The sequence below is a fragment of the Dreissena polymorpha genome, chromosome 13 (assembly GCF_020536995.1).
Source record: "Dreissena polymorpha isolate Duluth1 chromosome 13, UMN_Dpol_1.0, whole genome shotgun sequence".
In the NCBI taxonomy this organism is placed as follows: domain Eukaryota; kingdom Metazoa; phylum Mollusca; class Bivalvia; order Myida; family Dreissenidae; genus Dreissena; species Dreissena polymorpha.
In genome coordinates, this window is record NC_068367.1 from 57,179,010 (window position 1) to 57,323,188 (window position 144,179).

General features: G+C 34.3%; 6 protein-coding genes and 1 long non-coding RNA gene across 12 annotated transcripts in view; all 7 read left to right on the forward strand.

Annotated features, from left to right (window-relative positions):
- LOC127855386 (parathyroid hormone/parathyroid hormone-related peptide receptor-like) overlaps window positions 1–5,912 on the forward strand; it is a 158,908-nt gene extending 152,996 nt beyond the window's left edge. For 5 of the 6 annotated variants that reach the window (XM_052390901.1, XM_052390902.1, XM_052390899.1 and 2 more), the window contains 2 exons: window positions 2,145–2,253; window positions 4,278–5,912. In XM_052390901.1, coding sequence (XP_052246861.1) covers window positions 2,145–2,253; window positions 4,278–4,447 — 279 coding nt within the window. In that variant the 3' untranslated portion in view covers window positions 4,448–5,912. The remainder of the gene's footprint in view (window positions 1–2,144; window positions 2,254–4,277) is intronic. The other variant, XM_052390900.1, reaches the window with a different exon arrangement.
- Window positions 5,913–20,847: 14,935 nt separating this feature from the next.
- Window positions 20,848–56,987, forward strand: LOC127855531 (bcl-2-like protein 2). Its single transcript, XM_052391249.1, has 3 exons — window positions 20,848–21,424; window positions 48,661–48,816; window positions 50,831–56,987. The coding sequence occupies exons 1-2, from the start codon at window positions 20,945–20,947 to the stop codon at window positions 48,793–48,795; spliced, it is 615 nt and encodes a 204-aa protein (XP_052247209.1). The 5' UTR covers window positions 20,848–20,944; the 3' UTR covers window positions 48,796–48,816; window positions 50,831–56,987.
- Window positions 56,988–64,149: 7,162 nt separating this feature from the next.
- LOC127855354 (apoptosis regulator Bcl-2-like) lies at window positions 64,150–65,884 on the forward strand. The gene is made up of 2 exons (XM_052390854.1): window positions 64,150–64,689; window positions 65,677–65,884. The coding sequence occupies exons 1-2, from the start codon at window positions 64,261–64,263 to the stop codon at window positions 65,803–65,805; spliced, it is 558 nt and encodes a 185-aa protein (XP_052246814.1). The 5' UTR covers window positions 64,150–64,260; the 3' UTR covers window positions 65,806–65,884.
- A 901-nt stretch (window positions 65,885–66,785) lies between these two features.
- On the forward strand, window positions 66,786–68,851 carry LOC127855355 (uncharacterized). Its single transcript, XR_008037499.1, has 2 exons — window positions 66,786–67,050; window positions 67,341–68,851. It is a non-coding gene; the product is annotated as an uncharacterized LOC127855355 (long non-coding RNA).
- A 1,956-nt stretch (window positions 68,852–70,807) lies between these two features.
- On the forward strand, window positions 70,808–73,560 carry LOC127855357 (bcl-2-like protein 1). The gene is made up of 2 exons (XM_052390856.1): window positions 70,808–71,364; window positions 72,872–73,560. The coding sequence occupies exons 1-2, from the start codon at window positions 70,936–70,938 to the stop codon at window positions 72,989–72,991; spliced, it is 549 nt and encodes a 182-aa protein (XP_052246816.1). The 5' UTR covers window positions 70,808–70,935; the 3' UTR covers window positions 72,992–73,560.
- A 38,234-nt stretch (window positions 73,561–111,794) lies between these two features.
- LOC127855356 (bcl-2-like protein 1) lies at window positions 111,795–113,255 on the forward strand. Its single transcript, XM_052390855.1, has 3 exons — window positions 111,795–112,355; window positions 112,629–112,709; window positions 112,878–113,255. The coding sequence occupies exons 1-3, from the start codon at window positions 111,927–111,929 to the stop codon at window positions 112,995–112,997; spliced, it is 630 nt and encodes a 209-aa protein (XP_052246815.1). The 5' UTR covers window positions 111,795–111,926; the 3' UTR covers window positions 112,998–113,255.
- A 7,956-nt stretch (window positions 113,256–121,211) lies between these two features.
- LOC127855360 (bcl-2-like protein 1) lies at window positions 121,212–123,861 on the forward strand. The gene is made up of 2 exons (XM_052390860.1): window positions 121,212–121,893; window positions 123,459–123,861. The coding sequence occupies exons 1-2, from the start codon at window positions 121,465–121,467 to the stop codon at window positions 123,492–123,494; spliced, it is 465 nt and encodes a 154-aa protein (XP_052246820.1). The 5' UTR covers window positions 121,212–121,464; the 3' UTR covers window positions 123,495–123,861.
- Window positions 123,862–144,179: the final 20,318 nt, after the last annotated feature.

Here is a 144,179-nt window from a genome sequence, read left to right on the forward strand (position 1 = left end):
ACATGGCTGCCAGTGGGCGGGGCATTTTTCTCTATATGTATATAGTGGCAGTTTTCCCTATTTGGCTATAGAGAAACCTTGTAAACACTCTAGAAGTCACAATTTTTGCCCAATCATCATGAAAATTGGTCATAACATTGGTTTTATTGATATCTCGGATGAGTTAGAAAATGGTCATGATCGGTGAAAAAACATGGCCGCCAGTGGGCGGGGCATTTTTCTCTATATGTATATAGTGAAAACATGTGAACACAGTAGAAGTTACATTTTTGGCCCAATTTTCAAGAAATTTGCTCAGAACATTTGTTTCCTTGATACGAGAGTTGAGTTAAAAAATGGTTCCAGTCAGTTGAATAACAATGCTGCTGGGACGGGGGCAGTTTTCTCATTATTCCCCCATGCCCCCCCCCCCCTCCACCTTTCGAAGAAGAGGGGGTATATTGTTTTGCTCATGTCTGTCCGTCTGTCCACCAGATGGTTTCCGAATGATAACTCAAGAGCGCTTATGCCAAGGATCATGAAACTTCATAGGTTCATTGATCATGACTCACAGATGACCCCTATTTATTTTCAGGTCACAAGGTCAAAGGTCAAGGTCACGATGACCCGAAATAGTTAAATGGTTTCCGGATGATAACTCAAGAACACTTATGCCTAGGATCATAAAACTTCATAGATACATTGATCATGACTCGCAGATGATTCCTATTGATTTTCAGGTCAAAGGTCAAGGTCACGGTGACCTAAAGCAGTAAAATGGTTTCCGGATGATAACTCAAGAACGCTTATGCCCAGGATTATGAAACTTCATAGATACATTGATCATGACTCGCACATAACCCCTACTGATTTTCAGGTCACTAGGTCAAAGGTCAAGGTCACAATGACCCGAAATAGTAAAATGGTTTCCGGTATGATAACTGAAGAACGCTTGGGCCTAGGATCATGAAACTTCATAGGTACATTGATCATGACTCGTAGATGACTCCTAATGATTTTCAGGTCACTAGGTCAAAGGTCAAGGTCACGGAGACCGGAAATAGTAAAATGGTTTCCAAATGATAACTCAAGAACGCTTATGCCTAGGATCATGAAACTTTATAGGTACATTGATCATGACTCGAAGATGACCCCTATTGATGTTCAGGTCACTAGGTCAAAGGTCAAGGTCACAGTGACCTGAAATAGTAAAATGGTTTCTGGATGATAACTCAAGAACGTATATGCCTAGGATCATGAAACTTCATAGGTTCGGTGATCATGACTCCCAGATGACCCCTATTGATAATCAGATCACTAGGTCAAAGGTCAAGGTCACGGTGACCTGACATAGTAAAATGGTTTCTGGATGATAACTGAAGAACGCTTAGGCCTAGGATCATGAAACTTCATAGGTACATTGATCATGACTCGTAGATGACCCCTATTGATTTTCAGGTCACTAGGTCAAAGGTCAAGGTCACGGTGACCGGAAATAGTAAAATGGTTTCCAAATGATAACTCAAGAACGCTTATGCCTAGGATCATGAAACTTCATAGGTACATTGATCAAATAGTGACCTGAAATAGTAAAATGGTTTCTGGATGATAACTCAAGAACGTATATGCCTAGGATCATGAAACTTCATAGGTACAGTGATCATGACTCCCAGATGACCCCTATTGATAATCAGGTCACTAGGTCAAAGGTCAAGGTCACGGTGACCTGAAATAGTAAAATGGTTTCTGGATGATAACTCAAGAATGTTTATACCTAGGTTTTTGAAACTTCATAGGTATATTGATCATGACTCGCAGATGACCCCTATTGATTATCAGGTCACTAGGTCAAAGGTCAAGGTCACAGTGCCAAAAAACGTATTCACACAATGGCTGTCAAGGTCACGGTGACTCAACTTAGAAAAATGGTTTCAGGATGATAACTCAAGAATGCTTACGCCTAGGATCATGAAACTTCATAGGTACATTGATCATGACTCACAGATGAAATAATGATGAAACTTGACCAGGATGTTTGTCTGGACAATATCTAGGTCAAGTTTGACATTTGGTAAAGATTGAATGAACCGACTCCTCTCAGGTGAGCGAACTAGGGCCATCTTGGCCCTCTTTTTCCAAATGTGTTTTACTTATCCTTTGTGTAGGTAAGGGTCCAGATTAAGCGACAGTTGGAAGACCTTGGTTTTCTCCGACATAGTATCAAGTCTGCACACCGTACCGACTACCTCCGCACACAATGTGAGTCATTAAAGGGTAAGGCTTCACGAGCGTTCTTTTGATGGTTGTGATTTTTTCAAACTGCTAATTCAGAGTTTTTTCCTTGTTTTTACTTGTGGCTGTAAGGCTTCACGAGCGTTCTTTTGATGGTTGTGATTTGTTCTACGTGCTAATTCAGAGTTTTTTCCTTGTTTTTTACTAGTGGCTGTAAGCTTCACGAGCGTTCTTTTGATGGTTGTGATTTGTTCTAAGTGCTAATTCAGAGTTTTTTCCTTGTTTTTTACTAGTGGCATGATATGCTTATGAATGAACTAATATAATTAAAGTGTACAAAACTATTCTGATATATGCTGAAGACATGTTTTGGGGCCTTTTCACAGATTTTGGCATGTTTTGAAGTTTGTCATTGAATGCTTTATATTGATAAATGTCAACATTAAATTTTAAAAGCTCCAGTAAAAAATCAAAAATAAAATGTAAAAAAAAAAAAAATGTAGCCCACAGCAGGGCTCGAACCAGTGACCCCCGGAATCCAGAAGTAAAAACGCATTGGCCAACTGAGCTATCCTGCCATTAGCATACAAATCATGCGTATTTTATACATTATATGAGCAATCTTCGTAGTTTCACAAATTTAAACGACAACAACAGAACTCTCCAAATTATTCAATCGTTTCGCGTTGCAACGCTTTATAATTTTTAGGTTTTTAAATCGTCAACAGATGCATATAATGGCTATATTAGACCATGGCAAATGTTCAGTAATACTGTTTCCTCACAAATATTATAACTAAACCAATAATTTGCGAATCTGAAACAACTTTTTTCAATTTTGTCAATTTACCAAACCGTGAAAAGATCCCTTTAAGTTTCTAATGCATCTGATAAAGATTTCTACTTAATTTAAGTATGTCTTCTACATTAGATTTCTTCTTCATTCAGAACGTTCTTCTACATAAGATTTCAGCTTCATTCAGTATGTCTTCTACATAAGATTTCTTCATTCAGTATGTCTTCTACATAAGATTTCTTCTTTATTCAGTATGCATTCTACTGAAGATTTCTTCTTCATTCAGTATGTCTTTTACTTAAAATTTCAACTTCATTTTGAATGTCTTTTACATAAGATTTCTTCGTTATTCAGTATGTCTTCTACTTAAGATTTCTTCTTCATTCAATATGTCTTCATAAGATTTCAACTTGATTCAGTATGTCTTCTACATAAGATTTCTTCTTCATTCAGTATGTCTTCTACTTAAGATTTCTTCTTCATTCAATATGTCTTCTACATAAGTTTTCAACTTCATTCAGTATGTCTTCTACATAAGATTTCTTCTTCATTCAGTATGTCTTCTACATAAGATTTCAACTTCATTCAGTATGTCTTCTACATAAGATTTCTATTTCATTCAGTATGTCTTCTACTTAAGATTTCTACTTCATTTAGGATGTCTTTTCCGGATAAAATCAGAACAAATGGAGAAACATATGCATGCAATCTGCACATACACACTGAAATAGTATGCTGTCTGTTACAGATGAAATTTCTTTTATATTTTGTTTGTTGTTTGTTTAGACTCCTATAGGAATTTGTTCAAAGTTCAGCTTACTATTTCTAGTAGTATTTTGTCTAATTTAAAGTGCCTTTTGAATGTTTTAATTTGACTGGATAGCCAAATTTCTGCTCTATTTACAACACCGTGCTAAAGATTTCTTTTTAAGTTTCTATTGCTGCTTTGTGAGCCAAGAAATACACTTCTTGCTTGTCTAACATCAGTCTGCTTAACATATCTATTATGTACAATCCTGTCTTTTTAAGTTTCTTTTGCAACATTTATGATTTCTGCTAATACCTACACTTATTCTTTTGCACAATATTATGCACAAGACGTACACTTTGTGTACTCTTGTGCAACATTCTGATAATGATTTCCGTTATTCTTAATGCCTTCTTCTTTATTATTCCATTTTTTTTCTGTGACAATTTAACATACTCAACATGAATTGTCGGACAACATTGTGCAGACAATTTCTAGTATTCTCGATTTTGTCTACTGCAGATACCAAGAGGGAAGAGGCTGTAGGGGGGATGGAAGAGGAAGAGATGGAGTTGCAGTGTGGCATTGCTGATCTGAGGCCTGCAAAACAGACCATCATTGGGGATGAGAAAGAAATGCAACCGTTCATGCAACCGTTCAGTTACAGCAATTGTGAGAGTGGTTATGTCTGAGGTGGTTGCTGTTACTGCATCATGGTGTTTTTCACATTTATGAATATTCCTCATGTGCTGAATTGTTGTGGTGGTTCTTTTGTTTGACAAGTAGATGTTGTTGTTTTACTGTACCAGTTATTATGCCCCCCTTTGAAGAAGAGGGGGTATATTGTTTTGCTCATGTCGGTCCGTCTGTAGGTCCGTTGGTCAGTCCACCAGATGGTTTCCGGATTATAACTCAAGAACGCTTAGGCCTAGGATCAAGAAACTTCAAAGGTACATTGATCATGACTGGTAGATGACTCCTATTGATTTTCAGGTCGCTAGGTCAAAGATAAAGGTCACATTGACTCTAAATAGTAAAATGGTTTCCGGATGATAACTCAAGAATGCTTATGCCTAGGATCATGAAACTTCATAGGAACATTGATCATGACTGGCAGATGACCCCTATTGATTTTCAGGTCACTAGGTTAAAGGTCAAGGTCACAGTGACTCGAAACAGTAAAATAGTTTCCGGATGATAACTCAAGAATGCTTACGCCTAGGATCATGAAACTTCATAGGTACATTGATCATGACTAGCAGATAACCCCTATTGATTTTCACGTCACTAGGTCAAAGGTCAAGGTCATAGTGACAAAAAACGTATTCACACAATGGCTGCGACTACAACTGGCAGCCCTTATGGGGGGCATGCATGTTTTACAAACAGCCCTTGTTTGATATTAACTCTATAAAATGGTGTTCATTTATTATATATTCTAGCTTTAATATTGACATAAAAAACTAATACATGTGTGCAATAATATTATGCTTTTGAATATCATATTTAAAATCCGTTATCTTAAAATAATTTCAGTCAGGTGCTATATTATGTTCTGCAATAACCGTCACATAGAAGTGTAGGTAAAAGGCACTTTATTGTTTTGTTAATATTATTGTCCCTTACCGGTGAAACCAGAGGGGACTTATGGTTTGCGCTCTATCTGTTTGTAAACCTTTTCTGGATCCTGTGATAACTTTAAAAGTTCTTCATGGATAGATGGCAATATGGAGATTGTGCATGCCATTTCATTTTGTTCTTACGTCAAGAATTCTGGTTGCTATGGAAATAGATTAGAAATTTTAACAAATAGACTAGAAATATTGCTGAAAATAGTGGATCCTGTGATAACTTTACATGTTCTTCATATTTTTTCATGAAACTTGAAACATGGATAGATAGCAATATGGAGATTTTGCACGTTATTTCATTGTGTTCATATGTCAAGAATTCTTGTTGCTATGGCAACAAATAGACAAGAAATATTGCTAAAAATGGTGGAGTTTCACTGGTAGGGGACTTATATTGCTTGGCAATAGTCTTGTTACTACAGACTCTGTGCTTTGTCTGCAAGATGTTTAATATTCCAATAGTGTGTTGTCCCTTTATGAGATAATTGTTGAGTGTGGTAATTATATAATAAAACATGAATAAATATTATACCTTTCTAGCTGTATATGTTTCTGCATTGTGGTAAACCTTGAATAGAAATTGGAACAAGACTATTTCACCATATATTTGATTGTTTATGTGTTGTTTCTACACTGAAATGTCCATTATGACTTGCTTCAAGTATGTAATGGATTAAAGCAAGTATGTCATAATATATCATGGGTTGGAGCAAGTATGCCATGATTCACCTTGTGTTGTGGCAAGTATGTTATGATTTACCTTGGTTGGAGCAAGTATGTCATGTTCTACCATTATTTAAAGCAAGTATGGCATGGTCTACCATGGGTTCGTGCAAGTATATCTTGATCTAGATGGGTTTGAGCAAGTATGTCATGATCTACCATTGATTAAGGCAAGCATGTCATGATCTACCATGGGATTGGACCTAGTATGCCATGATCTTGAAATGGTTGGAGATGCCATAATCTACCATGGGTTGGTTGCTCTGGCATTGGAGCAAGTATGCCATGATCTGCCATTGGTTTGACCAAGTATTCCATGATCTTCCATGGGTTGGAGATATTATGTCATGATCTACCATGGTTTGAACAAGTATGTCATGGTCTACCATGGTTAGGAGCAAGTATGTCATGATCTTCCATGGGTTCGAGCAAGTTTGTCATGGTCTACCAAGGGTAGAAGCAAGTTTGTCATGGTCTTCCATAGGTAGGAGCAAGTACGTCATGATCTACCATATGTTGGAGCAGTATGTCATGGTCTGCAATTGGTTGAACAAGTATGCCATGATTAACCATGTGTTGGAGCAAGTTTGCTATTATCTGCCATTTTTGGAGAAAGTATGCCATGGTCTGCAATGGGTTATAGCAAGTATGCCATGATCTGTAATGGGTTGTAGCACGTATACCATGATCTGTTATGGGTTGTAGCAAGTATGCAATGATCTGTAATGGGTTGGAGAAAGTATGCCATGATCTGTAATGGGTTGGAGCAAGTATGCCATGATTAACAATAGGTTTGAGCAAGTATGCCATGATCTACCATGGGTATGTTGCTTTGGCATTGGAGCAAGTATGCCATGATCTACCATGGGTTGGAGCAAGTATGCCATGATTAGCCATAGGTTTGAGCAAAAAATGCCTTAACATGGGCTGTGACAAGTATGTCATGATCTACCATGGGTTGGAGCAAGTACATGTATGTCATGATTTACCATGGGTTTTAGAAAGTATGCCATGATCTGCTATGGTTTGGAACAAGTATTCCATGATCTTCCATGGGTTGTAAATGTTATGTCATGATTTACCATGGTTTGAGCAAGTATGTAATGGTCTACCATGGGTAGGGGCAAGTATGTCATGATCTACCATGGGTTTGAGCAAGTTTGTCATGGTCTTCCAAGGGTAGGGGCAAGTTTTTCATGGTCTTCCATGGGTAGGAGCAAGTTTGCCATGATCTGCCATTGGTTGGAGAAAGTATGCCATGATCTGCCATGAGTTATAGCAAGTATGTCATGATCTGTAATGGGTTGTAGCAAGTATGCCATGATCTGTAATGGGTGGAGAAAGTATGCCATGATCTGTAATGGGTTGGAGAAAGTATGCCATGATCTGTAATGGGTTGGAGCAAGTATGCCATGATCTGTAATGGGTTGTAGCAAGTATGCCATGATCTGTAATGGGTGGAGAAAGTATGCCATGATCTGTAATGGGTGGAGAAAGTATGCCATGATCTGTAATGGGTTGGAGCAAGTATGCCATGATTAACAACGGGTTTGAGCAAGTATGCCATGATCTACCATGGGTTGGTTGCTCTGGCATTGGAGCAAGTATGCCATGATCTACCATGGGTTGGAGCAAGTATGCCATGATTAACCATGGGTTTGAGCAAAAATGCCTTACCATGAGTTGTGACAAGTATGTCATGATCTACCATGGGTTGGAGCAAGTACATGTAAGTCATAATTTACCATGGGTTTTAGAAAGTATGCCATGCTCTGCCATGGGTTGGAGCAAGTATGCCATGATCTGCAATTGGTTGTAGCAAGTAAACCATGATCAACCATGGGTTGGAGCAAGTATGTCATTATCTTCCATGGGTTGGAGCAAGTATGTCATGATTTACCATGTTTTCCATAATGTATGCCATGATATGCCATGGGTTGGAACAAGTATGCCACGATATACCAATGGTCGGAGCTATAATGTCATGATGTACCATGGGTTGGAGAAAGTATGTCATGATCCACCATGGGTTGGAGCTAGAATGCCATGATCTACTATGGGTTGGAGCAAGTATGCCATGATCTGTAATGGGTTGGTTGCTCTGGCATTGGAGCAAGTATGTCATGATCTACCATGGGTTGTAGCAAGAATGTCATGATTAACCATAAGTTGGATCAAGTATGCAATGATTAACAATTGGTTGGAGAAAGTATGCCATGATCTGCAATGGTTCGGAGCAAGTATGCTGTGATCTACCATGGGTTGATTGCTCTGGCATTGGATCAAGTATGTCATGATCTACGATGGGTTGGTTGCTCTGGCATCGGAGCAAGTATACCATGATCTACCATGGGATTGAGCAAGAATGTCATGATTAACCATGGGTTGAGCAAGTATGTCATGATCTGCCATGGGTTGGAACAAGTATGCAATGATCTTCAATGGGTTGGAGCTTGTTTGTCATGATCTTCCATGCGTATGAGCAAGTATGTCATTATCTACCAGGTGTTGGAACAAGTATGTCATGGTGTGTGATTGGTTGGAGCAAATATGCAATGATTAACCATGGGTTGGAGCATGTTTAACATGATCTTAAATTGGTTGGAGCAAGTATATCATGATCTACCATGAGTTTGAGCAAGGATGCCATGTTCTACCATGGGTTGAAGCAAGTATGTCATAATCTACCACGCGTTGGAGCAAGTATGTCATGATCTTCCATTGGTTGAAGCAAGTATGTCATGATCTGCTTTGGAGCCATTATGTACTGATCCGCCATGTGTTTTAACAAGTATACCATTATCTGGCATTGGTTGGAGCATGTATGCCATGATCTGCAATTGGTTGGAGCAAGTATGCCGTGATCAGCACTGTGTTTAAGCAAGCATGTCATGATTAACCATGGGCTGGTTGCTCTGGCATTGGAGCAAGTTTGCCATGATCTTCCATGGGTGTAGCAAGTATATCATGATCCACCATGGGTTAAGGAAAGTATGTCATAATCTACTAAGGGTTGGGGCACATATGTAATGATTTACCATGGGTTTGAGCAAGTATTTCATGATCTGCCATTGGTTGGAACAAGTATGATTATCCATGGGTTGGAGCTGTTATGTCATGATCTACCATGGGTAGGAGCAAGTATGTCATGATCTACCATGGGTTGGAGCAAGTATGTCATGATCTGCCATGGGTTAGCGCTAGTAGGTCATGATCTACCATTGGTTGGTGCAAATATGTCATGATCTACCGTGGTTTGGAGCAAGTATGTCATGATATATCATGGGTTGGAGTGGCAATGTCATGATCTATCATGGGTTTGGAGCAAGTATATCATGATCTACCATGGGTTGAAGCAAGTATGTCATGAACAACCATGGGTTTGAGCAAGTATGTCATTATCTACATGGGGCTGAGCAAGTATGTCATGATCTGTAATGGGTTAGAGCTAGTATGTCATGATTTGTAAGGGTTGGAGCTAGTATATCATGATATGTAATGGGTTAGAGCTAGTATGTCCTGATCTGTAATGGGTAAGAGCTAGTATGTCATGATCTGTAATGGGTTGGAGCTAGTATGTAATGATCTGTAATGGGTAAGAGCTAGTATGTCATGATCTGTAATGGGTTGGACCTACTATGTCCTGATCTGTAATGGGTAAGAGCTAGTATGTCATGATCTGTAATGAGTTGGAACTAGTATATAATGATCTGTAATGGGTTAGAGCTAGTATGTCATGATCTGTAATGGGTTGGAGCTAGAATGGCATGATCTGTAATGGGTTGGAGCTAGTATGTAATGATCTGTAATGGGTTGGAGCTAGCATGTAATGATCTATAAGGAAAGTATGTCATGATCTACTATGGGTTGGGGCACATATGTAATGATTTACCATGGGTTTGAGCAAGTATTTCATGACCTGCCATTGGTTGGAACAAGTATTTCATGATTGTCCATGGGTTGGAGCTGTTATGTCATGATCTCCATGGGTAGGAGCAAGTATGTCATGATCTACCATGGGTTGGAGCAAGTATGTCATGATCTGCCATGGGTTAGCGCTAGTAGGTCATGATCTACCATTGGTTGGTGTAAATATGTCATTATCTACCGTTGTTTGGAGAAAGTATGTCATGATATATCATGGGTTGGAGCGGGAATGTCATGATCTATCATGGGTTTGGAGCAAGTATATCATGATCTACCATGGGTTGAACAAGTATGTCATGAACAACCATGGGTTTGAGCAAGTATGTCATTATCTACATGGGGCTGAGCAAGTATGTCATGATCTGTAATGGGTTAGAGCTAGTATGTCATGATTTGTAAGGGTTGGAGCTAGATGTCATGATATGTAATGGGTTAGAGCTAGTATGTCCTGATCTGTAATGGGATGAGCTAGTATGTCATGATCTGTAATGGGTTGGAGCTAGTATGTAATGATCTGTAATGGGTAAGAGCTAGTATGTCATGATCTGTAATGGGTTGGAGCTAGTATGTAATGATCTGTAATGGGTAAGAGCTAGTATGTCATGATCTGTAATGGGTTGGAGCTAGGATGGCATGATCTGTAATGGGTTGGAGCTAGTATGTAATGATCTGTAAATGGTTGGAGCTAGCATGTAATGATCTATAATGGGTAAGAGCTAGTATGTAATGATCTGTCATGGCTTGGAGCAAGTATGTAATGATCTGTCATGGGGTAAAGCAAGTATGTCATGATCTGCCATGGGTTGGAGCTAGGATGGCATGATCTGTAATGGATTGGAGCTAGTATGTAATGATCTGTTATGGGTTGGAGCTAGTATGTCATGATCTACCATGGGTTGGAGCTAGGATGGCATGATCTGCCATGGGTTTAAGCAAGTTTGTCATGATCTACCATAGTTTGGAGCAAGTTTGTCATTATCTGACATGGACGAAGCAAGTATGTCATTATCAATCATTTGTTTGAACAAGTGGATCGTGCTCTGCCCAGATGTGAAGCTGGCAATACATGGTGCAAAATGGTTTTATTGAAACCAGTTGCTTTTAAGCATCTATTGATTTCTTCAATCACTTTTTTGCAAATTTTCTAATTTCAGTCCGATTACTTTTTTTAATTTAGTTATTGAAACATCATATAGACCGAGTTGTAAATACTGTATATTGAAACATCATATAGACCGAGTTGTAAATACTGTACAATGTGTAAACATGTACAAACTTCTAGTGTCAGAAAAAGATAAATGTGTGAATACCTATTGAATCGTACATTCTCTGTTAAATATATCCCTTCACACATCTGTACGTAATGAATTTACATAAATGATAAACTGTACATTTGTATTATGAATATATAATTTGCATCAGCTACTTTTTCGGCGTTAGCTGTATACGCCAGCTTTTCACCTTAGCCTGACCTTTGTTAGCGTCCAATAGAATTCAAATAAAACTTCCCGTGGCCAAGTACAGATGAATACACTTCATTGACTGCATTGGCTGATTTGATAATACAAATAGAACATTGGAAACATGTCCGCGTCTTTGTAACACTGTTTTACTGCGTGTTCAACATGAAACAGTTTTATCTCTAATAAAAAGGCTTAATAGATAGAACAGTTTTACACTCAATCTCGACATCAATACAGTTTGTGCGTGCACCTTTTATTTTCAGAGGATTTTCAGCGCGAGAACGTTGTGTACTTAAAGGCCATGTTCTCATATTTAGTACTGACTTCCATATTCCTGTCAACATATTATATGTAAAAGTATAAAGACCAGTGGAAGCGATGCCTTACTTTAATGCATTGCATTTCAACCCTCGAGGTATAAGGGGCCAGTTCGCGGTTAGTGTGTTTGAATGTCAGAGTTTATATACAGGTCAGACCTTATGTGCTGTTCGGAGTTCGCGGTCAGTAACATAATAGTTATATAATAAAGACGCTATAGCGTGAACTAGGTGAACTGGAATTTTATTTACCACCAGAAAGATGTGAAATGAAGATATCCAGCGATATTATTTTATGGCATGTCAATAATAGATTCTTAATGTGTTTTCAACAATACCATGATAAATATTATTTTTAATTAATTAACAAGAATTATTCCATCATATTTACTAATGTATTATTGCAGCAAATTGAGTAATGTATTAAGTATGAGCGCGATGATTCTCGATACTGTTAATAATCGAATCAAATACACGTAGCAATGCCCGATAAACGACTCAAACAGGTTTGTTCGAAGAACGCGCGTATACATATTTAAAATATGTACGGAGACTTCGCGTGTGGCCGGTTGACTTTGGTTTTCTGTTTTGTATCTATAGGTTTATGACCAGCAATATGTAATAGTGTAAAATAAGCCGCGAAAACTCCGCGTAACATCCCGTATTGCGTTTGATGCAGCTAAAAACTGCACAGATAAATTTATTAGCTATCCTTGATCTCATTCATTTAAATCTTTACCTTCCATAAACTCCAACCACAATCAACGCCATATATCTTTTTTAAAGATATTTCTTGTTAAATATGGTTTCTTTTAGCATCGGGGGGGGGGGGGGGGGGGGCAGTTGCAGACGAAAACATACGGCTAAGTATTATGTTGATAATTTTGTTGCAGACGAAAACATACGGCTAAGTATTATGTTGATAATTTTGAATATAAATCATGATATATTAAATACCTCTGGTTTATTTCGAAGATTATTCATTGTAGTAATTATACAAATGTTCAAAGGAGGCACTTTGATTTTTCATGCACCATAGGATAGTGCATTAATTTATGTTGTCAGTTTTGTTTACTAGCAATACGTTAATTATAAATAAATACAATTGAAAGAAATAACGACTCATTGATGTTCATTCAATCAAATACGTTAACATGAAGTCGAGATCTATCCGGTTATCTGTATCTCTATAGTTATCCTAAAATACGTTATGCAACAAATCGCGTAATTACGAAATTTCCAACATATACAAGGGACAACACTCTTTCATTATTTAACGCAACGGTTTTTACAGTACATTCCCTTCATTAGTTTGTGTGACATTCGTTTTCTGTTGAAATGGACATCGTTGTCCTTTCAAATGGTACGAAACGATTAAAATGCACCCACTAATCTAACTTGAAGATTCATTGGAATGTTTTCTAAAGAAGATTATTGTTTTTATTATGTGTACTGGTAAATCATCATTTCGCTTCCGATGACATTATGATGACCGTTTATGTTCCAGTACCACGACGGCCCCAATTAAGTGTCGTAAAGAGAGTGGCAAACACTTTTTAATCAAATTGACATTAATACACCATTTTTGAAAGGGGGAGTATGCTGAAAACTTCATGGAGGCCGCAGTGCGATGTAGATGAGACAAGCAATACTAGAGGCGCCGAGTGAATTTCGAGCTGTTATGAGGACAATGCTCGTAGGATTGCAGTAGAGCTTTAAGAATAATTTACGTGTTATTCTAAATGCAAAAACCAGCTATTCATTTGTGTTACGTAAATGTGACCATGCGGTCACTCTCGTCGGCACACGGTTAAAGTAAAAGGTGCATACAGGCTTTTACGTCGAATCGTCAGTTATCTGTTCACTATCTCCACGTACATTTAATTGCGTGAAAGGCCCGTTATCGTACATTTGCCGTTGAACCAGAGCGTAAAAAAGGAAACATCTTTGGTTAAAGGGACCTTTTCAAGGATTTTGGCATGTATTGAAGTTTTTCATTAAATGCTTTATATTGATAAATGTAAACATTTTGTCTTAAAATCTCCAGTAAAAAAAAAATAGAATAAAGTTATAAAAAAAAGAAAGGAAAAAAGTAACCCTCAACTGGGCTCGAACCACTAATCCATAAAGTAAACGTCTATTAATCAGACCACTCGGCCATCCGTGCTTATACAATGATGTGTGTATTTTATACTTTATATAACCTATTAATCCTCGTAGTATTACAAAATATAACGACGACAACAGAACTCTCCAAATTATTCAATCGTTTGTCGTTGCAACGCTTTATAATTTTCAGGTTTTAAATCGTCAAAAGATGCATGTAACGGATATTTTAGAGCATGGTAAATGTTCAGTATTACTGTTTCCTCACAAATTAACTACAACGAAAATTTGTGAATCTGAAACAATTTTTAAAAATTTTGTCAATTTACCAAAACGTGAAAAGGCACCTTCAAATTAATGGTAAGGAAAGTGGAAATGACGAAGAGGCTCAGCAACCGGCATCGTATAGCCCCTTAAGAAGTCAAAGGTGTGTACAACAATGAAAATAACGTCAGGATTTCCGTAGAACAAACTTGTGGGTTCTTATGATAGGAACTTGTTTTTTTATCGACATTCGTTAAAATTTACAAAAGTTATGTCAATTTTTATCTACCTCGGACATTCAGTTAGCTAATGCTACATGCTTCGTATAATAATAATAAAAAAATTCCTGCAAATGACGCAGAAAAACCCGGATGCGGCGTCCGTGATTTTATTCGTAAGTTTCAGGCATTGTTATTTGGGATATGAAATTGTTTATGCGACAATATAATCACCCTACGCAAAAAAGCTGTGCAACGTTTTCAACTTAGACATAGTACTATAACATGATACATATAACAAAATGCGGGGTATTCTTCGTCACTATTGTGACAAATTTTAGTTGTAAGATTACGAAGTTAGGATGTGTTACACTACTAGCAACACGGCCGTTAATCACGCGCGCCACCTCTTTGAGATGCATTAATAAATGAGCCAATTCTACTTCCGAGGTGGCGCTCTGGCACGTGTGTTTTGAAATGTCATGGATAATTTTACAGGGTGATTAGGTTATGTTATTTTTCAACATATATCGCATTATTTAAAAAATCGGGCAATTTAGTGCGATTCAGCGAAGATTACTTCATCAAACAATGTACAGAAATATACATTCTCAACCCATTTAAAAACGTGATAACCTTCATAAGTTGTGGCGTGGTGGAGTTTTAAAAAGCATTACGATGAGTTTTTCCTGTGTGACGAGAACATTTCTAACCAATTAAATCGCTAACGGCATCAAACGATTGCGTACAACATACATTAGATGCTGCATGCACAAAAATAGTGGCTTCTTACCGACGTAGTAGATAATTTTGCATTTTTTCCAAAAGAGATGGTGCCGATGCTTTGGAGATGGCGCTAATGATAGGAGGAGGCGCCAATGCAGGATGTATCAATTAACAGTCGTATCGCAATGACATTACCACATGATGTACATTTGGTAGATAGAGGATTTTGTTGGATTCGATGAAATATCGATTTTATTTCACGAGTGATCATATAAAATGTGTATTTTTATGATCACGAGTGATTTTAAAATATGTTTAAAACAGTGAAATACCAGTTTTATTTCACTGATATTTCTCTATAAATCCACGGAAAGCATAAAATAAAAGACAATACTTTTTTCTTCTTGAAACGATGAGTTGTGACCTTTAATTCGAATGCTTAATTTACTAAAAGGCCAAGGTCAACGAATCTTAATTAGGCTCATATATGTTGTTTTTCCCACTGTCGACTCCAAAAAATGAAGGTAGCACGGTCTTTTTCCGTTAACATTTTTGTATAATACATGTTAAATGTTGTTATCTTACAAAGACGAACGTTTAAATCCATCAAGATATTATTAGAAAACTACTTTTTCTAATTAAAAACGAAACGAAAAATAATGTAAGTCCTGTAAACATAATAGAAACCATAACATAAAATATTTCCCTTTAAAATAGCTAGAAACGTGCATGGCGACACCTCCCAATCTGAGGAATTGGCTCCATCTCTTTTTGAAATATGCAAATTTATCTATTAGATCGGCTAGAAGTCGATGTTTTTGTGCACGCATTAACTTGTTCAATGTGGGATCGTGGTCTAGTGGTAGGATGCTGGTCTAGAAACCGGAAGGTCCCTGGATCAAATCCTGCTCAGACCACGGAATTTTCCTGGGCAAAAAATTAATCCCACGCTTGCTCTTCTCCACCCAGGAGTATAAATGGGTGCCTGGGAGGGGAAAAAAGCCAATGTGCCGTGGCTGCATACTACGCCGAATGTAAACGGACGACTTATATCCCTGTGATCGGGGGGGGGGGGGGGCAAATGTCAAAGTCGATTGAAGATTAGTATCGTACTCAGACTATAAACATATGCATTTGCATTTACAGGTTCAAAGCAATCGTTTTATGTAATGAGCGATTTAATTGGCTGGAAATTTGCTTGTCACACAGGCAAAAGACATCGATTTGCTTTTACGAATTCTACCATGCCAAAACTTATAAAGGTCCTCACGTTTCCAAATGGGTTGTGATTGTATGTTTCTGTACATTTTATGTGAATTTATAATCGCTGAATCGCACAATATTGGCCGATTTTTAAAATAATGCGAAATGTGTTGAAAAACATATTAACCCGAATCACCTTGTAAAATTATCCGTTAAATTTCAAAACATCTGAGCCTGAGCGGCGTGAGCGCCACCTCTGAAGTAGAATTGGCTCATTTATTTATGGTGTACGAACTGGTCCAAAACTATTCTAAACCGTCCGGGACGGTTTATAAACCATCCCGGACAGTTTGTTAGGAAAGTGTTGGGCCTTTCGTGCGCATAAACCGTCCGGGACAGTTTAAACTTTACGATACGGTATTATTGCTGGACAATAGGTTTTTTTTCAAAAGGATAATACTTTTTTAAGTAACAATTGACAAGAATACAAGCCGGAGATTGAAAATGTTCTGAATTAATTAAAGAAATACTGCTTTTTATAATTTAATTTTTAACACTGTGATACAAATAAACTAGACCTAACAGAAATTAATTTTCATCATTCTGTTTTGTTTATTTGTTTTTAAATTCTAGCAATGGCAACAAAAGCAATTTATGATTTTCTTCTATACTTGTTATTTGCACTTTAAATTGGTTTGAACTTATTTGTTCTTTTAAATGATATATCAACAAAGTGTTGCAATCCTTAATTATGTCAGATTGACTTTCAAAACCTATGCCATACTATAATTCAAAACATATGCCGTACTATAATTTACGCCAGGAAACCGTCCCGGACGGTTTCCTAAACTGTATCGGACGGTTTGTTATCCACAAAATAAATCGCCCGGTACAGTTTACAGACGCACGAGCGGTTCAAAAGTATGTAACTGTCCGATACAGTTTAATAAACTGTCCGGGACGGTTTACAAACCGTCCGGGACGGTTTATAAACCGTTCCGGACAATTAAGAATAGTTTTGGACCAGTTCGTACACCATATTTATTAATGCATCTCAAAAAAGAGGTGGCGCGCGTGATTAACAGCCGTGTAGCAAGAAATGTCGAAATCCCCACGAAGTTTTAGATTTTTTGATAATTGAATTCATGATTTGTGTGAACAAAGATTTGTTTAACGGATTTTCACGATATTTCAGTGTGTTATACCTCCAGATCGGTTGCAGCATGGAGTTGTTTGATGCGTGTTACAATTACATTGAATTCATGCTGTATGTATTGATAAATAATCGAACTTATTTGTAAATAATTGATTGAAGTATATAAATGAAAGTCAGGCTAATATGTTGTCGCAAAATAAATGTTACTGAAATAAATTGCATTTGAAATATACGAAGTCCAGCTGATATTTATCTTATTACTTACATTTAGTAGTCATAAATGTTTGTGCGTTAAAGTGCCGTACGAGGTTTCACATGACGTTTTCAGACTTTGTACTTATGATTCAGACACATGTCGTCATACCACTTTCTCCTAATAAGTGTACAAAGAAACTGACCAAGAATCATGCGCTCATATATGTGTCAAAATATACTTGTGTTCGTTTAGTGGTAGGAGTATTAAAGGGACCTTATCACAAAGTTTGTCATTATATGCTTTATATTGATAAATGTCAACATTGGATCTAAAAAGTTCCAGTAAAAAACATGAATAAAATTTAAACAAGAAATATCTTTAAAAAAGATATACGGCGTTGATTGTGGTTGGAGTTTATGGAAGGTAAAGATTTAAATGAATGAGATCAAGGATAGCAAATATCTTTTTCTGTGCAGTTTTTAGCTGCATCAAACGCAGTACGGGATGTTACGCGGAGTTTTCGCGGCCTATTTCACATTATTACATATTGCTGGTCATAAAGCTATAGATACAAAACAGAAAACCAAAGTCAACCGGCCACACGCGAAGTCTCCGTACATACTTTAAATATGTATACGCGCGTTCTTCGAACAAACCTGTTTGAGTAATTTATCGGGCATTGCTACGTGTATTTGATTCGATTATTAACAGTATCGAGAATCATCGCGCTCATACTCAATACATAAGTCAATATGCTGCAATAATACATTAGTAAATATGATGGAATAATTCTTGTTAATTAAAAATAATATTTATCATGGTATTGTTAAAAACACATTAATAATCTATTATTGACATGCCATAAAATAATATCGCTGGATATCTTCATTTCACATCTTTCTGGTGGTAAAGAAAATTCCAGTTCACCTAGTTCACGCTATATTGTCTTTATTATATAACTATTATGTTACTGACCGCGAACTCCGAACAGCACATAAGGTCTGACCTGTATATAAACTCTGACATTCAAACACACTAACCGCGAACTGACCGCTTATACCTCGCGGGTTGAAATGCAATACATTAAAGTGAGGCATCGCTTCCACTGCTCTTTATACTTTTACATATAACATGTTGACAGGAATATGGAAGTCAGTACTAAATATGAGAACATGGTCTTTAAGTTCACAACGTTCTCGCGCTGAAAATCCTCTGAAAATAAAGGTGCACGCACAAACTGTATTGATGGCGAGATTGAGTGTAAAACTGTTCTATCTATTAAGCCTTTTTATAAAAGATAAAACTGTTTCATGCTGAACACGCAGTAATACAGTGTTACAAAGACGCGGACATGTTTCCAATGTTCTAGTGGAATTATCAAATCAGCCAATGCAGTCAATGAAGTGTATTCATCTGTACTTGGCCGCGGGAAGTTATATTGAATTCTATTGGACGCTAACAAAGGTCAGGCTAAGGTGAAAAGCTGGCGTATACAGCTAACGCCGAAAAAGGAAAACAACCTTTAACTGGGCTAGAACCACTGACCCCTGGAGTAAAGGTCTATTGCTTAGACCACTCGACCATTTTTCGAAGTATCACAATACATAACGACAACAACAAAACACTCCAAATTATTCAATCGTTTCGCGTTTCAACGTTTATAATTTTCAGGATATTAAATCGTCAAAAGATGCATATAATAGATATTTTAGAGCATGGTAATTTATGTTTAGTATTTTTTGTTTCCTTACAAATATCATAACTACAACGCATTTTGCGAATCTGAAACAATTTCTTGTAATTTTGTCAATTTACCGAAACGTGAAAAGGCCTCTTTAAGCGGTACGTACCACGCTCCAGTACCATACAAAAACGAGGTGAATGCGACTAATGCCTTTTTGGAGGTTAATTAAATACAAATTGTTAATTTTAATGCATTAATAGAAATTATCATAATAATGATACGATATATGAGTGTACAAATCACCGATAAATTCAGTATTAAATGTACACACATTGAAATAAACATTTGTGAGATAAAAAGACTTGACATAAGCTCTCACATTTTCTCTCCTCTCCCCTACCACTAATAGCAAACCAATTCGTTTAATCACGGATTCTATATACGCTCCGTGGTTTAATCGATATCCCTCGCCACATACAGTTTGCTTGTGACAGACGGACTGACGGACAACGCCAATTCTATATCCCACCGCCAAAGGCGAGGGATATTAAAGTATATGAATTTACGTGTCTTTCTTTAGAGACGAAACAATCAAATTGTGACGATGCATTCTGGTGATCTTTACAAGTGGAAGATATTGCACATGGCCCACATCACGTTCTGCATTTCTCAAGTTGAACACAATCTCAAAACGTTACCTAACAATTTACAACAAATCAAGGTTATATTTATAACGGTGTAACTGTGTGAATATAAATAACCGTGGTGAAATGCTTAATCTTGATTTAAGTGCATAACTATGCGGTTTTCTTGGTATTAGCACAAGCTTAACCACAAAATCACACGCGTGCTTATCCGTAATTTATTAGCTCGTTTTCAGTTGCATAGCGTGGAAAGAAAATTAGTTTATTTTGCATCAATGCTACTGTAGTCATTTGTTAGATGTACGTTGGTTAATCATCTTTCATTATGGTGTGTGAACTAAATGAACGTTTTAAAAGCATTACAGTACATACAGTTACTTCCGTAGAAGTAATTAATTAGAACAAGATTTATATTTCGAAGCAAATTTTGTTTTAAGAGCATAACAGTACATACAATTACCTCCGTGGAAGTAAATAATTAGAACAAGATTTACATTTCGAAGCAAAGTTTGTACTGACGTTGAAGAAGAACAACATTAAACGCACAAACATGGGCAATACAAAGGAAAACCAATCATTATAAAATTCCAAAAAATAATAGTCACAAAAATCTTCCACAAAATTAAACCCTGCTAAAAAACTATTGGTTGTTTATTTTTTTAAACCAATAGTATTCCCAAGTTCTCGTTATTCTAAACACGAAAATATATGTAGATTAATTGTGGATTCCAATGTTATCAAAGAAATACAAGTATTTGCGTCATAGTTAAATATAAACTCTCGATAGACATGGATGGTGAACATGGTCCGCATTTTACACTACGTGCGAGCTGCAATCGGAACGTTCGACACTTTACGTTGGAACATGCTATGCTTAACATAAAAGTAAACAACTGATGAAGTTATCAAAATAATTACAGATTTTTACGGAATGCAGAGTATTGTTAAGCAAAATGGATATCGGGTGGTAAATAATAATCATTCTGATATGAATCCAGTTACGAGATATCTCGTTGCGGATTATCTGAACTACAGACTCAGCAAACACAACTTGCAATGGAGGGGTTGCCCTCCTTTGGCGTTAGATGTAATCAACAAAGTTCACTTGACGATGAGGAACTTGGCAGATGAATTTGAGAAAAAATATGAAGAGGAATTTACGGACATGGTGCAGCAACTGCACGTAACGGTAGATCTTGCTTATGAGACTTTCTTGGCCGTTGCAGAAGAACTATTCAAAGAAGGAATAATTAACTGGGGTAGAGTTGTTGCATTGTTTGCATTTGGAGGGTCTCTGGCAGTGGAATGCATGGTTAAAGAGATGGAACATTTAGTAGACTCCATCTATGAATGGGTATCCACATATGTACAGGACAAATTATCACATTGGATCACAGACAACGGAGGATGGGTAAATAGCTTTTTGTACTCGTAGACATTTTCAATTTTAAGAATTCATAAAATATGATTTTTAAATCAAGTTCAGTGTACATTAGTCATTAGCACTCATAATTGATAAATTCAATGCATTTCTTGAAGAAAATTATTTTTTTCTTTTTGAAATTCTCCATGAATATTTCATCCCTGAAATGCATTCATGGTACATAATATAGGAATAATAAAATTCCAGGAGATAGTTTAATACATAGTTTTTTTCTTTTTGTAATTCTCCATGAATATTTCAGCCCCCCCCCCATGCATGGAATTCCATGTGACAGGCTAATACAGGTAACATGAAACCTTCCTTTATGAATGGGGACAATTAAATACCCAACCTAGTGTCAATATTGGAGAACAATCATATCAAACAAAGTAAATAAAACTTGGCAGTTAACTACATTGTGCAAATATTTATCAAAAATGTATAAAATGTGTCCATAAATTTACTATAATTATTAAATGTAATTATCAAAGGTGTGTACTGTTATAAAATATGCATGTAACACATAATGAGAACATATTTTACCGAACCATATGGAACGTTAACCATATACATTGTACATGTACCAACCTAACCATAACATTCTTAACAGACATATTATTATAACTGTAAACAATATAGTTGAGAGGTCAGAACTGAAACAATATTGAACTGTTCTACAACATACCAGCGTCACAGTGAACAAAGAATGCACATTCTGTATAGAAACCTATTTTGTTACAAGTTATGTATATAAAACTGGGTTATTTATGCTGTATTGGTATTTATTTGGGACTGATGTGTTACTGGGGTAAATTTACATGCACTTTGGTATCATGGTATGAAAACAATCCAATTGAGATTAATTACTGGTAACTTCATCTGGGTGATAATATGCTGGTAATTACGATGTAAGCATTTGTGATACTGAATAGACTACCGGTATATCTATTTTACCTGTAACACAATCCAGTAACTTATATTGGACAACGCCAAAATTCACTTACATTTATCGAATGTCATCAGCATTATACTGCAGTATTCATACATGTAGTTATAAAATGTTTACATGTTAAATGGGAATTTTTTTACATTTCAGTTTGTTCATTTGCACAAAACTACTATCAAATGATTTATGCAGAATTCAAAAAACTTTATACATTTCTGCTAAAGTTCAGGGTACATCAGGGCTCACACTGACCTTCAGAAAATAATAGCCATCATTTTTTCCTTAAAAAAAAAATAGCCCAATCAGACGCGGACTTTTCCGCATAACGATAATGAAGGAAAAAGAAAAAACAATAAATCTCATTTTATCTATGTTTTATTAAATGTATATTTATTGGATTTAAGTTATAATTTATACTTAAAAACATGCATAATATCAGTGTCATTTTCTTATAAAATATTATCATGGTTTTACAATAAAGAATACAATCAAGGTTGTGGGTGTGACTTAACAAACCAGACATCAGCTACAGTTACATACATATATACTTTAAAACAAGCACAGTATCACTTTAAAACGAATTATATTAGTGTCATTTTCTTAGAAAATATTATCATGACTTTACAAGAAAGAATACAATCAAGGTTGCGGGTGTTATTGTTATGATACTTTTTTTAAAGAAAAATGCTTTTATTTAAGGACTATTAGTATTAATAAAATAAGATAACTGCCCTTTCAAATTATTCAATTTTTTAAAGTCTTTCTAGGAGCAAGTTCTGGTTAGTACAATGCGAAATATTGTCAACCAGACCATCCATAACACCGCATTTTTATTTGTTATTCTATAAAAATGTTATAAAGAACGTCGCAAGTAAAATAAAATCGACGAACCATTCCGTATCTGAAAACGACTGTCCGAAAACATATTGAGTAACGTCTTTTGCACATGAAAAAAAATATGCATATCGTTTGACTGCAGGAAAAGACGACAAATAGCGGTAATGACGGGGATAATTAGTTGATGGCGATTTTTTTCCATCAATCACTGTTCAACGTAATCTTATTGCAGAAAACAACGGCTTGAAAAACAAAACCAGCCGCCAAATAATAATAAGTGAAAAATAACGAAGATCTAACAGTTACCGATAATTAGTAATAATATCACTTCTTTCTTACACTGATTGCGAAAAACGCTCTAGGCCACGATGCCGCAGAAGGTTATTGACGCGTGTTTGACAATACACAGGGTCGAGTGACTGTGTGTACACAGGTAATCTAGTTATCGATTTTTTCCTGCTTGATGGCCCGATTAACACATTTCACACTCGCCGGGAAACTTGTAGAGGCAAAATTTTTTTTGATGTAGGCGGATAAAATAATCGCCATTTTTTCTAGACAATTTAAAAAAATAATAGTCAGTTGAATTAAATAATCGCCATTGGCGATAATGTCTGGCAGCAGCGTGAGCACTGGTACATACATGTACATGCAGATACTGTTAACAAATATGTTATTCTAGTTCAAATAAATGAAAGTTAAAGTTAACAAGCATTAAGTCATATGGTTTGATGTTTTAATAGCCCCGTAGTTATCATTATTTTTTTGTTCATTTAAAAAATCATGTAGGAACATATGTGTGAGATGCAATAATACTTAAATCATACACCTTAAAAATATGGATTTAAAACCCATAGTTTATATAAACACCATAAATTTCAGTGAGTGTTATTTATCGCTGGTTGGATTTAAAAAACAAGTAAAAATGCTTCATTTAACAGGGCATTAAGTTTCGACTCATGTACAGCAAGATTTAAGCGATTGCCTAGTTGATTATTTACGTAAAGAGCACTGTTCAGTGGTGTTTGACAACACAGAACATGAAATATTAATATCATTTTTGCTGCTGCTACTGTGATGTCTCAACCAAAAAGATTTGTAACGTTGTGAAATATGTGTACGCTTGCCATCCATCTCCATCACTGTGTTACTTTGCACCCAAGGGAAATTATTCATATTCATAATTTATTACGTACATTTATGTACAGGTAAATAAGTAGTATGAAATCACCAATACATTTTGCTCCTGAGACTTCTATATGTTATACTAGTTCACATATTGGTAAGACATTACAATGTTTCATATTTACATCCTGATAAATTTGTTCAGGCATGTAGACTCCTAAGAATATGGTGCTCATTAATGGCTAATATAGTCCCATGCTGATTACAGAAGGTCCCAATTTTCATGTTTATATGTAGATCAGAAAGAATAACTGGGTGTTCAGTCTGTGGGTAATGCAACACTTTGATTTCATACATTAACAAAATATAAACCAGATCTTTCTAAATGATTGTGAATATTTGACCGTTTGTTACCTATATTATATGCTACACATGTATGTTCATACATGTACATGTACTTAATGTTATCAAACTCTATGTTTAAGTAAATGTTTTACTAACTACATGCCTTTTGAGAATGCTAATTCTACATGTATTGAAATTCATTTTGATATTACTTTTACCTTGTTATTCTATACAAAATGAATATCAGATCATGCAATTAAGGAACATTCACTGTGAATGTACCGTGGATATATACCCAGTCCTTCATTATGGGAGAAATTTAGCATTCAATGTAATTAAATCTTGGCCATTGAGGTGGGGTATGTATGTTTTGGAACTAATCCAACTCTGAAGAAATGAACTAACATAGCAGATTGCATACCCATTCATATAAATTGCTGGTACTTATCAGGTTTATCTGAAATATTTGTACAATTTAATGTCATGTGACCTTTGGAAGCTCAAGTTACATGGACTGAATATACTATTTTACATGTATATTTGAAATACATCAAAATCAATGTCTTTTTTTTAATGGAACCCTGAATAAAATCATATGTATGTTAATTAACATACAAGTGCAGAGTGGCTCGTGAGCTCCTTGTGGATTCATTAGCAATTTCCCCTCTTTTCGTACCTATTGTCATTTATATATACAGGGGTATATCCCCTCCTTTCATACCTATTGTCATTTATATATACAGGGGTATATCCCCTCCTTTCATACCTATTGTCATTTATATATACAGGGGTATACCCCCTCCTTTCATACCTATTGTCATTTATATATACAGGGGTATACCCCCTCCTTTCATACCTATTGTCATTCATATATACAGGGGTGTACCCCCTCCTTTCATACCTATTGTCATTTATATATACAGGGTTATATCCCCTCCTTTCATACCTATTGTCATTCATATATACAGGGGTGTATCCCTTTCTTTCGCAGTCATTGTCATTTGCTGCTGGTGGTCATTCTGCGCCTTGGTCTGGCTTGATGAAATTGGCTACAAAATGTCAGTCAAAGGTGCTGGTTCAAAAAGACATTTACAAGTCCCTATGGAAGGGACCGAGATTTTAAGAAAACATAACGCCTTAACGGTCAAAATGTAATTTTGCCAGGCATGTTGTTGCTGGAAGGCAATTTTGCAAAGACTTATGAATAAACATTTGATAATGAATCATGAACATCAAATTGCTGATTTGGCATGGCCAGTTTAGAGCATGTTTTTTTTAAATATAATTAATAGGTAAAAAAGACTCCAGGAAGACAATGCAATATAAAACCATTTTTAAATTTGATCAATATTGTCCATCCCAAATATCTTATGAATATACATGTACAGGTAATTGCATGAGTATATAAAATAGATAAACATCATATAGGCACATGGTTTGATATCAGAAAGTACAAATCATTAATGATATTACAACTAAGATAAAAATAGAAGCAAAGTTCAAATTTGCCGGTTCACATGTATTGATTTCATTATAATCAAAAATCTGTCCTTTGATCTTACATGTTTCAACAGTTAAATCGAACTATCACAGATCGTTGAGCAGTATGTAAGGTATGTGAGTAGGTGGGTAAATACAAAATCTTACCTCATACAGTATGATATTGATTTATATTTTGGTATCTTCAGGGAATGTGAAGACCAGTTTTATCAATGAGTTCTTCATTAATGGACATTTTTGTGTGCAAGGTCACTCCGTAGCAATGAACGAATGACACCATTTTGATTATTGCCTTGATGTAAATGTGGGTTTTGGTTTATAAAACACTCCCTTGAGCCTTGTTTAAATGCTGTCTTAAGATAAGACTTAAGTGTTTACTTTTTATAACTATATTCTCCGAAATAGCATTGTTTCATGATTGACAATTTTTTAAGAATTTTTAATGTTCATCGTTTATGCTACGTTTTTTAAATTTATTAAACATGTACTTGTCAATTTTAGTCTGTTTGTTTCAAAACTTTTTTTCTAAATTTTGCTAAAAGTAATTTATTTTGTGTAAGATGTTTTAATAAGCTTTCTGCACCTAGATTTTAAGAAACTGCAGTCAAAGTGTTGAATGTATAACAAATTATAGTCTAGTTTCAGGTTACCTGTATATTATAATAATTGGCTTGTACACACATACACAAACTGGATAATCATTGGTCATATTACATGTTTGTTGAATTGGTTCAATGAATACAATTGAATATTGTTTTTTCAAGAATGTCATGGTTTTTATGTTCAGTACATTGAAATATTAAATGCATTAATGGGTTTAATTTATATGAACTGTCTTTGGGAAAGTAAAATAAATTATTTCCCACTGATAAAATGCAGGACAATTTTATTTTATTGAATGGTATCCGTATAACTTATTTATTGCATTTCAATTTCAATTACAAAGGGTTAAATACGCACGAACATTCACAATTTGAAAGTGTTTTTATATTGAACCAATCTCCATTAAAATGCCAGTTCATTCATGGAGGTGTGTCTGAGGTTCAATACGATTGATCGAAAACATTTTCCCTTCCCATGCCTCAGTCAGTGCTGAATAATAGCGTACATGTCTCAACGTAGCACTATGTTACGTATGTATGTGCTTTTTTTGTTTGTTGCTGAATATTGAAGTCAGAATAAGCTCATTTTACTTATGAGTTGTGGACAAACTTCAAAATTTAATATATTTTTTAATGTCAATATTGATTTATTGAAATATAGTGTACATCTTACAGTTATTAACCATGTTACAGTAATTAATTGTGTTACAGTTATTAACCGTGTTACAGTTATTAAAAGAGTAGGCTGGTCATAAACGTTGTTTGTATTTTAAAGAGATGTCATGGTTAATTTTCCTCCTAAATAGGCCAAAATACATAGAAATAATCATTTCAGATGGTGAACAGTTCACTCACTGTCTGTTGCCTTTTTTACATATTTTTAATTAGTTGTTCGTTTGGCCAGTTTTCGAGAATGTTGTTTATCAAATCATTGATTGATATGAAGTCTAAGAACTCTTCATAGTAAAAAAATAATGTGAATACATTTGAATAATTGGGAGTAGTTAACCTATAACAGAATTTCATTAGGTACCACGATAATTGCAGAATACATGCAGATGATTTCAGTACAACAATATTATGTATGTACATTCTATTAGGTGCTGTAAACAACTTTCAGAATCTTTTATATGATGTGATGCTTTTGTTGTTTGAAAAAAGACCTGCAACTGTTTCATACATACACGTTTAATACTGGTAATAAATGTGCACCAAATGTTGAGGACATGTGATGCAATATCCTGTGAATAAAACCTGTTCCTAAGTTTTTAACAGTTTGAAACCCATTCTCTGCCTCAACACATAGCAACTATAGAAGAGAATGCATTTGTTTATAATGTCTTCTGTAATTCAAAGATGGAATTTTTTGTAATTCATTATATACTTTAAGTTCAGACATAAATACACAGTTTTGCCATGATTTGCTCAGTACTGTGAAATGTCGATTGAAAAATCAGGAACCAAAAAGTAATGTCTACAGACATCAGAAGACATTATGCGTTTATTTTCGTTTGATAAATACGATTGTTTTTCCGTATGCTAGCCTAGAAGAAAAAATCCATAGTGTAGTGTCTAAACATAATTATGTTTTAAAATCTGATCAGTGATTGATATTTTGCATGTCCTATCAAGTAAGTATTTTATCATTTTTGGTCACTATATACTTGCTTGAAAAGCAATGATGTGGGTATTTTGGTGTGATTATGCAAGAGGAAATAACCTCAGGGCTATTTGCAAATTCATGATTTTATTACTTTTTAATTACCACTCTAATATAATATGTAACAGGTCATGTATAAAATACATAATGTTGTCTCATTATAAATGCTTGGGATTACATCAGATTTGTTAATATTATTATAAACACATGATGAAAAATCAGAATTCACTTTTATTTATAAAGCTATGAATTTGATTGTTTAAATGAAAAAATTATTTGTTGTTTACATACATGAGCAAAAAATAAGTTGACAAATTACTGATGATGTCATGTGAAGGCAGCGTGTTTTCACATAAAATTACTAAACCAGATTTTTATCACTATTTATGTAATATGATATGTCTACTAGTTTTTGCGCTTGCCTATTAATATGTGACAAATTATAATATTATCTGGTTGTCATGTGATGCTGACATTCTGTTTGATACTTTGGTCACCTGAGAACAACATGCCGATGGTGAGCTATTGTGATTGCTTTTGTGTGCTGTTTGTCGTCTGCCATGTGGTTTCTGCCGTACATGGTCAATATTTAACTTGAACAGTCTAGAGCCTAGAGGCCACATTTCTTGTCCAATCTTCATTTAACTTAATTTAATTTAACATTTGTCCCAATGATAAGTAGTTATAGCCAAGTTTGAAACTAATGGTCATGATGGGTAAAAGAACTGGGTCACTTGATCAAATTAAAGGAAAAGCTTTTGAAGTCAATAGAAGTTATATTTTTGTTCAATCTTCATGAAACTTGCTCATGGACAAGTTCAAAAATGGTCTTGATTACATGTAGTTGAATAACTTGGCCACTGGGGAACAGGGTCTGTTAAAAATATGACCTTCAAGGGCGGGGTATTTATAGCGTAACCTTGTGACTTCTAGAGGTCACATTTTGTTCAATTTTTCATAAGACTTGCTTTGTATCAGAACATTTATTCTAATAATACTAGGCAGAGTTTCAAAAATGGTTTTGGGTAAAAAACTGTATCTGAGAAGTCACATTTTGCAAATATCAGAAAAGCTTCTTAGAAACAGACTTCTTTTGGTTCTCATGAAATCTACCTAAAGCATTTGGCCATCTTTTAAGCTTGACTATTATATATGAAATATATATAGTGGAGCTATCCTACTCACCCCCGCGTCGGCGTTAGCGTTAGCGTTCCCGTTAGCGTGCAAATGTTGAAGTTTGTGTTACTACCCCAAATATTTCCTATTTCCTTTGACATATTGCTTTTATATTTTGCATACTTCTTTACCAACATGACCCCAATTTATTAACAAGAGCAGACAACTGTATCAAGCATTTTGACAGAATTATGGCCCCTATTATACTTGAAATATGCATATTATTGATAAATCTATGTTAAAGTTTGTGTGCCACCTCAAATATTTCCTTATTGTCCTTTGACATATTGCTTTCATATTTTGCATACTTCTTTACCAACATGACCCCAATTTATTAACAAGAGCAGACAACTGTATCAATCATTTTGACAGAATTATGGCCCCTATTGTACTTAAAATATGCATATTATTGATAAATCTATGTTAGAGTTTGTGTACCACCTCAAATATTTCCTTATTGTCCTTTGACATATTGCTTTCATATTTTGCATACTTCTTTACCACCATGATCCCAATCTATAAACAAGAGCAAACAACTGTATCAAGCATTTTGACAGAATTATGGCCCCTTTTATACTTAGATAATTGAACATTTTGCTTAAATTGCCATAACTTCTTTATTTATGATCACATTTGATTCATACTTTGACAAAACAACACTTACCTCAGACATACCACAATGCACTCCACCCAAACCATCCCCCATGCTCCACCCCAGAATCCCCCCCCCCCCCCAAAAAAAAATAATAAATAATGTTTTCCTTATTTTGAAAGATCATCTATTAAATGACCACACACCCACATTATACCCCCCCCCCCCTCTCCATGATGGCTAATGTTATACTGTCAAGCACTTGAATAGTCGAGCGCGCTGTCCTCCCTCTGACAGCTCTTGTTTTATTTTGCTGGCTGTTTTGAAAACATAATGATAATTAGAATGATGTCAATTTTGCGGGCTTCAGGGAGCTGATGTACAAAAATGCATAATTCGCCTACACATTAATGGTTTGTAATAAATCTCTTTAAAGCCACAGATAAATTAGTTGATCACAGTTGATGTTGTTTGTTGATATCATTGTGGGTGTATATATGTTACACAGGTTTGTTGTCATCAATCAGCCTTGTATATTTGTCAGCTTCTCTGATTATGTGAAATGCCAGAAGCACTGCATTTTGTTATGTTGTTTAGTCTATCTTCAGCAAATAGCTTTTCTTTGACATTTAAGTTCTGATATGTGGCTACCTGTTAGTAACTGTAAATGTGTTGTGTTATAATCAGGTTGCAGTAGGGTTAATGTAAAATACTAGCTTGTAATGAATGCTGAGTTTCATTATATATAATTATAAAAATAATTTGTGTTGCTTGTATAAAGTACAAAATATACCTTACTTCACAGAATCAGTACTTTATTCAATTACTCCCAGTCCTCTTCGAACAGTCACACTTAGATCATATGTAAATAAATATGTTAATTCGTGCAGTAAAAATTGTAATTTCTATTACATGCCTGTCAGACTTAAATGTATATGTTTGTTCTGATTTTATGCAAATTTATTATTATTTTTCATTGGTCAGCTCTCTAACAAATCAGAACCTCCCTTTTAGAAAAAAATTGTCAAATCAACTTTTAACGATAAAGTTCCAAATAACAATATTCATTCTTGTGTAAATTATAGTATACTACATGTATTATGTCATTAAGAATCACATTATAAAGTTTGCAATACAAAGATTGGGGATGGGTCTTCATGGTGCAAATTAAAAGAATGCTTTTCTGTAATTTCACCAATACTTTCATTTTTGTTGTTTCAAGTTCGCAATACAATGTTTTATAGGAAGGACTTTTTTCTGGTGCAAAATGTATGGGATTCTGGGATTTCACCAATCCTTTCATTATTATTTTTTGAGATATATTTAAACAATCAAAGGAAGAGATAAAATGTGAGTGGATGTGGGTTGCAAGAAAACAGTTTTAGAAGACAGCTCACACAATTTTCACAAATGTCTGCAAAAATAGCTGCTCCTATTGTTGGAGATAACAAAGGTATTTTTGTCCCTGTTATCAGTGAGTTAAATGAGTTGTTGGGGTTGTTGACGATTTCAAGATTGCATACTTAAATGGTCTGAAACCAGATATTTTGGTTACTCCTAATATTTTGGTCTGACAGGAAATGTGTGCATTCTTAAACTGATTGAAAGTAACATTAAAGGGATCTTTTCACGCTTTGGTAAATTGACAAAATTGAAAAAAGTTGTTTCAGATTCGCAAATTTTCGTTTTAGTTATGATATTTGTGAGGAAACAGTAATACTGAACATTTACCATGGTCTAATAGAGCCATTATATGCATCTTTTGACGATTTTAAAACCTAAAAATTATAAAGCGTTGCAACGCGAAACGATTGAATAATTTGGAGAGTTCTGTTTTTGTCGTTAAATTTTGTGAAACTACGAAGATTGCTTATATAAGGTATAAAATACAATTAGCATGTGTACTCGGCGGAATAGCTCAGTAGGCTAAAGCGTTTTTACTTCAGGATTCTGGCAGGACTCCAGGGGTCACTGGTTCGAAACCTGGTCCGGGCAATGTTCTTTTCCTTTTTTTAATTTTATTCTTGATTTTTTACTGGAGCTTTTACGATCCAATGTTTACATTTATCGATATAAAGCATTTAATGAATAAGTTTAAAAAATGCCAAAATCTGTGAAAAGGCCCCTTTAAAGCCCTAAAACAGTGATGTCCTGTTTTAAAGTGCGTAGTAGTCGCCTAATATGCTATTCATGTTATAAAACAGGTGAGTTATTCACTACCCTTTTGTGAAGTAAAGGGTAATACTGGAATAACCAGGGATATCTGTCGGTCTGTTGTTAGCTCACCTGAGCACATTGTGCTCATGGTGAGCTTTTGTGATCTCCTTTTGTCCGTTGTGCGTTGTCCATTGTATGTTGTGCGACGTCAACATTTGCATTGTTCACTCTCTAGAGGCCACATTTATTTCCAATCCTCATGAAATTTGGTCAGAAGATTGATCTCAATGATATCTTGGATGAGTTCGAAAATGGTAACGTTTGCTTGAAAAACATGGCGGCCAAGGGGCGGGGCATTTTTCCTTTTATGGCTATAGTAAAATCTTGTTCACTCTCTAGACGCCACATTTATTGTCCAATCTTCATGAAATTTGGTCAGGAGATTGGTCTCAATGATATCTTGGATGAGTTCGTAAATGGTAACGTTTGCTAGAAAAACATGGCTGCCAAGGGGCGGGGCATTTTCCCTTATATGGCTATATATGGCTATAGTAAAATCTTGTTAACTCTCTAGAGGCCACATTTATTGTCCGATCTTCATGAAACTTGGTCAGAAGATTCATCCCAATGATATCTTGGATGAGTTCCAAAGTGATGCCGGTTGGTTGAAAAACATGGCTGCCAGGGGGCGGGGCATTTATCCTTATATGGCTTTATAGTAAAACCCTGTTAACACTTTAGAGGCCCAATTTATTTTCCGATCTTCATGAAATTTGGTCAGAAGATTGGTCTCAATGATATCTTGGATGAGTAAGAAAATGGTAACGTTTGCTTGAAAAACATGGCTGCCAAGGGGCAGGGCATTTTTCCTTATATGGCTATAAATGGCTATAGTAAAATCTTGCTAACTCTATAGAAGCCACATTTATTGTCCGATCTTAATGAAACTTGGTCAGAAGATTCATCCCAATAATATCTTGGAAGAGTTCGAAAATGATGCCAGTTGGTTGAAAAACATGGCTGCCAGGGGGCGGGGCATTTTTCCTTATATGGCTATAGTAAAACCTTGTTTACACTCTAGAGGCCACATTTATTGTCCAATCTTCATGAAATTTGGTCAGAAGATTGGTCTAAATGATATCTTGGATGAGTTCGAATATGGTAACGTTTGCTTGAAAAACATGGCTGCCAAGGGGCGGAGCATTTTTCCTTATATGGCTGTATATATGGCTATAGTAAAATCTTGTTAACTCTCTAGAGGCCACATTTATTGTCCGATCTTCATGAAACTTGGTCAGAAGATTCATCCTAATAATATCTTGGATGAGTTCGAAAATGATGCCGGTTGGTTGAAAAACATGGTCGCCAGGGGGCGGGGCATTTTTCCTTATATGGCTATAGTAAAGCCTTGTTGAAACTCTTGATGCCACATTTATTGTCCAATCTTCATGAAATTCGGTCAGAAGATTGTTTTTAATGATATCTTGGATGAGTTAATAAATGGTTACGTTTGGTTGAAAAACATGGCTGCCAAGGGGCAGGTCATTTTTCCTTATATGGCTATATATGGCTATAGCAATATCTTGTTAACACTCTTGAGGCCACATTTATTGTTCAATCCTCATAAAACTTGGTCAGAAGATTCATCCCAATGATATTTTGGACGAGTTCGAAAATGATGTCGGTTGGTTGAAAAACATGGCCGCCAGGGTGCGGGGAATTTTTCCTTATATGGCTATAGTAAAACCTTGTTAACACTCTAGAGGCCACATTTATTTTCAGATCTTCATGAAACTTGGTCAGGAGATTTGTCCCAATAATATCTTGTAATCTCAGGTGAGCGACTTTGGGCCTTTCAGGCTCTCTTGTTTTTCTGAAACCGCAAGGCCGAAAGGTTTAATATTTGGTATGTTTCATACATTTATGTTTAATCAATTTAATCAGCTCTCAAATAAGGCTTTACTGTGACAGAAAGAGAAAAATTGAATGCCATTGACCCTGCTTTATCAATATTAAATGTGATAAACAAGTCCAATTTAATTGCCATTGTTGTAGCTCAGCAAACAAATATGGCAATGTACATTCCACTTTGTGAATATTGAATTAAGTCTATTTACGATTTTTTTATTTGATTTTATATCTGGGTACTAGAAATAAAGACTGAAAAGTACACTCATTTGCACAAATTTGTTAAAAGGATACAGAAAACTTTGAAAATCTTGAATGAGTTAAAGGGGATTTCAGAACATATGAAAGGGGATTTCAAAACATTTTTTACAGAAATCATGAGAAATGTTGTTTGTGTGACAGTGTGCCAAGTTATGAAAACATATTTTTTTTGTAAAAAAAAAAGGTCATAAGATGGAGTCAAGGCTGGCAGTTTTCAATATACAGTATAACATATAATGGATGTTTACCCTTTACCACTAAGATATGCATTTTGACACGTGTACATCCTTAGAAAATATAATTAAATTTGCTACTTTTCTTACTAAGATTCAAGTTTTTAGGCTTCATTTCCAAGCCTAAGATACAGATGAGCTGCAAACAGCATAAAACCTGAACAGACTAAGACTAAGAATTACTCGCAAGCTGTTCAGGTTTTATGCTAGTTGCATATAGCAATTTTCACTTTGCTGATGTGTAGGAAAGGTTTACATGTAAGTTGTTAACCAGGTTTTCAGAAGGAAAAAACTGGTTATTAGATTGGCGAATGTGGGCGGGCGGGCGGAACAAGCTTGTCCGGGCCATAACTATGTTGTTCATTGTCAGATTTTAAAATAATTTGGCAAAGTTGTTCACCATCATTGGACGGTGTGCCACGCGAAAGAATTACGTCAATATCTTCAAGGTCAAGGTCACACTTTGAGTTCAAAGTTCAAAAATGGCCATAAATGATCTTGTCCGGGCCATAACTATGTCATTCATTGTGAGATTTTAAAATCATTTGGCACATTTGTTCACCATCATTGGACGGTGTGTCGCGCGAAAGAATTATGTCGATATCTCCAAGGTGAAGGTCACACTTTGAGTTCAAAGGTCAAAATTGTCCATAAATGAGCTTGTCCGCGCCATAACTATGTTATTCATTGTCAGATTTTAAAATCATTTTGCACATTTGTTCACCATCAATGTACGGTGTGTCGCGCGAAAGAATTACATCAATATCTCCAAGGTCAAGGTCACACTTTGAGTTCAAAGGTCAAAAATGGCCATAAATGAGCTTGTCTGGGCCATAACTATGTCATTCATTGTCAGATTTTAAAATCATTTGGCACATTTGTTCACAATCATTGGACGGTGTGTCGCGTGAAAGAATTACGTCGATATCTCCAAGGTCAAGGTCACACTTTAAGTTCAAAGGTCAAAAATGAGCTTGTCCGGACCATAACTATGTCATTTATTGTCAGATTTTAAAATCATTTTGCACATTTGTTCACCATCAATGTACGGTGTGTCGCGCGAAAGAATTACGTCGATATCTCCAAGGTCAAAGTCGCCACAACTAAAAATAGATTGATTTTGAAACAAGGGGGGTAATTGTGATGAACAATCAGTAGCAATTCACATTTTGAGTTGCAGTTGTCTCCCTTTATCATACTTAATGGCCAGCCAGATTGACTTGATAGACACCTTTTTATACTCTTCTGAATAATCCCTATTTCTTTATGCGGGATGCTTGGCTGGAAGGCAATTGGAACCCTTTGATTTAACCCTTTCCCTCTCAGAAGCAAAGTGAAAATGGCATAAAACCAGAACAGCCTGCGAGTAACTCGCAGTCTGTTCAGGTTTTATGCTGTTTGCTGCTCATCAGTATCTGAGGGTTGGAAATGTAACAGTTTTCTTCTTCCGGTCATTCAGCGCATGGCCCAAAACAACATGGATTAGTGTGTGAACAGCAATTAGATTACAGAAGTATCCATTACTCCAAACTTGAACATAATTAAAGTAGCTACTGGGTGGGCAACAGGACATGCTAGATAGTGCCAGTTCATGGCTTGAACCATCTACCTCTCCGGGTGAAGGCCAACGCCAGTGCACCATTTTGAAAATCTTGCAAGAATTGTGATTGGATTTCAAAATATTATGTTTTAACCCTTTGTCTGTTTTATTTGTCTGTAATGTTTCATGATGATCGAGTAACAAGTTTATTTGTCACTCATTTTTACCCTTTTGCTCATGGATTTTTAGAAAAATGTATGATTTCACTATAAAATAACCAAAAATACCAAACAAAGAAGGAGGAAAAAATCTGACTGACAGAAACTCAGACACGTAAGCCTTAATGAGTCAATTTAGACTCTTGGCTTTTTTGAATCTTAGGATATGGTTTCTGTTTCATTCATTTAACCTTAAACAATTCGTAATTGTTCACTCCAATGTATTGATGTTTTTTTAGAATGTCAGGGGTTTCAATAGACGCAGAATCCTGCGTTTTGACGCGAGCAAATTAAAAATGACTCGTTTTTGACGCAACACTTTTTTCTGCCGTGCGTCATTTTGACGCATCGAAAATTTGACCCGTGCATAAGTCAGTTAACATCTAGAGTTCCATGGTAATAAATCCCACTGTGCTCCTAATTGAAATTAATGTTTCAGTATTTGAAACTCGGTCCATAATCGAGGAAATACCCCGGGCGTTGTTTATCTTATCTCATCTACTCCAATGCACATGTCACCTTCTAAATAGTGCGTGCGCACTAACTGGATCCAGGGTTTTAACAGCAGCGATTATGTGATAATTGATTGACCATCCGATAATTGCAGTTTTTTTTGCAGACTTGCAGACGGCACGGTTAAAGTAAGTCAGCAAAAGTAATTAAAGAAAAAACAAAATTGATCAAATGTCTATTAATTACGTAGATCCACTATTAAGTCCAAAGAGTTTTGTCAGTTTGTTAATCCACCGATAATTACGAGTAATACCCATCTTATACAGGGCCCTCAATCCATTTTAGGGGAAGCGGGTCGCTACCCATAGCAGGGGGAATTTTTTCGCGGCGTTTCCCTTTTTGGGGGATTTTTAACTTACTCTCTAATTATTACATTTGTACATGTTTGCACTATATTCATTGCTTATTTCATAATTTAGTATGTTTGACAAGATTAAATTAAAATAGAATTGAGATATAGTAATCATTTTTTTTTTTTTTTTTTTTTTTAGGGGGAATTTTTCCCCCCAAAATGGGAAAAAAGTATACTTTACAGGGGGGGAATGCGGCCGAATTTCGGCTGTGGATTTGACAGATTGAGGGCCCTGTTATATAAACTGGAATCACAGTTCATTTTTTATACTAACATGTTTCGGACATGTGTATTATTCTGATAAACAGTAATAGATATACTAGATGTTCCATGCATTTTGATTGTGTTTTGTTAGAAAAGCTATCATAGGGATGATGATGATATACTGACGATAAAAATATGTGATGAAAAGGTGCTACCGGTACATATCTTAAATTACTTAAATGTGTTAAAAGACTTAAATGTTTTAAAAGGAAGTAGATTTTAATGTACCAATTCATTTAAATATGTTGTGTTTTTTATCATGGTATTGTTATTTAATAAAGCAATATAACTTTTTAAGATATTTTGTCAGGGTTGGCATATTGACCGGTCAATTGAGTATTGACCGGGCCGGCGGTCAATACCCGGTTAAAACCGGTCAATACTGGTCATTACTGGTCATTATTGGTCAATACTGGTCGATTGAAAATTGTAGCATTTAAACATGACAAAGGAACAATTTAAGCTATTCTATATTAAATCAATAATTATTCTGTAATTGATAAACTTTTTTTGAGTTATCTATTGTAAAAAAAATCTTTAAAGCTGTAAAAAATACTTCTTATTATTTATGGAAGCGGTCTCAAATACAAAAGAACTAAGGCAATATCTTTATCTCAGTGTATCACATCTGTTACTGAAGTATTATTACCATTGTAGTTACCATAGTATTTCACTGATCTATTGATAAATCTACATGTATTTGATAAGCTGATGGACAAACAGAACTCTTGTGGTTTCTAGGGTCATAAATGATCTGGCCCCTAAGCCTTAATTGCTAATAAAATGCATGCACTGGTATGTCTCTGATGGTGACAATGAAGCAAATCTGCCCTTAGGCTATTTCATTTCACTCACACAAGATGAGATAACTTGCTTTTAATGTTATTAATTTAATAGTTACTTCTAACTTGTCTCCTTTCTATATTAAGAGGGTTTTCATATTTTAAAGTTCAATTGGTCTTCAAATGAATAAGCAATCAAAGTTCTTGATTTTGGCAACAAATAATGTTTGCAATTGTGAGTCTACTCTAGACTCTTCTTTTCAATTATTTCTTTCTTTTAATAGTTATTTCTTATTATGTTTTGTTTTTTATATCAATGGAAAATAAAATATTTTTTCACTATTTTGTTAAAGAAATCCAGGCAAGAATACATGACAAGAAAGGGTTGTGTCAAAGGTGCCATGTTATATATAAGGCCCTATTATCAGTTTTGGGTGCCCTAATCTGTATAGGTGAGAAGACTGTGAAAGACTGTGGAGACAGTGGGGCATAAGGAACAACTAATACACAGTAATTGACAGGTTCTTGTTGAATCAAGCACAGAATTTTCTGAGCATTTATAATTCGTTAGAATTGAAAAAAAAATCAATCGACCAGAAAAATCCAATTGACCAGTTATATATAAGGCCCTATTATCAGTTTTGGGTGCCCTAACCTGTATAGGTGAGAAGACTGTGAAAGACTGTGGAGACAGTGGGGCATGAGGAACAACTAATACACAGTAATTGACAGGTTCTTGTTGAATCAAGCACAGAATTTTCTGAGCATTTATAATTCGTTAGAATTGAAAAAAAATTCAATCGACCAGAAAAATCCAATTGACCAACTTGACTCATTTGCAAAATTTTGAGAGATTGGCCTACAAATTGCATGAACAGGTATAAAATAGTGGGTATTAATAGCTTAAGAAATTATTGGCAACATGTTTGTTTAACTTATATTATCAATATTGTTTAATTAAGCATGGAATATTAATCAAAATTGGGGGTAAAGTTCAATCGACCAGTATTGACCAGTAATGACCACTTTGGGGGTATTGACCGGGGCGGTTTTAACCGGTAAAAACCACCGGTTAAAACCGGGGGTGGTCGATTGGTGCCAACCCTGTATTTTGTTACTCTTAGAGTATATTTTTATATAAAAAATTATATAATACAGACAAATACACAGTTAACGCGCTTCAAAATTGACCCCAGCATTTTTCAATTTGACTCCTCAAAATTTCAGTCCAGGGGTCATTGACTCCTGGTTTTTAAAATCTATTGAAATCCCTGAATGTTTCAACTCATTTTGCAAAACTGAACTAAAAACAGACCAAAAGTGAACCACTGATATTTTCCTTGTTCTCAGCCATTCATCATTCATGGTTAATAATAATTATTTTGGGGAATCCCATCCAAATATACCTGTTTATTCCCAGCAATAAACAACAGACTTTGACTAATAACGTGATAGTTGTCATATTGATTCCCGATACTTAAAGGTTCTATGTTTTCTAACAGTTCTACGAAAACAACGTGAGATCATCTGCCCACATGGTATTCTATATTTTCATAATAAGGCAATGGTCATTGATATGGGGTTTCATAAATATCTTGTGTCTCACAGGTTACCATGAACAAAATCAATTAGTTCTTCTCTGCCGGAAAACCAGTCTGAGTTATATACGATGTACATGTAATTGGTTCCGAACATGATTATGTTGATTACAGTTGTCAATTGTCTGGGCCCAACTTTAGATTACCAGAGAACCAATATAGTTTAATTATCAGTATGATACTGGTAATGATTGTTTCAGCTAGGATATGAAAAGGGCAGGGGGGGCTATTTTGTCAAAAGGGCACTTTCGACGCCCAGTATTTTGTCAAAAGGGCACTTTCAACGCGCAGTATTTTGTCAAAAGGGCACTTTCTACGCGCAGTATTTTGTCAAAAGGGCACTTTCGACGCACAGTATTTTGTCAAAAGGGCACTTTCGACGCACAGTATTTTGTCAAAAGGGCACTTTCGACGCGCAGTATTTTGTCAAAAGGGCACTTTCTACGCGCAGTATTTTGTCAAAAAGGGCACTTTCTACGCGCAGTATTTTGTCAAAAGGGCACTTTCGACGCACAGTATTTTGTCAAAAGGGCACTTTCAACGCGCAGTATTTTGTCAAAAGGGCACTTTCGACGCACAGTATTTTGTCAAAAGGGCACTTTCGACGCGCAGTATTTTGTCAAAAGGGCACTTTCTACGCGCAGTATTTTGTCAAAAGGGCACTTTCTACGCGCAGTATTTTGTCAAAAGGGCACTTTCGACGCGCAGTATTTTGTCAAAAGGGCACTTTCGAGCATGTGAGCGTATCTGGAAATTGCTCTCTGTTGCATATTTATTTATAATTATGTTATTAATAATTGTTAGAATATTTTATTCCCATTACTATTAAACCAATCAAATAAAATGTCTACAATGAGGAATACATTAATAACAATGTAATACGAGATTTATAAATTATATATATTTTTTTATAAATAAAAGGGCAGGGCGGGGCCTCAGAAGGGAAGGGTGGGGCGCCCTTTCATTTAGGCCTAGCTGGAGCACTGTGGTAATATTCTTATAAAGTACAATAATTCGAACATGAAGTGGTTAAATATAATGTGCAAATCTGAAAGTCATAATTTTAATTTCAAAAATAGCCAATGTACATGTAGTGTTAAAAGGAATTCTGGTTGTGGCCAGTTTTGGTAGAATTATTGCCCTTTGTCCTTTTTTCCACTGCAGAATATAATAGTGGATATGTCTGTTTCCAAAATATTTTTTTGGGGGTGGGGGGTGGGGGGGGGGCATCATTGCCTGTGACACATTTCTATTGTGTTCGTGAAACATTGTGAAATGCTACAGATGACTGCTTGGAACCCTACCTCGGTACCAGTATTACATGTACTGTTCCACCTAAAGCCCTGAGTACCGGTATATATAGTTAAAGAACTTTTAGCATTGATATTTGGGTGTTAATACTGTACAAACGTATACCGGTAACTAACAATTTGCTGCGCTAACTTAAGTCACATGTCCAAACTCCAAAAGTCATTGTGACTTGAGTAATCAATTTAAAATAGTATCCTAATTATAGTCACTCATTATTAAGTCATAGGTGATGCATTTTGTACTAGTTTCATGATACTATTCCCATGTCATATTGATGTATTCAATTGTTTGACATTTTTTCAAGTTGATTGTAAGTGTTCACATTGATAAACTCCAGATTTTGTCTCAATCTCTTGCACGACGGTCACATTACATTCACCTCTGTGTTGGGCTCAGAACGGACTATTGTTTTGAAAGCGTCTCATTCATGTCATGATCATTCCAAGCGTTCATCATTGAGGTTACAGTACACTAAACAATCTCTTGCACGACGGTTACATTGCATTAACTGCATTAAAGAAAACCATCTGATACATGATGATATCTTATATCAGTCTTAATTAATTATTATAAAATTGATATGTTTTTTTATGTTAAGAAACCAACATACATAAATACGTCGAAGCAATGCCTAACGTCACTCAATAAAAAATATGTACAATTGTTAACATTTGTGAAGTGCGTGGAATGATTACATCTGTGTAAATGGGCAATAAAATAGTTCCAAAGAGTTGCATTAAAACTCACAAGTTTTTGCACAATTTATCGTACATTTAAAAGTCATATTTCTTAATTAAATGCATGCGATCTTAAATATCAACTCAAATATACTGTATATTTGAGTTGATATTTAAGATCGCCCATTTCTCATACATATGTATGTTTATTTTTGTTATGAATCACCAAATCTTCAGTAAGAAAATGTTTGGGTGTTTCTTGAAAGCTCTGTTTAGACTGCTTCATTTAATCCTTTACTGCTCATGAGCGGAGTTAACCCAATTGCATGCTGGGAAATTTGTCGTCTGCATAAATGTCGTCTGCTGAATTTCTAAAATTAGCATTTTCTTCGATTTTTTTCAAAGAATATTATCAGAATAGCAAACAGTTTGGATCCTGATGAGACGCCACGTTCTGTGGCGTCTCATCTGGATTCAAACTGTTTGCAAAGGCCTTCAAAATTCGGTTCCAGCACTGAAAGAGTTAAAATGGATATTAGCAAATAGCATACAACCAAAACTGCCTGTGAGGTACTGGTAGGCTGTTCAGGTTTTATGCTGTTTGCTGCTTAGCAGTTTCTAAGGGTTTAAAATGAAGCCTTTAAAATTTGGATTTATTCAGAAGAAAAGGTCTTTAATTGAATTTGATTTTCTAAAGGACTACAAATGTGTCAAAATAATCAGTAATGGGATTAGAGACAGTTTGCCATGAATTACAGTTAACTATGTAAACATAAATGATAATGTACTTAAAACGCATCATTACAATTTAAAGCACTCACGGCAGACAATTTGCTGTAAATAACTCCTCATTTGAAGTAATTAAGAAAATTGATATTGGGATAACCACCAAAATCAAACCACTTGGGCCCCAGTTCTAATCATTACCTGAAAACTCAAGCATGCGTGTTTCTGTTTTTTGTACAGTCCCTTACTAGCAGACAAACATACATGTGCAGACAAAACAAGCCAAATGAAAACATTTATCTCACTTGATATACATGTGCATATATTTATAAAGTTGTTATAATAATGTTTTTTTCAGCTTCTGTGCTTTTGATGTCTACATGATTTGATTTAATTATAAAGTTGTTATAATAATGTTCTTTTCAAATAATGTTCTTTTCATATTGTGTACTTTTGATGTCTGTATGATTTGATATTGATCTAAGTGATAAATTTAATGATTGATTTCCTTTTTGGATTGTAATGACATAGAAGGCTTCGAATAATATTAGATGAAAAAACACAGATAAGATGCTTTTGAGATATGGACCCAGCCTATGGTTTGATAATCCAAGACAGATGTAAGACACACTTATAATGCTTTTGAGATATGGGGCCAGCCTGTGAAATACCAGCTCAAGATATAGGTAAGACACACTTAAGTGTGAGATATGGACTTATAGCCATGTGCTGTGTATTATATGTGACTGTCCTTGAAAACAACCAAAGATTACTGGAAGCACTTTAGCTACAAGTGGGTGGCATTTCAAATGGGAAGCAATCAGGAACAGAATTTGACAAGCCTCTTGTCTCTCTTACTCACTGGAATATCAAGTCTCCCCCATTCTGCATCCTGCAAATGTCAAAGAATGATGCAAGTGGTTCTGTGTCTGTCTCTCAGTGGTTGGTGAGATAATATTTGGGCGTTATCTGCTATTTCATAGTTCTTGGTAGTTGCATCAGAAAACCAAGTGAAGTTTCGAAAGTCAAAATAAAGAAATAAAATAAATTGATATCTAATGGGTACCGGTATTTGATAATAAACTTGATGCTGCTGTGTTTGCATTTGTAATGAAGATTTTATGTGGATTTTATATGGTTTTTATAGGGAATTTCAGAATGTTTCTTCAAGTCTTTAACTAGAGAAATTAGGAAATCAAAATTGCCATGAAATGTTTTTTATTTTTTATATGTATCTGATGCAAATCATTGTGGCGTCCATCCAGATTAGTGCGATGTTTAGTGGCCATTATGGGTTTCCAACGATGATTCCCCAAATTTTTGATAATGGTATTGGGAAAGTACAAAATGATGATGCAATGTTTTGGTAGAGCTTATTATAAAATACTTGTGTGTCTTTTGTCTGATTGATTTTAACCCTTTGCATGCTGGGAAATTTGTCGTCTGCTAAAATGTCGTCTGCTGAATTTCTAAACTTAGCATTTTCTTCGATTTTTTTCAAAGAATACTATCACAATAGCAAACAGTTTGGATCCTGATGAGACGCCACGTTCTGTGGCATCTCATCTGGATCCAAACTGTTTGCACAGGCCTTCAAAATTCGGTTCCAGCACTGAAAGAGTTAATGACCTTAGGCCGATTTTTCTTAAATCAAGATCACTTTGGGCTTAAAGGTTAATTTATGTTACATGAATGTACTGCTGAACTTTTTTTCTTCAAGTTGAAGTGAGTCCATAATGACTTACGTATATATCATAGTTAAAATACTTAGTCAAATGTTATGAAAAGTAGGTTTCAAGAACAAAAACAATTGTATCTTAAACAAATTAACACAAGAGAATGAATACTGTTTACTTAGCCTACAAGATCTCTTAATAATGCTGTACTCATTTACCGGTACATGTAGGAATGGTGTTGATTAAAGTTGATCTCACAAGTTTTTTTTGGCATTAAGACTTCAGTTTAAATCAGTCAGTAAATTGAGGCACTCAATTTCATCCATTCAAACAGTTGAAGATGAAGAATAACCGTGAGAAATATAAAACTCTGAACACAGGCTTGAGTTCGTGCAAATTTATTCTTAACGTAAAGAAAACTAAACTCAAACCTTTTACAAGTTATTAACATATTTAATGTTAAGTTTTTTATGTGTTGTTTTATCTGTATAATGATTTATGGGTTTCTTGTGCGATTGTAAAGTTGTTTTTAGTGTTTACGTAAGACTGCTTTTATAAATTATCCTTTTAATTGCCTTATTGAAACTTAGATCAGGTAACTTTTTTGCGTAACAGCTCGCAGTTGCTAGCAATATAAGTTGGTTTAAATCTATTTTAAGCAGAATGTATGCAAAAATTTAAAACAAACTGGTTGTTTTTTTCTATATGCTTAGATCATCAGACTTTGTGTTTGCAAATGAATGTATATACCTAAGGCCAAGTTTTGCACTAAATAACTCCAAACATGTAAAACAAAATATTACATGAAAAAATGGAAATCTTAAAGAACTGTTCTCATTATAAACAAAGCATTGAAGTGACAATCAGACGCAGTGAATGATAAAGGCCATGGACGTACGGTAGTAGACAAAAAAATGGATTTTTTTTATTAAATTCAGACTTTTTATTCCCATTATTATAATATGATGTTAGATACATGATTTTTATATTTAGAAAAGGTATTCTGTACAGTGAAATATTGTTAAGGATGTTGTCTTCTAGGAAAAGGTGTGACAAATTTTTGTGTACATGAGTGCAAATCAGATCTTGATCATTGTCGACCCAAACTCCAGTTTATGAGCACTTTTAGTCTGTCAACACTTCCTAGTGATTGATTCCCACAACAACACTGTACAAGTCATAGGCACTTACCAAATTGACGTATTTTCTTAAGTGTTTATTTATTTGTTTGATTGATAATATATGATAATGAAAAAAAGTTGCTGTGTTTACCAATAATGAATACGTCATAGAAACACAGTGTCTGGTTAGTAATATTCATAAAATATCAAGGCAGATTTTGGAAAATGTTGATGGTTTTTGGTTCATGATGATTATGATTTGTGTGATTGATGATGCTGCTGCTGCTGCTGCTGATGATGATTATGATGGGATCGTTGTTATCACTCCCCATCATATATCATACTTAATCTTTGCTCACATACTGAGCCCCTTAAAATGCTTTATAGTATAGGCCCAAATATATTATAAAAAATGTGCTTCAGGTCTTGATTTAAAAAAAGAAGAGACTTTGCCCCATTTTTTATTATTTTATTTTAGTGGTCCAAGATGGCCACCAATGTTTTTTTAAGGTTAACTTTAAGGAACCAGTATTAAAAATAATTTTGAAATTGAGTAAGGTTTACACTAGATTTGTTTGCAAATTGAACTCAATTGTAAGTGATCAGGTGACTGGTCTCATTTGTTAAACGTTTTTTTTCTGATTGCTTTATCTTTTATTCATCACAAAAGAACACTTTAAGTATTCATTATGGATGCATTAATTTTGTGAGAAAAAGTTGTGTGCTTTTAGTTGATTTATTGAATGCCGAAATGCAGAGTGGAGAGAGTTTTGTGTTCTCAAAATACGATGAATTGACCCAGTTTTAAAATATGCGTCTTATTGTTGGTAACAAAGCAATAAGACGACAAATAAACCGCACATTTTTGTTTATTGTTAGAGAGAAGCTATGTTTCGTGAGAGAATAATGTATGACTTGAATGTAAGAAAGGCTTATTGTCTGACTCGAAAGCCAATAAGTTATCAATTTAGGCCATAGGCAATAGAAAAAATGCCAATTATATATGTCAGATGTAACGATTTATAGTTTTAAAGAGATAATGATCTTTACCCCAGTGCTATATGCAGATTGTCTAGAGAATTCTCAAGCATTGCATGAGCTTGATTACCTTTTATTTAAATAAGAACAAAAAGACTGCTTATGAATATATTAATGCATAATATTTTTTATTTGCAAAATTCTTGCTATGCTAGAGGTTAATATCCAAATGTAAAAATGAAGTCACTAAATTGTCTAGTCATGATCTAATTGTTTAGCTCATTCCATGATCAGTGCTCCAGCTAGGCCTAAATCGAAGGGCGCCGCGCCCTGCCCTCCCGAACCTCCGCCCTGCCCCCCAGAACCCCCGCCCTGGCCCCCCCCCTTCTAAAAAAAAAAAAAAAATTTTTTTTTTTTATTATTACATATGATAATTCATAAATCTCTTATTTCATTGTAATTATTTTAATCCTCATTGTAGACATTATATTTGAATGGTTTAATAATAATGGGAATAATACAATTATTTATAACATAAAAATTAACATGCAATAGGATGCATTCCAGAAACACCCGCGCGCTCGAACGTGCCCTTTTCACAAAATTCTGCGCGTCGAAAATGCCCTTTTGACAATATACTGCGCGTCGAAAGTGCCCTTTTGACAAAAAAGCCCCCCTGCCCTTTTCAAATCCTAGCTGGAGCACTGCATGATGATACTTAAGAAATGGACTTGAGGCTTCCACTTGCAAAATCATTTTGTCATGCTTGTTATTAACGCATTTCATAAATCATTGATAAGTCATTTTTAGCTCAACTATTATATATGAAATATATATATATAGTGGAGCTATCCTACTCACCCCGGCGTCTGCGTCTGCGTGCAAATGTTAAAGTTTTCGTACTACCCCAATTATTTTCATTGTCCCTTGACATATTGCTTTCATATTTTGCATACTTGTTTACCAACATGACCCCAACCTATAAATAATAGCAGACAACTCTATCAAGCATTTTGTCATAATTATGGCCCCTTTTCCACTTAGAATATGCAGCAAATGTTAAAGTTTTCGTACTACCCCATTTATTTTCATTGTCCCTTGACATATTGCTTTCATATTTTGCATACTTGTTTACCAACATCACCCCAACCTATAAACAAGAGCAGACAACTCTATCAAGCATTTTGTCTTAATTATTGCCCCTTTTATACTTAGAATATGCATATTATTGATAAATCTATGTTAAAGTTTGCGTACTACTCCAAATATTTCCTATATCCTTTGACATATTGCTTTTATATGTTGCATACTTGTTTACCAACATGACCCCAACCTATAAAGAAGAGCAGACCACTGTTTCAAGCATTTTGACATAATAATGGCCCCTTTAACACTTAGATAATTGAACATTTTACTTAAATTGCCGTAACTTCTTTATTTATGATCACATTTTATTATTACTTTGACAAAACAACACTTACCTGAATACCACAATGGATTCCACCCAAACAATACCCCACGCCCCTACCCAGAATCCCCCCCCCCCTAACCCCCCCCGCCAAAAAATTTTTTTTTTTTAAACATCATCTAATTAATTACCACACCCCACATTATACCCCCTCTCAGCCCCTACCCCCCCCCCCCCCCACCCCCCCAATTTTTTTTTAAACATCATCTAATAAATTACCACACCCCACATTATACCCCCCTCACCCCCCCCCCCCCCCCACCCCCCCCCCCCCATTTTTTTTTTTTTTTTTTTCCTTTTTTTTTATTTTTGAAAGATCGTCTAATAAATTATTGAATATGAACAATTTCCCCATGATGGCTTACGTTATTATACTGTCATGCACTTGAATAGTCGAGCGCACTGTCCTCTGACAGCTCTTGTTTTAAGTATTTGTCGTGACTGTGAGCAATAGATGTTAGGCAAGTAGTGGCATGAGCAGCAGCAGAAAAAATTAGTTTGTAGATAAATAATTTCATAATTAATGGCAGAAATTCGAAAGTGGTGAAAGTATGCTAATTGCTGTAATTTTTTAATTAGTTGAAGTTTAAAAATATTTATAGTGATTTTCTCTGTTCTTGAATTATTATTTTATGAATTGGCTGTTTCTCTGTTCCAGAATGGGTTATCTGAGTTTTATGACCAGGCTGCTGAGAAGAAGAATGAAAAAAATGGCTGGCCATCTTTAGGGAAGTGGTTTGTGGGTGCCGTAGGAGTTCTGGCCCTTGGAGCAATCTTCACCCAGAAATCCTAACAGTTCTGTTAATGATCCATTGTAAGTATTTTTTTAATTATTTGTTCTAAGACATGAATGTACGGGGTACATACTGTTGATTCTTCAAGTTTTTGCACTTTAAATTTTCTTTTTAAATCAGCAGCCCTCACAGGTATTGTTAAAGATTAACATTCTTGATATTTTGAAGTTCTACCATGTGTTATGTCTAGCTCACCAGAGCGCAAATTGCTCATGTGATCGCCTTTTGTCCGTTGTGCTTCGTCTGTCCTTTACATGTACCATGTTAACTCTCTAGCGGCCACATTTATAGTCCAATCCTGATATCTTGGTCAGAACATTTTTTATAATGATATATTGGAGGAGTTCGAAATTGGGTCATTTGAAGTAAAAAAAGTCACAATGTCAAATGAAAGCCTATTTACACTCTAGACACTATTTACACTCTATAGAATAATCTTAAAGAAACTTTGTCAGAACAATTTTTCTTATGATATGTCTGCTTAGTTTGACTATGGCTCCAGTTGGTTGGCAGTTTTGTTATATGGCTATAGTAAACCTTGTTTACACTCAAGAAGTCACATTTATAGACCAACCTTCATGAAACTTGTCAGAATATGAGTTCTAATGATAGATTGGCTCAGTTTGAAAATGGTTCAGGTTGGTTGAGAAACATGGCCACAAGGGGGCGGGGCAGTTTTCCTTATATGGCGATAGTAAAACCTTGTTAACACTTTAGAATTCACAGTTTTAGTTCAATCTTCATGAAACTTGGTCAGCACATTTGTTGTAATAATATCTTGGCTTACTTAGAAAATGGTTCTTTTGAAAAACATTGGAGTCAGGGGCCTTATAAGGCTATGGTGGAAACTTGTTGCCGCTATTATATATAATATAGCCACATTGATTAGGCAATCTTCATTTAACTTGGTCAGAACTTTTACCTCAAAGAAATCTTGTCTGAGATAGAAACAGGGTAATATGAGCTTAAAATAATAATTTTTTAAGCATGTTTACTCTAGAAGTCACTTGTTTACCTCATCATAAACCTATCGCAGAACATTAATTTTGTTCAAATGATATTTCAGCGGGGTTCACAAATAAAATTGTGCCTAGAATGTTTCATTTTTTAGCTCGGCTGTTTTCGGAGAAAACCTGAGGTATTGTCATAGCCAGCTGGTCGTGTCGTGTCGTGTCGTCCGCCGCCCGCGTCGTGCTAAAACCTTAATATTTTGTCAAGGTTTAAACATTGGCTCTAAAATCAAAGTGCTTCCACCTACAACTTTGAAACTTCATATGTAGCTGCACCTTGATGAGTTCTTCACGCCACACCCATATTTGGGTCACTAGGTCAAAGGCCAAGGTCACTGTGACCTCTAAAAAAAAAAGAAAGAAAAAATTCTGACAAGCTTTCATTTATTCAAAAATGCATGCGCAGCCGAGCGTTGGCACCTGTTATGCGGTGCTCTTGTTTGATTATTATTTTCAACTCCTTAGGGCCTATTGTTGTTTAAATCATTTGACATTGAAGGAATAATATGCATTGATATTATAAAACAACAGTAGATTAATTTGCTCAGGATACACAATTGTGGGAACTGCTGTTGTTTTAATTTAGTTAGGAGAAAGGAGTGGTAATTGGTAGTCACAGATCCAAGTCCCCCTCCCCCCTCTGCAGCAACCCAACTACCAACTTGTTGATTGAAGCCTATTCATTATTCCTTGCTTTCATCAAAAGCTTAAGACACTTTGGAATCCTTTTCCTAGGTAGAACCAGTGCCTTTGGAGCACAGCAAATTAACACTGCTTGGGTGAGCATTGAAGCCAGGTCCTTCCATGTGGGCGGCGAACACAATATCCACTAGGCCACTGTAGGTTTCTATCTGATATTTTTATGGGATAATTAAATGAGGCGCAGAGACAACCTACCTTGATCTTGTTGATGCCAACGAAAGCATCTAGAATAATATGGAGCCGTAATTATGGGTTTTTTTAATATACATATGTATTTATTTTTAGTGTAATTTATCATTTGTGTCATGTTGTTTTTTTCCAGATATATCTGGTGGAGAAAAATTACGCAAACACAGCTACAAAATCAAGTCAAACAGATAAAAGATGGTTCGGATACACAAAAAAAGAACTGATGAAGAAACCGCCCCATTGGTCTCTTGAAAGACTTTGAGCAATATCTGGAATTTCATGTAATCAAGGGGAATTTCACAGATTTACTTGAAAATTAGTTTAACTAACATGCTGATTGCACAGAATATTTCAGCAAGAAAACAAACATTAAAATGTTTAATAAGCATCAGTTACATTGTTATGATTTTATTGCAAAAGTAAGAAAGCATGAAAATCATAAATACATCCTGCTGCTGGACAGATCTAGGCAGTAAAGGATCCTGGGATTGTGCTGTCCCAGACAATATGGCTGCCAGAACCGACCAATCAACATCAAGAGTTGTGTAGAAGAATTGTTAATGATATATTTTTTAATTTCTTATATTTTGAGGTCAACTGAGTACAACGTACTCATGATGAGCTTTTGTGATTGCCTTTTATCAGTTGTGTGTAGTGCATTGTGCACCATAATTTGCTTTTTGAACACTCATGATTCCCATTGTATTGATTAATCATCTTGAAACTAAGGCAGAACATTTGTCTCAATGATATATTGGCCGAAACTGGATTTTAAGGGATCTAAAAAAACAAGGTCACTAAGTCAAATGATAGGAAAAGCTTCTGAACACTTCAGAGGTCACATTTATTGCCCAATTTTCATGAATTATGGTCAGAACATTTGTTCCAATTATATCTTTGCAAAGTTTGATATTGGGTCACACAGGCTGAAAAACTTTGATCATTCTGCAAAATTAAAGGAAAATACTGTGAACCATATGGATTGTTGCCCAATGTTCATGAAACTTAGTCGGATCCTCTTGATGAGTGGGATATTGTTCCTACCATGGAAAAACTTGACTGCCATTAGATGCTGCAGTTTCCTTATGTTGGTATACTTAAATCTCCCGAGGTCACGTTTTTTACTTAATTATGGTAAAACTTGCACAGAACATTAAAAAATTGTTTCCTTAAGATTTCTGAGCTGTGTTTGAAAATGATTAGTTAAAGAATGGCTGCCAGTTGTTGGGGCAGTTTTCCATACAAGCCCATGTTGAAACCTTGTGAGAACTACCTGCTCTGAACTGTAAAGTTCCTTTGGGTCTCAGGTGAGCGCCATAGAGCCTTTGGCGCTCTTGTTGCAACAAATTCTTGGAACTCAGATTTTCCTATATTTTATTTCACATGGATGGAGATGTCTGTTGAAATACACAACTATAGTCACTATTTTATTAAGGTGATAAATGTTGTAAAGGCAGTTGTAAATATAAGTATCTAGCTTATAGTAGGCATTTTCTACCTCATTTGTCAGCTCTTGTGATTGCGAGTTATATTGTTATGCTCAAGAAAATTTTCGGTGGAGCATTTAGTTGCCAGTTTGTCCTTCCTTACTTCCTCCCTTCGGTCACACCTTTGTTACAGTTTCTCATAGCGCCTTCAATATTTTACCGATCTCTTACATATTTGACATGTAGGTACATGTACCTTGCACAGACCTCTACCTTTTGATGAGGTTTGAGGTCACTGGGGTCAAGGTCAAAGTCACATAGGCTAATAATATATTTTCTCAAGGTTAAACTTTGATATAAGGGGAGAATCCATTGTTTTCAACGATACTTTTAAAATGTTTCAGTTAAAAGCTGGAAAGGTTAATCAACATAAATACTTACTGATAATTCATGTGGCTTTTTGGACGACAGTTTTGTCATTATGCTCTGTACAGTTTCTCTCGTTTCAATCTGTCAAAATTATCTTAATGTTTTGGTTCATTTAAACATAATAAAGAAATCTTAATTTTTTAATCGATGCTGTTTTTGTATGCTGTATTTAAGTAAGCTGAATTTCAAATAATTGAAGAACATGGCAACTGTTTTCTCACACTGACGTAATCGTTTCAATAACATTATACATAACAAATATCATTATTCAACAAAAAAAACATTCACATCAAGTCAGTAACTTTATTTTCTTAAGGTTTGTTTATGAAAATATTATCTGTTATATAACAGTTGTTCATCTTAAAAAAAAATATGCATAACAATGAAAACAAAACCAAAGATAGTTGTTGTTTGTGTTGTAATGAGCTTTTCTGGTGTTGTATTTGTAATCTTACTAGAATTCAAGACATTGTTTTATTTCGGCTCTTATGGTGCTAGGAACAAAATTAAGAAAGGTCTTTAATATCAATATGACCTGAAACCACAATCAAATATTTGTTGTATTATTTCTGCATTTTCTGTCATTTGTTATGGAGTGATATTTGGACGGATATGTCAAAGTTTGTGTTTTTTGCTTTTTGTATGATGATTATTTGTTTCGCTTATTTTTCGACATATGAAGATTGTTTAGGTTAGATTCTTTTCAGAATCTTATTGATTATTGTTTTGGATTTATTAAAGTTTTTTTTCATTCCTAAAATATATTTGTGAAATTTCGTTTTTAAAATAAGCAGTAATTAAAGTGTCGTTTATGAATTGTTTTTATGAAGAATGAGTGAATTTGTATTATGAAAAATGATGAAGCTCTTGTTAGACTTCAGAATGTTTCAAATTTTTTAATAGCATGATCTGAATGGAAACAAATGTTTTCTTTTATTGTAGTGATAGATTACTTGACTAAAACTAAATATTAATTACATTTTTTACGTCTTTAAAATGTGACTTAATATGAAAATGTTAATCAGTGTCAGATAATTAACATTTTAAATAAAAAGCACGATTTATGGTTTGCAAAAGCATCTTTCCCCAGGAAAATAATCCCCCAAAAAGATAATGTGACCTTAACTAATAATGCTCATTTTTTCTTGCTTCCTGATTGTATTCAAAGGACTGATTTGAAATACTATTGGATGACAATTACAAGTAAATCAGTGTTTAATCAGTTTAGAATGATTGGGTTTTTTGTCCAAAAAGTCAAGCCAGAACATTTAGCTTTTTCATGGCTTTTAATAGTTTTCTTCATTTACAAATGTAGTATTACTCATGAATTGTTGCCATAGTTTTTTACTTGTGACTCAAATGTTTGCTGTACAAACAATTATTATGCCAGTCAATGTTATTTTAACTTTCTTATCTCAGACAATGTCAGCTTGAATACTATCAATTTAGTTGATTTAATATTATTGTGCGATTGCGTGTACCAATATTAAAGTGATAGCATTTCGGGCATAATTCAAGCAATGGTTGTACTGTATCAGACAATACATAAAACTATAATTGCTATAAAAAATTATGCAGCAAGTAGTTTGAAATTAATGACATGATTATTTTTCTTTCAGAAATAAAATAAATGTATATACAATATTTGCTTATCATTATTGGTGCTAAATAAGATTCAACTGTGGTCACACTGGTTTTTGTGGAATGGTTATTACGAGATTTGAGGTTGGGATTGTTATTTCTTTAGATTTCTGATAAAAAACCATTTTGTTGAAAGTTTTACAGACTAAGATATTATAATATTGCTCATTTAACTACTTTGTGTTATAAACTTGATGTCACAGCATTTTTTAACAATTCATTTTTCCAAATAGTAAAATTGCGGGAGTTATTTTTAAACAAAACTTGCATCATTAATAATACACAACATGTATATGCTCTTTTTTTTCTATGTCAGTGTGTTGTTTTTTTGTGTGAAAAAGTATTCTTTTTTTGGTAAGATGATAATTTTACTTGGATGCAATGCAATTTTTACAATTAGTAGTAAATCATTTGTTTCTTAATTTAAAAGTTTTTCAGAATCTATTTGAATATCCTACCTAAAAACATGTATATATGTAAAGTGGGTGTGATTGTTTGCTGGAAAAGGATTTGTGCAATATTGTGAATTAATGCTTGTATACATGTATATACTGTGTATGACTTTGTCTTGAAACCTTTGTTGTTATGTTTTTCATTTCTGTTCATTATGCAGAATATCATTTTGTGGCAATGCTATCAGAAATAGCACCATTGTAAAATGTTAACTACAAATTCTGACTCATTTACAGTATTTAAGGCAGGAAATCTGTATATGTGTTAAATATCAAAGGAAACTGTCTTTTAGAAGTAGGAAACATGAATGTCATGGAAATTTTGGTTTGTCAACAAGTCCCTTTGATGGAATATGCCGTGTTTAATGTCATGAATACCATACAATATTAGTTGTACAGTGAAACACAGTAAATCTGCATTAAATCACATACATGTAGTTTGAAAAAAATCCCGGCAACAGTCCAAAGTCGCATGTTCATTTCCTTTGAGAACTTATATATGTTTAGTTTTTTCCTGTCGTTTTTTTCCAAATTGATTTCCTGCCACCTCCTTCCATTTTCATCACTCATGCTGTAATTTCTTCATTTGATGTTTTGTTTCTGTGTGAAAAAACACACACACACACTTTTGTTCATGTAATTATGTATTTACTCTTTAGGTATTGTTATGAGTTTGTTGATTTACTTTTTAAATAAAATTGGACCAATAGGAATGGGCATTTTGCGGTTTTGTGATCATTCATACATTTGATCCAGCTTTGAGAAAAAGTGGTTAAACAATGCATGTGCATAAAGTGTCTTCCCAGATTAGCCTGTGCAGTTTGCACATTCTAATCAGGGATGACACTTTCCGCTTTTATGATATTTTCTGTTTAAGGGAAGTCTCTTTTTAGCTAAAATCCAGTTAAGGCGGAAAGTGTCGTCCCTGATTAGCCTTAGTAGACTGCACAGGCTAATCTGGGACGACACTAAGCACATGCATTAAACCCCCTTTTCGCAGAGTGAGGCTCATTTGTTGTTTCAAAGGCATGATGTTAATGCTATTACATTAGCTTGACCAAATATGCAATGAGTTTACTTGTACACACAATTACATAAAAAAAAATAATTAAGTTTATGTCTTTGACTGATGTAAAGTAAAAATTGCAAGATGTAAAAAGTTTTTGCATAATGATATAAATATCCATAGGGAAATCGTTAGGAGATTCCTAAAAGTCATTAAGTTTCTTACTTTTTGATGGTGAGGTCTTTTTACTGTAAAATGTTGTAAATAATTTAATATTGCAAACATGATAAATTATGATTTTAAATATTTATTTGTATGCAGAAGAAATAATCGGTTTTCACATAAAAAATATAATCTGAAATGTCCAACAGTAGAAGTAAATTCAAATTGAAATAAAATGACATGTGCAGGCCATTATGACTATAGTAGTGACCTTGCTTTAGGTACTTAAACCTTTTAGTGGCAAAATCATATGTTTGATATGTCAGTTCTGAAAAGGCACACTAGGTTATTTTGTAAGAATGCTACATATACAAATATATATATATATATATTATATAACATACCTAACTATAAAATAGTAACAAAATACTGTTGTTTTTCTTTTGATGTGGCTTTTAGAAGGCCAGTCATACCCAAAAGGTTGGCTTATGTTGCTTTTCTACTTTCTGTGGTACCAAATACCTGATGGTATCGAATACACTATCTTTTTCACACGACCTTGTTTACTGTAAAAGGCGTCATTAGCAATTGACATATGTCTGCTTTGAAATGTACGCTTGCAGTTTCATTGGGATTTTTGGGATTAGATAGACAAGTTCATGAATATGATGATAGAATATACCTATAATCCATAACTTGGTAATAACACAACACTTGTTTTGATATGTAACAAATATGGGTTTCTTTTGGTTAAAATCTTATAGATTTTTTATCGGGTAGGAATAAGGTACATGCACAGATGATGTCACATTAGGTAATTTTTAGTTATTTTTTGCGTTGTTTTTAAATAAAAATAACAAACATACATTCAATGCACATACCGGTACTTAAGTAATTGTGCTTTACTATGCAGTGCATTGTTACGCGTTTAAGGTATGTTATAAATATGTTACAACATGGCTTTGGTGTGCCATGGGCCCATGTAGGCTTGCCTTTTGGGACATTGAAGTAAGATTTTCAAAAAATGATCTAAAGTTTATGATGAGCTTTTCTTCTGTACAACACTGACACTATTCAATGTTCACATTGTTAACTTAGATATAAAAAAAAGATTACATTTCTGACAAAAAATGTTAAAAGTTTTTGTTTATTGATTGATACTCACCAATTGAAAGCGGAAAATAATAAATTATTTGTACACTTTTAATAAATAATTTAGCAAAAATGGGTTTTACCGGCATAGGATGTAAATTACGGATCAGGTTAAAATGTCTACCCGGTACTTGATGTTGTGGTAGCAAGTTTGCTTTTGCTTCTAGAGGTCCCGGGTATAATCCACAAGGCAGGCACATTTTTTTGTTAACCCTTTCAGCGCTGGAACTGAATTTTAAAGGCCTTTGCAAACAGTTTGGATCCTGATGAGATGGCACAGAACGTGGCGTCTCATCAGGATCCAAACTGTTTGCTATTCTGATAATATTCTTTGAACAAATTCTAAGAAAATGCTTATTTTAGAAATTCAGCAGACGACATTTTAGCAGACAACAAATTTCCCAGCATGCAAAGGGTTAACTCTTTCCCTCATAAGCAGCAAAGTGACAATAGCTTTTGCAACCAGTGTAAAACCAGAACAGCCTGCAAGTAACTTGCAGTCTGTTCAGGTTTTATGCTGTTTGCTGCTCATAAGTAACTAAGGGTTGGAAATGAAGCCTTTAAAACTTGAATTTAGTAAGAAAGGTCTTTAAATAAATGTAAATTTCTGCAAATGTGTCAAAATATGTATCTAAGTGGTAAAGGGTTAAAGCTTTTTCTCTGCTGTTTTAATTATAAACAACTATTCCAAATATTACAGTTGTATTAGTTGTTTTTAATTATTTTTTTTTAAATATACAAATCTGTAAACAAGTCCCATTTATAATTTGTTATTGTTTAGAGCTGTTAGAGCAGCATGTATCTGCATTGTGAACTAAATAAACAACAATATTATAATGTGTCTAAATTGCAATGGCATGTTTGTAAATAAGAAACAGGTTGATGGTGTAAATAAGCATTATATTTATTGTATCATTTGGTTGTGTTGCAAAAAAGCAGAAAAATCCAATACTTTCAACAGTGAAATGTGCCATGAGGTCATTAAACTTATGTTTGGTTTTACTCAGCAAGTAATTACCTAATTATTGTACATGTATACATAGAAACTGCTTACAAGTGGTTCAATATATTGACCTGTGAAATAATTATCATTTGAATTAGATCAGTTTCTTTCTTTCTTTATAAATCATACGTCAACTATTGTGAAAAGAAAATATTCAGAAAATGTGTGTTTTTGTAGGCCGTTGTATATTCTGTATGCAGTTGTCAGTTGTTGATTGTGATTGATTCAATTCAAAATATGCTAAGTTTAATAACAGGTGTATATTTTCAAGTACTCGTTTTGGATGATTAACCCATATTTTGATATTGTAACAAGTTAGAATTATCACAAGCCATGTAGTTTGGACAAAATACATGTACATTTGCTTCAAGAGAAAACGAGTCAAATATGTGTGTTTGCCATTCCTAAAACTCGTTCAGTTTAGCCATTTTATTCTAAGGGTAAGTTCATACTTTCCAAAAATGAACAACTCTACTAAAATAAGTTGAGAAGATACTGTTATCAGACTTTTAGTTTTCCTTTATTATAATTCAATGAAAATTTACCGGTAATAATAATAGTACTAATCCTACAATATGTCATTTGTAGTTTTCCTATCATTTCGGTCTTCAGTTTGTATATAATGACCAACGTTTTTGATGTGTTGTTACTGTTTTATATTATTGTTACTTGACTGATTATTGTATTGTAGAATAAATGATAAATTAAATGTTGTTATGTGTGTTAATTATCACCTGAGACTAAAATCTGCTGGTGAATTTATAACACGTTAATTTATTTGTATATATTTCAGTTTAAGTTAATTAAAATAATGTTATAGATAAATAAGTTAAAGAACTTGAAATGAATGTTTGAAATAAATATACAATTATAATATTATATAAAACCGTTAGTAGTGTGTCGATTAAAAGAACAACGTTAAGCGTTACTTTGGATGTGACTTTCTTGAGATATGTTCTGTCGGCGATACTTCCAACTCTAGAAATAAATTCAGTGGTTAAAATTTACTTGGCCGCAATTATACCTGTTTTTTTAGCTCAACTGATTGCTCAGGTGAGCTTTTGTGATCAGTCTTTGTCCGTCGTCCGTCCGTCCACATTTGTTCGTAAACACTCTAGAGGCCATTTATTGTCCAATCTTCATGAAACTTGGTCAGGAGCTTCGTCCCAATAAAATCTCGGTCGAGTTCGAAACTGGGTTGTGCCGGGTCAAAAACAAAGTCACTAGGTCAAAAAAAAGAAAAAACTTTTAAACACTGTAGAAGTCACATTTCATGCCCAATCTTCATGTAACTTTGTCAAAATGTTTGTCTTAATGATATGTTGGTTGAGTTCAAAAGTGGTTCCGGTCTGTTAAAAAACATGGTCGCCAGTGGGCGGGGCAGTTTTCCTTATTTGGCTATAGAGAAACCTTGTAAACACTCTTGAAGTCACAATTTTTGCCCAATCATCATGAAAGTTTGTCAAAACATTGGTTTTATTGTTTTCTCGGATGAGTTCGAAAATGGTCCAGATCGGTGAAAAAACATTGCTGCCAGTTGGCGGGGCATTTTTCTCTATATGTATATAGTGAAAACATGTCAACACTCTAGAAGTCACAGTTTTGGCCCAATTTTCATGAAACTTTGTCAGAACTTTTGTTTCCTAGATACGTGAATTAAGTTTGAAAATGGTTCCGGTCTGTTGAAAAACATGGTTGCCAAGGGGACGGGGCAGTTATCCTTATATTTATATAGTAAAAAGGCTTGCAAACAGTCATGAATTAAGGTCATGTAACATGTGAGACAACTCTTTTAAATATTGCATTTAAGTTTACAGTAGTTACTCCCCTTTGATTATTAATGTTTTCATAATAATACAGTGTAGTGGTGTTTCATTTATGTTTTAATTGTTATTCGAGGTTGGATGTTTTTATGCCTCTTTTCGAAGAAAAGGGGGCATATAGTGATCGGACTGTCCGTCTGTCTGTCTGTCTGTCCGTCTTTCCGTCACACTTTGCATTTAGGTTTCCAAAAATGCTCATAACTTTTATGTCCCTTGAGATATAACCTTCAGATTAGGTATGCATGTGTATATGGACAAGGCCTTTCCATATGCACAATTTTTTTTTAGCCCTAGTGTGACCTTGACCTTGAACTTAGGGTCCGCGTTTAGGTTTCAAAATCTGCGTTTAGGTTTCGAAAAATGCTCATAACTTCTATGTCCCTTGAGATATATTTGGTATGAATGTGTATATGGACAAGGCCTTTCCATACGCACAAATTTTTTTACCCCTTGACCTTGAACTTAGGGTCCGCATTTAGGTTTCGAAATCTGCGTTTAGGTTTCGAAAATGCTTATTACTTCTATGTCCCTTGAGATATAACCTTCATATTTGGTATGCATGTGTATATGGACAAGGCCTTTCCATACGCACACATTTTTTTTAACCCTTACCCCTGTGACCTTGAACTTAGGGTCCGCGTTTAGGTTTCAAAATCTGCGTTTAGGTTTCGAAAAATGCTCATAACTTCTATGTCCCTTGAGATATAACCTTCATATTTGGTATGCATGTGTATATGGACAAGGCCTTTCCATACGCACAATTTTTTTTCCCTTGTGACCTTGACCTTGAACTTAGGGTCCACGTTTAGGTTTCAAAATCTGTGTTTAGGCTTCGAAAAATGCTATTACTTCTATCAAAGCGTTTATAGGGGGCATATGTCATCCTATGGTGACAGCTCTTGTTTTTAGCTCACCTGATTGCTCAGGTGAGCTTTTGTGACTGGTCTTTGTCCGTCCGTCCGTCCACAATTGTTCGTAAACACTCTAGAGGCCACATTTATTTTCCGATCTTCATGAAACTTGGTCAGAAGATTTGTCCCAATATTATCTAGATCGTATTTGAAACTGGGTCATGCGGGGTCAAAAACTAGGTCACTAGGTAAAAAAAAAGAAAAAGCATGTAAACACTATAGAAGTCACATTTAATGCCCAATCTTTATGTAACTTTGTCTATATGTCTGTCTTAATGATATGTTGGTTGAGTTCAAAAGTGGTTCCGGTCCATTCAAAAACATGGCCGCCAGTGGGTGGGGCAATTTTCCTTATATGGTTATAGAGAAACCTTGTTAACACTCTAGAAGTCACAATTTTTGCCCAATCATCATAAAAGTTGGTCAAAACATTGGTTCAATTGATATGTCGGACGAGTTCGAAAATGGTCCAGATCGGTGAAAAAACATGGCCGCCAGTGGGCGGGGCATTTTTCTCTATATGTATATAGTGAAAACATGTGAACACTCTAGAAGTCATATTTTTTGCCCAATTTTCATGAAATTTGGTCAGAACATTTGTTTCCTTGATACGAGAGTTGAGTTGGAAAATGGTTCCGGTCAGTTGAATAACATGGCTGCCGGGGGGGCTGTTTTCTTATATTTCTATAGTAAAAAAAAGCTTGTGAGCTCTCTAGAAGTCACATTTTTTGCCCAATCATCATGAAACTTGGTGAATAGATTTGTTTTATATATATCTCAGATGAGTTTGCGAATGGTCCCGATGGGTCAATAAACATGCCTGCCTGGGGGGTGGGGCAGTTTTCCTTATGTGACTATATAGAGAGAAACCTTGTGATCGAACACTATAGAAGTCACATTTTTTGCCTAATCATCGTGAAACTTAGTCAAAACATGGTTTTATTGATTTCTTTGACAATGTTGGAAAATGGCTCAGATCGGTGAAACACTTTTTAGCTCACCTGATTGCTCAGGTGAGGTTTTAGGATTTGTCTTTGTCTGCTGTCCGTCCGTTCACATTTGGTTTGTAAACACTCTAGCATTCACATTTCTCAAGCATTCGTTATCAAAGTTGCTGAAAGATCTCAGTAAAGTTTGATGATGAGCAAAATCACATAATTAATGCCATAATTATTGCCCTTAGATTGTCCAAATTTTCATTATATTATACAAAATCATTGTAAGCAAAGTTTGATATTTGGTAAGGGGGGTCAACTCAAAATATAGGTCACCATTTCGAATCTTACAAAAACAAAAACACTCCCTACGCCAGAGTTTTGGTTCAATAATGATGAAACTTGACCAGGATGTTTGTCTGGTCAATATCTAGGTCAAGTTTGACATTAGTTAAAGATTGAATGAACCGACTCCTCTCAGGTGAGCGAACTAGGGCCATCTTGGCCCTCTTGTTTCACTTTAGCGTAGACTGATAATTATCGCTTATTGAAGTACTGTGCATCAGTCGAAATCTCACGATTGAAGCCTTGTTTTCAGAGGGTGCCTGCCTTTGGGCAAATGTTATTTTCGTAGAAGTAGCTTGAATATATATCTTTTGTTATTGCAACAATTGTAACAGGACAGATCCGTTTTTCTACTGATACCAGGTTTGTAAAATCTGATGTTTAGGAATGGCGAAACAAATGCTTTGAAAGATGCCATTTTTATAATGAGACAATAAGCAAAATATTTGTAAACATACTAATTGTAACTCATTTAAATGATATTTATTTAAAGAATAGTGTTATAATAGGCTTTATTGACCCAATCATGTAATCAACTATTTTTCATTACTATAAATTTTAAATGAAAAAAGTAATGTGATTTTGAATATTATCCACACCTTAAACATTAAATACGCAATAAATACGCTTAATGTGCACTGTACTTCTAATTTATGTGATGGCTCAATGTTATACACAAGTATCTCACCTTAAAACTATTTGAACAAACTGAATGTTAACAGTGTTCGGAATGTTGATTGCCGAAAAAAATAGGTGCGTTTGCACTTATTAAGTAAGTTTAAGTCTGTAAAAACTGAAAACATATATTGCGATGTTAAATGTTCAGATGTCGCAATCATTGTAACAGACCGTACTCTCTGATAGCTTTCTTTGAGTGTCAGATAGAAGCATGTACACTATAAATAAGTGCAATAAATGAAAGTATTGCGCAACTTCTTACATCGTACATATGTATTGGTGCTCACGAACATGAAACATGATATATTAACGATTGTTGGTATTCACGCGCTGTTGCTTTTTATCAGCGGGAGATTAATCCTGCTTACATGTGCATAAATTATACGAGTTGTTTCCCTTTGCAACTAAAAAAGCACGTACACATATTGTTTTTATTTCACGTGCACTGCAAAATCCTCTGAAATTTCAGAATGAACGACCTACTTGCGTCATTAAAGGGATCTTTTCACGGTTTGGTAAATTGACAAAATGGAAAAAAGTTGTTTCAGATTCGCAAATTTTCGGTTTAGTTATGATATTTGTGAGGAAACAGTATTACTGAACATGGTCTAATGTAGCCATTATATGCATCTTTTGACGATTTAAAAACATCAAAATTATAAAGCGTTGCAACGCAAAACGATTGAATAATTTGAAGAGTTCTGTTGTTGTCGTTTAAATTTGTGAAACTACGGTTATATAACGTATAAAATACGCATTCTATGTATGCTTGGCAGGATAAATCAGTTGGCTATTGCGTTTTTACTTCAGGATTCCGGGGGTCACTGGTTCGAGCCCTGCGGCGGGCTACTTTTTTTTCCTTTTTTAAATTTTATTTTACTGGAGCTTTTAAAATTGAATGTTTACATTTATCAATATAAAACATTTAATGACAAAATTCAAAACATGCCAAAATCTGTGAAAAGACCCGTTTAATCGTAGTTATGTTTAATAAATTAATAATGTATTTCAGCATTCTTTACAAATAATAGCATGTGATTTATTATATGCACTTGACTGAATACCGCATCGCGTGGCTTAGATTGTAATATACATTTACAAACAAGTGTTTATATGGTTTACAAATGCTCAAGAAAACATTGCGGATCACTAATAGTACGATAGTCAAAAGTACAGCGAATAATATACTGTTTACTTGTTGACAATTAGTGTACTACTCATTTTGAAATAGACCGGACCATGAGTCATGAATGACCCAAGGGTTATATGACCATTTTGGTCCCTGTATACGACAATAAACACCAGCTGTTGGTAATGTAAGTTCTAACACAGTTCAGGCGTTTATCAATAAACCAATAAGTACACAGATTGTTTACCACGCGCAGTCTCGAAGATTCGGGATATTCCGTTGAACTCCGTACGCTCTGCTAAATATAGTTAAACGGAAAACTACGAATAACGAATCAAAACAGCTTGAGGGAACAGCACAAAGCCGTATTATTGTGATCTCGAAACAACTAGGCCAGTTAATATATTTCGACGTTTTATTGGATTCTTTGTTTCATTCAAAGTGTTACTTTGAAACACTCAATAGTAAAAATGAGTGCGAACGATAATGGATTAAATTCGGCCACTATTTTGGCGTTTTACATTGAAAAAAAGGCGGAAAAAGTCGGGGTTAAGTCGAACAATTCGCCCATCAGAAATTTTCACACTAACAAAGTCACTGATACGGTAATAGAGCTATGTGAGGACTTTGAGAAAAGATATGAAAACTGCTTTGGGGAAATGTGCAAGACATGCGCGAGCAAGGACTTAACTCAGGAGGGTTATTGGTGCATTTTGAGTGAATTGTTAGACAAAGATCTTAACTGGGGTCGCATTATAGCCATATTCGCGTTCGCTGGGGCATTGTCGGTAGACCGAATGCGGTCAAATTGCCATGGGGACGTCGAGAATATCCAGGATTGGACGTGCAAGTTCATGAGAAAATACGTGGAACAATGGGTTGAAAAGAATAACGGATGGGTAGGTAACTTGTTGTTAAAACTGGTATGGAGCTTTTAAACAGTTCGGGCAGTACTGACAGTTGTACACAGTAGTTCTTCAGTTACTAGAGTTTAAATACACTTTCGGCTAGTTCTGGCTACCACAACTTTAAATGTCGCTTTTTGTAATTTTTGACTGGCGCATGTCTGTCAATTCTATATAAACTGTACGCTGAAGTTTCTTTAGCTAATTTTCGGCATGACTGTATTAAAATGTTTTGTCTAAATTTTAAGTTTTACAATTTACATCGTACTAGTTGTTAATTCATAAATTGTTGAAATACATTATTGAATCCTTAATATGGCATTGTAAAAAAAACAAAAGTCATGTATAATTTGACTAAATTCAATTTAAAACTTCACGTCGATTACCGTGGAGATGCACTGAGTGATAACAACATACACACGCACGTGATTTAAGTATGAGGTCAAAATCATAAGCCCTTTAATATCGGGACATGGTTGCTGTTTTTTTGCATTTATACGAACAGTATCAAGTACGGTGTCATCAAATATGAGAACATTATACTTAACCAGTCTCACTTTATGCGCATTTGATGTTGATGGATAAACGATTCATTTGGTACTTCATTTTTATCATTTAAATTGACGTAATGGGTGCTAGTAATAAGAAAAGTTTGCTTACCAAAAATGTTGGCCGAAAAAGTCAATTACTATAGAAAAATCAAAATGATTAATCAAATTATCTTAAACGTACATTAGACTGAAAAACTACACGTTACTAGTATTTGTATAATATATTAGTATAAATTGAGAAGGTGCATACGTTGATAAACTGATGACAATTCTCACACGAAAATGTGAACTGAAAGTTCTCACATGACTGAAAATGCTTTTTAAATGTAAAACAACAATACAACATAATAAAGATCGATACAAGATGGAAATGCTCAGGGTATTTTTTGTTTAAACACGTTTTGATATTTTCTTCCTTATACATTTTCAGAATGGATTGGTAGAATTCCACAACAAACCGGTTGAAAACCAGAACGGTGGATGGGGATCTATGATCGGCGCGTTCGGGGCGGCGTTCGGTGCCGCATGTCTGCGGGTGCTTCTCCCAAGCCGTGGATGAGGCCTACGTTTCTCTCCGTGCTTCAAGTATCGCAGAATGCCTGCTTAAAAAAAAGGAACACTGCAACTACGATCAGACGTCAATCTCTGACTGCGTTGACTTCGGGGTGTCTTGCAAGCCCAATGTATTTATACATCAATAGCAAGGTCTAAAGCAAATGAATCTATATTCCTGTTAGTTGACTGTTCAGTGACATTTAATATATTTCGTCATTGATCTGTCTACTACGCTTGTAAAAGACAGGAAACGAGCTTGTGTGCCGCTCCATTATCGACGCACAACGGAGACTTGAATTATCGATTTCAATTGGAAAATACCCCACAGACAATATCAATAGAAAACTGGGAAAACCTATGTGTTTAGATTTGTGGATTCGGGCAAAATGGAAGTTCTTGAAATTATCATTGGCATGACCACGTCAGACCACCGGCTGTTTAGGTCATTGATTATTATAGTAAAACATGTGCCTTACTTAAGATGCATACCAACTATAAAGTGCTAAACAATGCTGATTAAAAAGTTGTTAAAATCATTCTTATCTGACGAACTAGGACGTAAATATATACATGGAAATAGATATTCATTCTTACTAAATATCCATGCGCATTTAAGTGTTACCCGATCGAAAGATTGATTTTAACTTTGCAAAAACAATCGGATACCCATATGTGGCTTGAAGATTAGTATTTGTGATTGCCAACGATTGGCGACAGGGTGATATTATATTGTAGTCTCCATTGTCTGAACTGTCACAATGTGACATTTGCTTATACAATTGCTGTTCATCATTTCATATTGTTGTTTAAAAATGTAAATTTATGGTTACCATGAAATACAATTACATAAATTTAAAGAACTTTCATATTTTAATTTTAATTCCTACAACTCTTACGAAGCCCGTAGAAAAATATAATAGGTTAACGTCAATTAGAAAAACAAAGCTGAACACCAGCTGTTCCTTTGTTATGCCCCCCCTTCGAAGAAGAGGGGGTATATTGCTTTGCTCATGTCGGTCGGTCGGTAGGTCGGTCGGTCGGTTCGTCCACCAGGTGGTTGTCGTATGATAAGTCAAGAACGCATACGCCTAGGATCATGAAACTTTATAGGTAGATTGATCATGACTCGCAGATGACCCCTATTGATTTTGAGGTCACTAGGTCAAAGGTCAAGGTGACCCGAAATAGTAAAATGGTTTTCGGATGATAACTCAAGAACGCATACGCCTAGGATCATGAAACTTCATGGGTAGATTGATCATGACTTGCAGATGACCCCTATTGATTTTGAGGTCACTAGGTAAAAGGTCAAGGTCACGGTGAGCTGCAATAGTAAAATGGTTTCCGGATTATAACTCAAGAATGCATACGCCTAGGATCATGAAACTTCATGGGTAGATTGATCATGAGTCGCAGATGACCCCTATTGATTTTGAGGTCACTAGGTCAAAGGTCAAGGTCACGGTGACCCGAAATAGTACAATGGTTTTCGGATGATAACTCAAGAACGCATATGCCTAGGATCATGAAACTTCATAGGTAGATTGATCATGACTCGCAGATGACCCCTATTGATTTTGAGGTCACAAGGTCAAAGGTCAAGGTCACGGTGACCCGAAATAGTAAAATGATTTTTGGATGATAACTCAAGAACGCTTTTGCCTAGGATCATGACACTTCATAGGTACATTGATCGTGACTCGCAGATGACCCCTATTGATTTTCAGGTCACTAGTTTATTCTGTTTTCACACTGTCCAGTAAAGAGACTTACAAATTGAATTTTTGACACATGTTAATTCATAATGATGTATAAGCCTTTGTTTCTGTGCCAGTAAATACTATGTTTATGGAAATGACGTGAGAATTCAACATTTAAAAAACCAATGTAATATGATATGTAATATTATATGGCAACAGGACAGTTGTGATTTGCTGGGTCAATTCTATTTAGCTTGACCATCCAAGCGGTTGATAGCTTTGACAAACTGGTGGTCTGAAACATTGAGAAAATGTCACGATTCACTGACAATAAATCAAACATGTAATTCTTGCTACGCAACTTGCATTTAATTTTGTCAATTCAAATTATACATAAAAATATATAATTAATTTTTAATCTGCTTGTTAATTGAAAAACAGCAACACAGTTTGTATGTATAAAACAATGTTAATACATAAATAGGATCAAGCATATTAAAATATCAACTTAGATTTAGTTTCCTTTACTGTACAGGATTTGTAAAGTTAGGTTAATATTTGTATATTGAACAAAAATAACAACAGTGTAAAGAAAAGTTAATTTGGGGATGTTCTATCCAAACCCTGAGAGTTCAGATTTCCTCAAATGCCAAGTAAAGATTGTAAATTTCAACCCACTCGTCTGGTTAGTTTTCAGAGGCACATATAATTAACTTTTAGGCTTAGTGTCTCATTTGTACATGCATTACTGTATTAACTCCAAATCAACTAGTACAAGTGGTAGGCCAGTATTACATGGACTGGTGTTCACTGTTTACACAGTTTCACAACCCCATCTGATACTGGTCAGTATCTTGGCAAGTGGCCAAAGTTGGGAGTGGAATTAATGGTCTATTACATAACTGACTTCTGTGTGTGGTAAACACATGATACTGGTCATGTGGTCAAGTTGCACTTATATACATTTGCCCAATACACAACACTAGCCTTGGCTATTTTTAATCAGATTGCATTGCTATCTATGGTGGTCATTGACTAGGGGAGTTAACTGCTATAAATAACATGTTTCATTACCATTAATAAATAAAACATAACAAATTGTGTGCACGTTTCACATATTGTCAAATAAGTCAAAATGTGTGAAAGGAATCCAAAAAATCAAAGACTCAATCATATAATGGATATAATTGATTAGTATAGGTCCTGATTGGTTTTTGCACTATTAATTGGATACATTTCACAGGTCATTGACATACAGTGACAAAAAACATATTCACACAATGGCTGTCACTACAACGGAGAGCCCATATGGGGGGCATGCATGTTTTACAAACAGCCCTTGTTTTTGAAGTGTTGAACAAGTTCGTTTCTACATATACTTGTAATAAATTGTTTGGAGTGAGAAAAAGTTACTGAAGACTATATTTTTCATTCCGCATTGTTTATGTTGACATAAAAAGACAGGAAGATCAAAGTTTCAAAGTAATTAAATTATTAATATTTTGGTATAAAGTTGTACTTAACCTATTTAAACACTTAATAACACAGTTAAAACGCAGTGTGCTTAACCCGGTGATTTTATTGTTTGGAGTTTCACTGTCGTTCACGATTTGTCATGATTTTACACTCTGGACAAAGACACTAGTTAAGTGTCAAATAGACAAGGAAATAAATGGGGATTGATGTTATGTATAAACAAATACCACTCACTGGCTGTTTTGCCTTACTAGGAAGTTTGATGCGAGACAGCCGATATTAGCGGTTTCGTCTTGCTGCACGTAAAATGTGCAAGGCGAATACAAAACTCATAATGTATTAATTACACTTAAGGACAAATCCGTACAATTTAAATAAAATATGCGATGCACCTGCAGTTAGTATACAGATTATGCTCTTAAATGTATATGCTGTATTATAAAAAATATTACAGAAGTTGCGTGTCAAGACATTCATTTAAATGCCAGGAGGAACTAACATCAATGTGAAGAAACACGTAATTCATCATTTAAAATAATGCGGACACGTTGGACATTTCTGAAAAAAAGATTGTATACTTGATTGACCAGTTAGACATGATATAAGTATGCAAAAAATACATACCATAACAGGACTTACATATCCATTGTTAAATACGGTACTCGACATTTTGGCATGCACATGGGTAATAAAGCCTTCGAGTACATTGACCTGAATGGAATTACGTAAATATACAGGTATTAAGGTAGAATATTCATCATACTTGCATGCATACCAATATATATATATATATATATATATATATATATATATATATATATATATATATATATATATATATATATATATATATATATATATATATATATATATATATATATATATATATATATATATATATATATATTGGACATACATTCAGTATAACGTAGAACCTGTGCATTTAACAGAATGAAAATGCAAAATCACTGTTCGGTCAAGACGAAAGTTAACTGGACCGCAACATAATACACAGTATACGGGCGAGTTGCACATTTACCTGAAAGAAAAAATAAAATACAGAAAATAGACTAAATAGTAGTTTATTTTTATTCACATGTTAAGTACAAATAATTAATATACGTTTAAAACCAGAAAGACTCGGAACAGCTAATTTACAGAAAAAATAATAAACTTATGATAATGATACATGGAATTAATGTAATGTATATAGTCTCTGTTAAAGTAGTATATACAGTAAAACTTCTTTAACTCCACGTCACACCTGGATGACGAAAAATCAAATCCATGCCTTCATAACCAACCACGTGATGATAGCCTAGTCACGTGTTACAATAATTTTACCGTTGTTATTTTTGCCTTTTTAATTAAGACAATTATTTTTTTATTTTGAACCTAAACTTATACACTATTTTCAAAATTTTAAAGAAAATGATACTACTTTTCATAATATAATACTTAAACCAATACCATAAAATCCTACCAAATATGATAAGATTGTCTTGTGATGGCAGAGATTGTATGTGAGAGCAAGGAACGAAAACTCTGCGTGGAGATTATAGTTATAAAAGGTATCAAGTTATCGAAGCTTCGATAACATTGGAAAGGATCACAGAATTGAAAGACACTTTTGGAGAAATAATATTAATAGTTTATTAGGTCTGAAATCCCAAAGTCGATGCCGCTTCAAACTATACAATACTGAACGGTAAACACATTGTACTTTCGTAAACACACGTATTATCGGAGTTTTCGTTCAACCTCAAACGATTTTCCGCTTCTAAAAATAGGTACAGGCAAGTACGCATGGGCGAATCAATATAAACTCAAAGCAAGCTAGCTCACTGCACAGTTGAATGTAGTGATATCAAATCAAGCAGGTCAAATAACAAGATTAGAAGTTTTATTAGGTTCTTCGTTTGATTAATAGTGATACTTTGAATCAAACGACATTAAACATGGGTGGTAACGTAAATGGATTAAATGCGGCCACTATTTTGGCGTATTATATTGAGTATAAGGCGAAAAAGTTCGGTGTTACGTCGAACAGTTCGCCGATTCGAAATTTTCACACAAACGAAGTGACTGATGCGGTCGTTGAACTATGTGAGGAATTTGAGCATAGATATGCAAAGAGCTTTGGGGAAATGTGTAGGGAATGTGCTTGCAATAACTTAACGCAGGAGGGTTATTGGAGCATTTTGAGTGAACTGGTGGGCAAGGATTTGCACTGGGGTCGCGTAATAGCCATATTCGCGTTTGCGGGGGCATTGTCGGTAGATCGAATGCGGTCGAATTGCCATGCGGACGTTGAGAATATCCAGGACTGGACGTGCAAGTTCATGAGAAAACACGTGGAACAATGGGTTGACAAAAATAACGGATGGGTAGGTTGTCGTTTAAAGTGTTTTCGAACTTGAGTAAAATTGGATTGTACGATTAGTTCTTACAATATTAAAAGAATAACTTACATTCAAGTTTTACAATCAACATTGATGACTATAATGATAAAAACTGTTTTTAGTCGAGATCTGAACGGAATATTTCTATATATTTGTAATGGTGTGTCTTCAAATTAACTTGTCATATTTGCTTGTCACAATTTGCTTTTAGAAATATAAGAAACTTGCGAACAATTATTCAACCAAATTAAACAGAAGTTACGCAGATTTAGGCCAAAAATATGTTGCTGACGTTGCACAGAGCTGCAAAAAACCTGCTTAAAATAACGGATACCGAACTACACACGTTTCTTATCAATGTGGCATCATGGTGAATAAATGGCCCTCATCAGCTATCGCAATTAGTGCTGTGAACATATGTGTTCACAACAATAAAGCAATTAAAAATTAAGACAGCAGCACAGGTACTGCCATTTATTTTAAAAAAAGTCTGATGAACTGAATAAATGTCTTTTGTATGAAACATTCTTTTTATTTTTTGGCATTCAGTAAACCCCAGGGGAGATTTTCTTTGACAAGTTATGTCAAAACAGTTCTTTAGTCTGGAATGCGTGCAAAGCTCGTCGATCTTAAACAATGAATTGCTTGTAATTGGGTCACTGGTTCTGATCAAGGTTTTCCCTGTCATAAGCCAAGAATTTCATTATTTAACCAAGTTAACGACTAAATATCTAATTTAACCCAGTTAGCGACCAAAAACTGGCATGATATTTAAATTTACGTAAAGACACGGTAGGCCTAACTTATGGCAATCGCGTTTTTATTTTGAATATCTCAAATTGTGAGTTTCACGTAGTGATCTCTGGTGCGATCATGGACTTCATCAGTTTAATTCCGTATCAGGAAAAGTAAAGGAAAAAAATGACAAATCAATAGAACATCCTCACAATTATTTTATACATGACACAATTGGTAACTGTTATGGGTTCACAGTGACAATGTGTGACATATGACATGCTGGTACAGACCTTTCCGCGTACCCATGATTATTAAAATAATGTCGCAATGAAGAATTGTCACGGCCAACCTTTTTTTATCAGGACATGATTACTAAATGTTTTACAGCGTGAACATATCAGCACATGGCACGGACGTAACAAATACGATAAGAAATAGATTGTACTTGATTTCGATCGACAAATGGTTCAATCGGTACTTCATTCTTTATCATTTTACAAAGGACAACGCTAACATCGACATACCAGTATCGCGGCGAATGAACTATACAAAATTACAAAGAACAATCAAACGCGTTCTAACTGATAAAAATTGATTATATTAACATTATCACAAAATTGCAAATTCACTTTTGAGGAAAAACAACACTGAAAGTAGACTTCTGTGAAAGTTAGATATACATGCGCCTCAGCAATACGCTAGGCGTTTTTGTCCCGAAGCATGTTATTATATTTTGTCCCTTATCTATTTCTAGAATGGACTAGTAGAATTCCACAACAAACCAGATGATAAGCAGAACGGTGGCTGGGGCTCTATGTTCGTGAGCGCGTTCGGTTCCGCGTGCCTGCGAGTGCTTCTCCCAAACCATTGCTAAGGACAATGAGATAATCTATATATATCGCCGTTGTGTCTGCTTTTTCGTAAGAGACAAAGCCACTCAAAGCAACTGCGATCGTGGTCCGACAATGACCGACTGCGTTGACTTCGGGTAGCTTGCAAGCCGAATGGATTTATATATATAATTTCCAAATCTATCGGAAATAAATCCAAACTCCGTTTAGTGAAGTTTTCGCTGACCGATCATACATTTCGTCATTGATCTGTCTGCTGCGCGTGACAAGAAAGAAGTCGTAAATTCCATACTATTCCGATATCAACGCAGAGCGGAGGCTTGAATTATTGATTTCCCTCGGGAAATTATTACACAGACACTACTACTCAAATTTTAACGGGAAAAAAACGATTAAGGAATATTATTTTCGCGCATGTAAGTCTTACCATACCATTGGTGCTTACTAAGAAAGTATATACATCTGTGGCTTGAATATGTGTGATTGTCTACAGGACTCGGCAGCAGAGAAATGTTCTAGTCGTCATTTTCTGAAATTTCACATGTATATATTTTCATTAATCCATTTCAATATTATATTGACAGCTTTAAATGTTGTTATTTTAACGTTAAATTTATTGAAATATAAAATAAAATAATGTTTAACAGATTTTGTGTTTAAATAAATATTCCTGCAACTATGAAGTACACAATAGAATAATAGTTATACCATTGATTTCAAGGTCCCAAACAAAACTGAACATCATCTGTTCTTTTGTTTGTGTACTTTGTAATGTAGAAAAAGATAAATAGAACACGAACATGTATTTAATTGTTAAGCGTGTAAATAAACTAATCATGTCTTAAAGTTACTATTGAAAACGTGTGTTCGACCGCATAAGAGACCGGGAAGATCTAAGTAAACAAAGGCTGTTTGTAAAACATGCATGCCCCCCATATGGGCTGTCCGTTGTAGTGGCAGCCATTGTGTGAATACGTTTTTTGTCACTGTGACCTTGACCTAGTGACCTGAAAATCAATAGGGGTCATTTGCGAGTCATGATCAATGTACCTATGAAGTGTCATGATCTTAGGCAAAAGCGTTCTTGAGTTATCATCCGGAAACAATTTTACTGTTTCGGGTCACGTTGACCTTTGACCTAGTGACCTGAAAATCAATATGGGTCATCTGCGAGTCATGATCAATGTACCTATGAAGTTTCATGATCCTAGGCGTAAGCGTTCTTGAGTTATCATCCGTAACCATTTAACTATTTCGGGTGACCTTGACCTTTGACCTAGTGATTTCAAAATCAATAGGGGTCATCTGCGAGTCATGATCAATCTACACATGAAGTTTCATGATCCTAGGCATATGTGTTATTGAGTTATCATCCGGAAACCATTTTACTATTTCGGGTCACCGTGACATTGACCTTTGACCTACTGACCTCAAAATCAATAGGGGCCATCTGCGAGTCATGATTTCTCTACCTATGAAGTTTCATGATCCTACGTATGCGTTCTTGAGTTATCATCCGGAAACCATTTTACTATTTCGGGTCACCGTGACCTTGACCTTTGACCTAGTGACCTCAAAATCAATAGGGGTCATCTGAAAGTCATGATCAATCTACCTATGAAGTTTCATGATCCTAACCATATGCGTTCTTGAGTTATCATCCGGAAACCATGTTACTATTTCGGGTCACCATGACCTTGACCTTTGACCTAGTGACCTCAAAATCTATAGGGGTCATCTGCGAGTCATGATCTATCTACCTATGAAGTTTCATGATCCTAGGCCTAAGCGTTTTTGAGTTATCATCCGGAAACCACCTGGTCGACAGACCGACCGACCGACATGTGTAAAGCAATATACCCCCTCTTCTTCGAAGGGGGGCATAATAAATAAAAAGTATGAAAGAAGGGACATGTAAAATACCTGTTTTATCACATATTTACAAATACAGTGTGACGTATACAATTGTTTACTAGTAATTAAAACCCGCATGTTTTTATAGTTTTTAGTTTCAATGTCATTGGGGGAAAACTCAGGTTTGTCCAGACTTCAGACACAGAAGAAACACATTCCTTTAGTGTTAAATTGACAAGGAAAATAAAGCTGGGTAAATGCAGTTTATAAACACGTACCACACACTGTCGGTTTTGCTTTAATAGATAGCTGGATGACTAACAGCTTTATGCATGACGGTCGATACTAGTGGTTTTCTCTCGACCAATCCCGCTGAACGCGAAACGTGCAAGTCGAATGTAGAACACATGTTGTATTGAAAACATTCAAGGACGCATTTGCGCAATGTCGTAAACATAAATATGCGTGCAATATCGAAAACATAACTGCGAGCCTCTTACTGTTTAGCGACTTTGCTCTTAAAGGGAGATTATACGATTTTGTCAAATATTTATGAATGTATATAAAATGTGTAATAAACTTATTATATATGTATATATTTCAATATAAATTAAAATAAAAGTTAAGAAGAATATGTGTTGAAAAATGCGAAATAAGCCAGATATTTAATTCTGATATCGAAAATGTCTTTACAATCGAATTCGCCAGCATTTATATCATGCATGTACGATGTGAATCTAAATTTAGTTAAACGGTTCATTTTAAATTCCTGCAACGATACATGTTTATACGACACACGAACACTAATTCTGATCCTAATAAAAAGACGAATGCTTCGGTTATTGTAGGAAAATATGTACGAAATATCTTCGTCACAATCGGCCCGGGGCGCTAGTTTGTCTTTGCTGAGAAATTCGTCTTCAATGTATACTTTTTCTTGCCTTTTTGTGTTATTGTAACATATTTTATCAATATATTACAATTAATTTAACACATATAAAAAATCGTATGAAATCCCTTAAAATGTGTATCTTATATAATAATAACACCACCGTAGTCGTTTTCAAGACAAGAAGCTAAACGTCGAAAGGGACTATCTTCAATATTAATACAATTAGTACATGTAATGTATTATTTCAAATAGTTGAAATTTCCGAAAAAGAAACTGACCTTTATTTTAAAGTTAGACTAAAGAAAATGCAACGAATCCATAAAATGACCGGGCTTATTAACATATTCTAGATTTTATTTTTTCTTGAATTATCCATATAAGTACCCCGAGTACTACTACTATATACTACAATTTATCCGTCGTGCATAACGACCAATATATGTATCCCGGAAAAGCAACCTTTCGAAAAAAACCACCTACTCTGCAGGTACGAATAAAGATGGCCAATTTATAATTCTGTCAAAAGTCGCAATCGTATCAACCGTGATTATTTAAATTAAGCTATCATTGGTTGATATTATGAACCAGCGTTGTTTGTAACGAGGGAATAGTAGGTTTTTCAAAGCTCTTGCGAATTTCGGGATCATTATTTTTAGCGTTAGTGTCGTGCTGTATATTGACTTCCATATTATACCATCATGCTCACTACGTGCTTACTATGAGACATTCATTTAAGTACGTGACAGTATTTCTGCATTTATGACCAAAAAAAAAATCATAACCACTACAAAGACAATAGGCATATTGACCAGAATGAAATCAACAACGCTTTACTGACAAAAAGTAGATCACTTAACATATTATGGACAAATTTATCAGAACCACTAAGAATGACTGCGGATAAGCAATACTTATAAGAAAGAAATGTGTAAATTACTATCGGTTGTATGTATCAAATTATTCCATAATCCAAAACATAAATAAAGGTTGGATACAGGGTTTTCAAGAAGTTGACTTTTGTACGCAACTACCAGACGGACACGAAGAAGTAAACAATAAACTAAGTAATATAAGCATTACTTCAAAACTTACGAAGAAAGTATTAAAAGAAGGAATGAGGATCATGCGAACAGCGAGAAAGAACTAAGTATTGTATGGACATTATCAAGCACTGGGTCACTACTTAAAGCCTTTTTTAGGTAAATTTGTATAAGAGCCCCGTAATTATGTGCCAATAATCTATCATCATAAGTAGTGAAACTTCGAAATAGATGAAATCGCCGCTACATACGTAATGTGCTTTACTTCTCGTTTAACAAACAATTACTATTGTATTTTTCTTAGAAATTAAGATATCATTTATATAAGTGTCACTTGACACTTGCTTGCAGTGTCTGACGCAGAAAGTCGGAAGTATGAGGCAATGTTGTTGTTTTTGCATTTTAGGACTTATTAACAATCATAACTGATAGACAAAGCATGGAATAATTCTATGTTCTATTTGTTGTTTCGTTACTACTTCATCTTTATTTATACGTTCTTTGCAAGTTTAAATGTTAAAAATGCATGGAATTTCGCAAACTATTGAAGAGTTCCGACTTGTCTTGAAAAATACTGTAAGCGACAGTGGAGAGTAAGTTTGTTCCGTTTTCCTTGTTTCTTATTCCTTATTCTAATAAGAAACAAGGAAGAGTTCCTCATTCCTGATTAAAGATTAATAAATTTGATACAACATTTTTTAAGAAAAACATGCATACAATTTTACGTAAATCAAAACAAAATAACCTTAATATAATACTTTATGTATTACGTGTAAAACTAATGTTTTCGCGCTTGCATAAATCTTGTTTAAACGGAAATGGCAATTTCTACTTAGAATGCTTATTCACATCAACAAAACCTAAAGCCTATAACATTCTTTTACATTCATTTTATATTAAAAAGCAATTAAGTTCATTTTAACATGTTCCATTTTTATTTATAATCCAATTCCTTTTTCGCGGCTGAATAAGGAAAAAGGAACTGTTCCCTATTCTTTGTTCGAAAAAGGAATATAGAACAAGGACAAAAAAACCCACTTACTCTCCATTAAGCGACCTGAGTGAAATTTGTGGTGTTTTAGGGGTGATGCCGACTTGTGAACCATACTCATTCGCTCGGATTCTGGATATCTCTTCTTTCATGCCACTTACTTAAACTCAGATGATGCGATCATAATTGTGCTTGCTTTTTTGGATACCAACATTAAAATGCTTTAGTTACTAACTTTTGGGACGTTTCTTATTGCCCAAGCGAGGCTTGCTTAATGTATACCTTCTGGTTTACAGACACTCAGCTTTCGGACATTTTGTGACATTCGGGCTGATTAGCAACGTCTATTGCGTCTATTGCGTCTATTCTTATCGGTACAATTTTAAGGGTAATATAAGTGATTTTGTCAGAAACCGTACATAGCGGTCAGCAATCACAGCATCATTATGTTTTTATAATTTCAAACATTGTCAAGATGAGAGAGTTGTGTTATCCTCGATATTCGCAAACAGATTGTACCTGTTCCATATTACGTAACATAATTGTTTGAAAACAATGAACCCTGATTTGATGTATGTCATTTATAACAAAGCATGTATCTCAATGTTACTCGTGTTATCCGTTTAAATAAACCCTGATTCGGTGCAATGTATTGAATGTTCGTTTAAACACAGAAAAAAAATGTTGATAAATATTCCTTTATAGGTTAATGCCGTTGTTATATTCAATAAGATTGCTCGTTTTTGAAGATTAAAATGACTCAATCTCATCAAGTATTTTGCTTTGTTATCAATGTTTTGAAGGAAGTTGAAAATCCTGGTTATCAGTTTGGGTATGGCGGGCAGGCGAGTATGCGGGCGGCATCAAACAGGTGGTTTCCGGTCATTAACTTAAGTTTGCGTTGATCAATCGTTATGAAACCTTGGATACACTAAGCTTTGCGTTGGAATGGTATTTGGGACGTGTCGGGTCAAGGTCAAGGGCACGGTTACGGGAAATACAGTTTCCGCTCAATAACTTGAGGTTTTAGGGAGATACTGCACTGATTTGTCATTTGAGGACCCGTAGCTTAGGATTGCATTTCGGGTGAGTCGGGTCAGCTTCAAGTTTACTAACAATAGAAAAAGAGCCGTTATTTTCAGGTCAATGACTAAAGTGTGCATCGACCGATCTTGATTAAACTTAGGCTATAGCAAGCTTTCATAGTAACCTGTATTTGGATTGTGTCTGGTCAAGGCTAAGGTCATTGTTACTTATGTCAGGTAATGGTCAAGTTCACTGTTCATAAAATAGAAACATGATTTACACTTGAGTGAATAACTTGAGTTTGAGTTTGGGGGTATTGCACTGAAATGTTGTGCGAAGGTTTCATATATATAGTCCTAACATGAGCGTTCATTTGTATGTAGGCAGCTTACGTTATCATTTAGCTTTGTATTCTAACTGGGACCAATTGGGAGAAGGTAATCGTTTTTAGAAATAGAAAAACATGTTTCCGCTCGATAGTTTGAGCTTTTGTGCTGATATTATGATGAATGTTTGCATTTTGGTACCTTACATGCATACTAAGCTTTGGCTGGCATTTGGGGATCGTTGGCTGAAAGTGAAGATCACGGTCACTTTAAGTATCACAACTGTTTTTCGGTCTATAATTTGAGTTCGATGAATTTTTGCGGTGACACGTGTACCTATCTTGGGATGGATAACACAATTATTTACATTAAATAAGAAAACCAAAAACGTGTTAAACCTGATTCCGTGGCGTCCCCATGTGTCTTTTTAGCTCATCTATTTTTTGAAAAAAATTTATGAGCTATTGTCATTACCTTGGCGTCGGCGTTGGCGTCGGCGTTGGCGTCGGCGTTGGCGTTGGCGTCGGCGTCCGGTTAAGTTTTGCGTTTAGGTCCACTTTTCTCAGAAAGTATCAATGCTATTGCATTCAAACTTGGTACACTTACTTACTATCATGAGGGGACTGGGCAGGCAAAGTTAGATAACTCTGACGTGCATTTTGACAGAATTATGTGCCCTTTTTATACTTAGAAAATTGAAAATTTTGGTTAAGTTTTGTGTTTAGGTCCATTTTATTCCTTAAGTATCAAAGCTATTGCTTTCATACTTGCAACACTTACTAACTATCATAAGGGGACTGTGCAGGCAAAGTTATGTAACTCTGACTGGCATTTTGACAGAATTATGTGCCCTTTTTATACTTAGAAAATTTGGTTAAGTTTTGTGTTTAGGTCCACTTTATTCCTACAGTATCAAAGCTATTGCTTTCATACCTGCAGCACTTATTAACTATCATAAGGGGACTGTGCAGGCAAAGTTATGTAACTCTGACTGGCATTTGGACGGAATTATGGGCCCTTTATACTTAGAAAATTGAAAATTTGGTTAAGTTTTGTGTTTTGGTCCACTTTACCCCTAAAGTAACATAGATATTGCTTTCATACTTGGAACACTCGCAAACTATCATAAGGGTACAGTAAAAGGACAAGTTGCATATCTCTGGTTGTCATTTTTACGGAATTATGGCCCTTTTTTGACTTAGTAACTTTGAATATATGGTTAAATTTTGTGTTTCGATCCACTTTACTTCTAAAGTATCAAGGCTATTGCTTTCAAACTTCAAATACTTTCATGCTATCATGAGGTAACTGTACCTGGCAAGTTGAATTTTACCTTGACCTTTGAATGACCTTGACTCTCAAGGTCAAATTATTAAATTTTGCTAAAATTGCCATAACTTCTTTATTTATGATTAGATTTGATTGATACTTTGACAAAACTACTCTTACCTGACATACCACAATAGACTCCACCCAAACCATCCCCCGTGCCCTCCCCCCTCCCCCCCCGAACCCCCCCTATTTTTTTCTATTTTTTTATAAGATCATCTCACAAATGACCACCACACCCTCACACTTTACCCCCCCCCCCCTCACCCCCCAAATTTTTTGTTGTTGAAACGGTTAAAAAACACAAATATTTATTTTTATTATTTTATTTTTGAAATACCGTCCAACCATCGCACCCAAGAAACCCCTCCCCCCCCCCCCCCCCACCCACCCACCCCCCCCCCCCACCCCCGAATTATTTTTTTTTGCATTTTTTTTCGCATTTTTGGAAGATAATGTAATAAATGTCCACGCCCCCACACTATACACCCCTCTTCACTCCACCCCCTACCTCCTTTGTGATTGAAATTGAGAGTCCCTTCACCTTTAAAAAGGAAATAGATGAGCGGTCTGCACCCGCAAGGCGGTGCTCTTGTATATAATGCGATGCTAATGCCATGGCTATATAATCTAGTTCACATCATAATGTTCTACTATCTGCTATGAACATGTTGATAATACCCTGGATGAAGAGAGAGAGGTACATTTTTTGTAAGTTTTATAATTATGACAATGGTCGCATTAAATTAATGTACATTTGAGTCATTAATGCAAGATCGTGTAGTGTTTTCGTCAAACCCACTTGAGATATGTTACGTTATTTTTTTGTTTAATACTTTGCTAAAATATTCGGGTTTTCTTTAAAAAAAATCGGCTGGTGTTTATATTAAAATCAAATCTGTGACGACTGGCAATATATCTATGCAAATTATGCAAAGAGTGTCGGTTGAGTAAACATTATGATTCTCGTACGATCTGTGGTTTAATAATAACTTTATTGCATGTTCACTACCAATGTCATTAAAAGCATGCACCATATGATACAGGCCACCTAATTGATAGGCCGTCTCATTCATTATGGGTGTTTTTTTTATAAATAATAATAATTGCATTAATTTGCATGTATATCCTGCTCAGGCTTTCGATCTATTCATGAGTGTAACGTGTCACTATTTTCATTAGCCACGTTGGATGATTGTCGGGTCGGTTTGCCTTATTGATACGCCGTCGTCTGATCCTTATGGTTTTTTAAATAATAATAATTGCATTAATCTGCATGTATATCCTGCTAAGGGTTTCGATCTATTCATAAGTGTATTTCGTCACTGTTTTCATTCACCACTTGGGATGATTGTCGGATCATATGATTCACTTTGCTTTGTTGATACCCGTCTCATCCTTTATGTTTTCTTAAATAATAATTTGCTTTAACTGCATATATATCCTTCTAATATTTCAATCTATTCATAATTGTATTTTGTCACTGTTTTAATTGACCGCGTCGGATGATTGTCGGATCATAGCTGTTGATTAATAGTCATGCTATTTCGTGAATATTCGCTAAGATGATTTAAATGTTTACATCGGAATAGTCAAGATTGTATCGCATAAGTATTGCGTATTCAGATAAAAGAAATACATCGAGGTATAAGCATACATATTATGTCTTTACACGCCATAATACGGACATTGTCGACTTTGAACGCCCTGTTTGTTTTAAATTAATATATATAAATACTTTTCTGTTCTTTTCGTTCATGGCCCAAGTGAAACAATGTCTCCATTTAGTCTGAAACAGCCTTTTAAAAGTGTTCAAATACTGATCTCAAGTATATAATTGATTTCTGTTCAAGTACTAAGTACCGATCGATTTTCTTTTGTTTTTTTTTCCTTAAATATTCGTTTTGGATCCATACCGCATCGATATACACGTACGTATACAAATCAGTCACAGTGACACGGCAGCTTACATAATAATTGTAGCCAAAGTGTGAATTTGAATTGGAAATCAATAGTCCCTCATTTATATTGTATATTTAGTGTTTGTGCCCATGCATGTGAAACTGCTGTTATCGACGAATGTATTGATTATATATATATATATTGAAACCGTCATTGCAATATATGTTGTATAACTATTTATATACTAATATGTTTTGAAAGTTTGACTGATTTGTGAAATACCATACTATGTAAACAATGATTGTCATAATCAAATTAGTTGAAGTAAAAGAAATCAGAAAACAGCGATGTTATATAAATATGACATTAATAATATAACACATACTGGTACACCTATAACACGTCGTGTAAGTTACGTTAACAAAAGGTGTTTCTACGATAACTCAAAAAGCACTGAAGCTATGTGAGATGTACTTATACATGGTAAATTGATCATCGGCGAACTTTTGACTCTCTTATAATTCTTAGTAAACAAAACATGCACCTTGGCATACACATTAACATGTCGTTCTGTCGTCCATCAGTATATCTATCCCTTAATACGTCCATCAATCGCATACATTACAAAACATGAACGGACAATCTTTTTTTCTCGAGCTGTTAATTTTCAGGTGACTTTTACTAAAATAATAAAAACTGTCATAACAGAACAAGCGTATGTTCTATATTTTTCAATTTATGAGCAAAGTGAGGTTTTTACACCTAACACTTCACCCAGAGGTAATTGTCAGACATTTGGTAAATGTTTAAAAGAATACAGGTTTTCGCCTGCTGTACAAAATTATTTCAAAGACATGGGTCGGTATGCACCAACCAATTCTTGGCCTTAAGAATAAACAATAGTCTTAGACTCAAAAATATACCTAAGAGTTTGCATAAGTATACAGACTCACACTCGTGCTTATATCATTAACATAATGATTTTAGCAAATACTGATACAATTTAGGTGATAACTATCACAATTGACTTGACTTCAAGTAGTTTAAGTCTATTAAAGTTTAAAAATATTCTTTATTTTTAGAATGAGAGTCGGAATGATATGGCCCTGGTGCATTAGAATTATTGACTTTCATACATTCGTAGCTCATCATAGCACTAGAAATTGTAGAAATTCACCACGCCCATATATTTAAACACAATTACCTATACATAACCGTGGTAAATAAAAGAACCACCTGGAATTCATACGTCCTGGTCTTTTTGTGTACAATAAATATAAGGTCCCGAACCCGGAATGGTTGACACCCATTGGGCTACCCGATCGAATAATTATCACCTAAATAAGTGACGCAGGCATCGGATGAGCCCGTAGGCTTAGCAACAAGCCAAACACGGATCAAATACTGTAGTGTATGTTTAAGTTATTAACAGTCCGTTTAAATTATTTACATACCAACATTCGATCGCCTGAGCCTACGTATATACGGTCGATAGACCTACTTAAAAGACGGGTATATAAAACGGTTATAAACCTATACATGTAATTATTTAGGTCATGCTTTAACGTCATTTATAATTTAGGTCTCCAAAGTAATGTGTTAGCGTCATACAATCTAATCAATTTTGTCTTTAAAATAAATCAGGGTCAGATTAAATCCTTGCGAACAAAACGTTAGTCGTAGGTATGTGGTTATTATTGTCTTAATACAAATGCGCATATATGCAATCCCATAAACACAAATTATTACTTAAAAATAAATTAATAAAAATAACTAAATTAATAAACAAATACATTAATAAATATATAAATGAAATAAGTAAATTAATTCATAAATGTATACATAAAAAATACATACAAAATAAGAAAATACGACCAACTAGATATAAGATATGTTTTACAGTAATATTTACCCACCAAATCGAAATAAAATGTGAATATAAATATTCTATTATATTTCTGTAGTTCGGTTTAAAGTAATATCAACTTGTTTTTTTTTTTTAAATAAGCGGATGCAAATGGTCACTATGAACAAGTTTATAATGTCGAATCTCATTCTTATTGTATACATAACACAATTATGCACCCATAATGATTTGTTATAATACGGTATTTAATGTAATTGTGTATCTCGAAATTGTTAATTTTAGTGTCCCACGTTCTTAAAACAGGTAAATTACGCGACAAATACGCCTTGTTATATTTATCTATCTGTTGTAAAAATCGTATAACTATGTTATTAAGCGTGAACGTTTTAATTACAAATTGTAGACGCACGGCACTATGCGCCTAGCTTGCATTTAGTCTATCCTGGTTCTGAATCATCTAGAGGAACATATTCAGAAAATATCTGAATAATGAGTAGTTCTTTACCTTTATCATGTAAATGCAACTTACTTGCACATAAATATATAATGTTTAATAACAGCTAACAACCACAGGTATTTACCTGAGTAAGTCATTTGATGAATGCGTCTGTATGAACGAGTTATGATGGGGAATACAGCGAGTTGAGCTTGAACCAGTATACCATGAACATGATACTTGAATGTTTTCTACTCTTTGGATTCAGATTGTATAAACAAAAAGTTATATACGGCCGAATTAGTTACCTTCTTTGTGTGTGTGTGTAAAAAAATTAAATGTGAACGCTTAACGAGGACATTTGAACTTCTTATACTGCCACTGCTTCCGTGTGTTTTGTCAATCTAAACGTTTTCTCAAGATAAGATTAATATTACCCACCGGTTTGAGCTTAAATCATTCATGCTCATGTTCATTTGGTGTTGTTTCTTTCTACGAGCATATACTATTTCATATTTCGTCCCAACTTTGGTAGTACAAGTATAAGTTAAAAAGTATGCACACTCACTATAAGGTAAGTGCCTTTTGGCATACTCGATGGTATTATTATAAAGGAGTTCTGGGGAACACTTCAGGTCATAAGTAAGTATTTTGTGGCATATTCCTAGTCACAATCAGAAATAAGTTCTAGGGCACATCCCAGGTTATAATAAGGTAAGAGTTATGGGACACAATGCATGTAGTAATTAGGCAGAAGTTCGGGGGCATCATACCGCTTAAAGCTCGGAAAGACTTCATAAAATTCGAAATACCACGTTCAGTACATTCCAACCATCTACTAGTGTCACAATAAAGGTTATATTCTAATAGTTTATGAAAAACATTACCGATATGTATATGTGCATGAATCTGACGTTACGTAAGCGTTACATGTAAACATACAAAAACACGCGGTAAGAGTAATTGCGTCCATACAATATTTTATAAGGTTGTTTATCTTTGCTTGTTTTGTTTGCTGATTTCATTAAAATGGCCTCTTGAAAGTCACAGTGACCCATCAGCCTTCTTTGCTTATATACCGGTAGGACCTTTTTGCGTTTATTTGGTTAATGATTTATAAAAAGTAATTGTAAACATAGTTACAATCCGGCTATAAACTTGATACTTGTATAATATTGACATGCCATATCGTGGATGAGAAAATATGTTATCGTTTTATTTTCACTCGGCGCATATATTAAACGGTAATGAGCACTTTATATTCATCTGTTTTTGTACAATTAATGCAGGATCAAATGACGTGCAGCTTAATACATTTTAATTGCGTTGTATGCATCAGTGTCCTAAGTACATTGTTGTAATACGTTTTATAATTAACATATTCGTCTTATTTTACCATCCTATGAACTATGCCAGACGTCGTTGTACAAAAGCTATTCATTAAAAAAAGTAGATGCCGATTTCCTTTAATATTTGGTCTTATTTATGAAAACGGGTATTTGCTTCTTGTCTTTATTTTGTAAAAACCTCTGTAATAAACTTGGGAGCTTTGAATTAGGTGGAAAGCTCGACCTCTTTTGTTAAATTTTGTAAAAATCTTTATTTCCTGATTTAAAACGCGTAATAAAGGTATTTAAACATATATTACTAATTGATATCTAATACTATGAATTATGAATAAATTATAAACATTAATTCAATGTCAATAACGGTAATTTTTAATGTTCGAACTCGTATATAAGAGACGTACAATACACAAGAAAAAAATTACACCACAATATCAAATGGTAATGAATATCATATCGATTTTAGTTCGTAATCAATAGATTCATGAATGTTTAATAATGTTGGAAATGATGTCGAATCATATAATCATTATATTAATTATATCAATCACATTGTAATCAATAAATTGTTTTAGACATGACAAACTTATGAACACGGTGTTATAGGTATAAATATTTAAACCTGAATATATTTCAAACATGTCGACTCATGGACAGATTTACTCTATGAAAGGATATATGCAACAATGATTTAAAATACTACTACTTTATATTCTTTATTCAAACATACGTATGCTTACGGTTCAAACGGTAAAGCATATTTATTTTATACAGTCGATATAACCATAAAACTGAACGTAAATAGCGTTCATTGATATGCCAAAAGCGCTTCAATTCACTTGACTGTAACTCCCCCCCCCCTCCCGTCGTAGCCACACTGAGGTACCTGCCTCGGCTTACATTTGCAGGACACAACCAAATTGTAAACACTTGACAATCATAAGTAATAATGATGCAAGTTGCTGCATAATCAAAGGCTATTAGAGATGCATTTTAGTGCATAAGGCTGTAAGTATAGTGTTAGGTTAAACGGACTGGTATTGAACACGTTTCCGATACTGTATATCGTTGAAAGTATGTTAAAAGTACTTATTTGTGTTCCCAGGATGTCTTTCTTCGTTCTCACCATATTCATATGGCGGTACTGACTCAAACAGGGACACAATACGAGATATAAAAGTACTTGATACTTTCACCGTTCACGTACATGCATTGTAACATATAGAACGCAATAAAAATGTATTGACTCATGGTTTATTACTAGTATATCCGGAAATAAGTCTTCTTGATCGTCACTTATTGGTCGTTCGATGTATTATTTTATATTAATGACAATCAGCAAAGGATGCACATACATGTATGATCAAACGTGCTGACTGATGCAACACTAGATCATATATATGTATAAACGTAATTGGATTATTTTCTTTAAAGCATGGTTTTAAAGGGGCCTTTTCACAGATTTCGGCATGTTTTGAAGTTTGTCATTAAATGCTTTATATTGATAAATGTAAATATTAAATTTTAAGAGCTCCAGTAAAATATCAAAAATAAAATTTAAAAAAGGAAAAAAAGTAGCCCGCAGCAGGGCTCGAACCAGTGACCCCCGAATTCCTGAAGTAAAAACGCATTAGCCAACTGAGCTATCCTGCCAATACTACATGCTGGCGTATTTTATACGTTATATAAGCAATATTCGTAGCTTCACAAATTTAAACGACAACAACAGAACTCTCCAAATTATTCAATCGTTTCGCGTTGCAACGCTTTCTAATTTTTAGGTTTTTAAATCGTCAAATGATGCATATAATGGCTATATTAGACCATGGCAAATGTTCAGTAATACTGTTTTCTCACAAAAATCATAACTAAACCGAAAATTTGCGATTCTTAAACAACTTTTTCAATTGTGTCAATTTACCAAACCGTGAAAAGATCCCTTTAAATTAGCTTCAAAACGCAATATACCTGCTAGATGGAAAGAAACAATAATTTCCCAGGGAAACACCCACTTCTTAAATGTACCTCTGGCTACACCCAACCCAATATTATGTTGCATTTTTTAATAGTTTTAACAGAACGGTTTCGCACCCGAGTTAAAGAATTTAACCCCATTTGCGCAATCTCTAATCGAACGATCTATACACTCAAACAGGAGATGAGCCTTGGTAATAACACAACAAATGATCAAATATCTGCTTGAGTGTTGAAGCAATATACAATCCCGTTAAATAAATTAAATACCAATATTCAATTTCATGAACATTCATACACGTTCGGTAGATCTACAGTACTTCAAAGACTGGTATTTAACACGCTTATAAACTGGGTACATAGTTTGATCATAACTATATTTAAAATATTTTGTTAAAATTAGGACAATGAATTTATCCTTGAACGTCACCGCAGAAATGTGACACAGCTAGTGACCCTTATATTAAATATGTATGTTTCGAAGTTTTGGTTTAAACACTATTTATTTAGTTCATAGAAGTACATATAAGCAATACCATACAAACATACATACGAAATTTTCATGCACGATAATTTCGGTGTCAATAATCCACGTGTATAAGCATGTTTATATATTTTTACGGCATAATATTCATGTTCAGTTTCAGTGGTAATAAATACAATAGGTAGAAAACATACGGGTCAGGGTCAAATTACTACAGGCCTCTGCAGCTTGATTGAACCACCCGTAATTAAGCTGTACGATTTTGTTACACGCCGACGCAACCCAACCACATAGTTTGTATGAAACAAAGAAAGACTTATTTAAAAGTTTGGATTTTACAAAACTACCCAACAAGAGACTGAAGTGGTTTCGCAAATAAACATAAATTGTTAAATTCCACGCTACGATATTAAAATGATATTGACTTAATCAGTGTTTGTGTCACATTTAAGAGAACAGGAAAAGGCTCAATCACAGATATGTAATCCAAGCGTTATTGGAAAAAAATAAGTTTTTCTAAATGAAATGTCGTCATGTAAAAATCACAGATCATCCATATTTACGTCGTTTTTAAATACCTTAAATACATTTACTACTATCAAATTTCTTGAGCAATAAAGGTACCCTGTAGCTGTGCGCTAACTAAAAACCTGGTTTTTGACAGTTCATAAATCTAAACTTTGGTTGACCAAATGTGTGAAGTAATTCCTATGATAATTAAAACCACTGCATTTGGGAATGATAAGATAATTAACCCATGTACACACATGGTAACAAAGATACCTAAATTGAAAGGTTTGACAGAACAAATTTATGTAAAATTCGTTATTGTTATATAATATGTTTATTAAATCAAGTAAATGTAAACTGTAAATAAATAGGCTACAATAATTTATTTTACTTCATCTTCCTATGATGTTTTGCAAAAACATTAGGTATATCTTACATAGGGTGTTTTATCTATATCGCATTCAAGGTCAGTTAAACATAGATCTATATTGATTTAGCAAACGCGTACGCATAACGTGTAATAAATAATAAATACAGAAAATATGCCACCATATTTATAATTATTTCATTTGTATTTCATTTTCTATAACTTTTATTAAAAAGTCATTGAACAGTTTGCATTAAGGCTGATCACAGATAACATTAAGAAGAACAACTTACTGCCATTATATGACCTTGCTTATTGCAAATACCAAAGTGTGAAGACAGCTACAGTTTGGCTGAAAATGCATCATGACCTTCTGAATGCGATTGATCAGACACAAGTAGCAATATTTGTTATGATTGTTCTTATTACCAACTTCGACACTCTGGACAAACCAATGGCAATTTCAATACTAAGAAATGATTTTGGAATGGACAGAACTCCTCTTTACTGGATAGAATCTTATCTGACTGAAAGATCAATGCGAAATGATGTGAATAGCTCTTCTTCAAAGTCTGCATCCATCAAGTACGGTTAAATAAATGCGGGCGGCGTCAAACAGGTGGTTTCCGGTCAATAACTTAAGTTTGCATTTATCAATAGTTATGAAACTTTGGATACACTTAGCTTGCATTGGAATGGTATTTGTGGCGTGTCGGGTTTAGGTCAAGGTCACGGTTTCTAAAACTGAAAAAACAGTTTCCGCTCAATAACTCGAGGTTTTAGGGAGATACTGCACTGAATTGTCATGTGAAGGTTATGGAAAGCCTTCGGGGATCCCCGCTAAAATACATATAATTATATAGTAATTATCGGGATTTTCATTTTTCGCGGAACTTTCATGTAGGAATCTCGGGATTCCATATTTTCGCGGAACTGTGCAAATCATCGTAGAAAAAAGCGGGTTCAAAAATCGCGCGGGACGTTCATTGAATCGTCATCTTCGCGAACTGTGCAAAAATCGCGCGGAACTTTCGTATCTTCCTCGGAACAATTGTCGATTAAACAACGTACAAAAAGCGGGGTCTAAAAATCGCGCGGAACTTTCATATCTTCCGTCGGAATAATTAGACATTGAACATCTGTACAAATGTCGGGTTGGTATGAAAATTGCGGGTTGCTAATCAAAAATCGCGCGGAGGATAAATTACTCCGCGCGATTTGTCAATAGCATTGAATTAATGCACGAAGTTCGGGAAGGCTATGTGGTTACGCGATAAAATTTGATTGGTTCCGACACCTAGAAAGAACCAATCAAAACACGCGTCTTATCCAGCATTCATGCAGTCATCATGATGGCAGTTGTTTAACATTAACACAAAACCTTTAAAGGGCGAAAGAAGGATCAATTTTGATGACATTAGCCACACGGTTAGCATTTAACATACATGAATTATGAATTTGAATGCAATTAAAACAGCTTAAGATTATCGAGTGTTGTTTGCACGGTTTACCGATATGCAAACGTCTCTGAGACTGATTAAACATAAACACGTCAACAAATGAAATATAGTGTTTGTGGGTAAGAATCATCTTCCCTTAAGCTCAGTTAGTAGAGCGCCAAGTTATTGTAATTGTTTTATTCCAGCACACCATATACATCTTCAATTACGAAGAACAAGAACAAGGCTTTACAGGCAATTCGTCCCATTGAAAGGCAACTCGTACCTTGTTCAACTCGTACCCATTTTGTCAACTCTCACCGTGATCAACTCGTACCTCACTCAAACTATTCAGCTGGTAACATTTGTCTTGTTTTGTCACAATTGTAAAACCCTTGAAAGACACCAACCACAAGTGTCTTTTCATTAACCCTTTCTCTGCTTCATACATATCTGCAGCAGACAACGTAACAAAGAGACGTTAATTCTGACAATCTTATGCTACGATAATTCAAGTGGAAACATTAAGAGGAAAATAAACATTGTCTCTATGACTTTGAATTAAAAACTGACCATCCTACACCTATTTCTGTATATCGGGTACGGGTTTACTTCGGGTAGTTACAAGTTGACCAAAAAAAGGGTAAAAGTTGACCACAATGGGTAGGTGTCCACCACGGTACGATTTGACCACATTCAGAACAAGATTATTGATTATTACATTTACAGGGATCTTTTCACAGTTTGGTATATTGTCAAAATTGAAAAAAGTTGTTTCAGATTCCCAAATTTTCGGTTTAGTTATGATATTTGTGAGGAAAGAGTATTACTGAACATTTGCCATGATCTAATATAGCCATTATATGCATCTTTTGACGATATAAAAACCTAAAAATTATAAAGCGTTGCAACGCGAAACGATTGAATAATTTGGAGAGTTCTGTTGTTGTCGTTTAAATTTTTGAAACTACGAAGATTGCTTATATAACGTATAAAATACGATCTTTATATATGTTTGGCAGGTTTGCTCAGTTGGCTAATGCGTTTTTACTTCAGGATCCCGGGGGTCACTGGTTCGAGCCCTGCTGCGGGCTACTTTTTTTCCTGTTTTTTTTTTTTACTGGAGCTTTTAAAATTTAATGTTTACATTTATCAATATAAAGCATTTAATGACAAACTTCAAAACATGCCAAAATCTGTGAAAAGGCCCCTTTAACCGTCACACAAATCTGGAAAAATAACACAATGTATTACAAACACAATGACTGACAAGACATTCTAAACTCTTACAGTTAACAAATAATACTATAATCTGTTAACTGTAAGACTTTAGAATGTCTTAAAATGTTGAATTTTGAAACCTATTATCAAAATAGGTTTCAAATTTCAACATTTTGTCTGCATGGCAAGCCAACTTACGGTAGTCAAAATAATTTGACATAACCAGTGAATTCTGAGCTATTTTTCCCAAAGCAGAATGCACATTATGTCTAAAAAGGTTTTTAAGGCTAATTGTTAGTATGAACTTCACACAAAGGAACCCAAAGGAATCCAAATTTTACTAGCCATAAACTTTCCCAAATGCAATTGTTCCTGAGAAGTATTTTCCTCTAGGTGGCAAAATAACTAAGCAATTACTTTTGAGCTAATGGTAGGGCTAATGCGTGTAACACCCATTGACAAATTATCAAATATACATTGAAATGTCATTGTTCACGAAACATATCATGATATAACATAATACAGCATTGTGTACTATAACAAATTAAATGTTGCTGAAAACAGTAGAATATTCAAATTATGGACATTTTATTCTGTTAATAATACTATCTTTCAAACATTACAAATCAATAAAGCATGCTTAACAATAGCATAACTCTTTGACTTTTAGCTATCTTTTCCAGTGTTATTACCTTCCCAAAATTCATTGTCCCACCAACACCATCCTTCAAAACAGGTTATGGCTTCCAATTGTTAATCAACTATTAAGCATGAACACAGGCACACATATCGCAGTATCTTTTGCAAATGATACAAATGTCCATGGCCTCCATACGGAACAAGAAGATTTCTTGTCAGGCGGTATACTGAATATACGAGAGCATGGTACTCATGCGGAAGATTTTCCATTTAATGCGCCACTGGGCCGTTCCTATATACATGGGCATCATGCACAGAACTTGGCCATCCAGGGCATATGTCTGAAAACATTTCAAGTGACTGTCGCAGACTTCTTGAAGAACTAAATTGCTGATAAAAAGGACCTATGCTCGGATGTTGGAGCAGGGCATGCACTGTGGGTTCCATCAACAGCCCCATTCAACGCCAAGCATTCCACATCGTTGATGAAATCCATCGGCAATGATCTTCAGCTCATAACGAGATTCTGTAAATCTGATGTACTGCTCCATCACTGCTGACAAGACTACATGTTGAAATGACTGTGTTATGTTGAGTACCTGAAATACAACAGTATCATTCATGCTAGAGTTTAGCCATTTTATTTAAGCTTGATTGCATTGAAAGCTTTAAGCTTATTAAGACATTCTAGAGTCGGTTTTTTCTGGGAATAATCAGTACTTGGTATATATGAATATAAAGAGAACGCTAATAAACACGGTTGAACCCAAAACGTTCCCATCACTATAGGCAGACACCATATCCACTACGCCAGCCTGACAAAGTATTGTGTAAATGAAGTGAAGCTTCTAAGTTATGTCTCATTTGATTGTTAATAAATTAAATGTAACAGATTGCTAACTTGATTACAGGATTTTTCATAAATACTCCTTCAGCTTTTTATTTATATATGAAAACTAATCAGATTCACAATTGTCAAGACTTCTTCACATACAATTTACCTTTGCTAATTCCAATATCCTTTTGCCAACAGACATTGTGCGCTCACGTACCATACATGGTGCCACAGTTTCACAAAATTTCTACAAAATAAATGAAGCATACATTTACAATATAACTTTATTTTAAAAGAAAGTGTAGTTAACTCAATTCCCTATACATACTGGTAACTTTTATGTTATAAAATAAATTTTAAAATATTTTACAGAAATGTAACAAAAATAAACTTGATTCATCAAAGTAATCATAATGGATTTAGTTGAATAATAGACTAGTTTCACAATATGAACACTGTTACTATTTTTAGATATCTATCATATCACGTGACGCGTCGAATTGCAGAACGAGGCTGAACGTGTAACTGCATTTTCTTTTACTATGCAAATTGAGTTGAATATTGAGATTTAAATGCGCACTGACATTGGTTACAATTAAGTCAAACATAAGCATACAGACAACCGTCACATGTGTTAAGTCAATAAATTGATTAGTAATTCTTAAATAAAAATTATAACACCTAAATAATAATTCAACGACATAATATTTAGTACTATTAGTGTATATTAATACATTTTATTTAATCTTTATAAAAACACGAGTTACCCATGAGCATCATAGTAAATGTGGTCTGAAGACTAAACATGGATTATTGCACAAATCCGAAGTCATAAATTAACAGTATACAATACAAAGTATATTATATAACTACAATTCTCAAAGGTATGGGTGTATTAGTGTGTGCACTATTTCATGAATGATAGAACGGGTAAGAGTTAAATCAACCATAAGAGAGAGCCCTATAAAATAGAAAAAAATGACACTAATGTTTAGCATTGAATTTTTTAAATATTTAAAATATATAGGTATAAAGCACTTTATAATTATGATAAAACTGGCTAATATCTATATAGTATTTAGTTTCTGACAATATGTTTGGACAGATGACTTTCAATGTTGACAATATCTTATATGTGCAATAAAAGCAACAATTGAGTATCTGGCGTTAAATTATTCCAAGAAATGACTACGCAATGCTACAGCCACGAGAAGGCATGGTTACATGGAGGTGTCATTTATTGTGTTTTATAATGACCAGATATCTTCAACCTGTGGTTTATGACATCACGTTGTTATTTAGTATTTGTCTGCACAGTATCTGATCATAACAAGATAATAGGTTTCTGCTGAATACAGGGGCATTTAAACGCAAGATATATCAATAAACACAATACTTGATTGATCGCCCTAATAATGCGCAAACAAAGAGTGTCAGATAATCCAATAAGTTTTGGACTGTCAATTTACAAACACTACGTATTGAAAGCCATACCTGGAGTATCAGAGTGTCATAATTTGTGCAAAAAATGAATAAAAACAAGTACTTTAATCAAGAAAATGTATTTCATATATTGGCACTTAAAATGGAAAGTACATATTAACGGCTATTTCTGACGAAGTCAACTTGTGTTGGCAATATCATTAAGTCGCTGAATGATCAAAAGCAGAGGGACATTACGATGCACTATTAGAAATCTCTACACAATAATATAAAGAAGTGAAACTCCAGCTGCTGGAGTAGTATTGAATTATCATTATAAACAATTAGTAGGTCCTTTATTTATGGCAAGTGACCGATTGCCCAAACAGTACAAAACAGCACAATACAGCACAATACAAAACAACATAAACACAAATAAGAATAAAGCTGGGGTCACCGCCTTGTAACGGTCAATAAAAAGCATTGGGGGTTTAAACCGGTTTTGGAGCGCTCAACCTCACACTTGGCCCAGCAGTATTCATAATACATTAAAGTGTAAATAAAATTTAACCTCATAGCATTGTAACTTAAATTAAACAATGATAAAAGGGAATTAAAACGCATTCAATTTAATTACCATTTAATTACTCAATGGTATTGAAGATACCAGAGCAACAGAGTTACAACTTTTTGAGGAACGATGGAATGAAACTATGAACAAGTGTCAACTACATATCTTCTTTATAGAAAAAGATTTAAAAATATAGCATCATGACGTTTATATTTCAGATCATCATCGCACAAATACAGGAAGAAGCAGCAATAATGGGTGTAAAAGTTCCATATAACATTGTTTGTTTTTTTATGTACTGCTAAAAAATAAATCGAACAAGAAACGCCTGTCACAGAGAAAATAAAAATAAAATTGTTAATCTATCATCGTTGGTTGGTAGTGAAACTATGAAATAGCTGAAATCATCTCTATAGACGTAATGTGGTGGACTTCTAGTTTTACAAACACTACATATTGTATCATTCTTAAAACCTGATAACATCATTTGTACTATTGCCACTTGTAACTTGCTTGTCAGTGTCTTACGCAGAAAGACGGAAGTATTAGACAATGTTGATGGTTTTGCCTTTTATGGACTTGCAATCACAAGTTATTAAAAAAGCAGAGTTAAGGTTTGTGGAGTCAAAAAGGCGGAATCATTGATCTCTCTTTTATGTCCTTTCTACCTCATGTTTATGTATACGTTTTATGCAACTTTTAATATTAAACATGCATACCATTTCGCATAATATTGAACAGTCCTGTGTTGTCTGGGAAAATACTGTTAGCGACCATGGAGAGTAAGTTGGTTATTTGTTTCTTGTTCCTTATTCCTTTATCGAATAAGGAATGAGGAAGAGTTCCCAATTCCTTATACAAGCTTAACATATTTGATACAACGTTTTTAAGTAAATCATGCATTCAATACTTACGTAAATCAAAACAAACTAACTGTAATATAATTACTTTATGTATTACGTTACAAATTTACGTTTTTGCTTGAATAAATGTTGTTTAAACGGAACTGGCAATTTCTACTTCGAATGCTTATTCACATCAACAAAACCTAAAGCTTATAACATTATATTAAGTTCATGTGATATAACAAAGCAATTTAGTACATTTCAACATGTTCATTTTTGTTTATAATCAAATTCCTTTCTTCGGCTGAATAAAGAAAAAGGAACCAACTTACTCTCCATTAAGCGACCTGAGTGTAATTTGTGGTTTTGAGGGGTTCGCTAGCATTCTGGATATCTCTTCTTTCATGGCACTTGTTTCACCACAAATGACGCGAGGACAGTTGTGTGTTTTGTATACCAACATTCAACATTATACTGCTTTAGTTATCCACATTTTGGACGCTTTTTCATTGCCCAAGCGATGCCTGCTTAATGTGTACATTCTGCTTTACAGACGCCCAGCTTTCATAGGTTTCACAACGGACGTTTTGTGACATTCGGACTGATTAACAACGTCTGTTGCGTTTAATATTTGCGATACAATTTTAAGGGTAAAATTTAATGCTTTGCCAGAAATCGTACATAGCGGTCAGCAGCATGATGTTTTTTACATTTCAAACATTGTCAAGATGTGATAGTTGTGTTATCATCGATATTCGCAAAACAGATTGTACCTGTTCGATATTATGTAACATAATTGTTTGAAAACAATTAAACCTGATTAAATATATGTAATTTATAACAACGCATGTTTGCGTTTGTCGCAATTTTTATTCGCGTTATGCGTTAAACCGTTAACATAAACCTTGATTCGTTGCAATTCAGTGCATGTTCGTTAAAGCACAGAAAAAAAATGTTGATAAATATTTGTTTACAGATTAATGCGCAGTTATATTCAATAAGATTGTTCGTTTTTGAGGTTTAACATGACTCAATCTGAGTCAATATTTTGCTATTTTATCAAGGGCTTCAAGCAAGTTGAAAATGCTGGATATCAGTTTGGGTATTGCGAGCGGACGGGCTTGCAGGCGGGTATGCGGCGGCGTCAAACCGGTGGCTTCCGGTCAATAACTTACGTTCGCGTTGGTAAATCGTTATGTAACTTTGGGTATACTAAGCTTGCATAAAGGTGGTATTTGGGGCTTGTTGGGTTAATGTCAAAGTAAGGGTTACTAAAACGGAAAAGCTTAGTTCGAGATACAGCACCGAATTGTCATGAGAAGGTATTTACCATGAAGACCCCTAGCTTAAGATTGCCTTTCGGGAATGTCGGGTCAATTTCAAGGTTACTTACAAATAGAAAAAGGGTAGTTTGTTTTAAACTTGAGTAAATAAATTGAGTTGTGATGGAGGTATTGTACTGAAATATTTGTGCGTAAGTTTCATACATATACATGTACATGTTGTCCCAATATGAGAGTTCATTTGTATGTATGCAGCTTACATGATCATTTAGCTTTGTATTCCATCTGGGACCCATTGGGAGAAGTTAATCGTTTTTAGAAATAGACAATCAATGTTAACGCCCAATAGCTTGAGCTTTTGTGCGGATATTATTATGAAATTTTGCATTTTGGTAGCATACATGCAGACGTAGCTTGGGCTTGCATTTGGGGACCGTAGGCTGGAAATGAAGGTCACGGTCACTTTAAGTAGCACAACTGATTTTCGGTCTATAATTTGAGTTTCGGTGAATTTTGCGGTTACACGTGTACCTAGCTTGGGATGGATAACACAATTATTTACATTAAATAAGAAAACCAAAAAGTTTGAAAACCTGATTTCGTGGCGTCAGCATGTGTCTTTTTATAATGAGATGCTACATGTCATGGCTATATCATCTTTAAACTTCAAAATCACAACCACTGGTATTCACCTGTGTGGGTAATTAGATTTATGCGTCTGGACACACGAGTTATTATATGCTGGGGTGCAAACTTAGTACATCTTGAACGAAACTACTGATAATCATCCTACGCGAATTCTCGCTCTGCTTATGTAATCTATTCAGCAGAAAATCTTTAACACGTAACGTAACGGATATTAAAATTTACACTTTAAATGTACTTGGTTTTAAACAGCGAATGACAACTGAAAATAGTACGATCTATGCGTGGAAGTAAATACTTGAACTTTTGTATCTTGGTAAAACGGCTAAAAAGTCCTACCACAAATACAATTGGTCATTGTGGTTTCTGTTTTCTTGTCAATCGACGCAAAAAATAAAGATAAGATAAACAATTTTTTTGTGTGTTACCAGAAGCCATCATTCGTGTTTTTGCCCTCAATGAGCATACAATTTTCAATCCTGAACTCAATATGATGTAGTCAGTGTAGCTTTACGTGAAACTGCTTACACGTAAATGGAGTCTTGAGGCATTGTTTTTAATCACCGCATCGCTTACACCTTACACTCATAATAGGTGAATAAATAATGTGAATACGTCCGAAATAGCATTAATTATTTGCTAGCATGTGCATGTCAGCTTTTTGAAAGGGTCTTTATTAATAAAATATTATGAAAATAAACCCTCGCGATTGTTTTGTTTAATAAATGGAATTATAAGTACGGATAAGTGGACACAAATATTGTGTTTGTGATTTGCCAAAAATGCGCCGCATGCTCAGAACTTACTTACAAATACTGTGTTTGTGCACATTTTTCAAGATCTATACATACTATACTATTCATTCATTCAAAGGCAAACGAAACAACATTTTCTAAATGTGTAGACTGTCAGGTAGAGAGTTTGCATGTAATACATTTAAAGGGGCCTTTTCACACATTTTGGCATGTATTGAGGGTGGTCATTAAATGCTTTATATTGATAAATGTAAACATCGGTTCTAAAAAGCTTCAATAAAAAACAAGAATAAAGTTAAAGAAAGAAAAAAGAAACCCTCAACTGGGCTCGGACTACTGACCCCTGGAGTAAAAGTCTATCGCTTAGACCACTCGGCCATCTGTGCTCATACAATGATTGATGTATTTAATACTTTATACAAGCAATCCACGTAGTATCCAAAATATAACGACAAAAACAGAACCCTCCAAATTGACAATCGTTTCACGTTGCAACGCTTTATAATTTTCAGGATTTTAAATCGTCAAAGCATGCTGTTTTCTCAAAAATATCATAACTACAACGAACATTTGAGAATACGACACATTGTCTTTTTAATTTTGTCAATTTACCAAAACCTGAAAAGGCCCCTTTAAGTAAAACGCAAATAATATCAACATATGTTCGTGGAAATAAGACATAAAAATAAATCCGTGTTATACACCTTGCAGTAACGTATGATTTACGTGTAAAATATAAACACATTAAAAGTACTGGAGTACTTGCGATTCTCGTGAAAGTTCATTTTGATGATATCGTAGAGTCACAATACCGCCTCAGTGGGCCATAAGCATTCTCTGCACATATGCTACTAGGACCTTATCTCTTACAACGAGGTGATAATTATAAACAAAGTGAACATCATACGTTCTACTATCCGGCTATAAACATGTTTATAATACCCTGGATGAGAGAGAGGTTTATTTTTTGTTACACGTTTTATATTACACTCGTCGCAATAAATTACTGTAAATATGAGTCATTAATGCAAGATCTTGTTATGTTTTGTAAAACCCATTTGAGATATGTTACGGTAATTCTGTTATTTAAATCCGTTGTTTATAATAATCGGGTTTTCTTTTTAAAAACTCGGCTTGTTTTTATATTATAATTTAACCATATTTATACGGGTATAGAGATATACAATGTATATATGTGTGTGTTTTTGTGTGTGCAAATTATATAAAGAGTTGAGTAAACATTATGATTTTCAAGCAATCTGTGGTTTAATAATAACTTTATTGCATGTTCACTGCCAATGTCATTGAAATCATGCACCATATGATACAGGCCACCTAATTGATACGCTGTCTCATTCTTTAAGTGTTTCGATCTATTCATAAGTGTTTTTTGTCACTGTTTTCATTGACAACGTCGGTTGATTGTCTGATCATCTGATACAGTTCGCCTTGTTCATACGCCGTCTCATCCTTTATGGATAAAAAAATAATAATAATTTGCATTAACTACATGTATTTCCTTCTAATGTTTCAATCTATTCATAATTGTGTTTTGTCACTGTTTTTTTCCACGTCGGATGATTGTCAGAACATAGTTGTTGATTAATTTGCATGTTATTTCGTGATGATTTAAACGTTTTCATCGGAATTGTAAACATGTGATCGCATATGTGTTGCGTATTCAGATAATATAAATATGTCGAGGTAAATGACATATATATTCTGTCTTTGCACGGCGTAATAAGAACATTATCGACTATGAACGCCTTATGTTTTAAAATGATATATCTCAATACTTTTCTGTTATTTCGTTCGAACGTTTGACCATTGTAAAAGTTAATAAAATTGGAACTATATTTAAAACCAGAGTCAATACTATAGAGACGCTTTCTGGCAATCGGACATGGCCCAAGTTCAACAATGTCTACATTTAGTCTGAAACAGCTTTACCTTTGATATTTATTTTCTCAAATTTGTGTTGAACGTTTTTTCATTTACAATGGTCAACTTAGCAAACACTAGTGACATCTGAAACCTATTGTCAAGTGCACGATGTGACGTTCAAACATCATGTAACGTGTACTTAAATGGTGCTGAAAATTAAACGAAGGGCAGTTGCTTATTTTCTTTTTTTCATATAATCTTGAGCAAAATAGTGGGGAATTTTAAAATCCTGACAATAATCCTAATCAAAAGGTGCATACTATTAATTCAATGTTCAAATCCGAGTGCATTTGTATAATACATTTGTTGTACATCGTTGTGACACCTGGGCTACCTCGTGTTTAACATTCCACAATTTTTCCAACTGATTAAAGAATACAAAACAAGTTCCGTTACTTAATCTCTTTAATGGAATCACCGGTAGTTTTATTTCTTTCAGTTTCGAAAATTTTAATGTGGCAGATCATTAAGGTAGGTACACAATCGCACGCCGACCAATGGTTTGCGACGATTACATTAGCAACGATTTTGATTGGTTAACACGGTTGAACCAAATTATAGAAACGAAAGCATTTGATAAGACTATGGACATGTGTCCCGAAACCTCAAGTAGCTGAAAGAAAAATTGAGTGTTAAAAGTAATTGTGCACGCCAAGGAAGAAAGTAGACGGTTTCCCCCATACTGTTTAATTAAGTGTTCAAAGTACGTAAACCACCATGTGTAATTCATGTGTAAAATAATACAGTTTTCGCCTGCTGTCGACTTCTGAAATGAGTAATTTCAAAGACCTGGTTCGGTATTCACCGACCACTTCTTAGACTTAAGAATAAACGCTAGTCTTAGACACAATAAATATACCGCAGAGTTTGCGTACATAATAGGCTCAAAATCGTGTTTATATAATTAACATAATGCTTTTAATAAATAATGATACAATTAAGGTGCTTACTGCCACACTTAACTTGACTTCAAGTACTTTTAGTATATTACAGTTTACAGAATATTCTTTGTTTAGAATGTGAGTCGGTTGGTGAATACGGGCCCAGGTGCATAATAATAGTTTTTTAAGAATACCGTTTTTCGCATGCATGAGACTGATGTAATAAATATGTTCAAAGACCGGATGCATATAATTGTTCACTTTCATACATTTGTAGCTCATCATTGTAATACAAATTATAGATATTTATGGAATTCGTACGCCCTGGTCTTTTTGTGTACATTCATTTTAAGGTCCCGAACCCGGAATTGTTGGCACCCACTGGGCTACCAGATCATATACTTATCAACCTAACTGAGTGACACAGGCATCGGATGAGGCTGCAGGCTTAGCAATAAGCCAAACACGGATCAAATACTGTAGTGTATGAATAAGTTATTAACAGTCCGATTAAATTATTTACATACCAACATTCAATCGCCCAAGCCTACGTAAATACGGTCGATAGACCTATTTAAAAGACGGGTATGAAAACGGTTTTAAACTTGTACATGTCATAATACAGGCCATGCTTTGACGTCATTTGTAATTAAGGTCTCCAAAGAAATGTTTTAGCGTCATAAAATTTTGTCAATTTAGTCTTTTGAGGCAATAATATTATAAAATCAGGGTCAGATTAAATCATAGCGAACAAAACGTTTGTCGTAATTATGTGGTTATAGTTGTCTCAATGCAAATGCGTATGCAGCACTACAACCTCATAAGCTCAGAAATTATCACTAAAATAAATAACTAAATGACTAACTAACTTGCAACTTACTTACACATATATATTGTTTAATAATAGCTAAGAACCACAGGTATCTACCGGAATAAGTAATTTGATGATTGCATCTGTATGCACGAGTTATGATGGGGAATACGGCGACAGAATTTAGCTTGAACCAGTATACCATGAACATGATACTTTTATGTTTTATACTCTTTAAAATCAGATCGTTTAAACAAAAAGTGATATACGGCCGAACTTGTTACCTCCTTTGTGTGTGTGGAAAACATGAACTGTGAACGCTTTATAAGAACATATTAGCTGATTATAAAACCACTGCTTGTGTGTGTTTTGTCAATCTTAGCGTTTGTTTTTCAAAATAATATTAAATTACCGACCGGTTTGAGCTTAAATCATTCATGTTCGTGTTCATTTGGTGTTGTTTCCTTGTACGACCATATAATACGCTCATGAATCTTCAGAGCACTTTGACATAGTCAGCATTACTCACGCGATGAATACATTTTTCTTATTCACACACCTGCTGTATTTATGGCTTGCAGTTTGTTAATTAAAAAGGAAGCTTAATATATTCTGTTTGCGCATTCACTCCTATAAATCATGAATTATCGGATAAGAATCAGTTTATTTTTACTTAAAGTAATCACACAAAGTTACTTACATTTAAGTGTTCTGTGCGTACGTATTAAACGATATGATTATGTATTGTGTACTAGTTGTATGACATTCGCTGCCCTCGCTTTGCACCTTCAAAACCAACAAGGTTTTACTTGATATGCAGAGAACAGCAAACATTCCTTGAACATGACCTACATTTTGATTGGTTGAGCACTTTAATATAAGGCATCCCAATATAGTAATGTGTTGAAATTAACCATGTCATGAATGCGTTTATTACATATTTTTCTCCGTGAAAACATGTTATTATTTCACTTAATGGGTGAATGTGAGTTTGGTAGATGGGTACGATACCAGACAGTTATTGTTTTCTCCGGTTATCCAGTCAGGCCCCTTACGAAACCCACATCATATGACCACATCATAGTGTTTCTTCCGGTAAAAAAGTGAACAGCTTAATATTTCATGTATAATTCAAATTTCGTCCTTACTTCTATGAGTGGCAGTATAAATTAATACGGTATGCACACTCACTATATGGTAGGTGTCTTGTGGCATACTAGATAATTATGAAGGAGTTGTGGGGACCACTTCAGGTCATATTTAAGTATTTTGTGGCATATTCCAAGCCATAATTCGTTCGCAGTTCTGGGGCACAGTCTATGTCATAATTAATAATAAGCTCTGGGGCACATCCCAGGTCATAATAAGGTAAGAGTTATGGGACACAATAAAAATAATAATCATACAGGAGTTTAGGGGCATACTCCATGTCATAATACCGCTTAAGGCTCGGAAAGAACTCTTAAAATTCGAACTACAAAGTTTGGTCTACTACTTCTGTCACAATATAGGTTATATTCTAATAGTTTAAATAATATATTACCTAAAGTGTATATGTGCATGACATGACCCTGAAGTTACATAAGCGTTACCTGTAAACAAACAAACACACGCGGTAAGTGTAATTGCGTCCATAGAATGTTTTATAAGGTTGTTTACTTGTTTCGTTTGCTGATGTCATTTATATGGCCACTTGAAAGTCACAGTGACCCACCAGTTTTCTTTGCGTTTATTTGGTTTATGAATTAAAATAAGTAATTGTAAACATATTTAGAATACGGCTAATCCTATAAACTTGATACTTGTATAATGTTTACATTATATATCCAGGATGAGAGAATATGTTATCGTTTTACATTTTACTCTGCGCATATATTTAATGGAAATAAGCACTTTATATTCAGTTGTTTTTGTACAATTAATGCAGTATCATATGACGTGCAGCTTAATACATTTAAATTGCGTTGTATTCGTCAGTGTCTTAAGTACATTTTTGTAAAACGTTTTATAGTTAACATATTCGTATTATTTTAACATCGTCTGAAATCTCATAGACGTTGTTGTACAATAGCTATTCATTTACGTTCATGTAGAGGTCGATATCCTTTTATATTTGGTCTAATTTATTCATACGGGTATTTGGTTGTTGATTTTATTTTGTTAAAAGTTCTGTAACACACTTGGACGCTTTGGATTAAATCGCGGGGATACTAACAGTTGATATACATGTAATATGAATTTATTATTCTGATCTCGAAATATTTTTTCTAAAGTTTTTTATTTATTTCCTAAAATTGACATGTAACATTATTCCCTATCGTTTTATATATATGTTCTAATGCGCTAGAAGATATGAAGTTTAGAAGTTTAAGAAGTGAAGCATATTTAATCTAACAATTTAAGTTCTGATTCTACAATCGAGATCACTATTGGCCAAAATTCATAAGAAACCCTGTCAAGAATTGATAAGCGTTCAAAAAGTACAACAGCGTAAATATTGGAACACGACACTTATGTTGTGGTTGCTCCATTAGGTATTATGTTCAATGACTATGTTCAACTTGGTATAACTCGTGATATCAGAAGTCCAACGTCATGTGACATATATGATATTATGACATTAATGTCACACTGAAATAGCAGAGAATATGAATTAAATAATAAGTGAATGTTTGCTTTTTTGCTGTAATAACAACCAAAATACTGGACTATATATATTTGGTAAAAACAATGTATTTATAAAAATGTCCAGTCGTGTCTCAAGCTGCCTAACTTTTCAAAGGCAAATAATGCTAATACTTCTTACTCAGATTTCTTTGAAGTAACAATGGGCTTGAAACAAGGGGAGCCACTCTCGCCGATATTATTTATCTTATTTATTAATGACGTTTTTAAAACCATCAATTTGGATGATTTAACTGGAAAAGATGTAGAACTTCTCTCTATGTACATGATTTTGTTTGCTGACGACATTGTATTATTCACGACAAATCAGCTTAGTTTACAAGCCCAACTAGATGCTATATATTCGTATTCAGTAAAATGGGGCTTGAAAATAAATGTCAATAAAACAAAAATCTGTGTTTTTGAAAAACGTAAAACAGTTGTAAATTCTGAAATAAACTTAAGTATTAATGGAGAAAGCATCGAAACTGTCGACGATTTTACTTACTTGGGCATAAATTTTACCTATACAGGAAACATGAAAAACGCTGTTAAAATGTTACAGGACCAGGCTCTTAAAGCCTGTTGTAGTTTATTATCTGTTTTTAATAAAGTGCAATTAGACATTAAAACCAAGCTTTCATTATTTGACGCCATGGTCGTTCCAATTCTCCTGTATGGCTCCGAAATCTGGGGTGTCTATAACATAAAAGATGTTGATAAATTACATGTGCGATTTTTGAAAAACCTCCTCGGCGTCAAACAGCAGACTCCAAACTATGCTGTCCTTGGTGAATTTGGTCGTTTCCCCCTCTCTATTTTATGTAAAGAAAGGGCGATACGCTTTTGGTTAAAAATTATGAAAAATAGAAATTCTCCTATCTGTAACATATACTCCGATCTGTGTAACACTGGTAGCAGTGGCTGCTGGGCCAACAGAATCAATACCTTGATTGACCATTTAGATTTTAACAATATTCGGCATAATTTCAATTATGAAATTAACTACTTTCCAAGCTTGAAAAATAAACTTAGAGATATTTTTGTTCAAGAATGGAAGGGAACTATTCAATCAATGTCTAAATTACAGCAGTATTGCTTATTCAAATCTGAATTTGTCTGTGAAAAGTACTTATTAAAAATACAAAAATATGACCCGCTGAAACAATTTGCCCGTTTTAGACTATCGTCGCACCATCTAGAAATTGAAGTTGGCAGATTCCAAGGTATTGATCGCGATCAGAGACTTTGTCGATGCTGCAATATGAACGTTGTTGAATCTGAGTATCACTTCCTAATTTGTTGTGACAATTATAGACACTTAAGACTGAAATTTATTGGACATATCTCTTGGCCTACCTTAAATTTATTCCAAACTACTATGACATCGAAAAAAATAAATAAAATATTAGGAATTTGTAAATACCTAAAAGAAGCTATGTTATATAGAAATAATACCCTTACTGAACTATCTGTTCCTTAATCCAAAGTATATCAACGTTTCGTTACATAAATAAATGTTATGTATGCATGTATATTATGCTTGAATATGTATATATGTACTTTGTTGTGTGTGATGATACTACTTAACCGTTCTTTTTGTCTTTGCCATAATTATGTTGTAAATGGCTAAAGGCATGTTTTTATTGCCGATTGCCAATAAACTTTGAAACTTGAAACTTGGTAAAAACAATACGCTCAAACAAGTGGTAAATACCATTGAGTTAGTGTTGAATTTTGCGAGGTAAATCAATAAGTCACATTCTTGTGGTTGACCGACATTCTTTGGCATGTTTGATAAGCGTTTACAATTCTTTTTATCCGATTGAACGAAACAAAAGACGTTCAGTGCTTTGTTTCGACAGACAATAAAAAAATACTGGTATCTTCATTCCGTCTACCGGTATTGCAAATGTTGTGTTTGACAGACACATAAATATAGTTTTGCAAGAGTGAAGGACATGTCGACAAAAAAAGAACAAGCTTAAAATAACATTTAAACCAACTTTGTATGATTATCAAGCTGTTAGCAAATATTGAAACGAATTCATTTGTTAGGATTCTCACCATTTGGCTTTTCACGGGGTGTAATTAAAGCTTGGTACTTAAATTAGCTTAACTGTTTGAAATATAGTATAGGTAAAACTACACATTTAAGAGAATGAAAATATACAGGAAAATTTCCCCCAATTTTCAGTTGAGATTTATTATTAGTTATTTAACTTAAAAATGAATAACTTTTTTTAAATTGCATAACTATAAAGGTCAGTGGTTAGGTTTTCTAAGTAGTTTTTATTCACGATACGTTCCCTTTCATCTTTCATATGTTTAATCTCATTTAATATTCAAATCGATTATGTCTATGTTTACAATCGTTTTTTAATTGAGGTTTCTAAAAACTGTTTACAATCATTTGCATGTCTAAGTTTCCCCGTATGGAGTTCAACATCGACTGGAACTAAGTGTTTAGTGTTTCCTGTCTTCTCGAACAGAAATAAGAATATTAACAACAAAATCTTGGTTAATTGGGGATAAATATTTTAAATTCGTTACATTGTAATTTGTTTTGTTTTAAACATAAAACACTTTTCACAGCAAATTATCTTTCAGAATGTTTTACTGGTAACATAATATTCTGGTACCCTGCTTCTTTTACTGTTACGTAGTGAAAGGGGAAGGAACTCCAGACAAGTAACATAAAAGATTAGCCTGATTGAACTTTAAGGGGCCTTTTCACGTTTTGTTAAATTGACAAAATTACATTTTTTTCTGATTTGCAAATTTTCGTTGTAGTTATGATATTTGTGAGACATTTGTGAGTAAACAGTAGTACTTAACATTTACCATGCTCTATTATATCAAATGCATCTTTTGACGATGTTAAAGCCTGAAAAGTATAAAGCGTTGCAACGCGAAACGATTGCATAATTCGGAGAGTTCTGTTGTTGCCGTTATATTGTGTGTTACTGCGATGATTACTTACATAAAGAATAAAATACATCACTCATTGTATGAACACGGATGTCCGAGTGGTAACAACGATAGACTTTTACTCCAGGGGTCAGTGGTGTGAGCCCAGTTGAGTGTTACAATGTTTTATTTCTTGAATTTTATTATTTATTTATTTTTGCTGGATCTTTTTAGATCCAATATTGTTTACATTTATCAATATTAAGCATTAAATGACACACTTCAATAAATGCCAAAATCTGTGAAAAGGTACATTCAACCATAAATACATCGTTCTTTATCAATATTGTTTCTTAGCATGGTTTACATTAATATTATTTTAACAGCTTGACAATCAACATTATTGTGATATAGTCCAAACACTTTATTTTGTTGAGTGATTCATTTCTCTATAAGTATTAGTATTCGTTTTACAAGTAATCAGGTCTTCCGATCAGAGAACCAGGATAGACATATACACGCGCATTATATTACGCACACTAAAGAATCGAAGGATAGGCAAGGAAAATAAAGTTTGGATAATCAGTGCATTGAGGAAAGAATCGTATTGAAAGCTTACATGTAGGAAGATGTGAATGATAATAGATAAAACACTGTTGTTGGAGGAAAACAGAGCGGATACAGTGCCGTAGCCAGACCCAAATATAAGCCGAGGCAGTATCTTAGGTACTTGTAGGGGGGTCCGGGCCCCCCCCCCTGATTTTTTTTTTACCTAGGACATCTCTGGTGCGTTTTAAAGGCCATTTAAACTACATTTTATACCTAAATTATCGGAATCGTGAACGCTACATATTACCGTTTGGTATCAATAAATTTAACAAAAAAGCTGCTCCAAGTTCATTGTCAAGTTTACATTCTGGTACCATAAACGGTGTTTGAAGTGACAATGATGTAACAAACTTAACTACAGAAAAATAGTCATATAATTCATTTGAAGTCAGATAGAAAAAAAAGAGACGCAGCTCTCTCATACAAGCCATAGTATGTATATGGATAATAAAATGTGCTTTACATATTTATTATTGAAATACTAAAATAAAATAGATCTACCTTATGATATGAAGAAACAGATCTATCAAACATTTTAGCGAAAAATGTTTCATGAACATGTTTTATTATTCTTCAACTTTTAAATATCAATCTTATTGAACGCTAATTCAACTCTCCTGTCTCCAGTCAAATCCCACATTTGAAGAATTTGTTTTCGATCAACTGGAATGTGTTTATGCACAAACATTAAAGCGATGCCATTAAGCCGTTCCTCTTTCAGAGTAGAACGTGTCCACGTTGTAAGCTTTCGCAATCGGCTAAAATTCCGCTCACATGTACACAAACCAAAACAAAATATTATTTCTTAAGTTAACATCAAATCAGCTTCCGCAAACTTGCGGTTGTAGTTCAGATAAGTTCACCGTGAACAAATTCGTAGACGATTTGTTTTTCGGCAAAGCTGTTTAACGTCACTTTTGACCTTACCTGACCTGTATAAGTGTCCAATAAAATTCAAATAAAATTTCCCGCGGCTAGACACGAATGAATACACTTCATTTATTCCATTGGCTGATTTGAGTATATCATCAGAACTCTGGAAACATATCCGCGTCTTTGTAACACTTTTTTACTGCATGGAACAATTTTATCTCTAATGAAAAGGCTTAATAGATAGAACCGTTTTACACTCAACTCTCGACATCAATACAGTTTGTGCGTGCACCTTTAATTTTCAGAGGATTGCCAGCGCAAGAGTACTTAAAGGCTATGTTCTCATATTAGTAGCTATTTCCATATTCCTGTCAACATGTTAACATATTAAAGTATAAAGAGCAGTGGAAGAGTGGCCTCACTTTAATGCATTGCATTTCAACCCGCGAGGTAGCAGGGTCAGTTCGCGGCCAATGTGTGTGAATGTCAGAGTTTATTTGTAGACTCAGAGTCCGCGGCCAGTAAAAAATCGTTATATAATATAGACGCTATCTATGAACTAGGTGACCTGGAATTTTCTTCAGACCAGATATATGTTAAATGAAGATATTCAGCGATACAATTATGGTATGTCAATAATAGATTCTTAATGTGTTTTCAACAATACCATGATAAATATTATTTTTGATTAATTTAGCAAGAATTATTCCACCATATTGACTAATGTATTAAGCATGAGCGCGATGATTCTCGATACTGTAAATAATCGAATCAAATAGCAATGGCCAACAAACCACTAAAACAGGTTTGTTCGAAGAACGCGCATATAAATATTTAAAATTTGTCCGGATACTTCGCGTGTGGCCGATTGACTCATATGTTTTAATTTCACTTCCATTCTTCTCTTGGTTTTCTGTTTTGTATCTATAGATTTATGACCAGCAATATGTAATAATGTAAAATAAGCCGCGAAACTCCGCGTAACATCCCATACTGCGTGTGATGCAGCTAAGACCTGCACAGAAAAGACAATCGCTCTCCTTGATTTCATTCATTGAACTCTTTACCTTTCACCAACTCCAACCACAATCAACGCTGTATATCTTTTTTTTAAATATATTTCTTGTTTCTATTTAGAGCTTGAAAGCACAATAGGGCTCTTTAAAGAAATATTTAAATGCATTAAATCAAAAGCGTTTTCAATCATAAACACATATAAAAAGGAACATTGATGGAATTTACTTAAACACGGACCTACTGGGATTCGAGCCAACGCAGTGACAATATAATAGAGAGCAGTGGATCTTGAGTCTGACGCCTCACCGATTGCGTCACAGAGGCATATTGCTTATCATGAGAAGTACAAATATTTAACTTAAATCAGTAAAGTTTTTGGCCTTTTGTTTTCAATTTTTTTGTGTAACATTTTGTTTAAGCACTGCGTCATCATTTTCTGTCAGTTGACAGTTCTATCATCAACGTTCTATCATCAACTTCATTGACTATTAAAAATAAAAGACTTGAACTTCTTTATATAAAAAAATTGAATACGCGGATATCATAATTTGGAAATTCTTATGTAACAAAGATGCTTACCACCTGCAACGGTCCCGGATTAAACTCGACGCCGGGTATAAAGAGGAGAATTTTAATAAAGGCGAAAACGCCAACCACCCGGAGTGTGTCTAGGTCCAAAATAGACCCAGACCTGGCCGTAAAACACCCGAGCCTCGCTCGGTACGTTCCGATGTCCGCAATGATTGTAACATCGAAGTGTACAGTGCGACGCTTTGTTTAATATACGGATTTTCCTAATCATTTTGCTGAGCCATTTGACATCAATTAAAGTTATTAAAATGAAATATTTATCTGCCTCAACATGAACCAATTGTACTCAATGAAAATATTTGTTTGTGAATATCATAGTGCCTTAAATTCATTAAATTGCCTCAATTTCTTATATAGAATGTATTCTTTGACATAAATTTTCCTTTTTTTCCTCGTAATCTCAACATTGCTCTGCAAATTTTAGCCGAGGCAACTGCCTCGGTGTACCTCAGCGTGGCTATGGCGCTGGGATATTATCGGAGATTCTATAAATAGTGACGGCGAAGTACGCATGAGCATATAAAGACAAGCACAAATCAAAGGCACTGAAAAGTTGAATTTAGTTTTATTAAACCAAGCAGGTCAAATAACAAGTTTAGAAGTTGTATAAGGTACTCCATCTAATTAATAGTGATACTTTGAAACAAACGACATTAAACATGAGTGGAAACGACAATGTATTAAATGCGGCCACTATTTTGCCGTATTATATTGAGTTTAAAGCAAAAAAGTTCGGTTTTAAGTCGAATAGTGCGCCGATCAGAAATTTTCACAAGAACGAGGTCACCGATGCGGTCTTTGAATTATGTGAGAAATTTGAGCATAGATATGCAAAGAGCTTTGAGAAAAGGTGCAAGGAATGTGCGAAAGATAACTTAACTCAGGAGGGTTATTGGAGCATTTTGAGTCAATTGTTAGACAACGATCTTAACTGGGGTCGCATTATAGTAATATTCGCATTTGCTGGGGCATTGTCGGTAGACCGAATGCGGTCGAATTGCCACGGGGACGTTGAGATTATCCAAGACTGGACGTGCAAGTTCATGAAGAAACACGTAGAAAAATGGATTGCAAAGAATAACGGATGGGTAAGTGTTTTTTTTAAACTGTTGTTGTACTTTTAGTTATAATGGATTGTACAAGTGGTGCCAGAAGTTCTTCAAATATTAATCTTATAGTAATAACTGTTATTCAAGTTATACAATTTAGTTCTTTACCATGTTATTAAGGACAAAGTTAACATCGGCATACCAAAATCGCGGCGAATGAATGATTATAAAATTACAAAGAACAGACACGTTTTATATTTCATTCTTCATAACTGATAGAATTGATTATCGTTAATGTCAAACTGTTTGTAGGATGGACTTGTGAAAGAAAAACATCGGGAAGACGTGGCACGAAGGGATAAGTTTCAGAGAAGCAATATTCTCGTGAAAATGGTTAGTAAACGTTCTCGCAAAATTACCAAGGCTCTTTTGGGGAAAACAATACCAGCAATATTACAAATAGCATTCTTAAAAATATTGAAAAAAACATGCGCCTCAGCAGATACGCCATACAGTTTTGTTCGAAATCGTTCTAATTGTTTGTTCCTTATCTTTTTTCAGAATGGACTGGTAGAATTCAACAACAAACCAGATGAGAAGCAGAATGGTGGGTGGGGCTGTCTGTTTGTGAGCGTGTTCATTGCCGCGTGCCTGCGAGTGCTTCTCCCAAACCATTTCTAAGCCCAACGTTAAGATCGCTGTTTTGAATATTGCTGTTTACTTGTGATATCGTGCAAGCCGTATGGATTTATATACATGGCACCAAATAGATGTTATAGTCTTCATTTTCTGAACTTTAATATACATGTTTATATTTTCATTAATCCATTCCATTATTATATTGACAACTTAACTTGTTGTTTCATCATTTAAGAGATGAATGTTGTTGTTTTTAAAAGTTAAATGTATCGAAATTATAAAATAAAATAAAATAAAGAGTTCGTGTTTTAATAAAGATTCATAAAACCATGCATAAAATAATATTATAATACCATTTATTTCAATATCATAAACAAAACTGAACAAAAGTTGTTTTTTGTTTGTGCACTTTGAAATGTAGAAAAAGAATTAATAGTCCACGAAAATGTATTTAATTGTTAAGCGTGTAAATAAACTAACTGTGATTTAAAATTTGTATGAAAACAACTTTGTTCGACCGCTTAAAGACCGGGAATAGCGAAGTAAATTAATAAAAAATATGAAAGTAGAGACATGTAAAATACCCGTTTCAACACATATATGCAAAACAGTGTGGCGTTTATCCAGACGTCAGACACAGAAAAAAACATTTCTTTTGTGTTAAATTTACAAGGAAAATAAAGCTGGGTAAATGCAGTTTGCAAATACGTTATACAGACTGGCGGTTTTGCTAACAGCTTCATACAGGACGGTCGGTACTAGATATTTTTTATCTCGACCAATCTCGCTTAACGCGACACGTGTAATGCGAATCTGGAACACATGTTGAATTGAAAACATTAAAGGACGCATCCGCGCAATGTCGTAAACGTAAATATGCGTGCAATGTCGTAACACAATATTTTTAGAGAAAAATAAAGTTTAAAATATTTGTTATGTTCGTTAATTTTATGAATCCTTTGTATATTTGTGACTAAAATCCAAATTTGTATGAGTACATCTGTGATAGTTATCTTAAAATTTGAGTTTTAATAAAACCAGTAAAAGAACTAGTATGTAATTTTCGGTACAAGACTCATGATTTTATAAAAAAAAATTATTGAGTTCCCAGGTTAAATGTCAACTATATAACATAAAGTAAAATATGTTCTTATTACAACTTGTTTAACTTTAACAAAAAAAAACAATGAAACTATTCAAAAACAAGATAATACATTTTGTTTATCAAAGCAGAATTTAATAAATCGTACAAAAATTATTGATATAACATATTGTTATTATGACATTATGTTGAATTTTCCTGAGGTCACGTAAATGGTTAAGAAGTGTCCCGTAAATTTCTATTCATCATTTTACTAAAAACACGCATACTATCATTTTTACAAACAACTTGTTCAAACATTCTTTATCTCTTTAAAAAAACAAGAGTATTCCGTTATAATTTGTTGATTTTAATACTGTAGCAAATTATAAAAGTATGTTCACGCTAATAAAAATGTTCACTTGGTACAACGATTACAATTGGAATATTGTGAACACAAATTATTTGAAATGATAACTGCATAAACTGATTATAAAGCATATTCTATTTAAAGAAAACTTGTATTTCACTGTTTTGAATTTCTCGTATTGGTTTGGTTAAGTTTTGTTCTAACCATATGCATTGGCTATTTTCAACAAAACTATTTTCATTAAAACAGTTATCACACACACAAGTTGCATCTCTTGTTCTCACAATTCCTGGGGAAGCTGCGACAAATCTACGGATCTTCATTGTACCTTTTATCGGTTTTATATTCATATCTTTGAATGAACTCTGCCTGCTCTATTTTCACTGGCCCAGTTGAAGAAATCATCCGCGTTACGTATTATAACTTTTGCTTGCTTTATTGCGTGGTCGGCATTACGCTTTGTTGTACCCCCAAATGCCGTCACACGGACTCTTTCCATGCCCACTCTCGAAAAAAATGCCAGGATCCAGTAATGCCATTTGACTTTTCAAGATTGCTTAAAAAGTTAAACATTATATTATTCCGATATTGACTTGTAGGTGAGTCAGTCCAAACATGTATCGCCTCCAACTCATCTACAAACTTCTTAGCAGTCGCGATCACTTTCTCAACGGTTGCCAATACCACACTAGCGTTATGTTGAAGTATTTCTGAAACGTATACTATACTCTTGTGTTTAATATTTTTTGTTAATGTTTCTTTTATACATAACCGTTGGATGGAGAGTTATTGCTGAAGCGTTCCAATACACGCTTTGCACCTCTTCCATATTCTGGCAGCAGTATTTTTCACTAAAATCCATTTAGACTAGGACATGTTTAGCTGGCAACATTCCCTCATTACTTTAACACCTTTGTACTGTTGTATTACTTTGTGTATGTGTCTTGCACATTCTGTGTGTGTTTTCTTCATCATTTCTTTAAACTCTTCGGTTGGCAGTTCTAAGTCAACTACTCTCATCTTTCGTTTTCCATCTTTCATTTTCATTCTTTTCCACTCTTGATAGCGCACACTAGTTTCCTGTATTTTGCTCAAAATCTTATTAAGAACTTCTTCATTACTGTGTACTGCCATAAATTAATCAGGACTCGTGATCAATGTTACTTTATGATTCTTCAAGCATCTAAGCTTCAGTACGAAGTTTTGGTGCTTTTGGCACAGGCAAACGCTTCTTGATGAGAAATTCTTATGAGCTATTGATCTAGGTTTTTTGTTATAATATGTACTGCGGGAGACTTTGTAACTTATTTCAGCTAGAAACTTTGTGTGTGTAAATTATACATGTAATCATTCAGTACACGTTTCTGAACTTTATCTGATCCTACTTTAATTGCATCTGCTTTACCTGGTAACACTGTTTTGATAGGAATTCATGTATTTCTCTTGTTATTTTACTATTGATCCCTGCGTTTCTTGTGCGCTTGTCCACACGTGTAACCGATTTTAATAAGTTGTTCAGTTTCCTACGATCAAGAAGTGTGCTTGTGCCAAGTGCTTTCTTCATTTGGTATTTCTTTATGATCTTGCCTGATACGATTCTTATTACTACATTTTGGTTATTAGCTTTCTTTGCTTCCTTGATTTCTTCACTCAAACATTCGGCGAACAGCACCTTTTGTCTTATCTCGGGAAAACGTTTAGGTTCTAACCCAGCATCTCTTAATAGCTTGTCTGATTAACTTCTTGGTGTTGATGGCGCGTTCCTTTGCTTATTTTCCAATCTATTTAACCGTTTTCGCACTGAGTTTAGCTTTCTTTTCAATGATTCGTTTTCATCCTGTAATGTTTCATTTTTTCTGCACTGTTTTGCCAGGGCTCTAGACACCCGTTTTCTTCCGCGCGATTGTCTACTTGACTCCTTTGGTGTATCAAATCTCATTCTAACAACGAAAGGTTCATGTTGAATAACTGATGTAACAGTACTGCTAGAAACAACGTTTTCATCTTCAAATGCATCTTTTTTTTATTATTTTCTCCAGACTGATTGGTGTCATCACATACCACTGTCTTTCGTTTTTTCGATATGTTTCACAGTTCTTCTTGTTTAATTTTCGTTTATGTGTTTGTTTCTCTTCACTTAGCTCTGCTATTGGAACAAAATAGCCCTGTACTCTCTGGTTTTCCCGCTTGAGCCATGCATCACCAAGTTCAGCTTTCTTTCTTGCACGATACTCCTTAATTATTTGGGCCTTCTATTTCGCCATTCTACATTAAAGGATATTATGAAGTTTACATTTTTTGTTATTATTGCTATAAAACGTCAATTTGTAACATGATAATGGAAAATTTGTATTGTATTATCATAAAATATCCCTTGCATGCAAATGTAAACATAAAACAATATGTTGTAAACGTTCAATATACAGTATAATTGCCGCATCAAAACTTTACCAGTTACGGGACAAAGATATAATAAGCATTTATTTAATAAACATTATTAATGTTTCATGTTTCTTCATCTATTTTTTATATAATGTGTTTTAATACAAAAAACATCAAATATAATCCAGATATAAATATGAAAATCACAATAAAAACATAATAAAAACACTTACCCTGCGTTATTTTGCTATGTTGGAAACCAAGTTCAAGAAAATTGCCGATCTAATGTTATAACGACTTATATAACTTAAATATGACGTAATTAATCCGAAAATAATGTATTAACTAGAAAGAAATGGGTAAAAGACCTTTTTGCTATGTTTCGTGACTCGTAACTGGTGGTTCGTAAATGGTTTATAGATACAATTAAATCGTAAAAATGACGAAATAAATAATCTCATTGTGATAACAGTTATATTTTCAGTTAAATATAACCCTCCTTTAAGTCCTTAACATAATTATTCCTAGTAGTAAGATATAACGTGTATTTGTTCTTAAATTATATGACTGTCTCGTAAATGGGTTTCCAATAATTACGCTATGTTTTATTTATAGATATTTGACATTTAATTTTGAAATAGAGTACAAAATTAGACCGGTAAAGATTAGTTTTAGCTTTAGTATATGATGAAATGTATTAGATTAAGACATTAAAACAATGTATTGTTACAATCTCAGATATTTTAATGCACTTTAAAACAATGCCTCGTAACTGGTTGCACTTTTGAAGACATCCGTACATTATCTTTATTTTTAAAAAATATTCACTTCTGTCAAAAATCTATTTCTTATCAAGTAAAGACAACTAATTAACATATTTTGAACAGTAATAAACTTTAAAAACCTGGCATTTTTTTTAAAGAAGAACATATAACGAACACATTTTTTGGCAAAGACATGCTTATTCTGTCAACTTATGATATCTAGACGGTATTTATGTAAAATGTTAATGGCAATTTACCATTCATGTCATATTTTTTCTTTTCTGGTCATTAACTTCTGTCTCAAAATGGAAAATTACATCGCAATTCATATGAATATTTTATTGTATGTTGCATTAAATCCCGAAGACATCAATTGTCGCACATAAGCCGGATTCACTCAAACGTAATTATGCGAGGCTTTTACTGTTTAGTGACTTTGCTCTTAAATGAGTATCTTATATGATAAAATACCACCGTAGTTGCTATTCAAGACAATAAGTTAAACGTCGGAAGGGATTACCTTCGATATTAATAAAATTAGTACATGTAATGTATTATTTAAAATATTTGACATTTCTGAAAAAGATACTAAAGTTTATTGAAAATGTAGGCGTACGAATCTGCATTAAATCCATACAATGACCGGACTTATTGACCTATTCGAGATTTTTTTCTAGAATAATCCATAAATCACAACACTAAAAAGTAAAATATTTACCATAGCAGCGGACATGTTGGTAATTATGAATCGTTTTGGTACTCCTAAGTAATCTACAATTTATACGTCGTGCATAACGACCAATTGAGCGCAAGTATGTCGTATTGTAGCTTGACTTTCATGCATACCATCGTGCTCACTATAAAAACATTCAGATAAGTACGTGACAGTAGTTCGATATTTACGACAAAAACAAAATGTTTTTTTCACTTCCATGTCTTTTAAGGACAAAAATATGCAAACACTTATAAAAACAAATTCATACACACTATATAGATAATTTGCAAATTTACCAGAATGTAATCAACAACACTTGAGTGACAAAAAGTAGTTCACTTAACATATTATGGACAAATTTATCAGAACTACTAAGAATGACTACGGATAAGCAATACTTATAATAAAGACATATGTGAATTCCTCAATATACACTATCGCTTTTAAGTATCACATTATTCCATTATACTCATTCGCTCGGATTTTTGATATCTCTTCTTTCATGGCACTTAGTTAAACTTAGATGATGTGATCATAATTGTTTTTGTTTGGATACCAACATTAACATGCTTTAGTTACTCACTTTTGTTATTGCCCAAGCGAGGCTTGCTTAATGTATACCTTCTGCTTTACAGACGCCCAGCTTTAATACATCTCGCAACGGACGTTGTGTGACACTCGGGCTGATTAACAACGTCTATTGCTTCTATTCTTTTCGATACAATTTTAAGGGTAATATAAGTGATTTTGTCAGAAACCGTACATAGCGATCAGCACTTATATGTTTTACATTTCAAACATTGTCAAGATGTGAGAGTTTTGTTATCATCGATATTCGCAAAACAGGTTGAAGCTGTTCCTTAATATGCAACATAATTGTTTGAAAACAATAAAACCTGATAAGTTGTATGTCATTTATAACAAAGCAGGTTTGTGTTTATCGCAATGTTTACTCGTGTTATCCGTTTAACCGTTAAAGTAAACCTTGATTCGGTGCAATTCAGTGCATGTTAGTTAAAACACAGAAAAGGGTAAATAGTGTGTTGATAAATATTTGTTTATAGGTTAATGATGTTGTCATTTTCAATAAGATTGCCTGTTTTAAAGTTTAAAATGATTCAATCTGAGTCAATATTTTGCTATTTTATGAAGGTTTTCAATAAAGTTGGACATCCTGATTATCAGTTTGTGTATTGCGGGCAGGCGGGTATGCAGGCCGCATCAAACAGGTGGTTTCCGGTCATTAACTAAAGTTTGCATTTATCTATCGTTATGAAACTTGGTATATACTAAGCTTGCATTAAGGTGGTATTTGGGGCTTGTTGGGTCAAGGTAAAGGTAAGGGTTACTAAAACGGAAAAGGTTTGATGGAGATACAGAACTGAATTGTCATGAGAAGGTATCTAACATGAAGTCCCGTATCTTAAGATTGCATTTCGGGCAAATCGGATCAATTTCAATGTTACTAACAATGGAAAAAGATCCGTTATTTTCAAGTCAATAACTTAAGTGTGCAGTGACCGATCTTGATAAAACTTAGGCTATTACAAGCTTGCATAGTAACCTGTATTTGGAATGTGTCTGGTCATGCCCAGCTCCTTGTAACTTAAGTGAGGTAAAGGCCCAATTCACTGTTCGTGAAATAGAAACATGATTTAAACTTGAGTGAATAACTTGAGTTTGGATGGAGGCATTGCACTGAAATGTTGAAAGTAGGTTTCATATATGCAGTCCCAACATGAGAGCCGGTGTGTGTGTAGACAGCTTACATGTACTTTTAGCTTTTTATTCGATCTGGGAAAGGTAAATAGGTCAAAACAAAAGTTAACTGGACTGTAATATGATACACGCAATACATCCCAGTTGCACATTTACCTAAATGAAACCATAATACTACAACAAAATAGTAGTTTATTTTTCACAATGAAATACATGTTAAGGGCAAATAATTAATATACGATAAGAACAAGAAATACTTGAACAGCTACTTTACAGACAATAAATAAAATGATAATTATAATGAATCATGTTATTCCTGTGAAGGATATATTCTCTGTTAAAGTAGTACATGAAGTAATTTTTTTTAACTCGACGTCGCAACGGTATTACGAAAAATGCTCTAGTTATACAAAGTATCAAGTTATCGAAGTTTCCATAACGTTGGAAAAGATTACAGAAATGAAAGATACTTTTTAGACAAAATGTTAATAGTTTATTACGTCTGAAAAGCCAAAGTCGGACGCCGCTTTAAACCATAGAATACTGGACAATAAAACAATTGTACTTTTTTCCCCGTTAATATCGTCTTGTTTACAACACAGATCGCGTATTATTGGAGATTTGGAGTCAGTCTACAGTTTTTTAGCCCTATATGCGCATTGGCCACGGCGGTCTATTTCCTTAATTTAAGGTGAACGGCCTAAAATAATAGTGTTTTTTTTTTACTCCAGAAGCTGAAATGTAAGTATAAATGGTCAATTTGTTAGTAATTTCACTTGTTTTCAGTAATTAGAAACTAAGTGACCTGAATTTTAGTAAACATTATGCACATGCTCAGTGAGAAATAAACACATGTACTTCCTGCTTGAAGCATCCGACATTTGACAGATTTCAACAGTGAGTTTAAAGTTAGCAGTGCAAAAAAGTTTAATGGTAATGAGGGCTTATGTTTGGCTCAGTTTGAAAGCATTTGCTGTGATAGTGCAAAGCATGTTGTCGACTGTGTGTGTAATCTTACCCGGAAAGATAAATGTGATTTGCCGGGTTTATCAAAATATGAGGTTTTTACGGCCAAGTTCCGTTGCCCCCAAAATGGTCTATTTTACCCCAGATATCAATTTAAAGAGCATTTTCTGCATTGTTTTGTGCTTTATTTTTAAGATATTGATGAGCTGCACTGAATATTATCAGAATCTATTTTCAGGTAATAACTGAAGGCCTTGTTTTGACGGTGTTTTGCAGACCAGTTGTTTTCGGCTTAGAGATTTTCAAGAACAACTGTAGACTGCCTCAAACGCGCTCCCGCTTCTAAATATAGTTACAGGTAAGTACGGATGGGCGTATAAATAAAAGCTGAAAGCAAAGCACTGGACAGTTAAATGCACTATTAAACCAAGCACGTCAAATAACAAGTTTAGAAGTGTTATTAGGTTCTTCGTTTAATTAGAAGAGATACTTTGAAACAAACAACATTAGACATGGCTGAAAACGATAATGGATTAAATGCGGCCACTATTTTGGCGTATTATATTGAGTATAAGGCGAACAAGTTTGGGGTTAAGTCAAACAGTGGGCCGATCCGAAATGTTCACAAGAACAATGTCACTGATGCGGTCGTTGAATTATGTGAGGAATTTGAGAATAGATATGAAAAGAGCATTGGGGAAATGTGTACGGAATATGCTAGCAATAACTTAACTAAGGAGGGTTATTGGAGCACTTTGAGTGAACTGGTGGACCAAGATCTGAACTGGGGTCGCGTAATAGCCATATTCGCGTATGCCGGGGCATTGGCGGTAGACCGAATGCGGTCGAATTGCCATGGGGACGTCGAGAATATCCAGGATTGGACGTGCAAGTTCATGAGAAAATACGTGGAACAATGGATTGACAAAAATAATGGATGGGTAGGTTGATGTTTTTAATTTTGTTGCATTTTTAGTTGAAATGGTTTGTACAAGCGGTGCCAGAAATTGATCAAATATTAATTTATTAACTGTTACGACTTTCATTCAAGGTAAACAAATAACTTTGATGTAATGATATTATACTATAACAATAAAAACTGTTTTTATGCGCGATATAAGGGGCCAATAATGTGTCAGAAGAGGCGCCTATTTTCAACTCACTCAGCGTTTTAGCGTTTACTAATTTAGAGTTGGATATATAAGAAAAATAGTTAAGCAAAAAGTGTAGTAGGTTTAGATCCGTTATATGAATTGAACATTTGAAAACCAATATAATCATTATTTCAAAACTTGGTCTGAACATTCAGAAAAAAGAATAAAAATCGAAATTGCGGATACCGAACTAAACAATTTTCTTATCAAAGTGGCATCCGTGTTCGAATGAATTCACTCATTCGCATTTAGTGTTATGAACTTATGTATGCTTTTAACGATACAAAAATTAATACAGGGTCACACACACGGTAATTTATTTAAAATAAGTCTGACGATCGGAATGATTGGCTTTTGTATAAAAACATTCGTTTTACATTTAGTTTTGGCATTCAATTCACTCTAGGTGCAACTTTCTTTCACAATTAATGTCAAACTCGTTCTTAAGTCTGGAATGCATGAAAAGCTGGTCGCTCTTTAACAACGTAATGTATGCAGTTGGGTAAATGGCTGATCAAGGTTTTCCCGGTCATGAACCAAGAATTTAATTGTTTAACCCAGTTAGCGGCTTAATATCTGGCATGATATTCATACATCTCGAATCTTGAGTTCCACGTATTGATGTATGGTAAAGCGTTCAATCATTGGGCTCGTTCCATTTTCTACTGGTTCAATATGACATCAACACCAAGAGTCTAATTGTGAAGAAATCATATGCCACTGCGCTTTTGGGTATGGAGTGACAAGGTATGAACAAGAACACAGACGGGTACCGACGTCTCCACGTGCCAGTGATTATTGAAATCATGACGCAATGAAGACTGATCACGACCAACTCTTTTTATCACGTCCTGCTTACTATTTTACACCGTGCACAGATCTGTAAATGGAACGGTTGTTAGCAAATACGATAAGAAATAAATTGTACTTGATTTCCATCGACAAATGTTCATTTGGTACTTCAGTTCTTTATAATGTTATTAAGGACAACTTTAACATCGACTTACCAAAATCGCGAAAACAAAATAAAAAAAATAAAAAGAACAATCAAACACGTTCTATATTTCAAACTTCATAACTGATAAAAACTGATTAGCGTAAATGTCAAACTGTTTGTAGAATGTACTTGTGACAGAAAAGAATCGGGTTGACGTGGCACGAAGGGATACGTTTCCGAGAAGCAATATTCACGTGAAAATGTTTAGTAAACGTTTTCGCAAAATTATCAAGGCTCTTTTGGGGAAAACAATACCAGCAACTTACAAATAACATTCTTAAAAATCTAGAACATGCGCTTCAGTTGATATGCAACACAGTTTTGTTCTCATTTTTTGTTCCTTATCTATTTTCAGAATGGACTGGTAGAATTCCACAAAAAACCCACATGAGAAGCAGAATGGTGGGTGGGGCTCTCTGTTTGTGGGCGCGTTCAGTTCCGCGTGCCTGCGAGTACTTCTCCTAAACCATTGCTAAGCCCAATGTTTAGAACTGTGTTTTGAATATTGCCGTTAACTTGGGGTATTGTGCAACCCTAATGGATTTATATACGTGGCAGCAAATAGATCTTCTATTCTTCATTTTCTAAACTTTAATATACATGTATATATTTTCATTAATCCATTCCATTATTTTATTGATAACTTAAATTGTTGTTTCATCATGTAAGAGATGAATTTTGTTGTTTTTAAAAGTTAAATTTATCGAAATTATAAAATAAAATACAATATCGAGTTCGTGTTTAATAAAGATTAATAAAACCATGAATAACCCAATATAATAATACCATTGATTTCAATATCATAAACAAAACTGAACAAAAGTTGTTTTTTGTTTGTGCACTTTGTAATGCAGAAAAAATTTAATAGTCCACAAAAATGTATTTAATTGTTAGCGTGTAAATAAACTAACTGTGATTTAAAATTTGTATGAAAAAACTTTTGTTCGACCGCATAAAGACCGGGAAGATCGAAGTAAATTAATAAAAAAATATGAAAGTGTAAAATACCCGTTTCAACACATATATGCAGAACAGTGTGGCGTATACAATTGTTTACTAGTAATTAACATCCGCATTTCTTTTAATTTCTAGCTTTGAGTGTCAATTTCATTTGGGGAAAACTCAGGTTTATCCAGACCTCAGACACGGAAGAAACACATTTCTTTTGTGTTAAAAATACAAGGAAAATAAAGCTGGGTAAATGCAGTTTACAAACACGTAATACACACTTGCGGTTTTGCTTTAATAGCTAAATGGATGACTAACAGCTTCATCCAAGACGGTCGGTACTAGATGTTTTTTTTCTCTCGACCAATCTCGCTTACCGCGAATCGTGCAATGCAAATCTGAAACACATGTTGAATTGAAAACATTCAAGGACGCATCCGCGTAATGTTGTGAACGTAAATATGCGTGCAATGTCATAAATGTAAATATGCGAGGCTTTTACTGTTTAGTGACTTTGCTCTTAAAGGAGTATTTTATATGATTAAAATTGCACCGAAGTTGCTATTCAAGACAAGAAGTTAAACGTCAGAAGGGATTACCTTCGACATTAATAAACTTAGTACATGTAATGTATTATTTAAAATATGTGAAATTTTCAAAAAAGGAACTAACCTTTATTGAAAAGTTAGACAAATGAAAATGCAACGAATCCGTATAATGACCTGGATTAGTAATCTTTTCTAGATTTTATGTTTTCTGGAATTATCCATAAAAGTACCCCGAGTAGTCTTAAGTATACTACAATATATCCGTCGTGCATAACGTGTATCCCGGAAAAGCAACATTTTGAAGAAAAAAAAACACTAATGTGCTGGCACAAATAAAGCTGACCAATTGATAATGCTTTTAAAATCACACATCGTATCAACCGTGATAATTTAAATTAAGCTAGCGTTGGTTGATATAATGGACCAGCGTTGTTTGTAAAGAGGGAATAGTAGGTTTTTCAAAGCTCGTGCGAATTCCAGGATCAGTATTTTGAGCGTTAGTTAGTCGTGCTGTAGATTGACTTTAATGCAAACCATCATGCTCACTATATGAACATTCATTAGAGTACGCGACATTATTTGTGCATTGAAGATATGATTGTTGTTCACAGTCAGGTCTGTAAGGAAAAACAATGCAAACATTTATAAAAAAAAAACATAAACCCTACGCAGACAATTGGCATATTTACCAGGATGAAATCAACAACATTATACTGACAAAAAATTGTTCACTTAACATATGATGGACAAATTTATCAGAACTACTAAGAATTACTACGGAAAAGCAATACTTTATACGAAAGGAATATGTTAATTCCTCTGTATACTATCGGGTTTAAGTATCACATTATTCCATAATCCAAAACATAAATAAAGGTTGGATACAGGGTTTTCAAAAAAAGACTTATGTACGTAACTACCAGACGGATGCGAAGAAGCAAATATAAAGTAATATAAGCATAACTTCAAAACTTACGAAGAAGATGGAAATGAGGATTATACTGACAGCCAGAATAAACTAAGCATCATGCGGACAATCAATTTAAAGATATTTTATGGACATCGTAAAGCACCGGGTCACTTCTTAAACAGTTTATGTGAAGGTAAATGTATTTTAGCGCCACGTAATTATTTACCAGTTGGTTGTTAATCTATCATCGTTGGTAGTGAAACATTGAAATAGCTGAAATCATCTCTATAGACGTAATGTGGTTGAATTCTCGTTTAACAAACACTACATATTGTTTCTTTCTTTAAAACGGATACATCATTTGTACAATAGCCACTTGAAACTTGATTGTCAGTGTCTTACGCAGAAAGTCGGAAGTTTGAGACAATGTTGATGTTTTGCCTTTTATGGACTTGCAATCACAAGTTATTAAAAAAGCTGAGTTAAGGTGTGTGCAGTTAAATAGCCGGAATCATTGTTCTATCTGGTGTTTCCTTTCTACCTCATGTTTATGTATAAGTTTTATGCAAGTTTTAATATTAAACATGCATAAAATTTCGCATAATATTGAACAGTCCCGTGTTGTCTGGAAAAATACTGTAAGCGACCATGGAGAGTAAGCTGGTTCTTTTTTCCTTGTTCCTTATTCCTTTATCGAATAAGGAATGAGGAAGAGTTCCCAATTCCTTATACAAGCTTAGCATATTTGATACAACGTGTTTGAGTAAATCATGCATACAATTCTTACGTAAATCAAAACAAACTAACTCTAATATAATTTCTTTTTGTATTACGTTACACATTTATGTTTTCGCTTGAATAAATGTTGTTTAAACGGAACTGGCAATTTCTACGTCGAATGCTTATTCACATCAACAAAACATAAAGCGTAAAACATTTTTTTACATTCATGTGATATTACAAAGCAATTTAGTACATTTCAACATGTTCCTTTTTGTTTATGATCCAATTCCTTTCTTCTGCTGAATAAAGAAAAAGGAACCAACTTACTCTCCATTAAGCGACATGAGTGTAATTTGTGGTTTTGAGGGGTTCGCTCGGATTCTGGACATCTCTTCTTTCTTTCACCACAAATGACGCGAGTAAAATAGTGTGTTTCAACATTCAACATTATACTGCTTTAGTTATCCACTTTTTTGACGCTTTATAATTGCCCAAGCGATGCTTGCTTAATGTGTACATTCTGCTTTAGAGACGCCCAGCTTTCATTGGTTTCACAACGGACGTTTTGTGACATTCGGGCTGATTAACAACGTCTGTTGCGTGTAATCTTTGCGATACAATTTCAAGGGTAATATTAGTGCTTTTGCCAGAAATCGTACATAGTGGTCAGCAGCATTATGTTTTTTACATTGCAAACATTGTCAAGATGTGAGAGTTGTGTTATCATCGATATTCGCAAAATAGATTGTACCTGTTTCATATTATGTAATATAATTGTTTGAAAACAATTAAACCTGATTAGATATATGTCATTTATAACAACGAATGGTTGTGTTTGTCGCAATTTTTATTCGTGTTATGCGTTAAACCGTTAAAGTAAACTTTGATTCGTTGCAATTCAGTGCATGTTCGTTAAAACAGAGGTAAAAAAGAAAAAAAAATGTTGATAAGTATTTGTTTATAGATTAATGCCTAGTTATATTCAATGAGATTGCTCGTTTTTGAAGTTTAAAATGACTCAATCTGAGTCAATATTTTGCTATTTTATCAAGGTTTGCAAGCAAGTTGAAAATCTTGGTTATCAGTTTGGGTATTGTGGGCGGACGGGCTTGCAATGGGTATGCGGCGGCGTCAAACCGGTGGTTTCCGGTCAATAACTTAAGTTTGCGTTGATCAAACGTTATGAAACTTTGGATACACTTAGCTTTGCATTGGAATGGTATTTTGGGCGTGTCGGGTCTGTTAAATAACTTGAGGTTGTAGGGAGATACTGCACTGAATTGTCATGCGAAGGTATTTAACATGAAGACCCGTAGCTTAAGATTGCATTTCGGGCAAGTCGGGTCATTTCAAGGTTACTAACAAAAAAAGAGCAGGTTGATTCGGGTTCATGACATAAGTTTGCATTGACCGATCTTGATGAACCTTAGAATATAACAAGCTTGCATAGTAATCAGTATTTGGGTTGTCTGTTCAAGGCCAAGGTTCTTGTTACTTAAGTCAGGTAAAAGTAAATTCACGGTGCATAAAATAGAAACATAATAAAAACTTGAGTGAATAACTTGAGTTTGGATGGAGGTATTGCACTGAAATGTTGTGCGTAGGTTTCATATATATGGTCAAAGCATGAGATTTCATTTGTATGTAGGCAGCTTACATGAACATTTAGCTTTGTATTCCAACTGGGACCAATTTGGAGAAGGTAATCGTTTTTAGAAATATAAAAGCAATGTTTCCGCTCGATAGCGTGAGCTTTTGTTCGGATATTATTCAGAAAGTTTGCATGTTGGTAGTATACATGCAGACGAAGCTTTGGATTGCGTTTGGGAGATATTTGCTGAAAGTGAATGTCACGGTCACTTAAAGTATCAAAACTGATTTTCGGTCTATAATTTGAGTTCGATGAATTTTTGTGGTGGCACACTTACCTAGCTTGGGATGGATAACACAATTATTTACATTAAATAAGAAAACCAAACACGTGTTAAACCTGATTCCGTGGCGTCCCCATGTGTCTTTTTTATAATGAGATGCTTTATGCAGAGGTGGCAAAATCTCAAAAAAACTATACTTGTCCACGGACAACAATTTAGGAAATTTAACTTGTCCGTTGCTGAACTACACTTGTCCGTTAAACTTAATGTTTATATAAATTATCAACGCATGTATTGTTATACCTACACATATACCATTCTAATCAGATAAAATAGTGGCCAGTTTCTTAGAAAACTGATGATGGCAACCGTGTTATCCTCGTGGAAATTGTGCATTTCATGCGTAATATTGTCAAAACATTTTTTCATCACGTTAAGCGTTTTAACAAAGACTCGTTTAAATAATTACACACATCTGTTAACGTTTTGTTTTATTCTCAAATGAGCATAAGTTAATGTGTAATCCGACAAACACTTCTGAATTTTAATGACAGCCATTTCCATATGCAACGTAACTATCCGGCAATGCTCGAATTTGTATGAAATATAATGAGACAAAAATGATGCTAGAATTTAGCCAACATTTGGTATGGGAAGGTATAAAACCCGGAAATGTCCGGAAACCCCGGAATTCTTTTATGTTAAACCCGGAAAAGGTAAAAATGGTTATAATGCATTATTATTCGCCCGATATAAATTATAATGGTACCGTTGGAAAGAAGAGCCTCCAAAGCTTCTAACGATGTAAACATATTGTATGGCAGGGTCGGGGTCGGTCTTTAAATCGCGGTCAAAGTCGGTCTACTTTAAGGTTTTTTTTTTCGCACACAAAAAATGCCTAATGGAAAACCCGGAGAAGGTAATAGTGGTTTAGAGGAAACAGTTTTATTAATTCGATATTAATTATAATGGTACCTTTGTAAAGAGGATCCTGATAAGTGCCTACGAATGATTTTGATTTATATATTATATTGAGGATGAATAGTATATATGATGGCTTTTGTTGTCGTGAGAGCAATAAGGAAAAGACAGCGGGAGGTTTGACTATTTTCCCTCATGATCTTATTTTTAAGTTAACTTATTATTTTATTAAAAACATGCGACGTTGTTTTTGTTTCATTTCATTGTGCCTTAGAAAGTTACAGTTATGTTGCTGTGGTGAACATACAACCATTGAGTAGTTGAATAGTTTAATCAAATTAAGTGTATTCTCTTTTATTGTAGTTTGATTGAAATTGTCATGCAATTAGGTTAATTAGTGTTTTGCTTTTGAAGGTTTTTTTTTCTTTTGGAAAAGTGTAATGTTTCGGCGCCCTTAAACCGGGTCTAAACCTCAGGCTATGCGTTGCTTTGCATTGACCATGTTAATGCGGTGACCCCAGTGTGTGTCGTGCTTTTTGTCTTGTGTCTAATTAAATTGCAATTGGCCACATGCCTAAAATGACCGGCCTTGTTTTGACGATACAATAATTTCCTGCAGATGCAACTTGATATTTACGTTGTTTATAATTGATATTGGAATCGAATCTGTTAGTTCATCCATAATACACAATTATTAAACAGCGTACATTCATCAGCATAATTCGCTAAACGTAATATGAAGCGATGTATCTTATTAGAATTTGCAAAGCCCTATTGTGTGTGTTTCCAAAATAATCGTACATTATGATAGTATGACGATATTTTGTACAATCCCGACAGACGCGTTAAATAATTATATTTGCGTAAATTACTTGTATTGCCCTCTTTTCGTTATTATTGATGAAAACACGGAGCTTCATATCACGTTCGGTTATCTCTAGCGCCACCTCTGTTTGGAGTTGTATTATTTATTGAGTCAACTATACTTCCAAGTTAATACTTGTAACCGATAGTAAAAATGAAGATAAGTACGTTTATATGTCTTCGACGATATCACAAGTCCCTTAAATGTAACATGTGGAAAACAGCAATTAGGATTAAAGAAACCTCAGCTAATGTAATTTACGTCATGCACAACACGTGTAAAACATTGCCCAATTACCGGGGTCTTTGTGCCGATGTCGTTTGAACCGATAACGAACACAACAACCTGTAATGATGGTTTTATGTACAATGAACAGGATTTGATGTGAATAAAAGATAATATATCCCTTTTCCGTATATACAAGAGAAATTGAGAAAAATAAGTTTCAGTCTCGTGAAAATGTGACATTTTATGTCGTGGGGACAAAGCAGGATGAAGATCCTTATCGCGCATGCATACCACCGCTTTAGTTTTACATGAAATTGGTGGAGTCATCACAGGGGAGGGCGGAGGCGGGCACAAATCTTGACCAAAGCGTGAACAAACGATCGTTATTTGGGCATTCATAACGTTGAATATAAGTGGCACGAGTGTGGTGCTTTATGAAAATTTCGGTTTGGGGGACTCAAAAAATGTATTTGAAAATCTTAACAAGTATTATCAAAGTACGGAATCCGGATAGTGCCATTAATAATCTCGCCCTCCTTTCATTACGGGCGATATAACAAGTAATATCAATAAACATGATGGTTATAATGACGTTTCTATGGTGTTTTTTTTTTCAATAACAAATATGTGTCACTATGAGTTGTGTATTGGCTGCAGCGAATCTACCGTGTATCTCATTTCTGGAGAAGATCCTATCAGCAGCTAGGCCAGTGTTGACCGATTCACAATGAATTAACTAATAGGGATATTGTGTATTCATTTTTGATACAGTGTATTCATGGCTTAAATCTCATTATTGCTGGTATGACACACCGTACTTTGTACGACTAAACAATGCAAATGAAAATAAATCCAGAAACAGAAACTTAAGTGAAATGGCGAGTTGATACGGATTAAACTGTATATAGTTCAATATAAGTATTTACAAATATACATAATCGATCTTTGAAAAAATAACATGTTTTTTTTTTAATTCCGTAGTATTGTTCTTATATTCTAGATTTGTTAAGAAGATCATCATATTTGCCAAACATTTACAGGGATATTTTTATGATATAATAGAATAACATTATCACTTACAAGTTTTTTTTTAAATTGCCTCGATCAAAATTACATTCTCAACCTTATTCAACATAAAAATTATTGTGTTCTTTATTAATTAGGAAACATACATGCATTCCTAAATGAAAACTTTATTTTTAATATACATTCTGTTTTTGACGGTAATAGCCGTTTTACTGAGACAGTGAATTGTTAGCATGAATTAGCTTTACACATAAGTATATAGCCTCCGTATGGGGGAATTAGGTAGAGTCCGACAGATTCCTGTACAATTGAGGTTAATAGAGGCAAACATTACAAGGGCCAGAACTTCCTAAATAATAGGCAATATATAACTTCCGGCATTAACGTACAACTGCATGTCGCCCTGAAGAATGTCCATGAGTATAAATGAACATCCATTGAAATTATAAAAGGAGATGCGTTCACAAGAAATTATTCTTATACTAAGTATATTGAAAAAATAATCCAAGGGTCATTATTTCAGTTTAACGGTAAGCGATATTTAAATTTCCGAATAAAAGACGGGAGAGCTTATGTCCGTTCTATGAAATTGACGGGAGGGTTTTAATCCGGATGCCTTATATCCCTATTATATGCATGTAAAGTGATAATGTCGAAAGAAAAGCGTGTTGAACGAAAATCGACTTTAAATACTCCAAACTAAATTTTAGGGTCGGCAAGAAAAAAACACGTAGGGTCGGGTTACCGGAAACAATTTTACGCTTTAAAACTGTACCTTTAAAACAGAAAATGTCATAATTTGGTAGGGAAATCAAACAACTTATACCAACCTACAGCGCACATCTGATATTGAAAAAATACTTTTGCATATTTTAGGAACGTCATAAATTTTCCTTCACAACGATATTATTTTAATTCAAGTCGGTAGAAAATATTGCTTTTATAATTACTTTTATCTTTTCCGAATTGTACGCAAAACATAATTAGGCATTAAAAATCATAAAACTTTACCAACTTTGGACGCTTACAAGAGTGCTTATTTTATATTGTATGTTTTACAAACCTTAGAGGGCCTCTCTACTAGAATACCATTATAATTAATATGGAAAAAATAATATAGTTTTAATAATCACTTAAACATAGGTTATCCTTAAATGTCGGTATCTCTGTTTTTTTGTATTATATATTGTGAAATGCGCATTTTTCAGCTGATTTGTTTAATATAATTATCATGACGCTATGTTAAAAAATTAAAATTTTATTAAGAAAACATGTACATCACATGCGCAATTTTCTGGATGGACGGACTTTTTGACGTTACGTCATAGCATATTTTGATAATAACATGAATATAATATTGACACATCATTTAAAGGTAATAAACCTATTCAATTACAACTATTAATGTAAAACTTGATCAATATCAAATTTCGTATTTTGCATGGTTTGTTTTTGAATACACGTTTAAAAACAACAAATAAAATAAGTTGTAAATAAAATAAGTTTAACACAAGACAAACACATGCCATATCTCCAGGTTAATTTCAAAACTGTGTTGACTGCCATTACTACGAAAGTACAAGTTTTTAAATGAAACAACAAAATAAATCCTGAACTTCTTCCATTTAGCTTTTGTTTTGACATTTTAATTATCTTGTATTTATTCAAACCAAGTTATACATAAACAGCACATTCGTCTTTTAATACTACTTGTATGTATACGCTGCCCTGTATCTTTTCTATATTTCTTTTATTAAAATAATAGACTTGCAAAACCAGCATAGTTGTTGATAACCTGTCATCAGGCTAACGGAGTTCACATTTTGCAAATGCATTTTGTGTTTTGACCTTTTTGGTCAGTCATCCTGGTTATTCACAATATCATGAGGCGTTTATGACACAAAGGTTGCATTATATCAAACCATTCAGAACAGAAGTATTATGTTGTTACGTATTGGGTTGTTGGTTACATGGTTAACACGTATTACAGTATTTTTAAAATGGTATCAACGCCATTGATAAGAAATGAAGCATTAGGAAGACTAACAAGCACTGATTAAAAAAGTATAAAAATGAAGTGTCTTGAAACATTACACGTGTTTATATTTGCGTACATAACCGGATTTATAAGCGGGATATTGTGAGTAAAACGCCGAAATATATTGCTGACATAATTATTTTGTTTACCAAATATCTCCGCTCAATATTTACGCCATTGCTTTCGGATTGGCCAAACGCGCCCAATTGTGTCGTATCATATGATCAATTGTTCAAGTTATCTTCTTTGTGAGGGAAAACTATTTTTTCCTGTTAACGTGTTATTTGGTGTTTTATCTCAACATAATCTTCCGGTCTTTACATCCATGTCAAATGGATTTGAATGAATTTTCTTCCTGTCCAATTGTGTCGTATCATATGATCAATTGTTCAAGTTTTCTTCTTTGTCAGGGAAAACTATATTTTCCTGTTAACGTGTTATTTGGTGTTTTATCTCAACATAATATTCCGGTCTTTACATCAATGTCAGTTGAATTTGAATGAATTTTCTGCCTGTCTTTTTTAGTTTCGGGTTTGAATGATAAAATTGGAAAACCAATCAAGCACACGCGAGTAAGTTGTACTTCAGGAAGCAAACCAGTCTGTACACTGCCTGTTAAACAGACGGGCCGAATGTTGAAAATGCGGCATGCTAGCCTCCTGGTCTCTTATCAAGCTTATAGAATAAGCGAGACCACTGTGCAGGAGAGTGCCCATATTTTAGCTTGATTGCTCCGCAAATAGCACTGACAATGTTATCGGGTGTCAACATCCGGTTTTGTAAAACTTAAAAACGGCTTTAATACAATCTATTTTTTTTTTGTATTTCTCAACCCGACTGGTTGTCCACGGACAACTTAATTGAAAAAAATCAGTTGCCCGGACAAGCAAATGTACGACTCGGGCAACTCGGACATTTGATTTCGCCACCCCTGCTTTATGTCAAGGCTATATGATCCGCCCCTGTTCGAAAATCACAACGTTAAAATATGTGCTACACCTCGTTCTTAATAATACAAATGCTACTTCAGTGCACATGTCTAAAATGTATATAACTGCAACATCACAACCACTGGTATTAACCTGTGTGGGTTATTAGATTTATTTGTCTGGATACACGAGTTATGACTGGGGCTTGGGTGCAATCTTGAGTGCATCTTAAAAGGAACTACTGATACGCCTCCTACGCGAATTCTCGATATGCTTATGTAATCGATTCAGGAGAAAAACATTAACAGCGATAAACAACTGAATCTACTCCAGGCTATGTGAGGAAATAAGTGCTTGACGATCTTTATCTTGGTGATACGGCTAAAATCCTTCAAGTAATAAAATTGGTCCTTGTGTTTATTTTTTAATGGTCAATCCAATCAGTTAATAAAGATAAGCTGTATAAAAAAATCTTCCACTTGTATTACTTTGAGTCATCATTTGTGTTTTCCCCTTCATTAGAATACAGTCGTGAATCCTGAACGCACTATGATGTAGTTTGTATTGCGTTACATGAAACTGCTTACACGTAAATGGAATCTTGATGTATTGTGTTTGCTCACCGCTGCGCTTACGCTCATAATGGTTGAATAACTAATGTGAATACGTTTTGAATAGCATTTACATAGCATTATTCATTTGCTACCATGTGCATTAATCTTTTCGTAAGGGAATTTATTAATAATTTATTATGAAAAAAACACCTCATGATAGTTTTGTATAATGAATGGAAATGTAGGCTCGGATAAATGCATACAAATTATGTGTTCGTTATTTGCCAATAATGCGCCGCAATAAAGCGCAAATAATACCACCATGTGGAAATAAGATAATTACGACACATCTGTGTTATTAACCTTGTAGTTTCGTATGATTTACCTGTAACATATAAACAAATTTACAGTACTCGCGTCCTTGCAATTCTCGGGAAAGGACACTTTTGATGATATCACAGTGTCACAATACAGCATCACTGGACCATAAGCATTCTTTGCACACATGCTGCTAGGACATCTAGGACATTCTTGCTTGCAATTGATTTCTAAGTATAGAAAGAGTGTCGGTTGAGCAAACATTATGATTGTCATGCGAACTGTGGTTTAATAATAGCTATATTGCATGTACATTACCAATGTCATTAAAATCATGCATCATATAATACAGGCCACCTTATTGATACGCCGTCTCATCCTTGTTTATTTTTTTTAAATAATAATAATTTGCATTAGCTGCATGTGTATCATGCTCAGTGTTTCGATCTATTCATAAGTGTATTGTATCACTGTTTTCATTTACCACGTCAAGTGATTGTCGGATCATAGCTGTCGATTAATTGTCATGTTATTTCGTGAATATTCGCTACGATTATGTTTTCTTAGGAAAAGTATTATTCATCGTACATGTGTTGCGTATTTAGATAAAAGAACGAGGTAAAGACACACACATATCCTGTCTTTGCACCCTTTAATATGGACATTATCGACTATGAACACCCTATATGTTTTAAAGTAATACTATGTATATCTAAATATTTTCCTGTTCTTTTCGGTCGTACGTTTGACCATTGTAAAAGTTATTAAAATTTAAAATATTTTTTAAACCAACAATGTTTCTTCTTCTTAATCACTCGATAAAAAGTTTAAAAAGTGACCATTATCCGTCATCCGACATGGCTCATTTGCCACAATGTAAACATTTAGTCTGAAGCTGCCTAAACGTTGTTATTTATGTTTTCAAATTTTCGTTTGAACTTTACTTCATTTACAATGTTCAACTTAGCATACACTAGTGACATCAGAAATCCAATGTCAAGTGAACGATGTGATGCTCAAACATCATGTAACTTATAGTTAAATGGTGCTGAAAATAAATTCAACGAAGGACAGTTGCGTATTTGCTTTTTTATGTAGTCTCGAGCAAAATAGTGAGCTATTTTAAAATCATAACAATACGCTTGATCAAGCGGAGCATTTAAAGTTCAAATCCGAGTTCATTTGTATAACACAATCGTTGTTAATCGTTGCGGCACATGAACTACCTCGTTTGTTTAACATTCCCAATTATTTCCACCCGATTGAAGAATACAAAAGATGTTCAGTTACTTAATCTCTATAATGAAATCACCGGCAGTTTCATTTCTTTCAGTTTCGAAAAACTTCATGCGGGAGATCAAAAATTCACGCCGACCAATGGATTGCCACAATTAAATGAGAAACGACTTTTATTGGTTAACTTATTTGACGCAAATTAAAGAAACAAAGCATTTGATAAGACTATGACCACTGTCCTGAAACCTCAATAAGGTAACAGAAAATTGAGTGTTTAAAGTAATTATGCATATTACGGAAGAAATTAGACAGTTATCCCCCAACATGTTTAATTTAGTGTTGAAACGACCAAGTGTAATTGATCTCAACTTCTGTAATGAGTAACTTAATGTACTTTTCAAGCTGCATGATATACCATTGTGGGGTCTAGTTGTATTGTTTTGACTTAGGTTAACGAGAAACGTCCAAACCTCCATGAAATTCAAACATGTGGTTAGATCATTACAAATTTATTAAACTTGATCTTCAAACGTTTATTAAGCCAGCATAATATTGCAACTTATAAACAAAAACATCAATATTAATCTAGCAAACATATTAGCTGGTTCTGTTGACTGGATATGTAAAGGGCAGGTCGGTGTAGAAGAACCCAATCATGCGTTTTTACCACTTATTAAATCCAACCCACAAATTCGCAATCCATATTATTTTTACCTGCAATCAATATTTGTTACATTAACAACAAAATAAAACAGTTGTGTTGACGAGTTCATTTAGGCCATAAGGAATGGGTCATGCAAAGAATACACGCATTTGATTTTAAGAAATTCGACACCTTTTAGACAAAGAAGGACTTCAAAGAATGTTCCTATTCAGATCAAGTGTTGAATGGACTTAAAATCAGATAACGCGACAAACATGTTTTGTAAAGTGCAAAACAATTTACCATAAATTACATTTATTGCAGTTCAACCAATTGCAAATTAAACATGCTAATTATTTAATATAAATGAAGTTGGAGCCGTTATTGTCACGCATATACAAAAATCGTTCGATACATATAACGTTCAAAAATGTTTAATTTAATAAAACAAACGTAACGTTACAATCTCGAAATATATGTGACATATTTAAAGTAACATGTTAGTGGAACTAGCTTAAAATGTAATTAGTACTTACGATCAGAGGCCAAGGTATAACGTTCGTCTACGTTTAACAAATTAGGCGCACTCGGTTTATGGAGCAAAAACGCATATCTGTAGGAAGTCTTTTATGATTATTAAGGTTTTCCAAGGAATGTGTCCACACAATATTGTAGGGGAAACCTAGAATCGCGATAAAGTAATTGGTGTTGCTACCGAAGCCAATGTTTGGAAAGCCAACCAAGTGTGGTTTGATTTTGTTGTTTAATTTGCGTGTTTTATTTGCGAAATCCTTGTAAATGAGGTAAATGTTATAGACGATATTTGTTTGATTCGGTGGATTATCGATTTTATTTCACGAGTGATCATAGAAAATAATATTTTCGCAACGAGTGAAAAAAAATATTTTGTATGATCACGAGTGAATTTAAATCGATATTCCAACGAATCCAACACATTTTCTGTTTATTTAATGCTTTTTCCCCGTTTATATACATTGTTTAAGATTTTAACTTAAGAATTTCGCTGGGATAATGACGTCATTTTGTAAAAAATGACGTCATTTAACAGAAAACATTGACAATTTTCGATAATTTTAACTGTTAATTTTCACTGTTTGATATAGTGAAATTATCAGTTTTAATTCACTGATATTTCTGTATAAACAACCAGAAACTGGAAGGCATAAAATAAAAAGGTATAATTCGGGAGGGGTGAGTAAAATTGATTGTTGTTCAAGTAATAAATACCGATCGATTTTCTATTGGTGTTTCCTTAAATAATCGTTTGGATCTATACCGCATCGATATACACGTACAAATCAGTCACCGTGACACGGCAGATTACAGAATAATCGTGACCAATTTTTATAATGGGTATATCCTATTCATTTGAATTAGCAATCAATATTCCCTTATTTATATTGAATATTTGGTACTCGTGCCCATGCATGTGAAACTGCTGTTTTCGACGAATGCATTGATTATATATATTTAGAAACCGGCATTGTCATATATGTTGTAAACAATGGTATAACTATTAAAATACCAATATTTTTGAATATTTGACTGATTTGTGATATACAATACGATGTAAAAATATGATTTTAATAATAAAATTAGATGAAGTAAAAGAAATCAGAAAACAGCGATGTTACATGAATAGGGAATTGATATTATAACACGTACAGTTACACCTATAACACGTCGTGTATGTAACGTTCACAACACTTGTTCCTGCGATAAAAAGCCCCGAAGATAGGTAAGGTGTACGTACATACACATGGCAAAGTGATATTAAACGACCTTTTGACTCTCTTATAATTGTTACTAAACAAAACATGAACATTGGCATACACATTAACATGTCGTCCTGTCGTCAATTAGTCTATCTATCCCTCAGGACGTCCGTCGAACTGTCCGTTCGTCCCCAATCACATACATTACAAAAAATGCACAATCTTTTATTTCTCAGGCTGTTAATTTTAAGGTGACTTACCAACATTACTCAATACTGCCATAACAGAACAAGCCTATGTTCTATATCTTACAGCTTATGAGCAAAGTGAGGTTTATACACCTAACACTTCACCCAGAGATCAAAGTTCAGACATTTGGTTAATGTTTAAAAGAATACAGTGTTTCGCCTGCTGGCGACTGCTTTAATAAATTATTTCAAAGACCTGGGTCGGTTTTCACCAACCAATTGTTAAACTTAAGAATAAACAATAGTCTTATACTCAAAAAATATACATCAGAGTTTGCATACATATAGAGGCCCAAATTTGTGCTTATATCATTAACATAAAGTTTTTAACCAATAATTATACAATTAAGGTGCTTACTGCCACACTTGACTTGAATTCAAGTAGTTTAAGTATTTTTAAGTTTAAAGAATATTATTTATTTTTAGCATGCTTGGGACTAATGTAATAAATATTTTGAAAGACCTGATGCATTATAATAGTTCATTTTCATACATTCGTAGCTCATCGTTGCAACACAAATTGTAGAAATTCACCACGCCCATATATTTTTCACATGATTAATTAAACATATCCGTTTTAAATAAAACATCCACCTTAAATGCATACGCCTTGGTCTCTCAGTGTACATTCAATATAAGGTCCAGAACCCGGAATCGTTGACACCAACTGAACCACCCGATCGTATTCATCAGCCTAACTAAGTGACGCAGGCATCGGGTGAGCATGTAGGCTTAACAATAAGCCAAACACGGATCAAATACTGTCGTGTATGTTCAAGTTTTTAACAGTCCGTTTAAATCATTTACATACCAACATTCAATCGTCTGAGTCTACGTAAACATGGATAGACATACTAAAAAGACAGATAAATGAAACGGTTATAAATTTGTACATGTCATTTGTAATTCATGTCTCCAAAGTAATGTTTAGCTTCATCAAAGTTTGTTAATTTTGTCTTTTTCGGCATAGCTGTTTAACGTCACTTTTGACCTTACCTGACCTGTGTAAGAGTCCAATAAAATTCAAACACAATTTCCCGCGGCTAGACAAAAATGAATACACTTCATTTTTTTCATTGGCTGAGTATACCACCAGAACATTGGAAACATGTCCGCGCCTTTGTAACACTGTTTAACTGCATGAAACAATTGTATCTTTAATGAAAAGGCTTAATAGATAGAACAGTTTTACACTCAACTCTCGACATCAATACAGTTTGTGCGTGCACCTTTTATTTGCAGAGGATTGCCAACGCAAGAGCGTTTGCACTTAAAGGCTATGTTCTCACATTTAGTACAGACTTCCATATTCCTGTCAACATGTTACCATGTAAAAGTATAAAAAGCAGTGGAAGCGTGGCCTCACTTCAATAAATTGCATTTCAACCCGCGAGGTAACAGGGTCAGTTCGCGGCCAGTGTGTGCGGATGTCAGAGTTTATTTACAGGTCATCGCTGCGTTTTCACGACTACCTTATGTGCTGACCTGAGTTCGCGGCCAGTAAAATAATCGTTATATAATATAGACGTTATCCGTGAACTAGGTGACCTGGAATTTTCTTTAGACCAGAAATATGTAAAATGAAGATATTCAGCGATATAATTATGGTTTGTCAATAATAGATTCTTAATGTGTTTTCAACAATACCATGATCAATATTATTTTTTATTAATTTAACAAGAATTATTCCACCATATTGACTAATGTATTAAGCATGAGCACGATGAATCTCGTTACTGTTAATAATCGAATCAAAAAGCAATGCCCGACACACCACTAAAACAGGTTTGTTCGAAGAACGCGCGTATAAATATTTAAAATATGTACGGATACTTCGTGTGTGGCCGGTTGACTCATATGTTTTAATTTCACTTCCATTCTTCTTTTGGTTTTCTGTTTTGTATCTATAGGTTTATGACCAGCAATATGCAATAATGTAAAATAAGCCGCGAAAACTCCGCGTAACATCCCGTACTGCGTGTGATGCAGCTAAGAACTGCACTGAAAAAGACATTCGCTATCACTAATCTCATTCATTGAACTCTTTACCTTTCACAAACTCTAACCACAATCAACGCCGTATATCTTTTTAAAGATATTTCTTCTTTTGAATAAACGTAATTAGTCATTATAAGGTGGTTGTTGTTGTCTCAATACAAATGCGCATGCAATACTGCAACCCCATAAACACAAATTACCACTTAAATAAGTAATTCAATAAATAAACAAATACAATTATAAATGTATGGCACTATGCGCTGTGCCTTTAGTCTATGCTTGTTCCGAATCATCTGGTGGACCATAATATCTGAACTATGAGTACTTCTCTTCCTTTATCATATAAATGCAACTTACTTGCACATATTTATTGTTAAATAATAGCCATGATTTATGAGTACTTTCCATCTTTATCGTGTACATGCAACTTACTTACACATACATAATTTTTAATATTAGCTAACAACCACATGTATCTACCTGAGTAAGTCATATGATGAGTGCGTCTGGATGCACGAGTTATGATTGGGAATACAGCGACAGAATTGAGCATGAACAAGTATACCATGAACATGATACTTTTATGTTTTCTACTCTTTGAATTCAGATTGTTTAAACAAAAAGTGATATACGACCGAATTAGTAACCTCCTTTGTGTGTGTGTGTTTGTGGAACAAATTAAATTTGAACGATTTACGCGGACGTGTGAACTTCTTATTCCACCACTGCTTCCGTGTGTTTTGTCAATCTTAACGTTTTTTAAGATAACATTAAAATAACCAACGGGTTTGAGTTTCAGTCAATCATGTTAGTGTTCATTTGGTGCTGTTTCTTTGTACGAGCATATAATACGCTAATGAATCTTCAGCGCTCTTTGACATAGTCAGTATTACTCACGCGATGAATCCATTGTTCTTATCTACAAACCTGCTATTTATGGCTTGCAGATGACTAATTCAAAAGGAAGCTTAATGTATTCTGTTTTATCGCGTTTGCGCCTTCACTCATATAAATTATAAATTATCGGATAAGAATCAGTTTATGTTTACTTAAAGTAATCACAAAAAGTTACTTACATAAAAGAATTTGTGCGTACGTATTAAACGATATGATTATGAATTGTGTACTTGTTGTATGACATTTGCTGCCCTCGCTTCGTATCTTCACAACCAACAAGATTTTACTTGATAAGTAGAGTATAGCAAATATTTCGTGAACATGACCTATATTTTGATTGTTTGAGCACGTTAACATAAAGTATTCCAATATAGTAATGTGTTAGTATAAACTAATAAGGTATGCACACTCACTATCAAGGTAGGTGTCTTGTGGCATACTCGATGGTATAATTATGAAGGAGTTGTGGGGAACACTTCAGGTCATATTTAGGTATTTTGTGGCATATTCCAGGTCGTAATTAGTTCGCAGTTCTGGGTCACAGTCTATATCATAATTAATAATAAGCTCTGGGGCACATCCCAGGTCATAATAAGGTAAGAGTTATGGGAAACAATAAAAATAATAATCATACAGGAGTTTAGGGGCATACGTCATGTCATAATACCGCTTAAGGCTCGGAAAGAATTCTTAAAATTCGAACTACAACGTATTGTCTACTACTTCTGTCACAATATAGGTTATATTCTAATAGTTTAAATAATACCAAAAGTGTATATGTGCATGGCATTACCCTGAAGTTACGTAAGCGTTACCTGTAAACAAACAAACACACGCGGTAAGAGTAATTGCGTAAATACAATGTTTTATAAGGTTGTTTATGTTTGCTTGTTTCGTTTTCTGATTTCATTTATATGGCCTCTCCTCTTAAAGGCCCAGTGACCCACCAGCATTCTTTGCTCATATACCGGTAGAACTTTCTTGCGTTTATTTGGTTATTGAATTATAAAAAGTAATTGTAAACATAGCTACAATACGGCTATAAACTTGATACTTGTGTAATATTGACATGCTATATCGTGGATGAGATATGTAATCGTTTTACTTTTAACTCGGCGCATACATTTAACGTAAATAAGCACTTCATATTCATTTGTTTTGCACAATTAATGCAGGATCAGATGGCGTGCAGTTTAAAATATTTAAATTGCGTTGTATGCGTCAGTGTCCTATGTACTTTTTTTATACGTTTTATAGTTAACATATTCGTCTGATTTTACCATCGTCCGAAATCTTATAGACGTCGTTATACAAAAGCTATTCATTTACGTTCATGTAGAGGTCGATGTTCTTTAATATTTGGTCCAATTTATTCATACCGGCATTTAGTTGTTCTTTATATTTTGTAAAAACTTACGTAAAACACTTAGACGCTTTGGATTTCGTCGCAGGGATATTAAGAGTTGATATGCATGTTATTTGAATTTCTTATTCTAATCTCGTAATAGTTTTTCTAAAGTGTTTCATTTATTCCCTAAAATTGACATGCAATAATATTCCATATCGTTTTAAATATATGTTCTAATGCGCTAGAAGATATGCAGTTAAGAAGTTTAAAAAGTGAATCATATTTAATCTAACAATTTAAATTCTGATTCTACAATCGAGATCACCTAAGGCCAAAAATCATTAGAACCCCTATCAAGAATTGCTAAGCAGTCAAAAAGTACAACAACGTTAATATTGGAACACGACACTTATGTTGTTGTTGCTCTATAAGTAATAATGTTCAATGACTATGTTCTACTTGGTATAACTCGTGATATCAGAAGTCGAACGTCATGTGAAATATATGATATTATGACATTAATGTTACACTGAAATAGCAAAGAATATATATAATTATATAATAAGTGAATGTTTGCTATTTGCTGTAATAATAACCAAAATACTGGACTACATGTATTTGGTAAAAGCAATACGCTTATTCAAGCGGTAAATGCCATTGATTTAGTGTTGAATTTCGCATGGAAATTCAATACCTCACATACTTGTGTTTGACCGACATTCTTTGGCATGTTTGATAAGCGTTTAAATTAATTGTTATCCGATTTAACAAAACAAAAGAAGTTTAGTGCTTGGTTTCGACAGACAGAAGAACTAATACTGTTATCTTCATTTTGTTTTTTGCATATGTTGTTTTTGATAGACACATATAGATAATTTGGCAAGAGCGAAGGACATGCCAAAAAAGGAAAAAAAAACGAGCTGAAAATCATTTTCAACTTTGTATGGTTATCAAGCTGTAAGCAAAGATTGAAACGATTCATTTGTTAGGATTGTCACCAGTTGGCTTTTCACGGGGTGTAATTAAAGCTTGGTACTTAAACTAGTTAAACTGTTTGATTAAAGTAATACTGCAAATTTAAGAAGATA

What these genes read in the sequence shown, in the direction of transcription:
- LOC127855357 (XM_052390856.1), top strand. Translation starts at nt 70,936, where the DNA reads ATGGGTGGTAACGTAAATGGATTAAATGCGGCCACTATTTTGGCGTAT. An exon ending in TTGACAAAAATAACGGATGG is followed by an intron (nt 71,365 to 72,871) that starts GTAGGTTGTCGT and finishes ATCTATTTCTAG; the next exon opens with AATGGACTAGTAGAATTCCA.
- LOC127855360 (XM_052390860.1), top strand. Translation starts at nt 121,465, where the DNA reads ATGGCTGAAAACGATAATGGATTAAATGCGGCCACTATTTTGGCGTAT. An exon ending in TTGACAAAAATAATGGATGG is followed by an intron (nt 121,894 to 123,458) that starts GTAGGTTGATGT and finishes ATCTATTTTCAG; the next exon opens with AATGGACTGGTAGAATTCCA.
- LOC127855356 (XM_052390855.1), top strand. Translation starts at nt 111,927, where the DNA reads ATGAGTGGAAACGACAATGTATTAAATGCGGCCACTATTTTGCCGTAT. An exon ending in TTGCAAAGAATAACGGATGG is followed by an intron (nt 112,356 to 112,628) that starts GTAAGTGTTTTT and finishes AACTGTTTGTAG; the next exon opens with GATGGACTTGTGAAAGAAAA. An exon ending in GCAATATTCTCGTGAAAATG is followed by an intron (nt 112,710 to 112,877) that starts GTTAGTAAACGT and finishes ATCTTTTTTCAG; the next exon opens with AATGGACTGGTAGAATTCAA.
- LOC127855354 (XM_052390854.1), top strand. Translation starts at nt 64,261, where the DNA reads ATGAGTGCGAACGATAATGGATTAAATTCGGCCACTATTTTGGCGTTT. An exon ending in TTGAAAAGAATAACGGATGG is followed by an intron (nt 64,690 to 65,676) that starts GTAGGTAACTTG and finishes ATACATTTTCAG; the next exon opens with AATGGATTGGTAGAATTCCA.
- LOC127855531 (XM_052391249.1), top strand. Translation starts at nt 20,945, where the DNA reads ATGCAGAGTATTGTTAAGCAAAATGGATATCGGGTGGTAAATAATAAT. An exon ending in TCACAGACAACGGAGGATGG is followed by an intron (nt 21,425 to 48,660) that starts GTAAATAGCTTT and finishes TCTCTGTTCCAG; the next exon opens with AATGGGTTATCTGAGTTTTA.